Source organism: Parasteatoda tepidariorum, chromosome 3, assembly GCF_982258835.1.
Source record: "Parasteatoda tepidariorum strain Cologne lab strain chromosome 3, Ptep-v5.0, whole genome shotgun sequence".
Taxonomy (NCBI): domain Eukaryota; kingdom Metazoa; phylum Arthropoda; class Arachnida; order Araneae; family Theridiidae; genus Parasteatoda; species Parasteatoda tepidariorum.
The window spans coordinates 119,138,452-119,282,630 of NC_141757.1; the positions used below are offsets into that span (position 1 = coordinate 119,138,452).

At 28.3% G+C, this 144,179-nt stretch overlaps 2 long non-coding RNA genes across 3 annotated transcripts; both read right to left on the reverse strand.

The window, feature by feature from the left end:
- Nucleotides 1-6,996: 6,996 nt before the first annotated feature.
- LOC147814229 (uncharacterized) lies at nt 6,997-71,124 on the reverse strand. Its single transcript, XR_015432720.1, has 2 exons — nt 70,635-71,124; nt 6,997-7,815 (listed from the first exon to the last, which is right to left on the reverse strand). It is a non-coding gene; the product is annotated as an uncharacterized LOC147814229 (long non-coding RNA).
- Nucleotides 71,125-79,048: 7,924 nt separating this feature from the next.
- Nucleotides 79,049-91,836, reverse strand: LOC122269411 (uncharacterized). Of its 2 annotated transcripts, none has more exons than XR_015432721.1 (3): nt 91,528-91,836; nt 86,853-87,023; nt 79,049-81,498 (listed from the first exon to the last, which is right to left on the reverse strand). It is a non-coding gene; the product is annotated as an uncharacterized LOC122269411 (long non-coding RNA). The 2 variants fall into 2 exon arrangements; XR_006225165.3 differs by having other exon boundaries at nt 79,049-80,021; nt 91,528-91,834.
- Between the last annotated feature and the right edge of the window lie 52,343 nt (nt 91,837-144,179).

Here is a 144,179-nt window from a genome sequence, read left to right on the forward strand (position 1 = left end):
CGCGGTGGATAGTTCATACTGTGGCGCAATTCGTTCGGTCTGCAATTGGTATTTAAATAGTGCATATATTATTTGAACGGATTGCTTTAATTCGTACATAAATTTATCTCCAGTGGTCAGACGGATCATTGGGTAGAGTCCCCTTGCCGTCAAGCTAACCGTGGGAGGTTCTCGTGGTCTTCCTCTAAATGTAACGCAAATACGGATTAGCTCCATCAAAAAGTCTTCCACGAAGACAAATTTCTCCCAATACTTGATCCAAGACCTCCTTTGTCTTCTGGATTGGGTTCAAAATTACAAGGCTACGTAGTTGAACATTAGTAGTCGTAAACGCAAAAATTAGGTCGGCTGTTTATTATATTATTATTATTAACAACAATGAGGCAAATATTTCTTTTGCATTTTATACTTTTAGAAAAATTTGTTCAACGTTGATCCGTACGACAATACGTTGAAAATTTGATTTTAACCTCATTTGATTTCAATGTGTTAAATTGAAGCTCAAGTTGAACCATAGTATCGTGTGATCAAGTTTAATAAGTATTATAATATGGTTCAACTCACCACCAAGTTTAAGATGCAACCAGACCTGAAAATACTGGTTGGAGAACTATTTCAATATTAGATAATATTCGGGAGGAGTTAGTCCTTAACAATAAGCAATCACTGTAATTAGTTTTTTCTTGGCGAAGAAGCAATTCAATATAAAAATTGTATCCGTTAAAAACAATTGGTAGTTATAGATTTTTATTATTCCCGAAAAAAAAGCTAAAAAATGAAATTTATTTGTTACCAGTTTTTACTCTTTTCCGTCTTGATATATCTGGGCTTTCAGCCCTGGATGCAACAAATTTATAGAACCGTAGTATTTTGTAATCAGGTTTAATAAGTAGTATCATAAATTTCAACTTAGCACTATGTTAAAAATGCAACAAATTTATAAAACCATGGTATCGTGCAATCAAGTTTAAGTACTATTTTACGGTTCAATATAGCACCAAGTTAAAGATGTAAACAATAGCATGGTTCAACATGCTTTAAAATTTCTCACCGTTGTTATAAATTTCCCAACTAATGAAATAATTTACCTCAGTTAATTGAAAGATTTTCGTAAACTGTACACATCTGAAAAATATATGTTAGGCCGCTATTGGTAACATAACAAAATGATTTCTATGAAAGCAATATGATTAATTCATTACTTTTTACGACTGAATATATTTATAAATTCATGACTTTATTTAAAATATGTTAAGTTACTTTATAAAGTAAGTTTCCATACATTTTTGTTAACAATTAATAAATTCGGAATCGATTAAAGTTGTCAACAGGTTGATATCGATTACATATCAAACTCACCTTTAATACTTAGCATAGAAATTTACAATTAATTAGCTTAATTAACTTTTAATTTTAAGTCGCTCGAGTAATAAATAACTACGAAAAATTAATTTTTCATTATTATAAAATTCCTTTTAAATTATTCGGCAGCGTTAAGAGATTATATAATTTTAAAAAATTATAGAATATCTAACGAGCTAATTTGAGGAAATTATCGAACTGAAAACTATTTTAATATCAAAAATATTTCCATTCATTCCAAGTGGATAGAAAATTCTTTTCTAATTATAGTGTTGACTAAATCACAGAACATTATTCTTAATATCATTAGTTTTGTGTAGTTTGGATATTTGAAAGTTACGTGGGATTTTTGTATTATTTTGTATTTGCTGAGATCTTCCTTATTTCACAATGAGAAAAATAATTTTATTGCACTGCGAAAAATTCCGGAAAAAATTACATGAAAAATAATTCATGTAATTCGAAACTCAAGGTGCCTGTACTTTTCACAGTAAAATCCATAGTTACCGTAAAATTTCACAATGAAAATGGGCTACAAAACACGGCTTACGAAAACGAGTTACAAAAGCACGACTTACATAAACACGGCGTAACTTACAACCATTCTAAACTATACAAAAAGCCTAACTAATTGAAAAAGTATCAACTTAAAAAATCTCAGTTATATTTCTAGCTGAACAATTTTATTATAATATAATGTGAAAACTTCTGGATCAAATTAGGGTAAAAAGTACTGGTACACTAAGTGCAGTATTCGTAAGATATATATATCCTATATATCCGCAAAATCCATTTTTACGATAAAATTTTATTCTCAATTTTCACAATGATATTTATTTATTAAAATAATTCAGTGATTTTACACTAAATTGTGGTTTTACAGTTACAGTACAGTGTAAAAAAATATGATATATCAGATTTTTTGTTCCGTTAGTTTATGATGAAAGCATACAAAACGCGACTTTGAAGAAAGGAAAAAAAAAAAAAAAGGCGTAACTTATAACTGTTCTAAATTATATCAGTTTTTTTGTTCCGTAACATTTTATGGTAAAAATGGATCTTACGAATGCTGCACTCAGTCATTTCTACCGTAATTTAATCTAGAATTTTTTACAATGTACTGTAAATAATTTGCTGATCTAGTAAGTATTACAAAGATCGATACCTCTTCAAAGGGTTAGGATATTTGTATAGTCTAGGATAGTTGAGCCGTGTTTTTATTTTGCTTAGCAAATTATTATGAGAAAAGCAGTTTAATTGTTATACATTAAAGTTTCATCAAGTGAATATCAGTGAAATTTCTTAAAGCGATGATACTTAAAACAGAAAACTTGTCGCTGTTTATTATTATTCATATAAATAGAAATTTGCTGCCTGGTAGACAATTTTATATCCGATTTATAAATCTTTATATTATGGAAATGGTTTGTAGCAAGCATGCAAATTAAAAGTTAAATTTTAACTTTCAAAATTAAATGAACTTTTTTCTTTAATGAGTAAAAATATTAACTTCTCAATGATTTTTAATTTTTTGTTTAGAAAAGCTATAGCAAAAACTTATCTTTACTTAATCAATAACAATTTATAGTCAATCATCATTTTACAAACTGTTTCAGTGTTCATTAACAACATTGATATTTTGAACCATAATATAATGCAAATTTAATGCACCCTTAGTATGCATTCAGTACAAAATATGTATTCCAAATTCGAGTATGTGTTTACTGCACATAATGAGTTCAGTGTTAAATAATATAATCGATATTTTGAACCATTATATATTTTGAAAATACAATGCAAACTTTCTGTGTCTTCTACAGAAAATATGTATACCAAACTTCAATATATGTTGACTATACATACTCAAAATTTAGTTCAATATGCAGCGTAAAAATAGTATCGATACCTTGAACCATAATATTGTGCAAATTGAATGCAGCCTTTGTGCGTTTTCTGTGCAAAATGTATATGCAAAATTAGAATATATATATTTACCGTACGCACTCAACAAAAAAAAACTATTCAATGCTGAACAATAATATCGATACATTGAACAATAATATAGTTCAAAATTAATGCACCCTTTGTATGCATTCAGTACAAAATATGTATTCCAAATTCGAGTATGTGTTTACTGCACATAATGAGTTCAGTGTTGAATAATATAATCGATATTTTGAACCATTATATATTTTGAAAATGCAATGCAAACTTTCTGTGTCTTCTACAGAAAATATGTATACCAAACTTCAATATATGTTGACTATACATACTCAAAATTTAGTTTATGCAGCGTAAAAATAGTATCGATACCTTGAACCATAATATTGTGCAAATTGAATGCAGCCTTTGTGCGTTTTCTGTGCAAAATGTATATGCAAAATTAGAATATATATATTTACCGTACGCACTCAACAAAAAATAAAAATAAAAACTATTCAATGCTGAACAATAATATCGATACATTGAACAATAATATAGTTCAAAATTAATGCACCCTTAGTATGCATTCAGTACAAAATATGTATTCCAAATTCGAGTATGTGTTTACTGCACATAATGAGTTCAGTGTTGAATAATATAATCGATATTTTGAACCATTATATATTTTGAAAATGCAATGCAAACTTTCTGTGTCTTCTACAGAAAATATGTATACCAAACTTCAATATATGTTGACTATACATACTCAAAATTTAGTTCAATATGCAGCGTAAAAATAGTATCGGTACCTTGAACCATAATATTGTGCAAATTGAATGCAGCCTTTGTGTGTTTTCTGTGCAAAATGTATATGCAAAATTAGAATATATATATTTACCGTACGCACTCAAAAAAAAAAAAAAAAAAAAAACTATTCAATGCTGAACAATAATATCGATACATTGAATAATAATATAGTTCAAATTTAAGGCAACCTTAGTGTGTTTTCAGTACAAATTTTTCACCTAAGTTTGATACGTGTTTATTGCACATTTTCAAAATGACTTAAAGTTTAACACTCACATAGGTACTTTGAACCGTAGTATAGTGCAAATTTTTTGCAGTCTGAATAGTTTTCTGAACAAAATATCTTTACCAAATTTGAATATGTATTTACTGTACACACTCAGAAAAATGATTTTATTGTTAAGCAATAACATGGTTTCTTTGAACCATAATATAGCGCAAAACAACCTTTATATGTTTGCTGTATCAATGCATACCAAATTTGGATATTTCTTCAGCATATGCTCTCAAAAAATAACTTAGTTTTGAACAATAATAAAGGTAAAGCATTTAAACCGTAGTATAGGGCAAATTTTTTGGATTTTTGTTTTTTGTACAAAATATGTGTACCAAATTTGAATACGCATTTGTTGTACATACAGAAAAATGATTTCAATAGTGTAGAATAATATCGGGACCTTGCACAGTTACATCGTGCAAATGTGCTGCAAGTTTATTGAGGTATTAAATTAAGTTACGTTTCTAACAGTGTTGAAAAAACTCGGCTATGTGCAAAAGATATTTCTGAATTATAGTCTAAATAACAAGATTATGTTGTTAGAATACTATACTACTTTAACTTACATAATATATCAATAAATAAACCAATTTTATAAAAATATTTTTATTTTTTCTTCAAGGAAGTTTTGCATTTATATTATTTTTATGTGCATTTTAGATTTACGCCTATTTTTATCCTTTTATATGTTCCAAGAAATTTGCAAAAATAATGTATTTACTCTGGAATAAATCCCATCTTGTGTTGCCATTCCTGTGAACAAAAAAAAAAGGAACAATATGAACCTCTAAATAAGTCTAAGGCTTTATTCCAGTGTTCTATTCTTGTGCATCGAGGCGAATGAAAGAAAGTAATTATTATACAGTAAAAGTATCTTGCAGATAGGAAAAAACACAAGAACGCTCCCGAAACCTTTTTGTTTTGGTCTCTTGTTTCCATGGTTACGTGCACAACCAATTCTGCATTCAATTCAAATCATTTTCACACAGAGTTCATACATGCGTGCATTCAATGCTTATTTCTATCTTCACCTTAAGGTTTTTCCTGTCCAAAATATCATGAATAACAGATGACCGAGTAAGGCGGTGGGTGGGGGAGGGGAGTCAGTGAAGAAACAAAACTGGAGGGGGAGGGTAGAAAGAAAAAAGAACCTTCTAATCAGTTCACTTGTCAAAAACGTAATTTATTTGAGCTATAAGCCGCACCGCCGCAAAAACGCAGACGACCCTTACTGGTTTATAATTGTACGTGAGTGGGTTTTAGTCCTATGGAAACTGGCAACAGTTCTGAAAGTTTAATTTAATGGCGGACGAGCTGGGAATGTAGAATTTCCCTCGTTGTGAGGGGGGAAGTAAAATAAAATAAAACATTCGGAGAGGGTCGTGGAATGAAAAAAGTGGATTAAAGAAACGTTTTATGGCGTGTTAGTCTGTCAGATAAAATGGTAGAACGAGCTGAGTGAGTAACATAACCGCCCAAATTTCGACAGTTCGAAGTTAGAATGAGATGAGTAGTGAAGTTAGTCTTTCTGCACTTCGTTTGTTAGAGGTATCGCGGGTTTGAAGAGTTAGGCATAGCTTCGTTTTTTTCCTTCTTCTCCCTAAAAGAAAGTAACTGACAGGTGTTGATCCTATGATAGGTACGAAGATGAGATAGATCTTGTTGACTGATTTCGGATAATCGTTTCTTCTCACGATATTATTTTCAACGGTAGCTAAACTTATTTTGTTCGATTTCGATTTGGCGGAATTCTCTTTTATCACATAGGAAATAAGGATGAGATAAAGCACTTTGGGCACCATAATTACTTTCTTACGTTTTATGTTAAATGTTTTTGAGCTATTATTTGCGTAATATCTATTATAACTTTCTTCACTATTATGTTTTAAACTTCACTTTGTAACGATTCCGACAAGTATGAGTTCTCTCTTTTCTTTCTTAAATTCTTTTAGAATCTCTTCTTCACGTTTCGCTTAACTGAAAGTTATTTTAGCCGTAATACATTTTCTTTACATCATCTAAATAAATCAAGCAGACTGTTTACATGCATGTGTGTGCATGTACTTTATACAAATCTGCAATTCTGAACTGAGCACTAAATGAAGTGCGAATATGTTCGAAGACAGGGCAGACCTACGTTTTAAAACTCGATCCGACCTGCATCCCAAATAATGAGTTTTCCTTTGGATTTGAAAAAATATTTCATAGTGCCAGTGATTTACTTGCTTGCAGCTCCAATCAATGAAAAGCTAACTTTATTGACTTTCTAACGAATTATTTATCTTTGATTTCCTGTGTCAGCTGAATGCAATTGGAAATGAAAAGTTGTTAGGTTATCACAAATACGTTAATAATTTCGCGAAGTATTGTGATGACGTTACCAAATTCGTATTTTTAAAGGTATATGAGATCACATATTGCTTATATTGATATTTACGCTTTCGATGCGTGTCTCAATAAACCTAAATAATAGAAACTGAACAGGAACTAATAAAATAAATTTGAAGTTATCTAATAAGCCCTGGAAAAAATGCCTTTATTACCACAGTACTTAGAACGGCAATATCAGTATTATTTAATCCTACATTTAATTAAACTTCATAGGCGCCAAAAATAGTTAAGCCTCTTTTTTTTTTTAAGAATTGCAACTTATAATTTTGGTAATAGATACAAATTGAAATAAAATTAAATTTCTGTATTTAAATAGTGAAAAGATGATTATTCGTATGAATAAACAATAAGGTTATTAAAGCAAAAAATGTCCATATGGTTATTGACGCTAATGATGCTTGCTTAATTTTGGTAATAGATACAAATTAAAATTAAAATAGATACATTTAGGAAAAATCTAGGAAAAACCATCAAAAATCGACGTTTTATTACTGACGCCATTGATGCTGAATTTTTAGTACTAGGTACTACTGCTCTTGGGTTAATTCGTGTTTGTTTAATAAGTACAAAATATACTAACATAGGTACCAAACCTAACATAAAGGCTATAGGTTTTTACGAATCGCCGAAAGGGACATGTGCAATAGAAAATTGTTGTTATAGTAATTTTTGTCTGTAAGGAGTGAACCTCGAGCATTAACATCATGACAAATGATACTGAATATAAATAATCTTTATTTTGAAGGGCTGAACTTATAAATACATGCTTTACTTAAGATAAAGATTCTGCAACATAACATAAAGATTCTGCAAAGGACAACAAATAATAAAAATTCAAAAGTAGAATTTTCTTAGCTTAATTGTGTTGGTAAATATGTTTTAGTTTTGTGCATGATTTCGCAGTGTTGATTTAATACTGATTTATTGATCATTTACTTTTTTCACCCTGTACGAAGAACGGGTTTGCAGCTTGTCAAGTGTCAAATATCGCCAAGTTTTGTCTTCAGTGTATCAGCAATACATCATCATTGTATCAGGCAGTTATTTTTTCAACCCTGTAAGACTTTTTATTTTTATTGCATTTCATTCACAAAAATAAAATAAAATATAAAAAAAATCATAATAATAATAAAATAAAATTGACTTGTAGAGCGGGCATTAAGTTGTAAATTCTTTTATGATTTCTGAAAAGTTATCCATTTAGGAAAAGGAATTTTTGTTTAGTACCCAGTAAACATGATAAATGCTTTTATTTCGTATCTTCAAACATTTTCCTACGTAAGAAAAAATATATTATACTCGGTCATTAAAAATAGCATTACAGATTAACAGTTTAGCTCGTTCATGACAAACATTGCACAGCGTTAAAGACAGCACGCATAATTTTACCAAAATAGCATCGCATTTCACTTTCTGCATTATAAAGGTAACATTATTTATCTACTTCTATATTTATTATATGGAAAAAATTACATCCAAAATTGTACGTTTCAAAGATAGCATTGCTCTCTAGTTATAATACAGAGAGAGCATTGCTTCCCAACCATATGTTATAAAAATAACACTACACCATATACATATATATATTTCAAATATAACATTACACTCAATACATATATGTTACAACGATAACATTGCACTCTGTACTTATATGTTACAAAAATAACACTATATCCTATACGTATATGTTACAAAGATAACATTACACTATAATTTTATGTTACAAAGATGACATTTCACCCAAATTATTGTATATTCAAACACAGTAATAATGGCCTAAAAGTCGGTTTGTCTAGGACGCATTTGAGGTTTAACTAATTGGCAAAAACTTGTTCTTTAAACTGTTCATATTTACTTATTAACAATATATCAGAATCAGCATTTACAAAATGTATCGAGTATACAGTGAAAGGAACTGTTCAATATTTTAGAATAAGTTTGACTATAAGTTCTCTCAAATTTTCTGCAACTGTCCCGGGTATTGTCTTCGGGTCAACCCTCTAGGCTGATCCTAGACCATTGGCTATAATCAATTTATGAAGCTCAATTGCTAAGTTAAGAATAAAATGAAATCGAAATTTTACAAGAAAACTTTTAGAATTTATCCACACCAATATTATTCATGTTGTGCAATCTAGCTATTAAATTTCAAATAAAAGTAACGAGTATTTTATGGTTGGCATTGTAGCACGAAACTATTGTTCTCAAATGGCGTAAATTTACCAGCAATTTTACGATAAGATAATATTAATTATATTTTAAAACAATATTTAATTATTAATTACTAATAAATTCTTGATTAGAAAAATAAACTTCAGCATTTGTTTGCTGCAACGCAATAGATATAATGCTACAACTGGTCATTATAGTTTAGCTCTGTAGTACATGAATCTTGCTGAAAACAACTAAGCTTCATCATCAATGCATCACCAATTTCTCATTTGTGTATCAGTCGTTTTCTTATTTGAGCTTAGCGGACTTTCATTTTCAGAACATTTAATTGGAGCAAAATGAAACACAAAGAAGAACACAATAATGAGAAGAAAAAAGAATACATTTAGCATTGAGACAAATCAATTCATTTATTATTAACTGTTTTCTAAATACTTTAAAAACTTGGCGATCAATTGAAAGGTAGGATTTGCCTGATATCTAAATAATGGATAAATACACTTAGAATAATTTATGTAAACCAAATCAGATCTTGATTGTAACCGATTATATAACATTTAAGTTACTGATCTAGTTTAGCCTTGTATCTGCTAAATCGCTTTGTCCGTTTTTGTAAGATATGAATAGAGTACAAGTTTGGGGGGGAAAAATACTTTACATAGCGTAAATATTTGAACTTTTTCTTAGTACTTTGGACCTTTGTGAAATCAACAAAATTAATTTGAGCTCAGTAGCAAAACGATTTTGACACACATGCTTCAAGCAACGAAATATGCATACTTTTGTAAGGATGAATTATTCGCTTATTACCATTTATAATTAACACTATTGAGTACTAAGTAAAACACTGTTGCATGAAATGAATTAAAATTAAGATCACACCCATATGAGGACAATGGACAACAAATTCTCCGAATGTGCCTCTACGCCTCAGCAGGAGGTCCTTCTCTGTGCTCAATAATTCATGAAAGTGACTGTCTCAGCGGGTCGTAAATTTATTTCTTCCCGATGGCAACACGCTTGAATCTGATTAATAGCTCATGTGATTCACAATTGCTTATTGGTAGTTCTGTAACTAACTTTGCAAGAAGCTTCCGTTAATTGTTTTCTTATTCCTCTCTCTTTGAAATATTAATAAAACATGTATTCACATTGAATTTTGAGGTCAGTCTGCATTATAAGCAAATAGTTTTTAGAATGTAATGCATCAAAGTTTAAAAATGAAAATAAAAGCAATTTTTATTTGTATATTTGCAATATCTTCCTTCTTATTTTTTGACTATACATTTGAAGTTGGGTCTTTTTAAATAATTTATTTCAAACAAATTCCTTTTTTTTTTCATTTAAACTCTTAGTTTATTTTTTGCTACTTATTTACTTTATTTATTTATTTATATATTTTTGCACTATGTAATGCCGGTTTTCCGAATTTGATGTGTTGAGATCTAATTCAATAAATGAATTCATTTGCCATTATTAATCAAGAATATGGAATCACAAATCTCTTGTATAGAAGTTTAAAAGTCTTATTAAAAAATAGACTACAATATTTTGCATAAAAAAAGTAAAGAAACTCAGGCTTAAAAAGAACTTAACTCTTGTGTGTAAGGATTTATTGTTTCTTATTCTCCGGATTTTTTTCAAGATTAAATATTCATTTATTTTTCTATTTTTATTCATTTATTTTTTGCCAGAATATTTATTTTCTTAAAAACACTTTATATAATATTTATTCTAAGTCAAATTTGTGATAAGAATTAAAAAACAAGTTTAAATTATTTTTTTCAATTTCTGTCGTAGAGCATTTTTAATTGAATATAATTAAAAAATTGCTTTTAATTAATATATCTTAAGGCTTTAGTATTTTTTAGGAAAACTTGATACATAAGTTATATAGAGCTCACAAACAAAAAATTTGGTTTCTAAAATCAGTATTTTTTTTCTCTTTTCCTTTTAGTTTTATAGTCCTTTCAAGTTACAGTGTTAATTGTGTTTTAGATTATTTTTGGAATAATAATTTTTTTTTAACTATGGTATGCAAAAATTTTTACTCGTCTGATAATTGACTTTTTAGTTTAATTCGTGCTTAAGGGCAAGCGAAAAAATATTTACAATTATAGTTGTTCTGATTTTGTCAAAATTCGTATTGCTTACAACTGCCATACATCTTTAATAAAATCTACATAAAGTAACTTTTAAATGATTATACTCCTTTCTATTTCAGGAAAGGGTTTGCCTATAAAACTGTACAGATACACTGTTAGAAATTCTCATTCTAAAAGTACGGTAAAACAGCTAGCACCAGTCTGTCCATCCAATTAATCATAAAATTTGCGGTAAAGAACAAGTTTTTCCTTTACGGTTTTAAAACAACTAATTTACAACCAATATTTGCAATTAATATGATTAAGAACCATGAATACAAATTTATACTTTTTTTTCACAACTAGAATAGTTTCCAAACCATAAAATTGAAATTTATTTGGACATTGGAGTTACGTTATGTTAGGCAATACATATTAGTGTTAGGTTGTAGTTGAGCTGTGCTTTGTCAAATAAGCCGTGAAATGTGGCTTATTTAGTGTATCTGATGTTGCAATCTATCGTAAGCAATGGAAAATACTAGATTTTTTTTTTGTGTTAAGCAGCTTCATGGCGCAACCATCAATGAGTGAACGAGAGTATCATATTCTAATAGCCCAATACCGTCGCAATCGAGGTACAATGTTATAATTTTCATTTCAAATTATTGTAAAATGACCGGCAGCAGTCATTCCATCCAATTAACCGTAAAGTTCATATTTCAAAAGAATAAAATCAGCTCGACAAATACATTGCACTGTGTAGGGGAGAGTGGGGTCAATTGTAACATTTTTTACTTAACTATTTTTAACTAACAAAAAATCCAATATATTATTAGTATTAATTGACAGACGAGTAAAGTAGACTATCCTCTACTAGAAGAAAAATAAATACCTGATTTTAAATATTATTATATTAGTTATTAACAATTTTTGACAGTCGTGCAGTTGTTACAATTGTCCCCACTTACGGGGTCAATTGTAACAGTTCATAAATTCAACTAAAACAAAGTTAATTTTACATATTATCATAGTTGTGATATATTTTTTTATTGATCAAAATAGTAGTGATATTTTAGGAGTAAAAATAATAATGAGCAGAAACCTAAAGGGTTAAACTTTTAACTTTAAGGGGTTAAAAATTTTAATTTATGCTGTGAAAGGTGACAAATAACACAATGCACATGCAACATAATATAAATGATATAGGAAACTATTGGTGGTTCTTGAAGAGTTAAGTAATGGTTTGTAAACATAAAATTATTTATTTTCAGCTGTTACAATCGTCCCTTTACTTATTGTTACAATTGTCCCCAAGACGCCATTTCAGCTTCATTTGTTAAAAACAATGCTAGTTAATTAGCAAAACTAATCTTTTTTTTTATTGAAATGTTAATTAAAGTGTCCACTTGCATATTCGGTTACTAATTTTTATTTGTTTAAACAAAATTACTTTGTTACAATATAATATTCTAATACCAAAAAAATTACTTGCGTGGCGTGAAAATATCTTTTGTGATGTAACTCTTTCAAAAGTACATAAAAATGGTTGCCATCAGGGGTGTACATGTAGATTTATTAAATACACCTTGTGCGCCACCTAGGAACCAAATCTAGAACCCGACACTCGAAATTTTTGCTCTGTTACAATCGTACCCTGTTACAATTGACCCCACTCTCCCCTACTATTTAAGATCTCAAAATCACAAAGAAGAAAAAGAACCAGGTTCCTATTGCAAATCCCCGGTTTAATAAAATTATAATTTACTTTTTAATATTTCTTTAGAATTTGAAATACATTTATAGGTATTTTCGTTTCACGTGAATCTGTTTGAATGAAAACTAGATGAAGATTAGAAAAATAGAAAAGTCAATAATACATAAAAATATTTAAAAATTTAGGGGAAAAAAAAGAATGTTGCATAGTAAAAAAATAACTGTACAAAATAAAGTCTGAATGGACAATACTTATTAAAGAAGTATTTTAGTACTCAACTGTAACTTAGTATTCAAGTTATAAGTGCTCAGAAATAGATTCGTTAATGATGTGATCAAAAACGATTACTTTTCTTCCATGCTAAATATATCGATAAAAAACAGCATTATATTGATAGAAAAGTCAATTTTAACATAAGCGACTAAAAAAAGGAATGTTTAAACATAAGTAAAGCGACTAGAAAAAAGAAAGTGTTATAAAGAAAAACGATTTATAGAACAAAGAATTCTTTCATAATAAAAGAGACAGACGACTAGATATTGAATTATTCCTTACTGTTTCAAACAACATTAAATGAACAGATTTTTCAAAGATAATATTTTCATCACATGGCTGCAATATTCAACAACTGTTTTAAGAAAAAAGAAAAGTAGATGGGAAACACGTTTATTACCAAACAAAGAGATGTTAATTGGGTATCAGCGATGGGGGAATTGCCCCGATGGTAGTAGCTCATCAAAATGACATTAACTAAGTTCATTGAAACAACAAAACCACGGGGATGGTTCTCGAATGATTGACGCGTGTAACCTCGCCCACCATTGTGAAGAATTCTTTTTTAGAGTCGAAATCTTTTGCTTCTTTTTCTTCTTCTTTTTTTCTTTCTAGGCTTAAGATAAAATCATTCCTTACTTGACCTTATTTTATTTCGCATTTTATGAACTAATCTTAAAAGAGGATAGAACAGTTGTAATTTTGATTTAGGGTCTTTCGAATCGTATGCTAAGTTCTGTAATCTCGCACGAAGAATGCTATTTTCGATTTTATGGACCACTAAAAGCAAACAAAGAGAGCCATAATCATCGAAATAAAAATGTCATAGATGAAGTTTCGAATTCTTTTCGGACTGATGAGAAAGAATTTTACTTCTATTTATTTTTATTCGATTTCCTGGACCTCTTAATCGTGAGTGATTTATATTGAAAGCGATAATCTGTACAAATCTGAAAGCGTGAAACTATACCCATAAACGTCACCGAAAAAATATTCCAAAATTGTTTTGGGAATGGGGATAAGAATTTGTTCGTAAGCTTATATTTTCATATTAAAAAATTGACAAATTTCAAAATTTGTATCTTCATGAATGTCCCAAACTTCGTTTTTACCCCTATACATCATTGATTATTTATACTTATTTTCATATCCCCAATACCTTAAATATTAACGTTATATCTTTAAATATTTAAATTATTTCCTCACATAATAATGTATAATTATTATCTTTAATTTTTCATAACGCTATACTGATTTTACTAAATTTAATAAGTTGAATAAGCTTCATTAAATTGATATGTTTAGTTTAAAATAAATTGAAAAAAAGTTGCGTTTTTTTAATAAATAAAAAAGAGTTGTCGCGTGTTTATTGAATGAATTGAAACTTTAAATACGAAATAAAACTATCAATTTGTGAGCAATGTAGTATAAAATTGCATGAATAATGCTTTAAAAGTACTAAATAGGAAATAAAATAAGAATTCAAAACTGATACGTTATTAATATTTAAAAGCAAAATTATAAGAATAGCATACTAGAAAGTACTAAATATTATAAAAAGGATATTTAAAATGCATTCTGGCCAAAAACTATTTTAGAAGTAATAGAGCTTTAGAATTAAGAATGCAAAACTAATATTTCAAGTTCATTAAATGTTTTGAAACAAATGTCAAGAACATCATTTTGAAAATATTATAAATTTAAAAGTAAGATTTCAAAAATGAAATTTTCTTAAATTATTCCACATTATAAATTGAGAATGTAAAAGCGATATTTGAACCGTACTGAGTGTTTAAAAATAAAATGATAAACTTAAGAATTTAATACTAGAAAATAATAAAAATTAAGAATATAAAAATGATATTTTGAATACATAAAATTTTATGAACAAAAAGAGAAGAATATTGTTTTATTTCATTGAATTGATTATTGAATTAATAACTGAAGCATTATGTACTTAAAAGATAGATTTGATTCGATTGATATTTTAAATAACTTCCAAAAGTATATTTTAAGTGATTTAAATATTTAAAAACAAAAGAACAAAATGCTTTTAGAAGCATTAGACATTGCCAATTAAGAATTCCAAAGTGATATTTGAAGTGCATTAAATGCTTAAAAATCGAATGATATGAATAAGATTTTAAAGGAATAAATTATTCAATGTAAGGATACTAAAATGATATTTTAACTATGTTAAATGCTACAAAATTATAATGAAAAGCAAGGATTAAATCATAAAAGTAAAAAATACTTAAACAAATAACAATACTTCAACATTACACACTAATATTTAAAATGCATTAAATGTTTTAAAATGAAGTGAAAAATATATTAAAGAATAAAAAGGATTATTTGTAATATAGGTGTATATTTTAAAGTGAAATCTCAAAAATGCATTTAAAAACATATTATTAAATATTTGAAAGTGAAATTATAGAATAAACTTTTAATTTTACTCAATGTTTATTTAAGGTTAAAATTATAAGAACTAGATATAAAATTTTACACTACACACGATTAAAATTACGCACGAGTTTATATATTGAATATGAATAAATCTGTTATTATTATATATGATAATAACAGATTAACAGATCTGTAATTATTATGTATGAATAAATCTGTTAAAATAAAATTTTAGCGTATAAATATTGTAGATCCAAAAGTCAAATTACATGAATGTATTTAAAAATCCTAAATGATTTTAAATTTATATTTTAAAGTTAATAAAATTTATACGACAAGTATTAAAGTAATAAAAAGAGGTGTACTAAATATTTAGAAATGCACAAAATATTTAGAATAAAAAATTAAGAATTAAGCGTTTGAAAGTATGATTGAAAAGTTTGATATTTTGAATGAAAAATATTTTTATAAGAGATATTTTGTATACATAACACATTAACAATAAAGAAATGCAGGAAATACCAGAACTTTTTTTCTTAAGAATAAATATTTTTAATAAAGTTTTCAAAAACTAAATCTTTATTTTAAACACTTTTATAATAAATATGAATACAATGTTTAGAAATGAATGCTATCTCCATGAATACAACAGACTCCGACCCAATCAATTTAAATCACTTTCATTATTTCAATCAGATATATTTATCAATCATAAAATATTCAGAGAGAAAATGAAGTTTATTTTAAATACATGGACAGTTTTTGTAACGCACTTTTGTAATGAATTTTTGTAACGCATTTATATTGTATAATAGTCTCTATTCCAAATATTTGATAATGTTTTGAACTAAAAAAAGTAATAATATTACAATTTCAGTATTTGATTTTTTGTTAAATTAATATTATATGTACAGTGTGCAAGATAAAATACGGACCACCCTGTATAACTTTTGATCTAATTTCATGCTCTAGGACTCAATCGTCCGACGGGGTGATGAGCTGATTATTTAGTGCAGATTTTGGACCACTTAATATTAATTTTACTTTTTGCATTTTTCACCGTATTTCGAGAAGTGTGAAAAGAAATGATCCATGATTTGAAAAGAAAGGAAAAGTTATTGTGAATAATAAAAAATTCTAGCTTCACCTGCCTTAAAATGCAAATCAACTTCCTTTAAAATACAAACTTTTTTTTAAAAATAAATAGCTAATTAAATAAAATTTTCTTTTATGGAAGTAAAAGAGAACTTCTAAAAAGATTTATACTTTATTTAAAGTGATTCTAAATTCTTTAAGTTTAAATAAATAACTGAATAAAATGAAACAAACTTAATTTACTTGACATCATTCTTTTTTAACTCTAAGAAAAATATATAATTCAAATAAAACTTTTAATGAATATCACTTTGACATTTGATTGAGATCCAAAGAATTAGATCACAATAATTTATGTTATTCACTTAATCAACGGAGAACGACATTGAAAAGAATAACTTTATTAAAAATAGCCTCTTCAATTCATATCAAACTAGTCATTCGGATCAGTTTCTCGGAGCAACCATTTCATAAAAATATTAATACCAATACAGTGCGCAAGAAAAAAAAGCGGACTATCTTGAATAACTCTTGATCTAATGATCGGATCTTCACAGTCAGGGATTCAATTTTAATGGTTCGAGGGGGGACCACAAATATACTAATTAAGTGCAGATGATATTTTAAGTTACGAAATCAGACGCAAAAGCGTACTTTCTCTGAATTCTTTTTTTTTTTCTATGGATTCAGATTTCTGACACCAAAATATAGGGGGGTTGCATCAATCTGGGAAAATAGGGTCTCTATAGTTTGCTCAGGAGAACGATTCGAACTTTGGACCCCTTATTGTTAATTTAACTTTTTGCGTACTTCGCCATGTCTCGAGAACTTTTTAAGCGAATTCAAGAAAATTTGCACACAATTGTAGAAATCGTCTATCCAAAGATTATTCCATGTAAAAAGTAACTTTCAGTAAACACTTATTATTTCTCATTATTGTATTTAATAATAGTTTAAAAAATTTTGAATTGAAAGGGATACAATTTTTTATATCATATTAAAGAATATATTTTACGTGACAAAATACAAAATTTGAGTGATATAGATAAAAAAGCTAAGGAGACATCAAATTTTATATAAAACGTATTTTTAAAATTCGATTTCTCAAGGAAGGATTTGACCGATTTCACTCAAGTTTTGTATTTTGTCGTATGCAAATATGTTCTTCGAAATGATGAAAAAAATTATATACTTTACAAATCAAAATTTTTTTTACCATTATTAAATAAAATAAATTTGCTTAGAAACTTTTTGACTAATGGCAAAATACGCAAAAAGTAAAATTGACATTAAAAGGTTCAAACTATCGGGACACCCTATTTCCCCCCATATTTTTGGGTTCAGAAATCCAAATCCGTCGAAAAAAAATTTATGTTTACTCAAAGAAAGTGTTTTTTTTTTTTTTTGCCTCATATTATTACTTAAAATATCGCCTGCACTAGATGCTATCATTAGATCAATAGCTATTCAAGGTGGTCCGTTTTTTATTTTGCGCACGGTGCATACAAATATAACTTTTTTTATGCATTATTATAACGAGTGATTTAGTATTTTCTATACTTACCCAATAACACATATTATTATTATTATTCATTGAACTTCAATATCAGTAATACAAGACAAAGTACAATGAATAAATAATGTTTACAAATCGGAAAATTTGATTATAAAACTAGTAATATTTAGAATTTATAATATTTTTCATATTGCATAAACTTTAAATTTAATATTATATTAACTCAGTACAGTAAGGTTATTATATTATAGGGCTATATTAGTACAGTAATGTTATATTAGTGCAGTTCATTATTTTTTAATACTTTTCTTTGCTAGCTTGCCATCTCTAATATCTGTCAGATTTGATTTTTTCATCTAAACTCAAAGCATCTAACATTATATTCTTTTAAAAAGAGAAGAAAAAAAAAACGCTAGTTAAAAAAGTAATTACCTTAGATTAGAAGAATCAAACAAGTTTCCAACTCACCGCATACAGGTGAAGCAAAAAAGGTGTCTGACTTTTTAATAGGTTTGATATTTCTAAGTGCTACTTTACCTCGAATTACTTCTTATTAAACTAATGATAATAAAGTGAAAAAGTTTAATAACGTTACTAAAGATTGTACGAAAAAATGAGCTTTTTTTAATTAAACTATCCAATGATTAACGTTAGAAGAAAATTTACCAAAGAAATTTACCGACTGCAGAAAAAAAGTGATACAAATGAATGCACCCGATCTCCAAGTTATTTGCGAACATTTATCTGAGTGCATAGAGTAAAGAGATTAATAATAATTTAATGATTACGTATAAATGTAATAATTTTTTTTTTTACCTGATATATTACGCCCTTTTTTTCATTTTTATTGAGCATGAAAACAAATGTTAAAAGCCCTCCAAAATAATACTGTACAAAGATGCTTCATTTAAGAAGTCCCGATTAATTATTCTATATGTCAGTTTCTATATGAAAAAAAGGAAAAATGAACTGTGATTGCGCATGCCCAACAAATTAAGTTCAATCCACGGCCCTTTAGACGCTTCATAACTAAGATCGTAAAAAGTTCAAATGTCTATTCAAGCCAAAATTAAAAACATTCAACTTTCAATAGGTAGGGGAGATTTTTTCATTTTTTTTATTATTATTCTGTAAAGCCCTTTCATGTTTTTCGCTTGTTTTAATCACCTTTCTTGTAAAGAAATCCCTCTCTCTCTCTTTTTTCCCCCTTATTTAAGAACCTCCTCTTCTTTTTAATCAGTTTTCGGAATTGCGGAAAGCACTTAATGAATTAAGTTTAAAAACTCTTGAAAGAGGCAGAGTGAGAAATGGTTTCTTTTCTTTTTTTTTTTTAATAAGATACAATCTTATAACTTCATGTGATTCTAACGGAGATTTTTTTTTTCAAAGTATGTCAGTAAGCAAGCATTTTCACCGGCATGCATGTGGAATAAGTCGGAATTGCATATGCGAATTTAAAAGTTTTTTTAAAAAAATAATATTTGATACATTTGAAAAAAAAAAAAAATTCTTTCCTGTCATATCCTTCCTAGATATACAAGTCCGGTCGATGACAAATATGAAATAGCATCGAAATGAATAAATTGAATGGGTAATGACAATGATACTTCCATTAAATAGCAACTACTGTCCATACTTTCTTCTGATAATGTCGAAAAAATTATAACTTTCATTTTTATAGAGATATATTTATTATTTTATGACCGTCGTTGAACAGCCGATCCAATTTTGAGAACTACCATTGTGCAACTCCATAGCCTCGTACTTCTGAACCCAATCCAGAAGACAAGGAAACTGCTGGATCAAGTATCGAGAGAAATTTGTCAAGGAGGAGGACTTTTTGATGGAACTAACCCCTATTTGCGGTACATGGAGAGGAAAACCATGAAAATTTTTCACGGTTAGCCTGACTTCAAAGGGGTTCTTACCCACGATCCGTCTATCACTAAAGATATTTCACGTGAGCACTGTGGTCGGTTCAAGCCGGGTACGCTGGGATTCGAACCCGGTTCATCTCATTGGAAGGTGAAAGCTCTATCCCCTGAGCCGCTACTTCTCCTTTGATAGTATCGAGAGAAAAAACTTTCATTTTCATAAATATATCGTACTAGTATAAATTAGAGTGCCTAGAGTAAAAGAGTGTGGACAAGGGAGAAACGATTCCTGATTGGTGGAAAGAAAAACTTTACAGCCGGAGGCGAGAGTGGAAAATTCGCCATTGGAATTACACGGAGTGAAAATTATCTGACTCAAAAAATTTATGTTCTGTATTAATAAATGCGTGTAATAAGTTCATTACTTACTTTTTTTCAATAAGAAACTTCGCAGTTACAGTAAATGTTAAAATTATGGCTGAAAATATGGATAGTTGTTAGTTATTCGAATTTATCCTTATTATCACTTACTTGGTTGCATATAAAGTTATGTTTATCTCATTGTAAAGAGAACAAGGTGATGAAATAACTAATGGTTAGATAAGAATAAATGTATTCACTTTTAATACACATAATTTCTATCTAAATTACTTATAAATTTTAAGATTTGAGCATCTTTTTATCAAAACTTCAGTAGTGCAGAGTTTGGCGATATTACTTTGACATGCTGGGGCGTAACAATGTTCGCGTTACAATGTTACAATGCGCGTTACAAAGTAGCATTTGTTTACTTTTCGTTACCAACTGTATAAAATGCTAGTTTGTTTTAAATTTCAGCTAATTATGGAAATTTTTGTTTACAATTTGTTGAAATAAACAATACCTTTTCAGGTGAATATGCGATAATTTTTTCCTGAAAAAGTAAAAAATAATAATAAACTATATAATTTGTTTTATTAGTTATTATTTCTGAAATAAATGGCATAATCATTATTAATTTTTATATTTTATTTAAGGCATTTATTAAAAGCTGAAGTCTTTTCATAAGTCTTTTTTTTTTTTTTTTTCATTGACGTTAATTTTTTAACAATTTCAGATGCTAGACAATGTTTCTTAAAAAATCTGTAATATCATGTGCTTTCCAATCTTAAAGTTTATATTATTGATACTTTAGTATATACTCTTAGAATAACAGAACCTTCAGAATAACACCAAATGAGCGAGTGGCGCCAATTTCGGTGTATCATCTGGTAACCCCCCTTGGACAAAAATATGACGGCAGCGCATGCGCTCTTGGATATTGTCATCACTCTTTTTCAATACAGGCACTCTAGTATAAATATATTTCGATGAGTTCTATTTATATGCATTACTTCAGCTCGCAAATATTTATGGATAAATCACTAATTAGATCAGTGTATACGACTAATTGATTGCCATTCACTCAGACTCTTAATATAAACTTAAAACGACGTTTAGAAACCTTTTAAGTTTGACAACTAAATTAAATTAATGTTTTTGTCTTAAGCTTTTTTTCAGTTGTTTCATAAAATGTAGTTCCTACTTAATAACTGAATACTTGAAAAGCCAGCAATAATAAACTAAATTTATTTTGTTTAGGAGTTGCTTTCCTTAAACTATTGCATAATTAATCGCAGTTACTTACATAGTTACCAAAGTGAGCAAATAGGAGTTATCTAAACTTAAATACAAATCAGTATCGAGATTAAAATATTATTATCAATATAAATAAGCTATATCTTAAATTTGTGTCTTATTTCGTAACTTGAAATATCGCCTGCGTTATATAATTGTCCTATTTAAAATCTTCTATTCGACCCATTCATATCCTTATTGCTTCTCAGTATGTGAAATTCAGATCGTTAGATCAAAGTTATTATGGCCAGGTTAGCTTGATTGGCTAGACTTACGTTCGTGAGAATGGGAGATCGAATCCTGCCGGCCGAAGAATCCTCGTGTCTTAAATGGTGACTGGTGCAAGTTAAATCTTTTTGGGTCACTAAGTCCTTCAAATTCCTATAACAAATCAATCAATACCTCTGGGGTTACTGAATTGGAGATGGATTGTTATCTGGTTAAGGTCAAAATGATGATCTGTGGATGAATGAATGGGTCCTCCCTATAAACGGGTGTGACGTATGGGTGGTAGAAGTCAAATTCTTGGCCTAAGATGACGCCACCAGAAAACAAGAACAATCGCACCTTAATGGCTTACGACAACAACAGATCAAAGTTATGCAGGTTTTTCCTTCTCTTATTTTGCGCACACTCATAACAACTACATTATTAAGAGCGAGTTTTAAAAAAAGATATTATTCCCTTAATCCCAAATATTTCCTTAATCCCAAGTCCCAAATTTAGTGCAAATAAGTTTCTTTGCCATATATGTAAAGTGTTAATGCAAGTGTGTAAAGTGCATACTAATTACTACTATTTTGTAATAATATATACTTCATAAAACCCTAGAAAAATCGGTTAAAGGTTTAATGGTATCATAATATGGTATCCTGTACCGTAATATGATGTAATTTTACTGCATCCAGAATCTATTTAAATTGAACCATGTTTCCAGGCAAAGTATCGTGTTCTCAAAGTATATTTGAAATTATACAGCGGCCTAGGCCAATAGGCCCATACGCCAAATACAATGGGTCATTAAAATGGGTCAACAGGCCCTTATATAAATAAAATACAAAAATTATATATATATAAAATACAAAAATTATCAACCCTGAGACAACCAGTAAAAACTGAGTGAGCTGTGAGCCAGAGCTAGTGGACCCCTCAATACGAGACAAAAAATCCAACAATTGCACCAAAAACAAAAAGTATAAAAGCAAAGTTCTCAAAGTATAATAATACGGCTCAATTTACTATCATATAAAGGTTGCGGTAACTTTAATGATATAAAGGTTCCACATCTTCCAAAATTTTAATATCGTACTTTATAAAAATTACAAGCATAAGGAAAATTTAAAAAAAAAAAATAATTTATGCATTATCTAGAATTTTGTTCTTTTATTTAGTATACAACAATGATCAAAATTTATATAAATAGATTTTAAAAATATTTTTAGTTTTGATGCAACTGCAAATTATGCTTTCAAAAAACTTTGATAAGTGTTTCTTCAATTTTTGATTAAACTTTTATAAATAAAAAATAATAATTTTTTCTTAAACATATTTTTAGTATTGAATAACATGAGATAGAATTTTAGTTCTGTGTTTTCTGAAACTACAATTTATTTAATATTCAATTAATGTTAATACTATTATATTCGCTAATATATTGCTCCATTAGATGGTTTTTTTTTCTCGGTTTATTCTTCTCTTAATTTTCAATAAATACTAGACAAGTTGTACGATAGCTAAAATCTTTGTACCATTTTAATTTCATGTTAATGTTCTTTTAGAATATCAATGTTTTTTGTTGGCATTTTAGAATTTAATTTTGTTTACTGTTGAACTATTGAGATAGTCCTATTTTGATTTTAAGAAAACTACACGTAAGTTTAAATTTCACAAAATAATACGGTTTTGAATCTCTTTTACAATTTCACATTTTTTTTTGCAAATTAAAGCGTAGTTATTGCTTAAAAATTTCTTGTATGTTTTACAAAAATAACTAAATACAATAAAGATAGTGAAAAATTGTGAAGCCGAATTCATATAACTCTAAAAATTTCATGGTAAATTCTTACCTTTATATGCATGTTGTTAGATTGCATATATTGCTTTTTATTAAACTTCATTTGTCTGATAGATTTTAAAAATTCTCATTAAATTGTACTCCACAAAATTTTTTTATTCTATCTACCAAATTTTGTAAGTATATATTCTTAGTAAACATTTCATTTAATCCCATATATTCTTCATTTTTCAATTTATATTATTTTTTTAAAAATTATATTTAACGTTCTAGTATAGTTACATTATATATTACAGTCCTTATGAATTAAATTTTTAGTTTTGGAAATTATTAGGCAGTCTAACTAGGTCAGTCTTCTATCTTTTAAAAAATATTACGCTGAACTTTAACTAAATTGAATTGCATTCGGATAAAAGTTAACCTTCCTTCAATGGAATGATACAGAATGTTCAAAAGGCTTTGAAATACCCCACAACATTTTATCGAATGGCTTATTCTTAGCACATTTTTTCGAAGGAAATCTAAATTCATTGATTGCTTAGAAATTAGTTGTATCATCCGTTGCGAAAAGAAATTAATAAAAAAAAGAAGAAAAACTATGAGATTAAATTCATATCTAAAAGCCTCATGCAATATCATTACTTTTACATAAAAAATAATGCGAGACATATATTTCTTTTTATTGCCTTTTATTTGTCTAATAGCTTTTACAAATTCTCATTAAAACATAATCCGCGAGACTTTTTTTTCTGCACGTGGCAACATATTTGAGAACCAATGAGACTAAAGAGAAAAACTGCCTGGATGCGTTCAGTCTTCAAGACTTATATATAATCTGTTGGTTTAATTAATAACTTATCAAACCAATGAAAAGAAAGAAAACGATAAAAAAAAAACATTAGAGATCGTCGTCGGGGCGATTTAATTTCTGTTAATGATTATTTTTCTTATGGGTAAAAATCTTTATCCCGTCTTAGGTGAAAAATATGATTTCTTGTTTATATTTTATTAGCGGTTTCTTCTTAATTTTGAAAGACGATAAATCTTGAGGGATGAATTGACATTCATTTTCTTCAAGATTGCACGCAATGTGGGGGTAATGGTTATTTTCCTTCTTCGATTTTGCTGTTTTTATTTTTAATCGTTTTCAGTGACATTTATCGTTTGATTAATTCGTAGCTTTTGCAAATGTAAGAAGAAATTTTAAGCTACATTTGAAATGTCTGACATTGTGGATTAAACTATTTGTAAGAAGAGCGACTTAGTTTTGTTTTCAACTTAGATCGATCATTACGACTTTAAAAAACGATATTATTTCATACTTCTAGTTAATGAGAAAGTTTATTTCTAAATAAAACACTATTGTTTAAAATATCTGAGTTGAGATTAGAATTTTTTTGGAGATAAAAATTTTACACGTCTCTTTTGATGATTTTTGAGTTATTATTAATAACATTATTTTATTTATAATATCAATGTTTATTTTTATATTGTTTTATACGATTTTCCTTCTTATGTAGAGTTCTGGCACCATACAAAATCTTTCTGAAATTTTTCTTGATTATGAAATCTCTTTGTAAGTTTTGTTTACTGAATTTTGTTCCTGTGCTCCTTCTTCCACGCAAGCTCCTTCGGCACTTTCCAGGAACTTTTAGTGGATAACGGTAGAAATTTTGTTGGTATTCTTAGGGAATTTCGTGCAATTCGAAATTCTTTATGTAAGGGAACTGAGAAAAAAATTTAAAAGTTTATTTAGCTGTTGAAGAAATAAATTAGCATTTAATTTTTCCTTCCATGCCTCACTTCGGGGGATTATGGGAGGGCAGTATAAAGTCCCTTAAATATCACTTAAAGCGTGTAGTGTGAAACAAATGTTAATGTTTTGAAGAACTTTTGACTTTTAATTGTTCAAATTGAAGAGTTTCTTTAACTCCCGATCGATTTCAACTTATTCAATTGATGTTGAGGCATTGACATCTGCTCACTTTTTCTTATCGGATCATCTTTAATTACATTACTCGAACTTACATTACAGAAACCCCTATTCATCGGATGAGCAGATGGAAACTGGTTCAAAAACTAACTCAACGTATTTCGAAAAGAAAAAACTATGGTCATTGGAATATTTGAATAAACTACTGAGTAGAGCTAAATGGTGTGAAGGTAAAGTTGATATAAAGTTAGGAAATTTAGTTTCAGTAAAAGACGCGGATAACTACTTTTCTTAAAAAGGAAATTTAGCATGAGTTATTAAAATTCATCCTGATCAAGATGATATTATTCGTATTGTGACGATCAATACTGTTTTTCGAAACTCTGTCGTCAAGGAAAATAAAAAAAGCCATAGTTTAAGTGCATTACACTTGAAGCAATACGATGATTTTAAACTATATCTATAATATTGCCGTGAAGAATTTTCTGAGCTTTAGAATAGACGAATAACTTAAATATTTTAAAAAATTATTAAACCTTTTTAAAAAATCGTCGATGTGTTGACATTTTCCAATCTGGATGAAAATTATCAAAATCACTGCTGTATTCTCTGTTTTTGCAAACTTTAACGAACCCAGGTAATGCAGCATTGGAGAAAGTTTACGAACATTTAAAAATTAGACAGCAAATGTTTTTCATTTTCACAAAATTGTGGCTTGTCTTCATACTGTTTTGAGCCATTTTCAAACTAAGCGTGGACAGTGCTGGCTTTAAATAGGCTAAACTTGACCCAACAGTCATTAGTAACAGTTGCAAACTCACAGCTGTTGTGAAAACAGCATATTATTTAGACAAAAGCCTCATTTAATGTTACGACGCGGAGCTTTCGGAAAACAGCATTAAAGATAAAAATGGAACTTATAAAAAGCCTATGACAAAAATTTTTCAGTTACCTTCTGTTACAGAATGTTAAAGAAAAATCTTCAGCTACTTAATTCGTCAAAATTTTAGTATTTTAGTCTTAATTATATAATTGATATTGTTAGTATCACAGAGCATTGTCATTATTTGACATAATTTTGTATTAATGCCTTGAAATAATAACGTGTGTTTATGAATGCAAATTTAGTATTGAATGTAGGTGGCATTCAAGGCTAGGCTGGATGTTGACGCTTGACGCGCCATCTATGTCTAAAATGAAAAAGTACGCACTGTGTATTCTTAAGAATATTTCGGCTTTCAGAAAGTATATGAGCTTCAGAGTTTATGATTCTAGTGTGGTGGTTTATTAAAAATAAGGACTTACAAACTGAGCTATCGTCTGGACCATCTAGGTTTACCTGAACTGGCATTTTCTATACTTTTAATTTTAAATGACTTGTGTTGGTGTAAAAGAATTTACCGTAAGAGGTTTCTCTCGTGATATAGTGTCTTCTTAAATACGTGAGCGTGATGCAACGTGAGAGTGCAAACTATAATAAAGAGATTTTGCACTTTTAAGTAACGTATCGCAAGCTTTCCCTCCACAGCTCCTGCGCAAGCGCTGTCGAAACGCTAAGTGAATATGTAAAATCTCTCTAATATCATTAATGGTAGACAGATTGTGGGTCAAAGTTCTGCTGCTATATTAAATTTTCGGAGATTTTTTAGCATTTTTCTTTTTATGTAACGCAAATGTGGGATGAATTCACTAACAAATTCTCCGCAAGAACGACTTTGGCACCACGATTGAGCAAAGAGTTTCCTTATCATTTGAGCTAGAATGAAAATATAGAGCCACAGAGTTGTACACTGGTAGCCATATATACGATATTAATCGTATTTATGGCTACCAATATTGAAGGCTAGGGGCAAAGGCTTCCCCTTCTACGTTAAACTTGTTATTTCCATGCATGTTTGAGAATTTTTTTAAAAAGTTTTTCGTAAAAGTTCTTCATAATATAACAAGTCGATGCTATAAATCATTTCTACCAGTGTGGGCAAGTCCTATTAAAGATTGTTTACTTTTACCATTAAGATAATCACTTCACTCAGAAGACTCAATACCATCTTTTCAACTCTTAATAATAATCCTCACAAGCGTAAAAAATATCGCTTTTTGATTTCCAAGAGGCCAATTTATCTCACAAACACGCTCCAAGTGTTCTTATCCTATTCGGGGAAGGAAAAAAAAAATGAACTGAAAAATCAATAAAAATTTCCTCCACTCAAAACCACTCAATTTTCTTTTCTCTAAGAGTGATAATAGGACTCATCGAAGATAAAACGAACGAGAGAAAAAATGATATAGCAGGACGCGTTCTTAAAGTCGTCGAAGAAAATTATACTGATTAAGCCATTAACGTTCTCGCGTTGCAAAGAACCGATTCTGGACACTGAATCCCGAGAATAATCGATGAAGATTAATTTCTTTAGCCAGCGTTTTTTTTTTCTCGTTCACTTGACAACAGGAAACGGTAATTGCGATTTATTTATTAATATTTTTTTCGGGCGAAAAGGAGAGTGGCATAAGGGAAGAAAAATTAGACAACGTAGTCAATAATTGATGAGTTATTAAGTGATTTTTACCTTTAGGTGGGATATTTTAATTTTAATGAAGGTTGTTAAGCAGAAATCAACTGCGGTGTTTTAATAATTTAACAAGATGCTTATCTTTGGAGGTCATAAATTGATCGAACATTGTTCCCTGTCCGTTTGCATCACAGAACATGTACGTATGAGAAGGTATTTAGATGGAAAAAATATTACATTTTATTTTCCAATAATTATAATAAAAAAATGTATATTACATTTCGATAGAACGGTGGGATATATTTTAAATTTCGCGAAGTATTATTTTTGATTGAATAATACCATTTTTTCGCAATTTCGAAGAAGGAATTAAGTTTGTTAAAAACAATCATAATACACGATAAAATTACCACATGAATATAGCATTCCTCTTTTTTTAACAGAATTTAAACGTCGTTCCCTACCTATTTATAACAAAGAACATCTGCTTTTGAATTTTAAACTGATACGGAGAAAAAAATTCCGGCAAAATTACATGTTGTATGGTAATGGCATTTTTGGTAATAAAAAAAATAATTAAAAAAGTGCTGATTAATACGGTTTTAAGCCAATCATTTGGTAATTTTTACGTTCATATGATTGTGGTTTGCCGTAAATTCTAGTTATCAAAATTACAGTTCTTTTTACCACTCATTTAATTGAAAAAACACAAAACTGAAAAGTAAATTTAACCGTATTAATAATTTTTATGTCATGTCTTAAGGTATCATGTTAAAATTATCAAAATGTATCATATGATATAAAAACATATTTTCTTGCTAATTTTACCAAAAGAATTACCACCGAGATTCGGCAAAACTTTCCGAGCTTTCTTGGTGCTTAGGAACACTGTAAATTTTACCATATTCTGGTAGTTTTGACCATCTTTTTTTTTTTGCAGAGTAGAATTTATTTAGTTGGCATGAACGTTATTTTTTCCTAATAATTATAGAATATTTATAATGTTTCTATTTGCACTGTGTTATAGGATAGGCGCTGTGTAATAACATTTCTTAAGGTTTATGAGAATATTGAATGAGAATATTCAATAGACTTTACAAAAAGAGCAAAATGTAAAAATAATTTTCAATTCGTCAATTGAAAAAAAAATTGGATTAATTTTACTATTTATTATTCTAGCAAACAATTTAATTCAAAGCTATTTTTTACACTACTTTTGTAAAAACTAAAAGTATTAACTTAATTACGAACATTTTAAGTTTTATTTACAAAAATAAAAATGAAATGAGTAAATTCTATGCAATATTCTTTCAATTTTTTTTTTTAAATTACGATTTCATATTATATATATATATATTTTCTTTTTCTGAAATTCTGTAGTATTTCTTCCTAACTCTGTATCATTTCTTTTACATTCCATATCATTTTTTTTCTATCTCTATATAAATTTCTTTTAAATTTTGCATAAAAGAATCCTGCTTCTATCTTGATATGGAATAAACTAATATTTAAATACTAGTGCTCTGCTCCCCCTGCTCACTAATGCTCGCCAACCCCCGAAAATTGCTACGCAATCTTATATGGTTTGCTTCGCAAACCAAGGTCGCTTCGCTCGCTACTAACTTCAAGAATTCAAAACAATCATTCAACCTAAGAATTCAAAACAATCATTCAAATCCATATAACAACTTCATTTTTTTTAAAATTAGTATTATAGGAAAACGTTTCTCTATATAACATAAAATCATAATGGTCTGACACCGCTTTCCATTGTTGTCGGCACATTTTTATTGGCCGGAAAATCACGTGGTAGGATCCAGTTTCCCCCCATTCATTTCCATATTGTTTAGGTTGTCATCAGCAGATCACACTTGGTGAGAATGCTCTATCTGGTTATTTCAGTTTCCATTTTTTAAAGTGCTTTATGTTGAGCCCCCTCAGCTAGATTTGGCTTGTGACATTTTTAGCGGCAGTCATTGGTCGATTTTCTAGCGTTGCCATTCGGGGAGTTGTAATGAGGCTTTTTTTTGTCGTCGTGTAAGAGAAATATATATATATATATATATATATATATATATATATATATATATATATATATATATATATATATATATATATATATATATATATATATATATATATATATATATATATATATATATATATATATATATATATATATATATATATATATATATATAATATATATATATATATATATATATATATATATATATATATATATATATATATATATATATATATATATATATATATATATATATATATATATATATATATATATATATATATATATATATATATATATATATATATATAGATGGTCATAAATTTAAAACTTTGTATTCTTCAATTTTTTTTTATCCTTCATTATCTAAATGAGTATTTAAATAAGGTCAAAAATTTAAAACTTTATATTCTTCAATTCTATTTTTTATTCGTCATTATCTAAATGAGTATTTAAATGTGGTCATAAATTTAAAACTTTATATTCTTCAATTTTTTTTTATTTATTCTTTATCATCTAAATAAGTATTTAAATACGGTCCTAATTTTAAAACTTTAGATTCTTCAATTCACTTTTTTTTATTCTTTATCATCTAAGTAAATATTTAAATACATCATCTAAGTAAATATTTAAATACGGTCAAAAATTTAATACTTTATATTCTTCATTTCATTTTTTTAAATTCTTTATCATTTAAATAAGTATTTAAATATGGTCGCAAATTTAAAACTTTATATTCTTCAATTCATTTTTTTTAGTCTTTTACCATCGAAATAAGTATTTAATTATGGTCCTAATTTTAAAACTTTATGTTCTACAATTCATTCTTCACCATCCAAGTATGTATATTATTACTTACTTATTGTGCAGTTTTACATTGTAAATAGTATCATCATGTAAGCTCTATAACTCAAAACAAAATTCTTTTTGTAAAAAAGAAAAAGAAAAAAAATTCATATTTTATATTTTAAAAATGTTATTTATTAATATCTAGTCATTTACGGAGGAAAAGTTTGTAAGGATTTCATTAGTTAAGGAAGGAAAAATTTTGGAATGTAAGAGATTATATTAGATATTTTTTTTCGTTCTTTTTTTATTTAAACGACTTAAAACTCCTCATGCACCACAAAGTATAGCATGAGGCTTACAGCTGTAAGTAGATATTAGATATTGTAAACATTTTAAATTTTAATGAGTTTAGGACTTGAAATTAATGACATTAATGAAATTAATAACATAGAATGAAATTAATAACATAGAATGAAATTAATAACATAGAATGAAATTAATAACATAATTAATTCTTTGCTTCTAAATATTTATGTGTAATATATATGCTTTTCAGTATTTGTGTACAATATTTAATCTTATAAATATTCAAGTACAACATTATATATTATTCATTCAATTATTTCACTAACATAATTTTATTCAAAATCAAAATTTAAATAATAATATTCAGGTGTATAGTATTTATAAAGGAATAGTTTGATAGCAACAATTTCTACTATGATAACAAAGCTATTCATCAGTTTTCAAAACGTGCACAAAATCACTTTTAACTGTGTTTATTTAAGGTGAATTTTAAAGTGCAACCTTTACTGCTCAACAAAATAAGAAAGTAAATAAAAGACGATGAAAATACATTAGAATAACAACTTAGCATATGAAGTCATTATGCAAAAAAAATTATAAACAAAACAAATCATGAATCCTTCTTATCTTTAAACAAACCACAATCGAAAGATCCTTTCAATGTAATATAAAACAAGATATTATACATGAGTTCTCTTCTTTGTGAATTATGTATAATCATCTTCCTATACAAAATAATGAGAGAGAAAAAATACACAGTCAGATGACGAGTCATGCCCTCTTTCATTGTTTTTGGCACTCATTTGGCAGAATTAAGATTTAAAAAAGAATCGCCAAACTAAGATAGTTATTCAAATTTTCATCAGCTATCGGCAACTCTCATCTCATGCATTTTCGATTATTGCGACTGATAAAGCTTAACTGCGTCGTCATTCATGCGAAATGAAAATTGTCGAATTGAGATAAGAACCCTTTTCTGCAGCCAATAACAAGCCTTTCTGTTTATTAAAAATAAAATAAATAATAATATTCAAACTGTATGTTAGAACTAATCATAAACAAGCTTCAGAAGTTGTTCAATGGAAACTGTGCTTATTTTTAATCTATTTTAAGAATTTAAGCAATAACTTTCCATAATTTTTATGACGAAAGCAACGTGATATAGTATTTTTTTAGACAGCGGAATAAAGAAGATCTGATTTCATCTATGAGAGATCATAAAAACTTTCATTCGCTTGTTATCTTGGACCTCAGCGTTAGGATTAAATTTATGAAATTGATGACTGGCCTTGGCGCACGTTTTCATCTAAGCAATCGCAAAAAAAATGTATTCTCACAATTATTATGAATGTATGACAAAACCTTATTTATATTAAAACTTCAAATAAAATGCTTGTATTAAAATTCGACATTTTAGATGAATTCCGTGCAAGCAATCTTATTTTAATAATTTAATTTTTCTTAAAAATCTTTTCTTCTTAGGATATTTCAATTAAATTACTCTCAAAAATTTGCATTGCTTACAAATTATGTTACTAACCAAGTTTAGTTTAATTTTGTTTCGAACCAAAATTTTTATATTTTATTGCTCAAAAACTGTGATATTTACCAAGATTTTACAATGTGTTGCTTACAAAGTGTGTTTCTAACCAAGATTTTTTGATTTTTGTATTGCTTACAAATTAAGCTAGTAACCAAGTTTTCTCTTATGTACATAAAATAAAAACTTAGTTGAAAATTTAATAATTTGTAACCTAACCAATGCAAATTAAATAAACTCCGTTAGCAGCGCAATAAGCAAGCAATTTAATATATATATATATATATATATATATATATATATATATATATATATATATATATATATATATATATATATATATATATATATATATATATATATATATATATATATATATATATATATATATATATATATATATATTGTTACAAATTAAATTTCTGGCTCTAAGTTTTTATATTGCTTTATGCTGCTTGAAAATTGAGTTACTAACAGTGTTTATAGTTTGCTTATTCTGCGAATTGTATTACTGATTAAGTTTTTTTTTTTTTTTTAGTTTTATTTTAGATTGCTTGAAAACTGTATTGCTAAAGTTTTTACTTTGCATTTCCCACAAATTGTATTACTAATCAAGTTTTTTTCATATATTGCATTGCTTGCTAGACAAGTTTTTTTTTTCTCATTTCTCTTAGAATTTTCTGAAGAAAACTTTTCATTAAATACATACTGTATGGATACATACTGCATGTATTTAAAGTGAATTAATTAGAAGAGAGGTGAAGACTAAGAGATGATTAATGAGCAAAACATTGTGTATCACTAGACATTTCATTATTTCCTTGAATAAAGCATGGCCATCATATATGCGCTGGTCTGTTTCCAGTACTCTTTTAATTTCGGCACTCTAAGTTTATTGCGTTATAAATACGTAGATTATTTTGCAATTTTAAAATAATTGAGTTTTTATTAATTTGTAGTCTAACTATTTCAACTGAAAAAAATTTAAAATGCTCTTATCTCGCATTATTATTTTTTTCCCTCTTTTTTTTTTCAAAAGTTGCTGAATAAACAAAGATGAAATAATAATGAAATTCAAAAAAAAAAAAAAAAAAAGAAAAAGAATCTTTTAGACCTTTTAGACTTCTTCTATTTTTAGCTAATTTCTTCAATTAATTTTAAAAATTTATTTTAACATAAGTGTCTTGTCGATTGCAAATAAAACAAGTTATCACTTCCAAAATGTGTATTTTTTCATTAATTATCGTCAGGAAGTTATACAATTAAATGAAACAGAAATTAAAATTTTTATTGTTGCAAATTTTTCTCACGGGTTGCTTCATTCTCAAGAACAGCAACATGATCCTGTGATTTTTTAATAATTAGCTTTTAAATCAACTGAAAAAAGAATAATAAAAAAGTGTGAAAATTTCCTATAACAAATCAAAACGATTAATAATTTAGGTCACTACATGCTACACGTTCTTAAAAAAGTTTTTCACAGGTAACATCTTTTAAATGTCACTAACAAGCTTTTTTATTTCCTTGAGAATCACAACCTGTACACGAAAAAAATTATCAACAGCAACAGACGATAATCTACATTTTACGATTGGAAATTTATCACCAAAATGTCATGTCTTTCCAAGCGACCCGACATTGTGCGTTCATCACATTTAGTATCACCAGTAGAAGATCGCCCTCTCGCTGGTTGAACCAACCAAATAGTAAATTTTTGTCACGCACTGTACGAAGTAATATTGTCAGATTATTTAGATAAGTATTGTATGGGCTTATTTTATTATTAACTTTGTTTTTTCACTCAACTTGTAATCCCGAAGAATTCGTGGTTGGAATCGGAAATTAGCTTCTTCTTATAGAACTATCGTCTGCATTTAAAAAGTCGTCTGCATTTATAAAGTCGTCTGCATTTTCCGTTCCATTTCAAGAGTTCTTAAAAGCATTTTAAAGAAAGTGTTTAGAGTTCAGGATGTATTTATGTCAGGAACTTTTAGCAAATGCTTATCAATGAATTTCTTCTCGTCTTTGAGAAGGATGTTGAATGGATAAGGACGTGAAAATTGAGGGAATTTCCGATGAAGATAAAAATCATTACTTTGTAGCGAATGAAACTTATCAACCCAACAAGTGATTATAATGAAGTAAATATCTACTTTAGGCAATTAAAATGGTTTATTTCGTGTTATCGAGTGCATCGTAAAAGATATTAACGAGATAAAATGATAAGAAATAGAAATTTTAGCAGCAGAACATATTGCCATGTTATGTTCTTGATCCTTCAACTATGTCGCTAGTTTTAATTATACCATTATGATATTATGATTTTAATAAGAAATAAATTTTCTGTTTAACTATTTCATAAAGAAAAATCTGTCTAACTATTTAGAAAGATGGTAAATATGATTGCAATATTTGTCTTATCTAAGTAATTCATGAGTTTTTAGTTTTGAATTAATGGCTTAGTCAAATTATCACCATACATAAATTTTATTAAGGAAAAACCATGTTTATAAAAAAAAAATTCACGTCGCTTCTTTTAAGTAAAAAAAACAACCAAAAAAGTTAGAGCAATTGCATTTTATAAAACAAAATATTTTCTTCGGTTTCAAATGCATGTTTTTATATTGAGAAAAAAACTCATAATTACTGGAATATGGTGAAATCTACGGTGTTTCTGGCTGTATGGAACGCTAAAAAGCTCGGTATTTTTTATTGAAACGCTTTGGTAATGATTTTAGTAAAATTAACAATAAAACATGGTTCTATTATATATATTAAATTTTAGCAGATATGATAAAAATATGGAAATGCTATCATGATACCTTAGAGCATGTGATAAAATTCATTTACTCTGTTAAATTTACTTTCCAATCTTGTATTTTTTACTAATTGTAGGGAAATGAGAATTAGAGTTTTGAAAACCAAAATTTCCGGTAAACTGTTACCATTTAAATGGAAAATTTACCAAATAAATAGTTTAAATACCGTTTATTTTGGGTTTTATTAACCAAAATTATGTTTTGCTGTTGTTTTTTTTCACCAGAAATGCCATTTACCATAGAGAACGGTAATTTTACTAGAATCTTTTTCTACGTATATGGGTCCAAAATTTATGAATCCAACATTTATAAAAGCTTCCCAGAATTATAATATACTATGATACTATGTATGAAAATACTATGATACGTATGATAATATATAAATTGTTGATCATGACCCTAGTTATCCATGGCCAAAACCTGGTGAAATTCAGATCGAATGATGTCCTGGTAGAAGGTTAAATATCGTATTATGCCAATCAAATGTATTGATGATTCGTCGGTCGAATCTCCCGTCTAATTGAGAATCACTTTTTTTCTGTTATGTACTGCTGATTGTGCAGTTTTAACCTTTTGCAACCTTACTGTCCTCCGGAAATGGAAAGATAAGTTTCCACTGAAGCTCAAAGTATGTTAATATGCACTTAACCCTGCTTATTTGCAGATTAACTAGAATAATCCGTAAGAGTGAGGTTTTCGCACTTTACCTAGATAATATTCGCGTTAACGGCTTCCGTGTTGTTCAAGTTCACAAATTTATTTATCTCAGTGTCTCAACTAATTTATTGATTGTTTGATTGTATTCTACTTGATTCTTCAGAAATTGAAGGGAAAAAAATGAATGATATTATGTTGATTTCCTTATATGTAAGAATATTTTAAGTCATTTGATTCTCTTTATTATAATTTTTAATTGGACCTATGATTGTTTATATCAACCAATGTGCTGATTGTAGCAACTTGATTTGTCATATTTCGGAAAATAAAGAAATAACGAGACATTAATTCCTGTTGCTTCAGTAAAGATTTTCTTTTCACTTTTACAGTGCCTAGTAGGTAATGCGCAGATTATCTAGGTAATTTGAGAAATGAAACAGTGCCTAGTAAGCAATGTGCAGATTATCTAGGTAATTTGAGAAATGAAACAGTGCCTATTAGGTAATGTGCCGATTATCTAGGCAATTTGAAAAATGAAACAGTGCCTAGTAGGTAATGTGCAGATTATCTAGGTAATTTGAAAAATGAAACAATGCCTAGTAGGTAGTGTGCAGATTATCTAGGTACTTTGAAAAATGAAACAGTGCCTAGTAAGTAATGTGCAGATTATCTAAGTAATTTGAGAAATGAAACAGTGCCAGTAGGTAATGTGCAGATTATCTAGGTAATTTGAGAAATGAAACAATTTTTAGATCTTTAATGAGTTAATTTTCACTTTAGCTAGATAAGCTGCGGCAAAACTGATTTTTTACACACAAGCTGCAACGTACATAATTATAAGTACGAGTAAAATAAGTTTGATTTAATCAAAAAATATTAAAAGTTGTATAAATTCTTGGAGATTTAAAACTGTTTGAGGTACATTTTGATCACTTTTCGAAAGCATGGTTTTTATCAAAGAAAAAACTTCTTTGAGACTAATGATCTACAAAATTAACTATACAAACTACAAACAAATGCTTTTATTATCAATCTGCCATGTTTACAATTTCTACTTGAACTTGTGCAGTAGAAAATAGCTGTGAGATTGTGCATTTGATCACGTGATGATTGTTCTCTCCACAAAAGATACAGGAAAGAAAAAAGAATCGATGAGTTAAGCAGTTTAACGACTTGTAATATTGCGTGTTGCTGTAATTAGTTCTCCATTCAAACTCACACCAAAGTCTTATTTACCTCTTCTTGTTCAACTGACCAAAAGATGCACGCTATTCAACTGGCGAGACAATGGACAACAATGCTCTGGAGAATAGCGTTTCCTTTTGGTCATCGCAGCTTATTATGTTTCAGGTCAAATATTCAGTTATATTTTACATGACTTATTTCTTTAGTCTGATGGTAAGGTAATTTTTTTGACTTTATTGTCACTCTGAAGTTTTAAAAATACTGAAATGTATTATATTAAAAATGTTGCAACTTACACAAAACTTTAATTCAAATCAAAAGAAAATATTTAACAAAAAAAAAAAAAAAAAAAAAAACACTTAAAGTGCTTAGAATCATCCCGCAGCTTGCTCAGTTTCGTTAATATTCGGTCTTGAAAATAATTTTTCCTTTTGGTCATCTCAACGTGTTATGTTTCAGGTCAAATATTCAGTTATATTTTAAGACAGCTCGCTTCCTTGGTATGATATTAGTTTAATTTTATGACCTTACTCTACACTGAAGTATTAAAAATACTGAAATGTATTAAATTAAAGAAGTTGCAACTTACACCAAACTGGAACTAAAGTCCAGTAAAAATATATATACATTAAAAAAAAAATTTAAAAAAATAAATAAATAAACAACAGTTTATAGTGCCTAGGACTATCATAATCAGTATATTTTAAAACGCTTCATTGTCTTCGATACTTCATTGAAGAATAATCTTAATTGCAAAATGGTGAATCAATTTTTCGTCTCAATTTCTTAGTTTTACATCGCCATTTTTCTGTATTTTCCAATAAAGATTATGATCCAATATTGCGTGAAAACTTGTATGCAGCTTTGACTACTCAATTATATAGATTTGTGAATTTTAAAGTTGGTATTCGGCGTTAGTATTAATTATTAATTCATAGAAAAAGGAAATATCTTTCATGTATTTTAATATGGGGGGAAAAGAATCCCTTTTCGATTCGAAAAGGTCCCTCAATCTTTAAAACAAGTTTATCTCCACCACTAATAGAAAGAATAAAATTATTTTCATCCGTATGTTTAAACAAAATTCAAACAAATGTGAGACATATTTTTCTTTACTTAAACTTTAAAAAACCATTTACTGTAAAGTTTTGAAACATTTAGGTGACTAAGTGTATCTATGCCTATAGAAATGCCTCACACCACTTATCAACTTAACTTAGGAAAGAAATGACAGATTAAAAATAAAGTACCATCTTGGCGAGAAAGACATCGAAATATTTGTCCTTCGCCACAAATCTGATTTTGGCTACATTTCCCTAATCACAAAAGTTTTCTCACAAACTGAAATCTATCTCCAGCAGGCGACAATGGATGTGTATTAGGGGTTGGCGAGTAAGAATGGAGGGGAGACTTTAAAAGAGTTCAATAACTAATAATGGAAAAGCGAGTTGCAAGCTGTGGGTATTTTATCATAATTATCATCGGCGGTAAACTTCCCAAGTATCATTCTGTATTAGGGTTGGCGACGTTGTTTAGGTGCAAAGATGGAATGACAGTATTTCTCATATTGAAGAGACGACGTTCGGGGGTTGTATATTCTCTCACGTTTTTCCCTAGAAAATTACAGAAAGAAAAAAAGATTAAGAATCAAGAAATCAATCTTTTTTTATTTACTTTTTTTTAAAAAATTGATATTAATAATTGTTAAAATGCCGAAATTGCAATTACTCTTTTCGTTTTATTATTTTAATACGTGGTTTACGCTTATAGTTTAGATTATAAGTTAGCAATACTCTATACAATAACACTTCTGACAAAAGAAAAAAAAATAATGCTGATTAATAAAGTCAAAATATATGGTATTTAAAATGATTCATTTGGTAATTGAAGCGGTCAATGTTAAAAGGGGTTATTTTACAAACCTGCACTTTCGAGAAAAATCAAAAGATCTGTGTCAATTGTATTAATTGCTATTCGCGATCGCAACGAACTATAGGGGGCGTTGTTGTATGAGACTAATACCTGCGATTTCTATATGAACAGTCATTCAGTTACTCTAGAGACGTCGTTAAGGTAGCACGTAGCATTGCAACGTTCCTTCTTTATTGTGGCTAATTAAATTTAAAAAAGAAAAATGCTTGATATTCTTTCTTATGCAAACGAAAACAAAATGGTATCTCTTTTTTTTTTTAGAGAAGGAATATCCAAAACACATCGGAAAAATATTTGTACATTAACAGAAAAAAATATGTATATTCTTATAAGAGTTAAAACCCAATGCCCGAGAAATAGTACTATTACTAAATTTAATGATATAACATGAAAGGCCCATTTAAACTTTACATTCTATAGTTTTAAGAATCATGTTACTTCAAAAATTAAAATGAACAGAAAGTATACATAAGCCTCATAATTTTATGAAATTTAATTTTGTAAACAAAGTTTTTTTGACAACAATTTTTATCAAAAAATTTCAAGTTTCAATAAAAATCATTATTTAGAAACTAAGAAACGTAAAATAAAGAATGCTGACGAAACAAAAACAAAAAAACAATTCTTTTTTGTCGCCATTTTTAGTGCTACAAAAATTCGTCTTTGGGATTTGCCAAAAAACAAAACAAGATGCAATTGTATTTTTTCAGGAGGGAAATATTTTACCGAAAAAACGAAAATGTACCAATTCCCACAACATGAAACTTTATCTTGGTAAACGTACGTTCTGGAAATGTTATTTCATTTGGAATCTTATTTATCAGAGTTCATAAGGCGATATGATTGTTTTGAATCTATGCTAAACTCTATATCGGCTCATTTTCCACCGAAATCCGATTGACAATTTTGATTTTAAATAAAGTGTTTTATTTTAAGGAATTGTCGCAAAAATTTTAAATGTAGATTGGCGGACCTTAAAAACCGCCAAATCTGTAGCGACGGTGACGTTAATACGTAAGTACCGAATTTTTATTCCATACTTTTCTGAATCATATTACTTCAAACATTGGAATATACAAGAAGTATACATAAACACATAATGTTATACCATTTAATTTTTCAAAAAAAGTATTTTGAGAACAATTTTTATCAAAAAATTATAAACTGAAAAACGGAAAATAAAGAATTCTTAGGATAAAAAAACGATTTTAAGAATTCTTTACATTGAAATAAAATCTTTCATATTGTTTCTTTTTTTATTATTCTTATAGTTATTAATCAGACGTAAAAAGCCATTCTGTAGAGAACCATCATCAAATGAAAATAAAAATATTTACAAGCAAATTTTTTATTGTAAAAATCATTGCACTTACCTGATTTATAATTCCCGGAGAATCCCAAAATGATAAGTTCCTTGTTTGAAAACTTTATTCTCAAATAATAGATACATAGTTTATCCCTTCATTACTTTTAGATAACATACTACACAGCAAAATTTTATAATTGATATGAATTTGAATATGTAGCTAAAAACAGAATAGCTGAATTCTAGTTGAACTTATTCTTTCAAAATTAAAAAAAACTTACCAAGAAAACGATTTAAATTAATTAAGAATCAGCACAAATGGCACTATTTCAAGTAACATGGATAATTTTTTATTGTTGTTTTCCGAATTACATGGATACAGAAATATATACTATTCCATAACGAAGAAGAATATGCTATAACTATTACAATTCTGTATGTTCTGAATTCATATTTATTCACTGGAATGATGAAAGCAATGTTGACTTCACTTTAATTCGCAATGAATTGAAGACAGAAGAAATGCATTTTACCTTAATACACACATCTGTAACAGTATCCGAAATCGGAAGTCATCAGTTGCAAGTTTGTTGATAATAGAAATTAAAAATTATTGAGGAATTTTTCTTCAAATGTTTGGCGTGTCTTGTTCCTGAAAGATTTACTAATATTCTGGAGATTTTTTTCAAGTTCTTCGGCCTTTTCCTTAGGGAAATTTTGTTTCTTATTTGCTGCTAAAAAATGGCGTCTGATTCAGTCAATGATTTTGATGGAACTAAATGAAAACGTGATAAATTAATGTCTGATATTTACAGGCTCCCGCTAGACGGCGTACTCGAGCGTTGCGATAGCGAATATTGTTTTAATTGCTCTATATTGTTGAATTCTCTTCTTATAATCTTAATTGCAAAATGGCAGTCTGGAAAATTACTCGATATTCGATAATATTCCAGAACCAATAAAAAACTTATTTCTTAAAAATGCTACATATCCCCTTTTAACATTGACCGCTTCAATTTTTCCTTTCATTTCGTATACTGTTTTCCGGAAATTCCGGTTTTCAAAATTATGATTCTTGTTACAGCATGTTAAGGAAAAAAATTACAAAATTTTTAAAAAAAATTAGCCGGATAAATGATTTTTATGCCATGCTTTAATGCACCGTGATAAAATTACTACATTTACCAAAATTTATCACATGTTATAAAACTATACTTTATTGTTAATTTTAGCAAAACCATTACCAAAACACTTCAGTAAAAGTTACTGAGCGTTTTGGTGTTCCCATAGAGAGCCAGAAACACGGTAAATTTTACCTTATTCTGATAGTTTTGACCAAACTTTTTTTCTCAGTGCGAATTCTGTTTTATTTACATTAGTAATTTATAGTTTAAAAAAAGAGGAAAAAAGACGAGTTCATTTAAATCAAGAATAAATCAGGAAGTTACAAATGCTGAAATTATATTTTCAAAATATCAAAATGCAGGATCATCAATTATGATAACATTGCTCAGGATTACGTCGTAGGTAAGTATAACTGCCATAATTATTTTGCATTTTTGATAAACTAGAAAAATAATTTCAGCATTTGAAACTTTACATTACATTACATTTTAAATTATTATAACTGAAACTATGTAGAAATTCAAATACACTTTTAATACACTTTGTTTCAGAAGTTAAATTGAGCAGTTAATTCATAAATAAGCATATTTAATATATTCAGTTATTAATTTTTTTTCTCTTCAAGTTAATATATTTATAAAACTAAAGTAGATATTCTTAACTTATCAATTATAGTCAAAAAAAGAATTATTTTAAATAATTTTTGGATGATTTAATTGCTTTTAATTAGGGATTAAAATATTTAAAAACCTCTTAAATACTTTAAAATATATAAAATACCTTTTGTTTTAAAACCCGTTTTAAACATAATTTAGACTTGAAAAGAAACCAGTAACCGGTTTTTTTTCAAAACCTAAATTTAGCTATCCATAACAATACTTTAAGCATGAAACTTTCAACGATAAAATTACTAAGAATGACATAAAATTGTAATATTTCATGATCTAGTGCTGGCAAAACATATTTTGACATGCTGTATTTTCGTGAAAAAGTTATAACGAAGCCTCTCTTCGAGTAAAAGTTTATTTGAATCTCAGGACAAAATTTCATGAAGCGTGCAAAAAAAAAACACCCTGAATAATTTTTGATCTAAAGATCGTATCTTCACGTTCTATGACTCAATCTTAATGGTTCGAGAGGGTGACATCAAATACGTTAATTAGTGCAGACGATATTTTAAGTTGCGTAATCAAACATAAAAACGTACCTTCCCTGAATAAATATACCTTTTATTGATGGATATAAGGGGTAGCCTAATTCTGGGAAATATAGTCCCATAGTTTGGTCAGGAGAGCTGCCCAAAGTTCGAACCCCTTAATGTTACTAAAAGTACTAACTAAACTATTATTATGAACTAAAAGTTATAATTTGCATGGAACTATCTATGAAAAAACGAATTTTATAAATGCGCTCAAAAATGTTTCAATTCGCTTAAAAAGTTCTCAAGATATGGTGAAATACGCGAAAAATAAAAATAAGATTAAAGGGTCCCAACTTTGAGCAGCTCTCCAGACTGCCACTACCCCCTATATTTTGCGATCAGAAATCTGAAAAATAAATTTTTTGTGTCTGATTTCGTAACTTAAATTATCATTTACACTAATTAATTAGCATATTTGAGGTTACCCCCCTCGAATCATTAAGATTGATTTTCTAGAACGTGGAGATCTGATCTTTAGATCAAAAGTGTTTCAAGGTGGTCCGTTTTTTATTTCGCGCACTGTATTATTCTGCAGAAGTAATTAAAACAATATTGTTAAGTAATAAGGTTTAAAAAGCTTTAGAACGATAATCCCTTATCTGATAGCCAAGGTAGGTGGTGCAAAACTTAATGGCAATAAATTTACAGCTTAAGCAATTTTTAAATTATTAAAAAAAAAAAAAAAAAAAAAAAAAAAATTATCTTCAACGTGATACAATTTATTCAAATAAAAAACAAAATCTAAATACAAAATGTGAAAAATCCAACTTTAATATACAATATTTCTCCCTTCAGATTTTAAGCTGTCCAGCTCGAATATGTCATTAAATTTAAAATCTCTTGATGTTATTAAAGTTGTTTCCAATAAAGGATTCAGTCTACATTAGGTTTTGTCAAAAACGTTTATTCCCAATTCCAGTAAAATGTTAAGGTTCGGCTAAGTCCCCAATTTAAAACTCACGATATACAAAAATAGTTTCTACAATTCTACTACGTATTTCCTTTGGTTTCAGAAAACATTTTTCAAGTGGTAGCAAAGATAATGAATTAATATTTAAATGAATTAGAATTAAAAGAACTTTTTTCCACCACTACTTACAAATACTTAATTCGCGCGCAGGTCGTCGGGCTACCGAAGCGGGGGTGCCATCCCCTCCGCAGAGGATCAAAATTGTGATGGCATGTCTTCGGATCATCCTCCGGGATGTTTCCCAGACCGTCGCCAATAGCCCATTGTGCAGCTCTAGTGCGACGTAAATTAACAACAGCAACAACAAATATTTAAAACAGTAAATTAAGGGTCGGATAGAGAAATGGTCATACTCTAAAATCCTTATCAAGGTCTTGTAAGAATTATATTTGTTTTCAAAATGTTGGCTTTAGTTTGCTGCCACTGATAAATGTATTCCGTACAAAACTCAGATGTTAAACAGTCAAACAATAAGTACTAAATATATTAATATAGGTATAAAGTATTAGATTGATATATTTGCTGATTATTAAAACTGCATCTGTACTAAACGATTTTAATATCGATACAGTAGAACAATATTTAATGTTAATATAATATTAATAATGTTAATTATTAATAGTAATTGTTAGTATTAATTATTAATATGTAATATAGTACTGTCTTACGTCCCCTTTGAAAAGGATATGTACCGGAGAGAGTTATTTGATTGTGGTAAATTTTGAGTGCACTGACAGCCAGCAGTATCATCGCGCCAAGTGATGCTAAATCTCTATTCTGATTGGATGAACTACAAAAGACGTATTTTGCTTAGTAACGTAAAACCACCAGTAATGACAACAAAGGATAATGAATTTCAAAAAATGAAATTATTTTAGCTTTATTAATTGAAGAGCTTAATGGAAAAACCAAGTAAGTGACATTTTCAGAGAGGCTAAAATCAGGGTAAGAAGAAACAAAAAGTGGTCTCCGAACAATTAACAGATTTATTAGAACAGATTTATTAGATTTATAATAATTTTAGTCTTATTTTATTTTCTACCGCCTAATTTGAAAGTGAAAATCATACAAGTACACTTAAAAACTAATGTGGATTAGTCGTGCTATTATTAAAGAGAAAGGAAAAATTTTTGTGACATACTTGGTTGCATCAGTATGGATACGTTCAAATACCCATACTGATGCAACCACTTTATGCTATTTTCACTGATTCATAAATATCCTTAAAGATGTCACTTACCTGGTTTTTTTACTAAACTCTTCAATTGTGTTGGTAGATGCTTTTCAGCTTTGTGCATAAGTATTGTTCAGTACTGATCAATTGATTTTTTTTATTCACCCCATGCGAAGAACGGTTATTCAGCGCTAGTTAGTTATAAATCAAACCCACAAAGCGTACTACAGATGGAATATTAAGAATTCGTTCTAGACTTAACATAACAGAAACTGAGAGAAATTAAGTATTATAAAACTGTTAATTACAAATTGACAGATCTAAAATTAAATATAATTATATTTATTACACAACTATATATATATATACATTGTAATGGCGAACATTTGTTTCGGCAAATGTAAAACAGAGAGAAAAATAACAGAAAGCTTACTCTATTTTGTATTCGATTGTTAATAATTTACTGACGATATTGTTTTCGGAATCAAAAATAATTGGCTTAAATGTTTTATCCATGCTTTCTTAAATATTAGCGTCAAGATTCATTTTTGCACTTTGAAGTGTATGTGAATGTTCGATTTGATGTTAAAAATGAAATAAAGTGTTCCAACATGCCATTTTTTTGTTGTTTAAAATCTCATTAGGAGAGCTAATACACCACATATTTTACACTGTAGAGGGGTATTCGGCAATTTTCAGTAATTCGAGGAATTTTTTTCTATCTTTTTCAAATGCATTTCCTTTATCTGCTAGGAGCTGAAATAAAACTTGAAAAGCATTTCAGAAACATAAATATGCGATCGAGAAATTACGAAGAACGTATAAAAATAATATCCAAGCTATCGTACACTGTAAAAACTGTGCTGAAATACCTATTCGAATTTGGTGTTGCAAAACTACAAAAATTGTGTGAATGATTACTTCATTTCAAGTTGATACCAAATCGAACGTTCTTACACACTTCAAAGGGTGTAGCTTTATTAATTATTGATATAACACCAATAATTGATAAAGCTTACACCAATCTGCAGCTTGTTTGTGAAGAAGGTAATGTTTCCGTAAATTTGGTGACTCCTTAGTATATAGTTAAACTATTTATCTAAATTCTTGTGTGAAATTGTGGAAGGGCGTGTTTTAAACGGATAATAAATGCTTTTGGACTGTTATTAGAAGGTGAAAGCGAGTTGCGTAATTTCAAGATACTGTTCATATGGTGTTCAAGATAGTGGTCTGTTTACTTGAAATGTATTGGTGAAATAGGAGTGCATCTTATAGAATTTAATTGACAAACTGATCAGAGCTAAATAAGTATCAGCTCTTTTTAATGATTGATAAAAAAAATATTGATTGTGGTTGAATATTTACCAAGTAATTTCACTATTCTTTTCGGTTTGATTAGGCAAATTACTCCTATAAACTGTTATAAAACCTATATATGTTTTTAGTTGTATAATAAAAGTATTTATGTTCTCATAAGATTTGCATCAATCTGCCAATTGTATAAAATTATTTCATAATATTTAAATTTTGATGACTTCAGTTTCTATTTGAATTCATATCAATATTCTGTCTGTGTAGTGTGTATGTTTGATTAACAAAATAATTTTATTTGAAGAAATATTATATGCATACATCTAAATTTATGGTTCTTGCTTTAGATTGTATCGTAAAAGCAACTTTACTGATTGTATCATATCTAACTGTTATAAATTTCAGCGTTACTGAATAACAAACATGGAGGATTCTACTTTAAGCCAAGTACACTGTAAAAAATCTCGGTAAATATTTAACCAATATTTGGTGAAAAGTTTCTCATTGCAAGTTTGGTTTAAGGAAAGATTATTTTACTTTAGTTATTCCAAAAGCATGCAAGTATGATCGAAAAATACTTCTAAGGGGCAAACTGATTGCACCAAAATTTGGTAAAAGAAGCAAAACTTTGACAGCGATCGTTAACTGAACAATATTTGTTTACTACGCCATCTCTTTCTACAACATCGGTGTATCGGGACGGTTAATGCATGTTGTTTCAAGTATCAACTTATTTAGGTTAGAACTTAAATGTTTTATTTTATGTGCATTCATTAAAGTTCATTTCTTTGTGAAACCTTTTTAAATTTGTTTGGTGATATAATATGGTTGGTGATATGTCATGAAATAATCCACTAACAGTAAATCCTTTTCTAATATTTTGATGATAATTAAATACCAATTTATGGTGCAACTTTGCCCTGCATTTGGACACTTTGAAAATATCTGATAATGGTGCAACTTTCTTCTGCTTTTAAGTAACTTCAAAACACCCATCTCTGATATTTGGAGTTAGTGAAAACACCAAAATATGGCAAAATTGAGCTCCATTTTATGTAACGAGCAAATGAATGCCAAATTTTGGTGCAACACAGCTTGGAGTTTTTAACAGTGTAGAATGAAAGAACAATCTAGGTGTTGCACTACACCAGGAACTATCCTTGGTTTTGCTTTAGTGTTAAATCTAGTGTAACACCACTTCGAGGTTAAGTAGTTGACACTATTTTTGGAGTTCAGATACAGGATAATTTTTACAGCGAACATTGCAAAAAAAATTTGCGTCTCTTAACACCAAAAATGGTGTCGATTACTTTACACCAAAGTAGTGTAGGATCATCCTCAGGGATGTTTCCCAGACCGTCGCCAATAGCCCATTGTGCAGCTCTAGTGCGACGTAAATGAACAAATCAAATCAAATCAAACCAAAGTAGTGTAGAACCAAGTACTACTGTTCCTGACGTTGAGACACAGCAGGAATGTTCGTTACGCTAGAAGCTGATACCATTTTCGGTGTATCAGTAACACAAATATTTGTAATAACAGATAAGATACACAGTAGAGATTAAAATAAGAAACACATTGGAGTCTGTAAAGTCATTTTACAAGACAGTATAATTGACTTTACAGTAAAGATTCTTTAATTTAAGATGTATAAATGCACTAATTCTTGAAATAAAATTAGTTTGTAAATCAAAAATACCCTTAATACAGAAAGAATATTAAGACGAATTCGATTTAGGCTTAACAGAATCAAAACGGATAGAAAAAAACAGTTTAAAATTATTTAATATGGTTTACAGACACTTTAAAGCTGAAATTTAGAAATCCTTATTATACAACTAAAAACATGCACACATACATACATATTTTAACGGTGAACTTTCGTTTCAGTTAAAGTATAAGAGTATAGAAGACAACAGCAAACTCTCGTCATGTAATGAAAGTATGTATTTTATTGTATACAATCTTCAGACGATGTCTGAAGTGCGCTAACGTTGTTATTTTTAGAAGCGAAAATAGTAAGCGCATGGTGGGATAGCGCCTGAACTTGGTGTTAAGTTTTTCTACATATTATAAGGGTATTGTGCAACCCAGACACCACAATTTTTACAGTGTAGATTTTGAATATGTTCCTCATGATTAGAAGGCATAAAAACAATTTGCTCGGTTAAATTTACTGTTCGCTTTTGTATATTCTACTAAATGTGTGGTAATAAGAACTATAACTTGAAAATCAGAACTTCCGGTAAACCGTTTACATTCGAACAGAAAAATAATCTAATGAATGGTGTGAGTACCATTTATTTTACTTTTATTAACCAGAATTATGTTGTTGTTTTTTTCTACCAGAAATATCATTGCTATATAGTACAGTAATATTACCAGAATTTTTTTTTCTCCCAGCAAATATGGATTAATCCTGTTTTGAATGAAACTTTATTTTCCTTTATTTAATTTTTGACCACTTAAAATTATATTTGCGATAATTGTAAATTTTTTTCATAAAATCTTTCAAAACAGAACAAAAAATCATTATTTCAGCACTAAATATTTACAAAACAAATATTTAATTTTCAATTCCTTATTTATAGAAACAACTCTATATCAGTCTAATTCCCATCGTGATATCCAGTATTCATATATAACTTCATGCTTATTGAAATACACGACATTTTCATAAAATTATTATTTGTTCATTAATGTATTTTCCATCATTTACTATAACTGACTCAGTAAGTTATACAAATTTTAAATTTTTTTTTTTTCGGATAGTAATGGGCTGGCTTTTTCGTAAGAAAAATTCTTCTTCAAAATATTACATTTAAAATTTGCTTGTTTATTACTAAGATAAATAAAAATAGAAGCATCAGTAACCCATAGTTTTTTGATGTCAAGAAATAACTTGCATTATAGAACCAATCTTTTGCACTAGAAAACAGAGTCCTTGAACTATACAACGAATATTTAGCAATACGAAAGAAAACATTGCATAATAAAATTAATATTTTGCCCTATAACACGAATATGCATATTTTCTGATACTAAACTGTATATTCAATAATTGTTTTAAAACGAATATTTTGCATTATAAGAAGACGAATTTACTCAAATAAGAGAATACTTTGCACAATGAAATTTAAAAAAAATTTGCTTTATAAAAATGACTATGTTGTACAATGAATGCTTTGCATCATAATACGAATATTTGTTCTGTACTAAAATGAATACATTGTTATAAAACATATGTTTTGAACTATTAAAGGAATACTTTGTACAATTCAGCAAATTCTTTTCACTATGAAACGAATACTTATGAGCTTTGAAATGAATACTTCATACTATAAAATGAATGTTCCACTCCATAATAAGAATATTTAGATCTTCTACCACACTGTATTTCTAATAATTGTTTTACAACAAACATATTGTATTTTAAGACAAATACTTTGAGCAATGAAATGAACAATTTACTTCAGAAAAATGAATTTGTTGCTCAATAAAACAAATGTTTTGCACCATAATACAAATATTTGTACTGTACTATAAAACTTTGTTATAAAACGTATGTTTTACGCTATAAAAGGAATACTTTGCACAATTAAGCAAATACTTTTCACTGTGAAACGAATACTTATGAACTTTGAAATAAATACTTCATACTATAAAATGAATGTTCCACTCCATAATAAGAATATTCAGATCTTCTACCACACTGTATTTCTAATAATTGTTTTACAACAAACATTTTGTATTTTAAGACAAATACTTTGAGCAATGAAATGAACAATTTACTTCAGAAAAATGAATTTGTTGCTCAATAAAACAAATGTTTTGCACCATAATACAAATATTTGTACTGTACTATAAAACTTTGTTATAAAACGTATGTTTTACGCTATAAAAGGAATACTTTGCACAATTAAGCAAATACTTTTCACTGTGAAACGAATACTTATGAACTTTGAAATAAATACTTCATACTATAAAATGAATGTTCCACTCCATAATAAGAATATTCAGATCTTCTACCACACTGTATTTCTAATAATTGTTTTACAACAAACATTTTGTATTTTAAGACAAATACTTTGAGCAATGAAATGAACAATTTACTTCAGAAAAATGAATTTGTTGCTCAATAAAACAAATGTTTTGCACCATAATACAAATATTTGTACTGTACTATAAAACTTTGTTATAAAACGTATGTTTTACGCTATAAAAGGAATACTTTGCACAATTAAGCAAATACTTTTCACTGTGAAACGAATACTTATGAACTTTGAAATAAATACTTCATACTATAAAATGAATGTTCCACTCCATAATAAGAATATTCAGATCTTCTACCACACTGTATTTCTAATAATTGTTTTACAACAAACATTTTGTATTTTAAGACAAATACTTTGAGCAATGAAATGAACAATTTACTTCAGAAAAATGAATTTGTTGCTCAATAAAACAAATGTTTTGCACCATAATACAAATATTTGTACTGTACTATAAAACTTTGTTATAAAACGTATGTTTTACGCTATAAAAGGAATACTTTGCACAATTAAGCAAATACTTTTCACTGTGAAACGAATACTTATGAACTTTGAAATAAATACTTCATACTATAAAATGAATGTTCCACTCCATAATAAGAATATTCAGATCTTCTACCACACTGTATTTCTAATAATTGTTTTACAACAAACATTTTGTATTTTAAGACAAATACTTTGAGCAATGAAATGAACAATTTACTTCAGAAAAATGAATTTGTTGCTCAATAAAACAAATGTTTTGCACCATAATACAAATATTTGTACTGTACTATAAAACTTTGTTATAAAACGTATGTTTTACGCTATAAAAGGAATACTTTGCACAATTAAGCAAATACTTTTCACTGTGAAACGAATACTTATGAACTTTGAAATAAATACTTCATACTATAAAATGAATGTTCCACTCCATAATAAGAATATTCAGATCTTCTACCACACTGTATTTCTAATAATTGTTTTACAACAAACATTTTGTATTTTAAGACAAATACTTTGAGCAATGAAATGAACAATTTACTTCAGAAAAATGAATTTGTTGCTCAATAAAACAAATGTTTTGCACCATAATACAAATATTTGTACTGTACTATAAAACTTTGTTATAAAACGTATGTTTTACGCTATAAAAGGAATACTTTGCACAATTAAGCAAATACTTTTCACTGTGAAACGAATACTTATGAACTTTGAAATAAATACTTCATACTATAAAATGAATGTTCCACTCCATAATAAGAATATTCAGATCTTCTACCACACTGTATTTCTAATAATTGTTTTACAACAAACATTTTGTATTTTAAGACAAATACTTTGAGCAATGAAATGAACAATTTACTTCAGAAAAATGAATTTGTTGCTCAATAAAACAAATGTTTTGCACCATAATACAAATATTTGTACTGTACTATAAAACTTTGTTATAAAACGTATGTTTTACGCTATAAAAGGAATACTTTGCACAATTAAGCAAATACTTTTCACTGTGAAACGAATACTTATGAACTTTGAAATAAATACTTCATACTATAAAATGAATGTTCCACTCCATAATAAGAATATTCAGATCTTCTACCACACTGTATTTCTAATAATTGTTTTACAACAAACATTTTGTATTTTAAGACAAATACTTTGAGCAATGAAATGAACAATTTACTTCAGAAAAATGAATTTGTTGCTCAATAAAACAAATGTTTTGCACCATAATACAAATATTTGTACTGTACTATAAAACTTTGTTATAAAACGTATGTTTTACGCTATAAAAGGAATACTTTGCACAATTAAGCAAATACTTTTCACTGTGAAACGAATACTTATGAACTTTGAAATAAATACTTCATACTATAAAATGAATGTTCCACTCCATAATAAGAATATTCAGATCTTCTACCACACTGTATTTCTAATAATTGTTTTACAACAAACATTTTGTATTTTAAGACAAATACTTTGAGCAATGAAATGAACAATTTACTTCAGAAAAATGAATTTGTTGCTCAATAAAACAAATGTTTTGCACCATAATACAAATATTTGTACTGTACTATAAAACTTTGTTATAAAACGTATGTTTTACGCTGTAAAAGGAATACTTTGCACAATTAAGCAAATACTTTTCACTGTGAAACGAATACTTATGAACTTTGAAATAAATACATCATATCATAAAACGAATGTTTTTTCCATAATAAGAATAATCATATTTTCTACCAAACTGCATTTTCAGAAAATGTTTTAAAGCGAGCATTTTGCATTATAAGATGAATAATTTGCGCAAATGAAGCAAATACTTTGCACTATAAATTGTACAATTTACTTTATAAAAATGATTATGCACCATAAAACGAATGTTTTCTCCCGTAAAACGAATATTTGTACTTATAACTTTACTAAAAATGAATACTCTGTTGTTGCTTTTTTCACTATGAAACGAATACTTATGTACTTTGAAAGTAATAATTTGCACTGTAAAACGAATGTTTTGCACTTTGAGAAACTTCATATCAGCATCTAACTCTTTTTTAATGCATCCAAGTCCCCAGGATAACCTTTACAAAATCATCCGGAATACCAAATACTGATGGATGGTGTCAGAGAACGGGCCTCCTTTCCCCCCCAGTCCAGCACTCCGCTAAATTATAAATCTCCCGTTCGTGTGTGTGTATATACACTGTTGCACTAGGGACTCTAGTACCAAAATTAACGCGTACTATCCAAAGAAGGAGCAAGCAATTAAGTTCGCCCGCTATCCCGAAAACCATGCTTTGTCTATTTCACGACAGAATCCATAATTTTCCATTAAAAATTTCTCCCTTAACAACTGTTCTTTGTTTGCGAAGTGCGGAAGACATTTGCGAATTGCTATTATCAGACATTCAGTAGAGAGAGCGAAACATTTTTAAAATATGGCCGTGTCATTTTAGGCAGAGCGATTTTGATTATGTGGTGTATTTATATAAATTTTTGGTCTTTTTGTTTCTAAAATTGTAACGATTAGTAGCTTTTTTTATTTTTATTTCCTTTAAGAGAATTTGTAATTGAGGTTTTGGTAGTGATAAATAATTTAATTTATAAAATAAGCCTCGCGGAGAAAATATGAAATAGTGAAAAAGTTTGAAATATTGTAATTCAGAAATAATTTGTTTTTTTTTCGTAGAACAGTTTTGAAGTTAATTTTCTGAAAGCTTTGAGTTGATTTACTGCTAATACTTTGAAACGGTGCGATGTTAATTTGTTCGGAGATTATTATGATTTATATTATATGATAAAGTTGTATTCCTAAAGTTTTGGCAAATTTCCAATAAAATCGTAAATAGAATACTTATCTAGGTAGGTAAAAATATAAATAAATTATTTATAGTGTTCCCCAGGCAACATTCAAACATTTTTTAACTTTCAAATTCGTATTTTTAAGTTATTTTTCGATTCAATTTCATTCATTTTTTCAATAATCACATGCACTTCATTGTACTTATTGTTGACTTATTCGTAAATTTGTAAATCCTTAATTTTTAGTAGTTCACAAATTAAAATTTTTTATTTATTGCCTTAAAAAGCTAGTTGACTATGGCTCGCAAAAATAAACTTTTTATAACCGTCGTTGAACAGCCGACTCAATTTTTGAGTTTATGACTATCAATGTTCATCTCCGCAACCTTCTAATTTTTGAACCCAATCCCCTGACAAGGGAACTCCTGGATCAAGTATTGGGAGAAATTTGCCTTCAGGAAGGACATTTAGGTGGAACTAACCTGCAGTTTCATTACATGGAGAGGAAAACCGTGAAAACCACCCACGGTCAGCGAAGGCAAGGGGACTCTAACCCATGATCCGTCTGCCACTGAGAATATTTTAAGTCCACACTGTGGTCAGTGCAAACCGGGTGCAGAATTCGTATCGACCAGCTATTGCTGGGATTCGAACCCGGTTCACTTCTGTGGAAGGCGAATACTCTATCCCCTGAGCCACCCCGACTCAAAATAAACTTTTTTGTTCAAAATTGAATATAAGAATTTTCTTTCCTTCTAACTGTTAGGTTTAGTCTTCTTTATACTATCAAAATCGTAAGGGCCTCCGTAGCTGTTTTGGGTGTTCAACTTGATGTTACATTTAATATTGCTGTGCAAAAACTTTCAGACATAGAAATGTTAAGAAAAATGTGAGAAGAAAACAATGGAATAAAAAAAATTTGTGTTCGATAGTTGATTCGTGCATTATTAAATGTTAATTTCAAATTGAAAAAATATCCTGTGAACTGTTTTGCAGTTCATTGAAATGCAATTACAGAGATGAAATTCGACGTGCTGGCCATTTTCATTAATGAACATAACGAGAGTTTTCTACCCCCCAAAATTCCAATGATTCGAAAGTTATTGCAATTTTAAGGACATTTTCCACGAATTTTTATTCAGTTTTTTGCTTTAAATAAAAACTATTTATTCATTGTTGTCAAAAATGTCTCTCTCTTTTGCTATCTTTATTTCATAAGCCCGTGCTTGATTTGATGTCAAAACTAAGAAAAACGATGAATTTTGTAATAAAAAAACGAAGAAAGTTGAAGATGCCAGTGTTGCAAGATAGAAATTTTGCACCTGATTTTAAAAAAAATGAAAGGTTCAAGAGAACGGAAAACTGTTTCAAAATATAAGTATTATATGATTTGATATTATCCTTGCATACAAGTAAAATTACTTCTTATTTATTTCTCTTCGTATTGTATCACAAATTCTGTATTCCCAAGTTGTTTTTTTTTCAAGTACTGTTGACTAGTTTTTAAATCCAGGTATTTTTCATTTCGTTACGATTAACATATTAACAAAATGTACTTAGATCAACTTAAAATAAATATATATTTTATAAACAAATTTTTTTTTCTATCTACAGAAAAAAAATTTAAAAAAACAACGATGGATGAGAAGCAATCGAGGGGGTTGGTTGATGGCAACAGGAAACGGAGCTCCTTGCATTAAGATAGCAATTATTACTCTCAAAATAAATTTTCAAATATGCTGTTATTTTTTAAATAATATATTTAATTTAGGTTTTACTTTTTAATTAAAATGTTTTAGAAAATTACGGTGATCTTTGCATTTGGCTAGTCCATCATATCAAATGTCAACTTTAAGTAAATGAAAATGTTCTAGAGTATTTTGTTTGCTGTAAATATTCTCAATTTTACATAATTCTAGAAATATTCATATTTTGATTTCCGGGTATTTTTCCCTCATTTTTTAAAATAAAATTGAATGAAAATTACTTTAACGTTCCAAAAAATATTTCTCTCAAATTCAAAAACATTTTATAAAGTAACACGGATACTTTCTAAAACGTAAAATTCTACATTTTATAGGAGCACCAAAAAACTCAGTAGTTTTTGCCAAAGCGCTTTGGTGATGATTTTTGTAAAATTAACAATAGTGTTTCAGAATTTGTGATAAAATTTTTTAATTTTATCATGATACCATGATATTTATTCGGTCAAATTTATTTTTTAGTTTTGTATTTTTTAATAAATGTGTGGTATTAAAAAGTATAATTTTGAATTTCCGGTAAACCGTTACCATATGAAAACGGAAAAATTACCAAATGAATAGTACAAATGAATAGTATATGGGAATTTTTTTATTTTATTTTTTAATTTTTTTTACTAGAACTGTCATGACTATAAATTACTGCAATTTTACAAGAATTTTTTTCTCCGTTTACCTTTTAATAAACTGAAAAATTTAGCAAAACGCACCAATTTCTTCATTGTTTATTTTTAAACTTTAATTTTAAAAAATAAAATAAGAAACGTTTTTTTTTCGATTGAATTTACGAATTTAAATCAACAACTTTAAAAGTATTGTACTCCATTTTTTTAATAATCAATTTAATGCTTTTCATTTACTGCGGACGCTTTTCAGCCTTCATTTTCAGCTAATCAAAGTATCACATTTGATTCAATATTATATTATATTGTGAGCTTTATTTTCCTCCATTCTTTACAGTAGAATGAAATATTAGTTTAAATAACAACGTCGTTCATTGGCAAAATGGGTCTTGGTTCGGATTTGATGGCGTCCACACACTTTTCAACTGTGTTCAAGAATAATAGTAAACAGTGCGCATGCGTCGTCATTGCATACGTTGCTATGGAGACGCTGCTGTTTCTATTTTATTTTCACTAGCAGGTATTTTTAATGTGTTTACATAATAATATTTTAAAGTATTTTTATATTCTTTTTATTATTAACATGTAATGACTTGCTTGACGGTGATTTCAATATAATTATGAAAGCTGAAGAAGGAACAGTATTTTGTGACGTCTTGAAACACGTTACATAGGCTGGATATGAAAATCAATCCGATCGATTGAGACAGTTTTTGCGACCCATTATTTGAAATGTTTAAAACGGAGTCAATCCAGAAAGAAAAAAGCATTTCACCAATAAGTAGCCAATGATCGTAATAAGGCGGTAACAATTTTCTTATTCGTATTGCTGGATGATGAAACAGATCACATTTTGAATAAATAACCATTTCTACAGTAATAGTTTTTAATTATTATGCATTTCTCATCGAAAGAAGGGATACTGATTTTTTTTCTCTCGCTGTACTTAAAAGTAGGGAGATAAAATTTTAAAAAATACAATTTTAAACCAAAGTTTGGCTCGGTAAATTATAAAAGAAAATTTTAAACAGCATTTTTTTATAGTATCTGCTTTAATTATTTTAAAGGTAACAAATAAAACCATTTTTTGAGCTGTCTTAAAAAAATCCAACTACTTTGATTAAATACTTCAAAATTCAAAAATATGTTATACAACATGTAAAACGTTTTTCAAGCTCTATTAGACATTAGTTTCTATTGCGGAGACTAATATCTTTCCTTCTAACATCATGACAGACCTATTTTATATGCCACTTGAAATATAATGTGATGCAAACTAAACGGCTGCCATTAGCTTTTCTATAATCATTTATATTTTTTTAAAAAAAGGAAATGGTGATGAAGCTATTTTCAAACCAAACTCATCTAAAAATAACTTTCGGCGCCACAAAAAAAGAAATACTTCTTGAGGTAAACCATTTAAAAATTCCAGCTTTTTATTCATCCTTTTAAAATTATAAGGCTGCAAAAAAAGGGCTTATAAACGAACAAACGCAGACCGCTTAAATTTTAAAATAGGAAATATATCTCATTAGGTTATAAGAAAGCACTTTTGGCTGAGATCTTAACAGAATAATCCCCCCTTTATAAGGACATACTCATCTATTAAGCTGCCACAACATGTCAATCGAAGCGGCGGAATCAAAAGAACCAGCTTAAAACAAAAGTGGCATTGGAATCTTGGCTCGCAAATTGGCGTGAAAACACATAGGAAGCACTTCTCACTCGATTACTTGAAACAATGTTGCATCATCTTAATTTTAGGTCATTACCCAATTGTCGCCAAAGACAGCAAAATCTTTCCCACAGGGTTTTTGAATGGTAAATAAAACATTAGCGATGCTGACTTCCTTTGACTCATGAGAACGTACATTAATAGTTTCAATTTTAATGGTGACATTAATAGTAGCCTTTTAATGATTTTATTAATTGTTCTCTCTTGAAATCCGCAAAGAATATAAGTCCAAAATTTCTTAGAAATAAAAATGTATAAAAGTACCCACAATGAGAAAATATCATTAGGGGTGGAAGCAACTAACAGTTCTATTTAAAAAAAGTCACGAACTCCATCTTCAATTTTAATAATCAATTATTACCGCAAGTGTTTTGCTATTTCACAAAAGTATATTTCAAAATAAAAATATCACTTTTTGGTGTTCTTTAAAAAAATAGTATCAAACTAAAAATAAATGTGGTTTTTATATGCCCATCTGTAATGCGTACTTACGAGAAATTAAATATATCGAGAACAGAGTACTTAGCAGTTTGTGTGTTTTTTACTTTTACGAAAACTCTCACAAGGTTTACCAGATACAATGCATACTTACGACAACGTTTACCAGTTACCTAGCATACTTCGGAACAAATTAATTATGCGCAGAACAGTGTACTCAGCAGTTCAAAACTTTGTGTGTGTGTCTTTTACACTGGTAGCAACTTACTTATAAAAACTTAAAAAATTTTTAGATTTCAATGCATACTTGCAACAAGTCTATTATCTTCAATGTATACTTACGATATTATCTACCAGTTGCAATGCTTACTTTGGAAAAAATTAATTATATCCAGAACAGTGTACATACCAGTTTAAAACTGTGCGAGTCTTTTTCAGTGGTAAAAGCTGTAACACAAAAAAGACATCAAAATGTGTTTTCAATTATAGTAAAATATTAAATTCTTTTAATTGCAAGTTTTTTTTTTTGCCTTACTCATGCTAGAAAATCTTATAATTAGATTAGTAGGGGCCGGCATAGCCTGGTTGGTAGGGCATTGGACTCGTGTTCGTGAGAAAGGGAGTACGAATTCAGCAGGTAAAAGAAACCCCATGAATTAAATGGTGACTGGTAGGACTGGGCGATATTAGAAATTATATATCGTGATGCATCGTCAGTTTAGCATCGCGATATAGTATTTTTGAATTTCATTTACTTGTGAGGCACAGAACGTCAGATTTCTATCAAAACTTCACACTCAGATTGATTTAAATCAATTTATAAATTTGAAGATATATATGTTTTGCTTAAGATAGATATTAAATAAATTGACTACAATGTACAAATCTTACATTTATTGAAATGTTTGTTTAGAAATTCATAATACGCGTAAAACAAAGTGTTAAAAACTTTTTTTGAAGCGTTTTTTACAAATTAATATTTTCTTGTACTATTATGCATAAATAATTACATAATTATTAAGTTCGATCGTAATGTTCAATTTCTAAATGAAGCGTTAAAAGTTATTTGTATGTTTAAAACAAAGTGCTAAATAAATTTTAGAAAAAAAAAAAAAACGCTTTTAAAACACTATTTTTTATTATTATCATTTAAGTTGTTATAGTTCTATTATAGTTCATTTACGTCACACTAGAGCTGCACAATGGGCTATTGGCGACGGTCTGGGAAACATCCCTGAGGATGATCCGAAGACATTCCATCACAATATCGATCTTCTGCAGATGGGATGGCACCCCCGCTTCGGTAACTCGACGACCTGCACGCTTAGTCGAGCACTTTACGGTAGAACAGTTTAACGAGGACCAATACCGCACATCCTCGGTCCCTACGCAGACTGATCCAAGTGGTCAGTCACCCGCACACGCTTGACTTCGGTGATCTGCAGGGAACCGTGTCTTAACGATCAGTCCACTGCGGGACCTTATCATTTCAGATAAATAATTAAATTAAATTAAATAATGACCGAATTATGAACGAAAAGCAAAGTAAGATTTAATTTCTTAAAAATAAAAAAATTGTGATATTTAATAATATATTTAGCTAATTAACAAATAATATGAAAATAATATTTTTAAAAAAAAATTATTATACTCTCTAATAAAACGAAGTGCTAAATGATTTAAAAAAATGAATAAAATACGCAAAGCTTTCAAAAAAATTTTTATAAACAAAGTTGGTTGACTTATGTCCAAATCCAAATGACAAAAATAAATTTTGTTTTAACTTTATTTCTAAAAAGAAAAACAACAAGATTTATAAATTTAAAATCAGTAATAGAAACTCATTAAATTATTAGAAGTTTCATCCAAAAAGTTTTTGATAAATTAAAAGAAAGTAAAAAAAATAACCTAATAAATTCAATTCTTTATGGGCGCCTAAATTAGTTTGCGGATAATTTTCACATTTAAAAATAAAAAGAAGTTCTTTTTAAAAAAAAACTTATCTAATTAATGAAGAAACTCTTCTTTATATATTCTTTTCAATAATAGATTGCCTTCAGAACAAGGTAACATCGGCGATCACGAAGTTAGTCCCACTGAAAATAATCTACAAGAAAAGTCGCGACACAGAAAAAAAAAGCTAAGAGGTGCGAAAAGGAACATGCGATATAACGATATGTGTTCTCAGAACTCTGATTCTACAGCTCACCAATCAAGGCCATTTCAACATAACGAAGCGAGCATCGTCTTCCACAGCGCAAGTCGACATCGGAACGTAAGAGACGAGTCTTATATCGCTATATCGTTATCTTGTATCCTTGCGTGTCGTATATCGCTAGAGCGTTTTGCGCTCATTGTCTTTACTCGACGGCTAAAATCAGATTTCTGATGCATCGCCTTGAATGAAAGTCGCTGTATCGTCTTGCCGATATATGCGTTAAATCGATGTGTCTCGATACATCGATTTATAGCCCAGTCCTAGTGACTGGTGCACGTTAAATCTATTGGAGTCACAAAGTCTTCTAACTTCCCACAGCAAATCTATATCTCTGTGGGTACTGATCCAGGAGTTTCCTTATCTAGTGGATTGGGTTCAAAATTACAAGGCTACGAGTTGAACATTGGTTGCCGTAAACTCAAAATTTGAGTCGGCTGTTCAATGACGGTTATAAAGTATTAAAATAAATGAGATTAGTAGATTTAAAATCCGTGTAGATTTTTGTTATGATACGAGATGGTGTGCATAGTTTAGATTCGGCCTCTTGCTCGCTTCTTGACAAACCCTAAAATCCTGCCATGATATTATTGGTGTCAGATACAAGTACCGACGGAAATAAATATGAGAGGTCTGAAGGAAGTAGAAGATCAAGAAATTTCATTTGGTAGACGATTTAATAAAGATCTATTTACATATATATACAAAATATCTAACTATTAACATTTTTGTTCAGACCTGTTATTTCAACCGCTCATCTCTGTTCTATTTTCAATTGAGACTGATGCCACTCAAAATATAAAAACATAAAGCTCTTACCGTAGATGGCGCTACAATTGGTGTCATTTCGTGACAGTAACTCGCTCTGCAAGGCCAGTTATTAAAAGTACTGATTTACTAAAAATGTCTTCGAAATATGTAATAGTAACTTGTTTCATGTGATAATCTTTTAATTAATGAGACATTTGGGAAAGTTTACATTTCTAGCTGAATAAAATGTGGTATTAATAAGAAAATATTTATTGACTTTCTATTTCCACTGTCTTATGTGTTAATGTCAGTAGTGTTTATAAGTCAAAACCAATGAAATAACATTAAAAAGAAAGAAATAAATGTTTAAATTGCCAAAGGGTTTTCTTATGTTATAGTAATTTAATATGGTTTTAAATGAATAAAATAATTACTACGCTGAAGAAAACAGAGTCTCAATCATATCATGCAAAATGTTTGAAAAATCAAAACTAACTTAATGAAACTTCAAACATTTCAATTGAAAGTGAGAATAATTAGAGTACAAAAATTGGAAAATACATAAAACTATGATTTGAATATTTAGCACTATGAAATAGGCACGAACAAAGGATTACAATAAAAAATGTTGACGATGATTTATAATGAAAAGTATGCATTTTATAGTGAAAGTGATACTATTATAATGCAAAGTGCCGTTTTGTAGTATAAAGCATCCATTTTATAATGCAATGTACCCATTTCATGCCATTTTGTAACTATTTTTTTCCATGCTGGAATGTTTTTTGTTTCGAATACATTTAACTGCAATGGAATAGTTTTTATATTTTCCTGAGTTAAAATATTCATTAAAAGGTTCATTTATTTTTAGTTGAGTAAAATAAGTACCAAATACAGATAATTTCTTTCAAAATGAATACACGTTATGTAAATGAAAATAATAACTTTAATCCCATTGAATACGATCCTTACTGAATACCTCACTTTCAAAGCCGAGTAATTTAGGAAGATAAATAAACCTCACCAAATCGCTCACTACTTAAATAAATGCAATTTTGCATTTAGCAATATATTTTAAAATTCTAAATCAATACTAAGGAGATACGCAGCATGATTAAACGAAACGTACATCTTAAGATTCCCGTAAACGTACATCAGACGAAAAGTTACACTTTAATTAAATCTATTTAATAAAGAAAGGATTAAGTAAAGACTCCTGCAAGCTGGGAGTCGGTGAGGGCCAACTGAGGTATTAACCATCTACCGGGATTAAATCCATCCATTTCGAGGACTAGGGGATTGAGAATGAGGCACACTTTCGAATTCCTGGTGGCACCCCCTTCACCAAGTCCCTCATCTTTAACGGGTCATAAATCTTGCTGAAGAGTTTTAAAGAGAGCCCATCGCTGGTGAAGTGAATGCATGGGGACTGTCATAAAATTATCCTCAACCGGTCATTACGCACAGTTTTATCAGTTGGTAATCACCACCTTTGAAAATGTCTTTCCCCACCTCCCAGCTTTATAAATAATTCTTCATTCGATTTTCTCCTTGTTTCTAGAGATAGTAACTAGTCAACTCAAACATGACATTCTGAATTGTTAAGTGCTACGTTTTTGCTAAACACAACGCTTTCCACGAGGTAAACACCACGTTTGAAGGTACTTACCACACCTCATCGCTTTATGGATATTTTTTTTATCGTCCAACCATTTGTTTCTTGAAGATATTTCCAACTATTAATAAAGCCAAAGTAGTTTTTCACTGCCCTGAGCTTTCCGACGTTAAGTCCCATCTTTTGGCATAAATAATTGCATTAGCAACATTTATAGTTATTTTTTTATTTATTTATTTTGCCTTATTATAAAATGGTTTTTATTTTGTTTTATTACCGTCGTTGAACAGCCGATCCGATTTTGGGTTTCAAACTACTAATGTTCAACTCCGTAGCTTTCTAATTCTGAACCCAATCTAACAATCTAAAAGACAAGGGATCAAGTATTGGGAGAAATCTGTCTACCCGGAGGACTTTTCGATGGAACTAACCCGCATTTGCGTAACATGAAACCTCCCATGGTTAGCCTGACGGCTGGAGGGTTCCAACCCATGATTCCTTCACCATTGAGGATATTTCACTTCAGCCTTGTGGTCGGTGTAAGCCAGATGCAGAATTCGTATCGTCCAATCATCGATTCGAAACCGATTCACCTCATTGGAAGGTGAACGCTTTATCCCCTGAGCAATCGCTAATAGTGGTTTTATATTATATTATATCTTATTATATCCGTCGTTGAACAGCCGACCCAATTTTAGATTTATGACTACTAATGTTCAACTCCGTAGTCTTGTAAATTTGAACCAATCCAGAAGATAAAGAAACTCCTGGATCAGTACCCCCAGCGGCATGATTTGTTAAAACATGGATGACTTTGTGACTCGACAGATTTAAGGTGTATCAGTCACCATTACTACATGGAGTCTTCGGTGGGCTGGGATCAAGCCCACGACCTCTTGGACATGAGCCCAGTGCCCTACCAACCGGGCTATCACGAGCCTTTAATAGTTGTTTTGCAATGTCTATCCTTTCGTAAAATTGTACATAGTAATCGTCGTCGTAAAATGTATAGTATAATGACATTTAAGAAATATCGCCTATGCACGGATGACCAGATGATCCATGATTTGTCTTATAACATTGCCATTGAAAACGTCTTTCCCCATCTTACTGCATTATAAACAGTTCTTTATTTAATTTCTTTCTTGTTTTCTTGAAGATAGCACAATGTTTAACTCATGAGCCCTGTGGTGGCACAGGGGATAGAGCGTTCGCTTTCCAATGAGGTGAACCGGGTTCTATTCCCAGCGATGGCTGGTCGAAACTAATTCCACACCTGGCTCGCACCGACCACAGTGCTGACGTAAAAATATCCTCAGTGGTAGACGGATCATGGGTTAGAGTTCCTTTGCCGTCTTGCTAATCGTGTGAGGTTTTTGTGGTTTTCCACTCCATGTAAAGTAAATGTGAGTTAGTTCCATCAAAAAATTCCTCCACGAAGGCAAATTTCTCCCAATACCTTATCCAGGAGTTCCCTTGTCTTCCGGTTTGGGTTCAAAATTACAAAGATATTAGTTTTACAACTATAAATTTTTAAACGCCAGTTTGCTTAGTATACCTGTGTTGAGTGTCACACCTTAAAAAATTTGAGATCAAATTACGGTAAAAAATACTAACACCTGAGAGCCGTTAATATTAGTTATACTAACTTAGTTATGCTTACTACCATGCGTAACTTCAGACATTACTTGATATTTAAGCGTTTTATTACAATAATTGAAGAGAACCGAATTATTGGTCAATAATTATTGGAAGAGAACTAAAGTATAGATAAAACGCATTTTCTTATTTTTAATTAGTTAATAAGTTTAAAACTTGTTAAAAATTGGAATAAACCTTAAACAAATGAAACTTAATGACAAACCATAGCAAATAAACCATGAAATAAAGCTCCAGCAAAAAATTTAATTAACACATTAACATTAAATAAGTTATTGTTAAACTAGGAATGTAATAAGGGAAATTAAGTTAATAAGAGAAAATGTAATCAAGTTCACTCGAACTTTCAAAACCAAAAAACTAGAAACAAAACATAAATACAATGACATAGAAGGAAAAAAGTTATTAAGAGAAAAACAAATTTGCAATGAGTAATTTGAAAGATTGGTTGATTCGAAGACAATTATTGGCATTAAGCATCAATCATTTTCTATTTTAGATTTAAATATGCGTGTCAAAGTTCACTTAGAGCTTTAAGGTCACATTTGATAGTCAGGAAAAATTAATAATTTGAAACAAAAACTTACAGAATGTAAAACTAGTTATGATAAGAACTGATCTACCAAAGGAAAATTTATTTATATTTCTTTTTATCATAAGTTAAAGGAAAGTTCGTTGTGAATGCACAGCTATTATTATTAAGTAAAAGACGCACAATTCAAAACATGTAGTTTAAGCAATTATATTTTACACTAAGTAAATACACAAATCTGACATATTTTTTAACAAATAATAATAATAATACTTTGAAATAAATAATAAAGTTTAATCGAAGGAAACATATACTTTTCACGTGCAATTCATTTCATTAACATTTGCATTTTTATTAAATCAATTAATGTAAAATCATTTTGTAAATAATTTTGGAGCCTGTTGAACCTTAATATCGTTCAAGTTTGATGTAACATTAATGTGATACTAAGTTGAACCATATTATCGTATTACTTAAACTTGCTTAAACGATTGGTTCAAATCAAACAAAAGCGTGTTTTGATTTTAAAACTTATTAAGCTTGCAGTAAGTTTGCACTGTATAATGATTTTAATTTAAGAAACAAAAAAAACATTATGGTCAAAAAATATTTTGCTAAAAAATATCTACTATAATTTCAGAAAACATTTAGATGATACTACGCTTCAACTTGAACAAAAACATACTTCATACTAAATATTTTAAGGTTGCATTAACTTTTCACCTTAAATTCATGATACGGTTCATATTATAGTATTATGGTGCATATATTTTATGAGGGTGTAGTAAAATGGTTTACTATTTCTCAGAAAAAACTGTTCAATTTTGAATTGTATGTATTATGAAACAAGTACACAATACTATGATTTGACTTGAGCATAAACACGATTCCAACATTCTTCCATTACAACAAGTTCCATTCAATTTTCTGATTTATGATAAATATATTATAGTTCAACTTAGTTCCTGTTTTTTTCTGAGATCGTAATGAAAAGGTTTTTCAACTCTCTTAGAAAACAATTACACGATACTATGCTTCAACTTCAACGGAAATATGGGTCCACTAAACTCGTTGTTGAAGCTGTAGTAAATTCTTACAGCATAATGTTTCAAGATAAAAAATATTACGGTTCAACTTTTAGCCAATTTTTAGTTGCAAAACCGTTTACTACACTATAAAAAAAATTTTAAATTAAAAAAAGATTACAAGTAACAGTTACTCAACTTGAACGGAAGCATTGTTTGATTTAGCATTATTTTAGAGAAGTTACTGAAATGTCACATTATATTATCACTTAAGATACAAATACTATTATGAGTCAACGTTGAACCAATTTTTCTGAGAGTGTAGTAAAGCCTTTCACTGTACTATCTAAAAGCGATTATATTTTACTATAGTCCAGAAATATGCTTAGATTTAACACCTTATTGACCCACTCTTTAAAAATATTTGATGAAGAAATTAATTTTCATATTATTATTTTATATTATATTATAACCGGCGTTGAACGGCCTACCCAGTTTCGAGTTTACAACTACGAATGTTCAACTCCGTAGCCTCGTCATTGTGAACTCAACCCTTTTTGCGTAGTTATTATGATGTTAAGTATGGTAATAAAGTTAAATTTTATATGTTGAAGTATATGATACAACAGACATAATTAACGATGCAATTCATTACGAATACATAAATTCTAAATTTAAACATGAGCATCGTTAAAAACCATCAATACAGCCCAAAAGGAAATTTCAAATCTTTACTGATATTGTAAAGATTGCCAAATTGGCGACAAAGCATCTCACCCAGCAAAAGATCACCCGTGACAGACATTTCCTAATTAAACGAATGAGGCAATACTTTCGCCAATCAAAACTAATTAGAGACGATCTGGGGAAACAGGTAATGCCATGGTAAGGCTCTAAATCCTGCTCTAGAGGGGTGGACATGAAAAAGAAAAGAAGACCTGCGACCACATTCTCGGCATTCCACATCCTCACTTGCACATTTCACAGCTGTGCCTCTTCTCAGTGAACCCAGATTACTTTGGACTTGATACAGAAAACGCACCTCTCCATGTTCCCGTGGAACGAAATATAATGTCCTCCCTCCCCTAACTCTGATCGAAACAGACAATTTATTACCTCGGGCAACTGTCAAGGAGATCTGTTAATCCATGTTTTACAACCGAATATCGCCGCCTTTCTTTTCCATAATCGTAAGAGTGTTATTCCATACCCGATACATTTTCAACCTCTTACCTAACACTTCTATAAACTGTTGTTATTATAATTGTTAAAAAAATAGATTGTTTCAATTATTCGTTATTATACAACTGTTTTTTGTTTAGTTTTTTTTATCCCCTTGACGTAGATGGGACACCGGTGTCCCTTTTATTTATTTATTTTCTTCTGATGCTCCAATCGCAAGCTAAAATATATTTTGGTATTTTTTAGTTATAAAAAGCAGTCAAATAGTTACTAAAAAATCTGTTTGATTATCGGAATAATATTTGTAGTACAATTTAACATTTTAAAAAAAAAGTAGCTCGGAAAATATTTTTTTTACATTTAGGAATTGATTTCATAAATTAATGAAATTTCAATGATAATTGCATGAAATTCAATGATGTTTCTCTTAAATCTAAATAATTGCAAATAGGGGAAAACGTGAAAAAATATTGTTTGGTAATGTGCCGTGTTTGGAATATTTTATCTTTAACTTAGAAAAGGATACCGGTGTCTATCATACTGTATTTCCTAACCATTATTTATTAAAATATAATATATTATTTTTGACCTAATACAATATAATGAAAAAATATGAAAAATATGTTTAATAAAAATTTGAGTCAAAAGGTTAACTACGACAAATGCTTTTTACTAGTTCATTTAGTTACTTTTCCCTAAATTTAATTTAAATATTTTTTTATCATAGATATTGTATTGTTAAAAAAGAAGAAAATGGTTATTAATGTCATCATTTACAACCAAAACACACTATCTTTTTTTATAATAATGATTATTCATGAAATCTTAACATGCAATGATTGCATGTTTTATTAACTGTTGTTACTTCTAACGAAATCACTAACTAATCAGTATTATGCTAATGTTTTCTGTTTAGTTTACTCTGACTACAATTATATTTTTAAACCAATTCGTTGATTAAGTTTGAAGTTTAATTATGATATTTTTTATTATAAATGTTTATCGATATTTCACTGCTGATAAAAAGAGAAACAAACGAATAAGAACGTTATCATTTACAGCCGAATATCGTCTCCTTTGTTTATGATAATCGTAATATGGATAAAGAAATTGTATGGTTATTATCTCAGTCACTGCTTTTGCCTAAAAATTCCATAAACTGTTGTTGTTCCTGATAAATTATTGACTAATATTTTAATTATTATGTGTTATAATATTGTTTTTTGCTTGGTTTGTTTTGACTATAATTAACTTGTTTAACCAATTTGTTGATTTGCTTTTCACTGCATTTAATCTTTTTGTAAATTAAATAAATTTTCTGAATTTAATCTGAAAATTCAAATTAAAAGCATTTAATCTAATTCTACTTCTTGTGTAAGATATTTATATTTTACAGATAAAAATAAGTAACTGTAATAACATTTTTATTTAGAACCGAACATCACCGCCTTTGTTTTTGATAATTAATGGTGATATAGAAATCGTAAAATTGCTATTGTGCTTATTCTTGTTAATTGCTTATGCTTATTATTGTTAATTGTTATTATTGTTAACTGCTTGTTCTTCAAACAGTTTTTATTTATTGTTGTTTCTAAAGATATCTATTGATTATCATTTTAATTATTTTGCATTATATAATTTTTTGTTTGCTTTGTTTTATTGCAATAAATTTTAAAAAAATATTTGTATAACTGCTTTTTACTAAATTTAATTGGGTCATTTTTTAATAAATACTACAAATAGTATTTATTTAGTATTATTAAATACATTTTACTTTTTAAAAAAAGGAATAAATAAATAGGGATATTATTCACCTCCTTTGTTTTTGATAATCGTTGAAGAAGTACAGAATCTAAATTTTAATAAGATTGTTATTTCAGTAAAGATTATTTGGTGAGATAGCTATTTCTAACATGCTTCATAGTTTCAACAAAAAAAAAAAAACATTTCTAATGAAATCTTTATAATGATGTTATAATTATTTTGTATTTTTTTTACTAATTTAATTACAATAAAATAATAATTTTTTTTCAAAATTGCTATTTCTGTTATTGATTAAATTTTAGAATGTTGAAAACAAAGAGGAATTGTTTTTTATTATACATATTAACAGATATTTTTATACTGTTAAAAAAAGGAGAAACAAATCAATAACAATATATAACATCATTTTCAAGCAAATTTAAGGAATTATAGATATTAATAACCATGATGAAAGTGCAGAAATCGCAACTTTATTTCGCTGCTGGTTTATTAATTATTTGTAAATTCTTGTTTTTTCTAAAGAAATCTATTGAATAATATTTAAATTATTTTGATTTTATTTTAAGCACTAAATGTTCTGAAAGGAATCAACACTCTAGAACTAGCATATTTTTAGTGAATGTCTTAAGTTCTATAATTTATCGAGAGAGAAAGCGAATAATTCCTTTAACTTCGTTATCTGCAGACTGGTTTCAATATTTAACTTTCACAATTCTCCGTTGTTTTTTCTCATTTGTTTATTTGATTTGTTTAGTAACACAATCAGTCTGACTTAAAAAAATAAAGAAAAGTAAACTATCTAGATAAACTACATAAGAGGCTTACAGAAAATAATATTTTTCTTTTTCTTAGATTGTCATACGAATTTGTGTTCTTTTAGAAAACTCGGTTAAACGTTCAACCATCATACCGGTAAGCAACCTTGAAATATTATGCGACCTCAATATTGTGCTAATGTAAACCGGGTTTCCATTTCGTTAAACTGTAGTAAGTATATTACGTAATATAATGATTTTCAACTTAGTATCATATCACGGTTTTCTCAAATTTATCGACGTTCTTCATATGCTAAAAATCTGCGCTTAAACTTTCTGGTTCAATTTTTAATTTTAAAAACTCGCATTTTATTATTTTGTAAATAATCAAAAGTAGGTGATGCTGAAAGTCCCCGCATCTAAATCTTAAAATGGATTCAGCAATTAAACTGAGATGCTGAAATTTTAACCAAGCGGAAACAGAAGCGACAATACACAAATAATATAATCACATCCGTTAATATCTGTTTTAAATTCTGAAAGAATATTATCTAATTTCCTATTTTTAGTGAAACGACAGCCTTAATAAGTCAACATAACTATTATTTCCTTTTCCAGATTTTTCTGATTACGAATATAATGTGTTTAATTTTCTCAGATAATCATTTTAGAAAGAAAAAAAAAAGAACAAAAACCATTGAATATTATGCACAGATCCTGAATAGAGCCGGAAGCGTTGGTTTGTATGAGGAAATCAAAGAAACAGAACGTTTAAATAATTTGGTCGGCTTGGGGGTTCCTACAAAAGGAGGGGAGAAAAAATAAGTTGAGGAACTGTCATATTCGATACCTTGAATGACAGGCCAATTTCCTACGTGTACCACAGTTATTACCTTCTGACAACGTCACATCGCCAGCCAGAAGTCAGAGCCCCTCCTTCCACTAATGAAGCCCCCGTGTATTCAGCCGCTATTGGAGCAGGTGGCAGTCGCAGGGCAGGTTGTTTGTACCTGGGATAGGTTTGGCGTAACGCTTGGCTTGACTGCATTCATTCTTCAGTTTCGTGCTTAAATTTAGAAATCACTGTGAGAAGAAAACAAAGCTTAATATGCCAGAGTTTTCGATGCATGCGAAATAAAAATGTTCTTTTTGATCATAGTTCGCCAAGTTGGTGATATATTGCTTCGTGCTTTATTGAATTGTATTACTCCATTTAAGTTTTGCTGTTTGTGATTTGCCTTTCATAAAATTTATTCTAGAATAAAACTTGATCTCAACCAACCGAACAATAAACATTAAATATCCAGTTGAATAAAAATAGGGAATTTATTTATGATATACAATTGCCCACATTTCTGCTTCATTGAATTTATGTCAATCTTTTTTATTCATTTATTTTATTTTTATCTATAATGCCTTCACTGATTTTAAAGAAAGGTTCACCAAAACAATCTACTATTCTTTTGATGCTTAAAAATAACAAAAGCTCACATTATTCCTTAATTATGCTCCTCTCTTTTTTTCTCAATGTTCTAGAATATGATAAGGTTGACTTTTAAAACGTTCCTTCTTAGTTTTAGAAAAAATTAAAGATGAATATGCTTCTATTAATTTATTTAATTTTATTCATTTATTTAATTTTATTCATTTATTTAATTTTATTCATTTATTTAATTTTATTCATTTATTTAATTTTATTCATTTATTTAATTTTATTCATTTATTTATTTACATTTTGTTAAATATTTTACGTCTGAATTTAAAAATCTCATTCCTTTATAAGCTTTGTGAATAGCACAGATTATCAGTAGTTTGTCAAACCCGAGGGATTCGTGAAATCGAATAATTTAGGGATTAATCGCCAAGAAATGTATTCAACTAAAGGAGTAATTTTAACTCAAAGGGGAAAAAATTAGCATTACACTGCACATGTAGCTGATACAAATTTACCAATTATCATTACAAATTATTATTACATTACACATGTAGCTGATATAACCATATAAATTATCATTACACTACGCATGTAGCTGATATGTTCATTAGAAATTATTGTATTGCTGTAACATAATTTTGCTTCTTCATAATTCTCATCATCAAATAATCGTATCGCTTCATAACTAAAAATATTATTAAAAAAATAATTTTATATCTTACATTGTTTTTTTTCCTTTTTTTCTGAAAAACATATCAATTCTGTTACATATTTAGTTCATGGATCTTTTTAAATGAGTTTCAAATTCTTACTATTCGGAATTACGATAAAAATTACGTAACGTGTCTTATTTTAAATGTTTGTAATTTTTTTTTTATTTGCATTTCCAAATTCCACTATATTTTCCTATAGAGTTTTAAAAGAAAATTAGAAGAGCTATTTTTATAAATTTCGGATGTATACAATTATTAAAATTTAAATTATTATATATTGTGATGATTGCAAATAGAAATTATATATTTACCTACCAGAATCTCAATAAATTTAATTTAACGGCTCATTTAAAAAAAAATACTACTCAATAATAATAAATTACGATATTATGAATTCCCTTTCTGTAATTTGTAAAAAAAATTTAAGCAATATTTTAGTTCTTTTTTTAAAAAAAAAAGAAATATTGAAAACTATAAAACAATGATTTTTAAAAAAATAAATAAATTAATAAAGTAATTTAGTGTCAATTGTGTTTTTCATTCCAATTTTTTTACCATAAAATGCTCTTAATTGAAATTCATATACATTATTTGTTCGGGGGGGGGATATAAAATAATTATGACCTTTTAAGATCTAAATAATCAAAATTTGTAATTTCGTAAATATTGTAAAATTTTGACGTTTATTCTTTTTTTCCCCATTGAACTGAGTTTAGATAGAAACACACTATGCAAATTGTTTTATTCTATTAATTAAATTAATCGAATAATTGTTTAGTCCATATAAGGACACCGCATTAATCAAGTGAAACTTAAATATCAGTGAAATTCACAATGCAAGTGATTTTTTATCCATTCATTTTTATTAAAAGACCAAATGGGAAAAAATGACCTAATATCAATCATTTCATGCATAAAATGTTTTATGCGTCACTCTTAACTTAACTAAATGCTAAAAATCACAAATGCCATTTTTGTTCCATTTACACAAAATTCAGATGGAAGTGATGGTCTGTCTGTGCATTCTCATTGAACAGATAAATCACATGGTATGATCCAGTTTTCTCACATGAAAATCTAACTTCTTTGGTTATCAAAAGCATAAAGTTATATTGGTACTGCTCTACTATGATTCGCGATCGCAACGAACTATTCGCGATCGCAACGAACTATAGGGGGCGTTGTTGTATGAGACGCTTACCTGCGATTTCTATATGAACCGTCATTCAGTTACTCTGGAGACGTCGTTAATGTAGCGTGTAGCATTGCAACGTTCCTTCTTTAATGTGGCTTATTAAATTTAAAAAAGAAAAATGCTTGATCTTCTTTCTTATACAACCGAAAACAAAATGGTATCTCTTTTTATTAGAGAAGAAACATCCAAAACACATCGGAAAAATATTTGTACATTAACAGAAAAAAATATGTATATTCTTATAAGAGTTAAAACCTAATGCCCGAGAAATAGTATTACTAAATTTAATGATATAACATGAAAGGCCCATTTAAACTTTACATTCTATAGTTTTAAGAATCATATTAGTTCAAAAATTAAAATGAACAAAAAGTATACATAAGCCTCATAATTTTATGAAATTTAATTTTGTAAACAACGTTTTTTGACAACAATTTTTATCAAAAAATTTCAAGTTTCAATAAAAATCATTATTTAGAAACTAAGAAACGTAAAATAAAGAATGCTGACGAAACAAAAACAAAAAAACAATTCTTTTTTGTCGCCATTTTTAGTACTACGAAAATTCATCTTTGGGATTTGCCAAAAACAAAACGAGATGCAATTTTATTTTTTCAGGAGGGAAATATTTTACCGAAAAAACGAAAATGTACCAATTCCAACAACATGAAACTTTATCTTGGTAAACGTACGTTTTGGAAATGTTATTTCATTTGGAATCTTATTTATCAGAGTTCATATGGCGATATGATTGTTTTGAATCTATGCTAAACTCTATATCGGCTCATTTTCCACCGAAATACGATTGACTATTTTTATTTTAAATAAAGTGTTTTATTTTATGAATTGTCACAAAAATTTTAAGTGTAGATTGGCGGCAATTAAAAACCGCCAAATCTGTAGCGGCGGTGGCGTTTATACGTAAGTACCGAATTTTTATTCCATACTTTTCTGAATCATATTACTTCAAACATTGGAATATACAAGAAGTATACATAAACACATAATGTTATACCATTTAATTTTTCAAAAAAAGTATTTTGAGAGCAATTTTTATCAAAAAATTATAAACTAAAAAACGGAAAATAAAGAATTCTTAGGATAAAAAAAACGATTTTAAGAATTCTTTACATTGAAATAAAAACTTTCATATTGTTTCTTTTTTTATTATTCTTATAGTTCTTAATCAGACGTAAAAAACCATTCTGTAGAGAACCATCATCAAATGAAAAAAAAATATTTACAAGCAAATTTTTTATTGTAAAAATCATTGCATTTACCTGATTTATAATTCCCGGAGAATTCCAAAATGATAAGTTCCTTGTTTGAAAACTTTATTCTCAAATAATAGATACATAGTTTATCCCTTCATTACTTTTAGATAACATACTACACAGCAAAATTTTATAATTGATATGAATTTGAATATGTAGCTAACAACAGAATAGCTGAATTCTAGTTGAACTTATTCTTTCAAAACTAAAAAATACTTACCAAGAAAACGTTTTAAATTAATTAAGAATCAGCACAAATGGCACTATTTCAAGTAACTTGGATAATTTTTTATTGTTGTTTTCCGAATTATATGGATACAGAAATATATACTATTCTATAACGAAGAAGAATATGCTATAACTATTACAATTCTGTATGTTCTGAATTCATATTTATTCACTGGAATGACGAAAGCAATGTTGATTTCACTTTAATTCGTAATGAATTGAAGACAGAAGAAATGCATTTTACCTTAATACACACATCTGTAACAGTATCCGAAATCGGAAGTCATCAGTTGCAAGTTTGTTGATAATAGAAATTAAAAATTATTTGGAATTTTTCTTCAAATCTTTGGCGTGTTCTGTTCCTGAAAGATTTACTAATATTCTGGAGATTTTTTTCAAGTTCTTCGGCCATTTCCTTAGGGAAATTTTGTTTCTTATTTGCTGCTAAAAAATGGCGTCTGAGTCTGTCAATGACTTTGATGGAACTAAATGAAAACGTGATAAATTAATGTCTGATATTTACAGGCTCCCGCTAGACGGCGTACTCGAGCGTTGCGATCGCGAATTGTACTCATCGCTAATACTTATTTATCTTCCTTAGGATTGTCTGCTAATATTATATAATTCCAATAATTCCAAATAATTATAATATTACAAATATAAGATTTAAAATTAAAATCTGTGTCGCTTTATTATAAAGTAATCCTATAATATGACCTGATTACTCAATCTTTATGAAAACAATATTTAAATCGGTATTTGAATATATAAACTGTTTTACAAATAAAGCGTAAAAAAGTTATGTTTACTTTTATAATAAGCTTTGTGGGATCTGGTAAATCTTTTCAACATATGCGATTAAAATAGTGAACACAAAATTACAAAATATTGTTTGAAACAACTTTTTACACTAATACTAAATAATAAAATCTTAATGAAAAACATTCAATATTAATGAAAAAAACATTCTTAAATGAAAAACATTCAACGAGTTCTTATAGTTACCAGACATTAAATATAACACTGTAACTTTTTTGTAGAAGTTGCTACGTTAACTGAGCTAATGGTTAAGTTAAAATTTTATTCTAATAGAATCGGGAACTAAATCTGAGAAACCAAATCTGAATCAATATAATAAATTGTTTGATCTTTCAATTGAATACTTTTTTACTAAGATGTAACAGTTTTTTTACGGTTAAGAATCAAAAAATTATTATAACAATTGTGATGGGCTGGTGAGCGAAGCTAGCATTGAGTAAAGTCTCTCAGCAGCTCATCTAAAAACAATATGTTATTGATGTAAATTTAATTTTAATTGTGAAGCATATGTCATCTGCTTCGAATTTTTTTTAAATATTAGGTTAACATTTTAGCAGTTTTTAATTGGTTCATAAGTCCTAAAGAATTAAATAAACTAATGTAATATTTTTAAAGAAACAAGTAAATGAATCGATTAAATAATTGATTCATTAAATTTTAGTCAAATATTCCTTCTTGAAACATGACACATAGAATCAGGAAATTTCAAAAAGTATTTATCATTCTAACAAGCTAGCATCGGTTGATGCCTTGCCAGTAACGTTGAATCATAGTAGCAATGACAGAAACCATAATATCATGCAAATTCCTTTTCAACCTTAAGAAGCTATAAAATTGGATCATATTTTGATCCAATTTTGAATCGTGTATTCAAATTCAAGAATCATACCGTTCAACTTGGAAATTATGAAAACTATTTACAAATTCAAATGTTATGGTTTAGCACAGGCCAAACGACTTATACTGATGTGTTCTAAATGTGTGGATTGTTAATATTTCTTTCTTTTTTCTTTTCTTTTTTTTATTTTTATTTTGCTTGGGTATATTTGAGTCTCATCTATAATAGAAGTGAATACAACATAATATTAAAAGCTAAGATACCAAGCTTGATAAATTCAGCTGCAGAAGCAGGGATTGTGGGCGGGGCGACTCTTGTCAAACTCATCAGAATAGACAATCAAACGAAAATGACCACCTGTCGACGAATGAGAAAGAGTAGAAAATGTACATCAAAATATTACTTCACACACCCTTATTTTTTTTGTAATTTTTTTATAGATATCTTCTAAACCATTAAGCATTCACTAAAAATCGAAATTGGCGTTAACATGTATTCCTCTTGTTGTAGTTGTTCACGATTAATGCTGTCAAACCGCCTCGAGCATTAAATGTATTACTTTTTATGTTTAGTTGCTTCATTATGAATACTTATTATTATTTTACTTGCTTTTGCAGCTCACGTGACTAATTTTTGCTTGAGAGTAACTATGTAATCAAATGAAAATGGTTTCAACAATGTAACTGAAAAATACTTGTCTTTTTACTATATTTTAATAACCCATGTGAGACGGTAAATTTCATAGAGTAATAATTAGGCTCAGTATTCTGTTAAATAGTGAGAAAATTAATGAATTTCCCCATGTTTAGTGCAATTAAAACTAATTAAAATTAGTCTACACTGTAAAAAATTCTGGATAAAATTACGGTATATTGTACTGGTACTTTTGTGCGTTGTCCGTAATATCCGGGTAAGGATTTTAGGGTAGTTATTTCCGGATTTTAGGGTAATTATTACTGTAAAAATTAGGGTATATCTGATTTTTTTTGTTACGGTAAAAGTGGACTTTACGGTGAATAGAACCGTTACCCTGAGTGCCGAAACTTTTTATCGTAATTTAATCCGGAATTTTTTACAGTGTAACGTAAGACGCCTATTGAATTATGTGAAATAGTTAAAAATGTTTGGAAATAAATTTGATTCATAAAAATTCCTTGAAATTTTTTAAATATTTTTTCAATATCTTTGTAAAAAGTCGTCGTTTTTTTTTTTAAATATTTAAACAATATTTCGATTTCCTTCGTAAAAGGATTATTTAACTGATTAAATGATTTTGCCAAACATATGAACTTTGACGTCTATGATATGTTGAATTTGTTTAAAAAAAATATCATAATAATTTACACATTAATTTAATGCCGCTAGTGCTACTCCCGCCAAATAGCACTGGTGTAACTATTCTGGTCCATCGCTTAACTTTTTTTTATGTTAAGAATATGGATTAAAAATTAAATAGAAAACATCAATCAATTTTTTGTATGTGACAGTTGAATTGAATTCCTGCACGGAAAAAAATGTGTTTGAAATTACTGTATTCTATAGTAATTACATTTTTGATGAAAAAAACAACAACATAATTTTGTTAATGAAACCCAAAATACATGGTTTTTAAACCATTCAATTAATAGTAATTTTTTCGCTCATATAGTAACGGTTTAGCCAAAATTCCGTTCCTCAAAATTATAGCTCTTATTACTATACAATTAAAAAATACAAAAAAATACAAAATTCAAAAGTAAATTTTACCGAATAAATAGTATTTTTGCCATGCTCTAAGGAATCATAAGAAAATTACCAAATTTTAACTTATATTATTATAAAATCATATTTTATTTTTCATGCATATTTTAATGTAGAAATATCATATTTTAATGTTTTATTGTATTGTTACCACCAAAATGACTAGCAAAGCGCTTCAGTAAGTACCTAATTTTTGGAAGTTGGTATAGAACCAGAAACACGGTAAATTTTACTATATTCCGGTAGCTTTGTTCATATTTTTTTTTATCTCGGCGTAGAAAAGTTTTTTAAGCATTAGTACAAATGGCACTAACAACTTTTCTTTTCCAATTCCTAATTCCATTCACAGTTCTTTTCAAAGTTTTGAACGTTGGGAGAGTTAGAGTATTAGAATTATTGAAGTTTGTTAGCTTCTTTTATTGTTGTTAGAAGCATCAACTGAAAAAATCCTGATATTGAATGAAATCTTTCTTCTTCGCTATCTTGGGAGAGAACAACAACAACAAAAAATAAAATAAAAAAAAACTGCTGAATAATTGTTTCTTTTCTACTTGTTATTATGAATCAGAAGTTTTATTGCGCCCTGAAAGCTATATAACAGACAAAACTATCCCCAAAACGATTTCTCATTTATTACAGAATTATATTTCAAGATGAGATAAGTTATTGTATTTAAATTAGCCATCTTAACGTGGCAGGCATAAGGTCGTGTTTAATAGCCAATTTCGAGGTAAATTTTTAAGAAAAAATATTTTCTGAGAAAAAATATATTTTTTTAAACATTCATTTTTCTAGAATATTTTAATACATTTTTATTGGAAATGCTTACTTTCGAAATTGCAATTTGAAGTCAATAATTTTTAATAAAAAAAAGAGATTATTTTAAATGCAAATAAAAAACTAATGGAGAAAGATTTACGAAAAAAATATCCTTGAAAAGAGCATCAAAACAAGAAAAATAAATGAAATTAATCATCCTACTCTTTGTATGTAATTGTTTCGAGATTGTGAATCATTTATCAGAAAAAAATAACTATAAGACAATAATGACAACATAATGGCAGTTGTTAAAATCTTTATTATTATTGAAAATAATCATATAAATACAAAAAGTAACTGGAAATTTGTTATTTCAATGTATAGTTTAATTCATTTATAAAATTTCTATAATGAGAAAGAAAGACAATAATAAAATTGTGTTGCACATAGGAAACAGTGGATTTATGAAAGTGTAACTAATATAATTATAAAAGTGTATAATTAATAAAATATAAAAAAAAGTTTTTCACTTTTTAATAGTAAAAGTAAAGACAATATTGGAAATAGTATTATTGTTCAGTGGAAAATTTAATTTTCGGATGTGTAACTAGTAAATTGTATTGTCTAAAAAATATTGTATAAATTAAAATTAGCTCAAAAACAACAGGCAAAATTTTATTTATGAATATTTTATTAATTAAGAAACTGAAGTTAAATAGTAATAAAATTAGACAAAATGGTTATATAATCGAATCAAAACTTTAAATAACGCTCTTGTTATTTATAATATTTTGATACTTGTAACATTCACTGTAGTTGTTGGTATTAACCGGAATTATTATTAATAGTTTCAAATAAAAAACTAAAATTCTGCTTATAGCTAAATCTGTGCTAAATTATAATAATAAAATTACAAATATTCAATCTATTAATGTGCTAAATTATTAAAAATATCTATTAAATATATTAACTAAATCTCTGCTCTGAAATGCAAACTAATTCAGTTTGAATGACGAAATAACTAGCATATTTGGTTAATAATTGTTACAACTTCCGCTCTAAAAATAAATAAATTATAAAACAGAGAACATCAATAAACACAAAGTAGTTTTAGTAAAAGACCATATTATTTTTAATGGCTCTTAAAAGTGACTTTGAACATTTCAAATTAAAATTCAGTTAATTATAACATAACTTATATAAATATTAACTTTCAGTTTCTTCCTTCTAGTTTTAGAATTCGAGAATCTCAGACATAGTTCAGTCTCTGTAATATGTACTGCAATAAATACCTGTTATAAGTAACTCTTTAAAAAAAATGTGAATTAAAAAAATGCCAAAACAAGCTCAATTTTATATGTAAACATTCTTTACAATAAATAATGTTTTATAGTTTAGCATGAATAAGTGCATCATACTACACATTTGAAAACATTTTAATTATTTAATATGTGTTTCTTTAAAAAATATTTGAGGAAAAAATATAAGTGACAAACATCTTAAAACTTTAAGTTTTAAACTTTTGACCTTTGGGGAAGCTTTTCATCTATTTAATGTAAAACACAGCACTCCAACAGAAAATGTAGTAATTCATATTCTGTTCCTATTGATCTGAATATAGATTTAAAAATTTTAAATTTTCCGAATATGAGAGTAAAAATAATTTAAATATTGCATCATAATACAATGACTGAATAGTTCTATTACAAAACGCCTACACCGTGAAAATATTCTGGATCAAATAACGTTAATAAGTATCGGCACTCAAGGTGCCGGTACTTTTAACGTAAAATTTATTTTTGTCGGAACTTCTTACGGAAAAAAATGCCATACCGTAGTTTTTACAGTAATAATTACAATGAAATCACTGAATCATTCTCATTAAATAACTATTACTGTAAAGATTACGGTAAAAATGAATTTTACGGTAAAATAAATTTTAAAATGATGTACCCAAAGTGCCGATACTTTATACCATAATTTGGTCTTTAATTTTTTACAGTGAACGACACTGTTTTTATAAAATTTGCTTTTAAAAAATTATGTTTTAATGAAATTTAATTTAAATAATTTCACTGTTTCTAATTTTTTATTTAACTTAATTCAAAATGTACTTATCATTAAATATGCTTATCAACGAATACAAAATATTTAAAAACATGTTCTTCAATTATACTTTGAAAAGAAGTACTTTTAGTATCAAAAAATTTAAAATCTCGGTTATTATAATGCATAAAAAATAATTTATTTGAATAGGAAAGCTTTTTTTAAGTAATAAAATATAAAATATAATTTAGTTTAAAAAAAATTTTATATCATTATTTTTAAGTATTTTTTAAATTTTATATCTTTAAATTGAATTTTAATTTACGAATTTGTTTTTTAATATTAATTTAAAATTGAAAAGTATTATTTTAAAAGGTTTTTATACAGCACATATATGCAGGCACAGTTTTATTCACTGTTATTGTTCATGTTGTATAATAGTATTTTAAATCTTAGTCAACACTTTAATTATCAAAATTTCATTTCAAACTTCACTTTTGTCTTTTAATAATGCGAAGTTGAATTCATAATGGATAATATGGATTTACTATAAATACCAAAGACATAGTTAAGTTTATTTTTTTTTTCCCTTTACATATTGAAGAAAACGAAAGCAAATTTGTAAGACTGAAGTATATAACAAAAATTAACAAATAAATAAATATTCATTCTAGTTTTTACCTTTTTTTCTAGTTTTCCTGTATTTTAATCTGAAAATAATTTTTATCAGCATTTCATAATTCAAAAACTTGTATTTAATTACTTTTATTGTATTTAATACTTTTATTGTATTTTATTGTATTGCACATAGTTGCAGCCATGTTTGGTTTTGAGGTAAACTAAGTACATATTTGAGTACAGAGCTGTAACAATCGTGGAAGCAATTATTTAAAATTCACGAAGCAAAAATTGTTAGAAAGAGTTAGTACGGATATACTACTAAAATGTGCATTTTTTAAAACGATATATTTTTGTGACGAAGCCATAAATTAATGCTAATGCCCATGAAAATATGTGGTGTAAGTAAATAAACAAACAAAGCAACGATTAAATAAATAAGTAAAAAATAATTAAATAAATAAGTAAAGTTAATACAGTGAAAAAGTAAATAACAAATGTGATTATATGCACGTACACCTCAACACCAAAAATGGCGGCAACTATGCAGAAAAATTCTTCACAGTGTTTGAAAAATAATTTTTTTTTCATTTATTATTAAACGAATCGTTGCTACTATGTTTGGAAAATAAGAATCAATTATTTAATGATAAGAAAAATCAATAGTATTTTCGATATCTGAAAAATGAAAACAAATAAACAAATTTTATAAAATTAAAGAATAAAAGCGTATCTGCCTAAAAACACATTCATTAAAACTCTAACTAAGCATAATTTCGATGAAAAAAAAGAAGAAACAAGACTATATTTTTGAATATTTTTTTATGTTAATCTTAATTATTAAAACATTAGTATAATAATTTTAGTTGATTTAGAAAAATTTAAATTCAAGACAATATATTTTTAATATTTTCAATATAAGATTTAAATTGTTTGGGTAGGATTCTTTAAGTATTATAATGTCCCTTACGGTTTTGTCTGATAGATTTCTATTGTTGTTTTTTAAACTAAGCAAACTAGCATTTACCTTAACTGATCTACAATCTTTATTTGGCAAATATTAAAGACCTCATACATAGTTTGCAAATGAATTCGATTTGATTTTATGTGAATCAAAAAATCAAGCTTCTTTTATTTCCATATAATTCGTTTTGAATTACTTTTAAAAATGCATACTGTTCGATAAAAATTATTAACTTAAGCATTTGGTAAAATACCACAATTAATACGGCGATTTCATATTTAAAAAAAATTTAAACCAAGTCAAGGCAAAATTTATTACGTTTTATACGTATTTCTCAATTAAGCCGTCATAGGGATTTCTGTTAAAAGGCCGCAGAGCATAAGATAGCATAAGATATAATTGATCCTGTATAAAAATAATTTTATTGCATTGTTATATTTCTAAACAATGCCAAATAATGTACACTTTAGTATGATTTGTATTAAATAGTAATAATTAATCATACATTGTAAAAAATTCTGTAGCAAATCATGGTAGAAAATACCTTAACTCAGGATTCCGGTATATTTTATCGTAAAATCCATTTTTACCAGAACATGTTACGGAACAAAAAATCTGATATACTGTAATGTTTACAATAATAATTTCCGTAAAATCATTGAATCACTCTGGTTTAAATACTATAACTGTCAAAATTATGGTTTAATATTTTACGGTAAAAACTAATTTTACGTTAAAAGGGATTTTACAGATGTTGCACCCAAAGTGTCGGTACTTTATGCCATAATTTGATCTGGATTTTTTAGCAATGCACAAAGTTAAATTCAAAAATAGTGCACTATTAATATCACTGAACATTTATCGATAATACGTGTGATATAAGAGATAAATATTTCCGTAAAGCTCATTTTGTTTTCGTTTTATGCTAATGCATTAATTGGTGAGGAATGCAATTATAAGATAATGCAGTTTTGCATTGTTATCGTTATCTTTTTTATTCATAAATATAAATAATGGTTTCTTTGTTTTCGTTATTTAATACTAGTATATCTTGAAAGTATTTATTACAGAATGTTGTTTAAAGTATTTTAGTTACATATAAAAAAGTAGCATTACAAGGAGTTGAAATTCAATGCAAATATAGATATTTATAGTTTAATGTAATTTAAGTACAACTGCATTCATGGTTTAAATGCAAAGTATGTAGTTTAATACAGTTTAAATACTAAATTGAATACTATAACAGTAGTTTCTTTGTTTTTGTTATTTAATACTAGTATATCTTGAAAATGCTTAATATAGAATGCAATTTAAGGTATATTAGTTAACTGTAAAAGAGTTGCATTACAAGGAGTTGAAATTCAATGCAATTAACTATATTTATAGTTAAATGTAATTTAACTACAATTTCATTAATTAACACTTTTAAAATGCTTATTCTTATGAAATGTTTGCTCCAGTTTAAATTATTTTTTTAAATTTTTTAAAGTTTTTTTGCTAACGTGAATTAATTTATTACCTACATTTATTTTTTTAATAGATGATTTTTTAAATAATCACGGAAAAGAATTCCTGAAAACTGTAGCGACATTTCTTTATTATTTGTATTTAAATTTTAGCACTAAAAATATTTGCATTTATACTAAAAATATTTGCATTATAAATATTTTATGCTAAAAAAATAGAACTATAATAGATAAAATAATGTTTAAAATTCTTATTTATTTAATTAAAAATACATTAAACTGTTTTTATATTTACCAACTTATAATGTTAAAACTTTCTTAAATTTTGAAGACCAAGCATATCCTTTTTTAATTATTTTAAATATTTACTAAATAAATAACATTTAAATTAATGCATTGTTTTCTACATCATCAATTCACTGATTTTTATGTAATTAAATGTAAGTCTTTTAACAAAATTCATGTGTTAAGAGATTAAATTTCTTGCATTTTCCCTTTTCTCCCATTGTTTATATTTAGAAATAACTCTAACAAAAACTAATTAATATTGCATCAATTATTTTTTTTACAGAATTAAAGTTTATAATTTATACCAGTTAACCAATTTTTTATGGTTTTAAAAAGTTCAAATAATTTCTTTTGAACAATTCGTTTCTAAATTAATTAAAACTCAAAAGTAAATACAGTTTTGTTTCCAAGTACGTATCAAATATTAATAAAATCAATAGTATTTACGCAATTACACATAATTTGATAGGTTTTAATTTATCTTCTGGATAACTTAATTAAGGAAATTCCTAGATTTCAAACTTTTATAATGGATCAAAATCTGTACACATAAAACTAACTTAATTGTTTTAATTGGTTATAATAAAAGTAAATAATGATAAAAATAAATATTTTATAAGATCTAATTAAGAAAAAAAAGCTAGCGAATAAAAAAAACAGTTAGAGAACGAAGTTTATTCTAGCTACAATTATATTATACGCATCTATTATTTCTTCTGACATTTTTAGAAAAGAAATGAGGTGTTGAAAGAATAATTATATCAATTGTTAAATGTGTATTCATCTGTTGTTGTATGCATTATTTAATCAACAATTAAATTAATGTTGTTCATTTTCACCATTCATTAAATATTAGCAATTGTAAAAGGAAGGTTCCTTTTTAAGTATTCATGATTCACCAAAAGGATATTTGAGAACAGCTTCGTGGAAATAGTTTTTCCTTTATTACTTTTTAACAGCATTAACAATTTAATTAACAAAAACATATAACAATTCTCATTTGCGGAATTGTTTGAAAGGGGTGAATAGGTTTAGAAGTTTTGCTTTTAGTTTTTTTAATCTCTTTCTTTGTCTCCTTTAATCGAATTATTCAGCTTGAAACATTTGAGTTATTTTAATTTGACTAATATCCTTTTTACAATTAAAAAAATAATTAAGAAATCATGAATTTATAAATTGATCAAAAATAATTTTATTGAATAATTTTTAACTAATTTTTCATCAGAGCAAAGATTTTCTTTAAAAAAAAAGTTTAATTGATTCAAGACACCACAATACTTTTTATTTTATTTATAACCGTCGTTGAACAGCCGACGCAATTTTTTGGGTTTACGGCTACTAATGTTCAGCTCTGTAGCCTTGTATTTTTGAATCCCATCCAGAAGACAATGGAACTCCTGGATCAAGTATTGGGAGAAATTTGCCTTCACGGAGGTCATTTTTAAGGAGCTAATCCAAATTTGCGTTACATGGGGAGAAAAACCACATAAACCTTCTACGGTTAGCCTAACTGCAAGAGGACTCTAGCTAGAGGACCACTGAGGATATTTTATGTCAGCATTGGAGTCGATGCGAGCCGGGTGCGGAATTCGTATCTGCCTGCCATGGCAGGGATTCATACCTGGTTTATCTCATTGGAAGACGAACCCCTGATGCTACAGCACAATACTTGTCAAGAAATAAGTTCGAATGTAGATGTTTAATAAAAAAATCTTTTGACAAGGCTTTTTTTATACTTAAAAATTAACTTTCAGGCGTAATAGAAGAATAAATTTTCAACGAAAGTACATAGTAATGGTAAAATGCACTTCATGCATTTCATTATTGCATTAAACATATTTTCAATTCTAAAATAAAGTATAAAAATAGCTATAAATTTTAAAGCGAATAAATAATCATAAGTATTGTATAATTAAAAGCTTTCTTTTTTGACCTTTCAAAGTTGCATTATGAAATTAGATGTATAAAAACAGATGTTTAAGACTAATTAAAAGTACATACATTTGGAACTGTTTTCGAATTTTTCAAAAGCAAATAATGTGGACAACGCGTAGAATATTAATTAAAACTAATATATTTATTAACAATTTGTCTTCATGTAGGTGTTTTGCATGTTTCCATAAATAATAAAAAATGAGTTTCTAAAAATGAAATTGAGCGACTTAAGTCAAAATATAATTTTGGAATGTTATATTTTAATGGTAAATGTGCTTGATTTACTTAAAACAGAACTTTTATGTGAATGTGATTCTAAAAATAAGTATTAATTATAAAATTATTACGATTAGGAATAACTAAATTCTTTTTCTTTATTCTATAATCAAAATATTGTTCCAAAATCGGATGTTTAACAATTCAAATCATAAATGTTAATTTTTGCACCTTTCATACTTTTCTGAAATTAACTCATTTCTTTAAAAAATGAATAAAATAAACTTGTGAAACATTAAAATTTAAAAAAAAAAAAAAAACAATTAATTTTAAAAACTAATTACTGATTACATGCAGGGAGAGTGGAATAAGATTGGGTACACTGTTTGAAATTTATTAGAAAAAATGATGAAATAATAATTTAATTAATTGTTATTTTACCGTATTCAAACAAAGCAGACAAATAACCATAAATAAGATGGTATTCAAACTGTTAACTGTGAGAAAAACCGTTTATTAACTGTTTTCACCTAATACGGTTAAACACCTAGAATTATATCACACAAACTAGGCCTACCTGAAGAAGTCACTTAATTCCTGACAAATGGGTACATATTATAGCTGAGAGGTCTGTCAATCTCGTGACCGACAGTACGGAGGTTCGAGTCCCAGCATTGACACCAACAATATTTCCTTCATCCCCTTATGAAGAACTTCTAGCTAATTCTTCCCACTTTTTGATCCTGGCCTGTTCGAATACAATACTCTTATTTAAGCATAAATGGTTAAATAATAGGAAAAACATCATAAAGCTGATAAACTATCTCCAATGTCCAGTTAAATTTCTTTTTTTGCAGTTTTAAAACCATGCTAGTTGTAAATAGTTAAAAACTCATGTAGTTTTGTATTCATAGTTCTTTAACCATACTTGTTGTAAACGGTTTCACCACCGTAAAGGTAAAAAAACATTCTTTAATGTAACCATTACGGTTATTTGGATGGACAGACTGCTGACGGTTATTTTACCATAACTTTGAATTGATCTTTACTTATAAAGAAGAAGGACCTACCATGTTGGCGTGTTGTTATTTAATTCACGGAGTCTATGTGAATATATTTTCCTTGACAGAAGAAATATTATTGCATATAACAAGAGTTTTTAGCGAAAGAAATGTGCTTATTCTTAGAAAAATTGCTAAAACTGCGTTTCAGAAAAGCAATTTAATTCCAAAATTCATTAGTTATAAAAAAATTTCGAAAACTCTATGAAATATTTCATTATTTTACATGATATGGGGCTTTTTGCGAAATTTTTAGCTTAACTGAAAATGAATTGTAACTTTTTTTTTTACTTGTTGTAAACGGTTCTACCACAGTAAAGATAAAAAAATGTTCTTTACCGTTAACGTTATGGTTAATTAGATGGACAGACTGCTGTCCATCTAATTAACCACAAAATTAACGGTAAAGAACATTATTTTATCTTTTATCTAATTAACCCATTATTTTAGTATTAAAATTCGAACACAGTGTACCTCGATTGTTTCGGAATATATATATATATATATATATATATATATATATATATATATATATAAAAATTTGGCGATAGATAAAACAAACATATTTTTGGAATATCACAAATATTTTTTGCTGCAAAATTAATTCATTTTAGTTGTTTTCTTATATATATATTTTTTTTTGGGGGGGGGGGGGCATTTTTCTTAAAATAAATCAATCTTTTGTTTAAACGTAGTTAAAGATAAAAATAAAATTAGAAAATATCAAATTTATATCACATATCATAAAATATACAGTAATATAATTTTTAATCACAAATGCTTGCTTACCACAGGAAAAAGTGTAGAATCCATGAAAAATTTATTTAACTAGTCGATCTTTTTTCTGTATTTTAAGATGAACATATTTTAGCTTGACAAGTTTGTCATATTTTTAAAAACCGAAATTTTTTAAACTTTCAATTCAATTTTCTGTCTAAAAGATGAATATTCATAATCAACTGATCTGCAAAATGTAATAAAAATTTCTTTTTTCCTGATAGTAAAAGATTTCTAAAATGATTTTTTAAATTTTGGGAAAAGCTTAATTTTTTAATAATTTTAGAACTTCACAGCATTTTTTTAGAGATTACCCCTGATAATATATGTAATAACTGCGATAAAAATGACTTTGTTTCAAAAAGTAAGGTTTTCAGAAATTATAGCATAAATAAAATGTATTTATAAATAAATTATTAATTTGGTAAATGAAAAATTTTTTACACACGTTCAGCATAAACTCATCATCGGTTTTTTTTCCTACGATACTTAATGTAACAGTCTTTCGTAAATTTTTCTTCCTAAATTATTTTTTACTGTAATAATTTAGTTTCATTTCTTAAGAGGCATTAATTAAAATCAAGGATAGCTCTTCTCATTGCTGTTCCGACTTTTGACAATTTTGGGAATTCGAGATGTTCCCGTGACATTAAATGTGTTCAACGATTGCAAACATTAAATTTTATCACCTATCTGTATTTTAAAAGGTCTGCTCCCTTCACTATTTTGTTTGATATAACAAAAATTATATATATATAAACATACTTTAAATTTCTAGTTGTAGTTGTCGTCCCTTCATTATCTAGCATCAGCTAAGTCTGATCTATGAGTATGATTAATTCGTAGTCATCAAGTCCAATTATTAGATAAAGAATAACTAAAAAACTTGAAATGCTTTGGATTGTGTGTATTTCAAAAATTTGTTTAGCAAAATATTTTAAAAATTGTGTGTTATGAATATGTTGTATTACACGTACATTTTAGATATTAATGTAATAAGTTAGAACAAATAATAGCTAAATACAATTAGGTAAGCTTCGTGAGTATTTTTAATAGCTTTAAAACAGATGTTATTTCTTAATTAATAAAATACCAAAACCTTCTTTTACAAAACATTTAATTTCTTAAAATATTCTAGTTTTTTCTAAATAAACAACTGTAAAATTCATAATTTAAACAACATTATTTAAAATATTTCATGTTTGAGCTTACAATAACTTAAATTTATTATATGAAAATTTTCACAATTAATAGTAACTTTATTTTAAAAGGAAATTTTAACTTAAAAAACTTTTAAAAAAACTTAAAAGCTTTAAAAAAACATAATCTTATTTATTTAACTTTTAACTTTTTAATTTTGTCAAAAAGAATTTTAAAATTTTTAACTGCTTTGAAAGTCGAACTGACTGTGACTTAACTTTCAATTTGAATAATTATAAAATTAATTTAAAAGCAAACTGCTATGACAAATTTTTGTCATTAAACAGCAAGTTACAAAGTATGGTTGTTAAATTTTGCATGTTACTGCAAAATAATTTTGTAATGTATCTGTTTTGTAACTGTGACAAATTATTGTTATTAAATATTGCATATTACTGCAAAATAATTTTATATCGTATCTGTTTTGTAACTGTAACTGCCAAACTTCATTCCTACTTAGACTAATTTAATTTGATTTTCACATTGATAACAAATGTGATTATTTAACAGTATTATTATTCTAAGATAACCCTAAAAATTACCATTTAGAATTTATGCAACAAATTTATTAAGTATTAAAAGTAGCAAAATACTTAACTGCTTTTTTATCTAAAATCTATAATTAATTTAATTAACTAATGATAAAAACAATGTATTCATAAACCAGAGAATGCATTCATGAACAGTGAAGTTACAAATTGATACACATTGCTTTCAGCATTTTATAATACAGTCTTTCACTAAATATCCCTTTTCAATTATATTTATTTTATCTTCATTTTACAATAAAATAATCATAAAATGATTTGATTTTATAAGTTTTAATATCGATTGTAAAATAAAATGAACCATAAAAAATTGATATCATACCATTAATATCATGCCATTTAATTAAACCAAGACAAAATAATTTTAAATGTTTGAATAATGATACTGTAAGTGTGGACTCAAAATTTTAAGTCAATGTTAATTAGTGACTCAATGTTACAGAATTATTTAATTTCTTATTGTTGGGATTTCACATAGAGGAAATTTTTCAAAAGGATTGTTTTAAAACTTTAATTGATTATTATTAAAAGGAAAATAATTGGTTAACTTCCAAATTATTGATTTTTAGAAAAAAATTTTTAATCATTTTATTACTTGATTATTTGTTCAAATCAGGAGAGTCTTAAATTGTTAAAAAAAATTAATTGTTAAATTGTTAAATCTCTTACTGTTGGGTTTGTGATTTTATGTATTTGAAATAATTTATTTTCAGAACAGTAAAATTTTATATTCTGAAAGTAAATATATCAGTCACATTGTTACAAAATGTTGGAACATGTTAAACGAAAATATTTTTTACATTTGCTGCAATTTAAAACTATTATAGGTGATATATTATGCAGTATGCTCGATAATATAGCACGTGATATATTATCATGCTTCTTATTGCTTGATATTATTGCTCAAACATGAATCAGTTTGCACAATGTCAGAAGATTTGTGCAATATTATGGTACAAGGCACCTATATTGTGATTTAAAATATAACCAATTTTTATGAGAATGTAGAATATGTTAATTGATAGATTTCTAATTTACGCGATTTGCTTACCAACGTCGATTATTTTCTTTTTTTTTTCTTCTCTTTTTTTAGGAAAAAAAAGTATAACTGTTTTCTAAATCTGTTTACAAAACATAATACCAATAATAAACTCTGTATGATAGATAAATTCAATTATCTAATTATAATTATTAATAGAAAACTATAAGAAATACTCAAAGTAGTAAAAGCACACTACACTGCAAAATATTGGGATCAAATTACTGTGTAAAGTACCGATACTTCGGAGTACATCGTCCGTAAAATCCAAATTTAGCATGATATATTATACCGTAATTTTTACAGTAATATTTATTTAATTAGAGTGATTCAGGGATTTAACTGTAATTATTACAGCAAAAATTACAGTATATCAGGTTTTAATTCCATAACATGTTTTGGTAAAAATGAATTTGACCGTAAAAAGTACCTCCCCCCTGAGTGTCAGTACTTTTTACCGTAATTTGAATCCAGATTATTTTTACAGTGTATGTGATAGATAAGTTCAATTATAAATTTTCGGTTATAATTAATAGAAAGATGTAAGAACTGCTCATAAACTGCAAAGTTTTGATGAAACTAATGAAAAAAAAATCTTAACATTAAAAGAAAGTATTTTATACTTACCTTTATTCATCTTCTTATTCAATTAGGTTAGGCGACATTTCTATCAGAGACGGTCCTCAATGAAAAGAAACATGGAGTAAAATGTAACATAACAGAATGTATGCATAGACTTACTTCTATTATGTGTATAAGTCTACCAATCATTCGTCTATGGTGTATAAGTAAGCGACAGCTGCATTTCACATCTTTATCACCTACGACTACCTAATTTATGTTTTAAATTACAGGTTTAAAAATTGATTACGTATTTTTGATACTTTAACAAATTGAATACTCTCAATGCATGTAACTTAATTTAGAAAAATAATTTTAAAAAACCAATTGTGGTGGAAAGACTATTACTTTATATTATTACATTATTACTATTTATTAGTAGTTAAAATTTATAATAACAATTTTTGCTGATTTAAAATTCATTTTACTTAGATAAAATGAATGAATTTTAAGTTTATTTATTTAATTATCATCAATAAAAGCAGTGGTTACTAGTGCTCAATACCTTAACAAAAAATAATTTTAAAAAATTAAATTTCGAGAAAATACGCATACCTGAGTTTCAGAGATTAGAGCCCCCATAGAAATAACTATAGCATTCGAAGCTCAATTCAAAGAAATGAATTTAAAATAGAACTTATTTCAGTATATTACGAATTCGTCCATCATGTTTTTCGAGATTTCTTAAAAAATTTCTTAATATTAATCTCTTAAAAAATTTCTTAATATTGATTTCTTTAAATTCTCTTAATATTGATATCTTAAAACTTTTTGCATATAAATCATTAATTTCTCTATCATAAATCATTTTTCATTTTTGATGAAGTGTAATAAAAATTTGAAGTATAGAGAACATTCCTTTGATACGCATATCAAGTAATTATCCAAGTATACTACGCATACTAAGCAGTATACGTACGTATATTAAGTAATTATTTATACGCATAATAAGTAATTAAGTAATTAGCAGTACCAAATATTGCTACCCAAAATATTTTCGGAGCTCAGGGGAGGTAATTACTTAAACAGATGTTAATTTATAAAAGAAAATTAGTTTAGTTCAAATCTTCATTCGTTCAACAAATCTTATGTTCCAGAAACCTGTCCGAAACATAAAAAAAATATCTCACATAAAAATGCTTTTTATAAAGTACTAAAGGGTATATAATTCCTTAAATATTTGCAAAACGTTATTTAATAATTTCTAAATAACAATGCTTTAATAATATTCCTAGTAGTTATTTCCATCAAATCGAAGTAGCAATTACAACAGCTTCTATAATATATCCAATTTAATCATAACAGCTTAGAATCCATTTCCTAACCACCATAACTTTATGGTTTTTAAGACAGTTTATAAAGTGTTAAATTTAATCTCAAAATTTTCTTCTTGGATTAATTTAGGATAAGTATAGCTTTTGTCTCTCGCAGATATATGTGCTATGAATTTGATCAGTCACTTGTCAACTTGTAAAACTCAAAATTGTATCAACTTTTTGCACAGCAATTCAATTTTAAAAACCATGTAGTCCTGCATACGGTTGTATGGTAAATCCAATTCCTGAACATTGAATGCATTGTTCAGTACAATGATTACTCGGTGAGAAAAAAATCCTACGTTACTTAGGCAAAACAATTCTTTCAAAAAATGTATTGGTCATGATAGACATAGTTTACGAAACTACTCGTATATTTCCCAAATAATCTTCTTTAAGAACTAATAAATAAGTATGATTCAAAATTTCGCAACTTTTCGTATCCATACTTTCATTATACCATTCTCATTTATATTTTATACTTTTAAAATTTGCATTTGTCGTCCAATTCCTATGTCCACAAAAATTCCGATTCTTAAACAAAGAATCCAGAGGTATTAAATAAGACTCGGAAAAAAGGTCATATATTTCCTCTCCAAAATATTTTCTTAAGCAGTTCTATTTGAATACCAGCATAGTTTACATTTCTTGCAAATATTTTTGCATGATAAATCTACATTAAGCTCAAATAAATTAGCATTAAAATATTGCAACTTTTCGTAATCTACATCAAATCCAAAATAATTGTCACTTGTTGCAAATATTTGTACAATAACTCCAATTGCTAGTTAAAGTACTTATCGGCCCAACGTGAGGCACACATTTTTTTCTCGGGAATAATTTCTTCTAAATTTTCTTGTTGAAAAATATCTTGCAACATCATGTTCTCAGAAGCGTCGAACTACTGATCAGATGCCGACAAACAACATAAACTCAAAAGTGACACTGGATTAAATCAGGCGGATGATCATTGTTTCCACAACAATCAAATTGGAGAAGGCTTTTCTTGGACAAAAATGCGTATAATTAGTACTGACTTACTTGCGCTTCCATACATGAAACCGAACAACAAAGATTGATATTCCTTTTATGAGAAATTAAATAAATTTAGAATTCTCACATCATATGCAACAAGTTCTATAAAATGTCTCCAGAAGAAGAAGAAAAAAAAACTCTCATGACGAACTAAAGCTTCTTACCAAGCTTATCAGAGACCGACTTATGCTTCTTAAAAACGAGAACTGCCATACTTTTTCATTATTATATTCTCAACCTATACATTTTTCTTGTTCTTTCTTTTTTGACTGGACTCTTGTTGTTCAATCGCCGCTTCAGCCTTCAACAAAACGGGGGGTTGCCCCGTTGTTGATGAAGTGTCGGACGACCCCACCTACGTTATATGTCTTTTTGGATAGGAGTCACGATTTTGGAATCCCTCCCCTGCGTCCGTCTGCTGTTTCTTCTTTTCTTCATTTCCTAGATTCTTCTTTATTTTATTCCTTCCTTTATTGTCAATCAATCTGCTGAGATAGGTTGTCTGTTTTTTTTGCTTCCGACATACGTTGCGAAAACCCTGAATGCCCGGGCAGAAAGCAAAGTTTGAGAAATGGAGGAGATCTCTTGTCATCCACTCTGTGATAACGTCTTTCGTGTCCCTTTATCTTACTTGAATAGCTTCTGCTGTCTTTGGACTTCTCATTCGATTACATCAGAGAGAACCAATATTTGTTCCATTCGAAGAAAGAGTTCTCTTCTTCTTTTACGAACAGCCTTCTTAATGACCCTTTGTGACTATTCGTAATGTTGTAGTCGTTTGCTGTGGACACTTCATAAAGTGACAAATCGCACTTAATTGAAATAAAGAACGCTTTAACTATTAAAACATTTGAAACACAGTATAATATATATTCTCTTTCATATTTCCATTTAATACATTATATGACTGTTTACAAACGGTGTCTTCTTTTTTCGGAAGTCTTTTTTAATGACCTGTTGTGACTATTCGTAATGTAGTAAATGTTCGAGTCTTTGCTGTGGACACTTCATAAAGTAACATATCATACTCAATTAAAATAAAGAACATTTTCAGACATTTGAAACACAATAGAATACAAGTTTCATGTTTCCATTTCTGACATTTTATGACTGTTTACAAATGTTGTCTTCTTTTTTCGGACGTTCTTCGTAGTGACTTTTGCGACAATTCGAAATGTTGTTAATATTTAGGCCTTCCTGTGGACAAGTCAAGTCATAAAATAACATATTACACGTGATTGAAATAAAGAACGTCTTAAAGAACACAATAAAATCCATTTCATATTTATGTTTAGGATATTTTATGGCTGCTTATAATCATTGTCATCAATAACTGGTGAATTTTACTGTGTTTATGTTGTTTGCAAACTTTCTTTAATCTGTTAGAAATTTAAGAGCATACTCAACTAAAAGAAAGTTTAAATACAGTAACAATAATATAGTCCTAAGTTGATTCCACGATATTAAAGTTCTACTTGAACATAAGCATAGTTCAGTTTAGCACTTTAAAAAGGTTTCAGCAAATTAACGGTGCTTTAAGGTTCAAAGTACCGGTATTATGGTTCATCGTTGAACCAATTTACCCATAACTATCTTGCAAACGAATTTTTTATTACAAACCGTTTTTTAAAGCCATCAGAGAATAGTTAACGATATTTAGCAATCAATAATCAGCTTTTAAGTAATTTCAATAATACTGTTACTTTTAATAACTGCAATTTATTTTTTTAAGTCAAAGAGTAGATCATAAATGTTTTTTTAACCAAATATTTGGTATTCCTATTAAAATTGTGTTCAATAAGTGCTTTTTCAAAATATGGAAATAAATTTTATAGCAATCATTTTCCAATCGTATATATTGTGAAATTAAATGCTGGAAAAAACACTTATATTTATTCTTTTTAGTATTATATGCTCTCTGTAGCTTTATATCCTTCAATTCTCATTGTTACAATAAATGCTTCAGATATAGATCTAAACGCTATATACGAAAGAGTTATACGACATCTATAGTATTACTCTAGAACATGTAGATGATATTGTTAGATATGCTGCATTTTCCTTTTAAACTTATTTTAAGAAACTTATAACCAAATAAGAATACCAAATATTGAAAAAGAAATTATGGTCATTTATCTAAACATTATTTGTCTTAAATTATTATCTGACACATTACCTATTTTACTTATAATTATATATTTTTATTTTGATCATCGACATTGTATATGCTAAGGAATTCATTCAAACATTTATGAGCAGAATTAGATATTTAGATAACTAGTTTAAAAATATTTGCAAAAAATAATACAGCTTTATGAACTGCTTTACCTGTTATTCTATTAAAATTCTTTTAGATGCTATTTTTTCGAAAAATATGATAAAATATATGTATTTATTTGCTAAAATATCTGCATTTAATATTTGCTTTGTGATATCCAGTTAGCATAAATTTAAAATGAATTTTCCCTGTAATATCTTTCAGCATATTCTATCTGTTTAACATGTTGTTTAACTTGTATGATTTCAATTTCAATATTTTGGCAAAATATAGCATATTAAAATGACTATGCAGTTCTATAAAAAGAATATTTTTCTATGAACCGAAAATCTCAAAATCAATAAACAATAATTGCTTGGATATGGGACTAATGTAGGTTTAAAAAACTGCATTCCATAATTTAGGTTTCATATATGTTTAATTTCTAATTTTTAGACTTTTTTTTTACTTCTTATCATAGATTAACTGATTATCTTTATGAATTCTGTACGAATTTCCCTTTAAAATTATAATCCCAACCATAATTTCAAATTGCTTTTGATCTCTATTAATTTTATATTTCTAGAGTAATTATTCTTTCTAAAGTAGAATAATGTTTACAATTATAGGGGGGGGGGGAACGCATGCTTTATAGCACTAAGCATCAGAAATGTTTCTTTAGAATTTTAACAATCCGTTTCACTTCCATTCATATAGATGGCAGCACAAGTATCGAAAAGGCTTCTTTAAAAAGTTGTAAAAAATTAATCTCGCTGCAGATTCTCACTCCCACAGACACAATTTTTCTCAACCAAGCCGAAACAATTATTGTAATTCGTAATTAAGCATAAATTACTAAAAACTATTCTAAAAATCAGTCTGGTAATTAATTACTTTACATCCTTAAAACCGTATTTTTTATGCATTGCGATCGCCATGGTGATAATATAAAAAGCTAATTTATCAATGTCATATTAAAAGTTAGAGTTTGTTAATTAAATAAAAATCTTGTGGCTATTACTTGATTATTTTTGCAATCATAATTGTACATTTTTAATAACAAAACAAACTAAGTTTACAAAGAAATAAAATATATAAAAAAGAAGAAAATCCAAATGCCTCTCTCGCAAAACGCATTCACAAATTTTTCTTCCTCTTGCTGTAAGATCAAAAAAAAAGTAACAAATTAAATTGCAAAACACAATTAATGTAAAATGATTAAAAAATACTCGTGCATGTGTGTTATAGGTCCTATTGTTAACTGTATTACAAAATCATAACATTATTATGTTTGCATTCAATACACTAAAAATGTAAAATGCAAACAAATATAATACTATTTTAACTAAATTTAACTAAAGTTGAAATTAAATATTGCAAGATTGAACTTATTTAAAATAATTTATCAATGCTATATCCCAATAAAAAAAAATTATATTGATTCACTTTCTCTTAAAAAAAGCATACACTGTAAAAAATTAAATAACGGTTAAAAGTACCAGTACTCAGGATGCCAGTCTTTTTACCGTAAAATCCATTTTTACATCCTATTTAAACAAAAGGTCATATATACCGCAATTTTGTAATTTTATTTTATTTTGTAATGTAATTTAATTTTTACAGTAATAATTACCGTGAAATCATAATAATAAAATCATTATTACTGTTAAAATTACGGTGTAGTATTTTACGATAAAGTGGATTTTACGGATGATGCACGCAAAGTGCCGGTACAGTAGTTTTTTTATAGTGTACTTTTCCCTAAAAATTCCAATTTTTTCACGCTCTATTAACATTAAAACTAATGGCAACTATCAATTGTCAGCAACACATGTAAAGTAATCTGATTATTCGATGAAAGTTTGTTCTATATCCATTCATATCAAATTTTTATAGCAAAAGTACATTTAAATTAAATAAAACTGTGAATATTATAATGAAGTTCCCTTTTTACAGAATTCGAAGCGTAAATTTTCATTGCGATATATTCAAAATGAGGTTTACTTTATTTTTAGTTTTTTTTTCCAAGTATTCAAATGAAGGTTTACTTTACAATAAATGTTAAATATATTAGATTCGTATTGTAAAATGTTTAAATTAAAGTTCACTTATAAAACAATCTGAAACGCGAAATTTATGCTGACAACTACAATTCTCATACTCTCTGAAAAATTAGTTCAACTTTGAAACATAATATTATTACCTTGCATTGTCAATACAGAATTTTGGCACCTGTTGAAACACGATATCGATACCTACAGAAACATAATATCGGGACCCATTGAAGCATAATATCGATACCTTGCATTTTGGAAACATATTGGTACCGTTGTAATGCACAATATCGTACAAATTGAATCACGTTTCCGTTCAAGTTGAATCGTGCAATCAAGTTTAAGAAGTATTATGATTGTTCAACTAAATAGCATGTCAAAGTTTCAGACTATTTTGACGAGAAAAACACTCAAAAGAACATCAGTGTAGGGTATACCGGGCAGTGGCACTTGACCTTTAAAAAAACATCAGAGTAGGGTATACCGGGTAATGGCACTTGACCTTAAAAAATCATTGCCCGGTATACCCTACACTGATGTTCTTTTAAGGTCAAGGACCACTGCCCGGCATACATTTACCCGATACTCCAAACACTGATGTTTCTTCTAATCTATCGTCAGTAAGTATTAAAATATCGAATAAATGTAATTATATCCACGAATAAATTAATATCAAATCGGATGTAATAAATATTTCGGACATTCACCAAAGCGACTATGTGATTATCAACATTCACCGGTGAAAGTCAACAACCACCGATTTCGGTCATTCACAGTAACATGCACATCATTTACATAATAACCTCATCAGGACGTTTATTTCATACTTGGCCTAAATAGCATCCGGCAATATATATAATGCCTAGGCATTATATATATTGCCTAGGCAAAGTATGTAATACTTCTCATATTTCATACTTTACTTAAAAGCGTCAGGCATTATATATATAATGCCGGCATTTCATATACTTTGCCGGTCACATAATCATTACGACACAGCATAGTAATTTTACCAAAATTTTGTTTCCACGTGATTATGAATCCTAAATTAAAGTCTCTATTCACAATCAGATTTTTAATAAGCTTAATAGTCACACTGCTTTAGTTACGTTTCTTGACAACTATTTAGGTTAGATAACAAAGGTATTTTTTGAAATACCGAATTAAATCATTTTAATTTCGACTTTATGAAGCTATCAGAAAAAAAAATTATTGCTTATGAATGGTTATTTTGGTATAAAGTACATGCAATTCTAGTGCAAAAAGTAATATTAAATTTAGTAAAAGTTAATGTTAAAAGGATTAGCGTTTAGTATAAATGATACACAGTGTGAAATGTGCTTCTAAATTTTAAAATAGCATCATGCTAATAAAACGTTAATTTAAACTTAAATGCATAAAAAAAATTTTATTGAAGTCATTCCAAGTTTTAAAAAAATAAAATCTACTGAAATAAAATATATAATCTAATATCTTTGTATTCTACTTGCCATTTCACCATGAATTCTTTCTAAGAAAAGATTATTATGAATCCCAAATTTAAAATACTTAAATCACTTTCAGAATTTAAATAAGTTTGATAGCTACACTTTTTAATTAAGTTTCTTGGCTACTGTTTAAGTTAGCTAACAAATGTCTCGCGTGAAATTTAGCATTAAATCAACTTAACCTCTACCTCATAAGAATAGGAAGAAACAAAATCTCGCTCAGAATTTACTGATATTGAATTAACATCGTGCTTCGACTATTGATGATAACCACTCTTTACCTGCATGACATTATTTTATTTTATTTTACATGATACAAAGTACCATTTTAATCTCTATTTTAAATACATTTTATCTGTATTAGATTATAAAAATATTTCTGATACTCTTTATTTTTTAAATGAAATTTAATACACGCAGTTAAAAATCTTGGAATGTGTCATTTTATTTCATTTTACATGATGCAAACTACCATTTTAATCTCTATTTTAAATACAGTTTAACTGAATTAGATTATAAAAATATTTCTGCTACTCTTTGTTTTTTAAATAAAATTTAATACACGCAGTTAGAAATATTGGATTGTGTAGAATTGTAATGCATTAAAATTTGCTACGACCTTAATATGGTGCTACGATGAACCATATTATAGTTCTTCTAAAACTTGAGTACTCAATGCTATGGTTCAATTTTAAACGATACATTTGGTTTTACTTAATACCTTATAAAGTTGTAGCAAATTTTGGAAGAACACTGCAAAGAAAATCCGGATCAAATTATTGTAAATAATAACGGCACTCAGGGTGCCGGTACTTTTTACCGAAATATATAACGAAACAAAAAAATCTGATATACTACAATTTTTACAGTAATAACTACCTTAAAATCTCTGACTCACTCTAATCAAATAAATATTATTGTAAAAATTACAGTATTTAATCCATTTTATCGTTATAGTGGATTTTAAGGTAAAATGGATTTTGCCGATGATGAATAAATCCATAGCGCCGGTACTTAATTTGGTCCGGAATTTTTAACAGTGTATTATGGTTCAAATTGAATTTATTCTTTTATCTACAATAAAAAGTATATAAAATTGTAGTTTAAAGAAATTTTTATTAATTATTCGATAAAAAGCACCGCTTTTAAGAAATTACAGATATTGAAATTACAGCAATCAAGTGTGCTTTAATTTTCAAGAAACGGCTGCAACGACCTTTATTAAATATTTTAATGCATATATCACGATGCATTGTAGCAAGTAAATGTTATAATAAGTATATAACAATGGATACACTTATAGCAACATTTGTAATAATTCTTTGTATCATATGAGCATAGGTGCTAAATGCCGTACATCTTTGTTTTGTGTGTGTGTTGTTGGTTTAATGAATTGATTTAGTGGTTAATTTCATTTTTAATGACAAAAGAACTGAGGATGTTCTTAAAGCGCGAAACGGAAATTCGATTACGTTCAAAAAGTAATGAAATAAGAAGGTTTTGTAAACTAAGTGCACTATCAAATGAGAAGAGATAGAATTTTTTCAAAAAAATGCAACACAACGCAAAAAAATTTAAGATGCTCATCGGACAGTGAAACCCGTATTTATTTAAATAAGATATACACCTAACGATTTTTTATGAAACAAATTATACCACTAAATAAATATGAAAGGCTTATTGTTAATTATCTTAAAAAATTTTGAAATTTACAATTTATGTAAAACTGATTATATATGGTAAGAAAGTAACTTACCACAAAATCTACTCATATTGAATCTTCAATAATTTAAAACAAGTTTTGAATAGAATATTGAAAAGAATTCTTAGTTTTATTGGATTATTTTAAACCGTGTTTAACACAGTATAGTAATATTTAAATTTTAATCGAAACATCGTAACGTCAACATTTAACTTTTTCCAAAAGATTGATTTAAATTAAGAAATAAAATTTTATATTGGATATATATATATATATATATATATATATATATATATATATATATATATATATATATATATATATATATATATATATATATTATATATATATATATATATATATATATATATATATATATATATATATATATATATATATATATATATATATATATATATATATATATATATATATATATATATATATATATATATATATATATATATATATATTAAAAGGAAAAAAGAGGAGAAAAACGAAGAAAATTAATAAGTTTTATTTTGAATAACATTTGAATTCGCTACTCACTTTATAGATTTCGTTTTGTTTTTCTTTGCAATTTGCTTTCTGTTTTTTTTTTTTTAATGATATAATTTTTACTTAATGTGTTCGATTTTGTTTAAATTTTTTTAGTGCTCCTCACATTGTATTGAAATATTTTGCCTCGGCTATATTGATACAATATTAGAAAACACTCCTTTTAACGGATATAATCGTGCGAGTTGATGAAGAGATTATATCTTTTCATTTTTTTAAATTTTTTTATTTGTGTTTTCCAGTTTTTTAATATGTTTTTTTTTCTTAAATTTTAAATATTTTTTTAAAAATATTTTATTTAAATAACCTTTTTGATTAAGCTTTATTATTTTCCATGTCTCCTTTATTTTTTTTTTTTTTTTTTTGTTATTTATATGTGAACTAAATTTTATGGCATTATTTTAAATTGCGTCACATTACTTAGCAACATTATATTTATAATTACTTCACAACATTTACATTTTACATATTTTAATTCTTTTTATAAATTCTATTTTTATTTTGGTTAAGGAATTATTTTTAAAACTGCATCTTAATTTCTTTTTTAACTTGAATGTTGATTGATAATTGATAATATGATAGTTGACGGTTAATATGATAATTTATAACCTTTTTTTTGATATTATAGCGCATTTAAGCGGTCATTTAGTAAAAAAGAAATTTAACTCGGAATTATTTTGATAGCGAATATACATTATACGGTGAATATTAAAATCTAATGTAACCCCTAATGACCTTAGCAGTTACAGTTAAAATTTGCCATATATCACGTACGAACATTAAAAGTTTAAAAGCATGACGTATTTTTTCAAAAATTATTAAAATGCTCTTAAGTTCATAAATCAAAACTTTTTTTGAATTGAATTAATTAATGTGAATAAACCTCCACAGAAAGAAGTTCTTAAGACTTTTTCGAACTTTAAGGTCTTTAAAACAGGAATTATTTCGTGAAAAAGTAATTTATCCCAGAATTTACTCATATTTGTGTTGCGTCTTCTTTAATGTTTCAAACTATTCAAAATTAATTTTTACTGTGTTATTTTAAAATTATTCTTTACTAAATAACGAAACATTTAAGATTCATTTCAAATACACAAAAGGAAGAAAAAATAATTAAAATAAATCTGAAGCTCCAAGTTATTACTTTTTTATAAATAAAATAAAACACTTATAAGCATCAGAAGATGTTCACTTGTAAATTTTGCTGTTATTTCTTGATAGTAATCACAATAATTATGGACAAATTCTCTTTTACGTTTGGATCCCTTAATGTTAATTTTATCTTTTTGCGTGTTTCACCTATAGAGTTGAAGTACTGGGTTAGTACATAGACTTGAACTACTATCTCAACTCTATGATTTTACCATATCTCTAGAACTGTTTAAGCAAATTGAAAACGTTTTGCACACAATTACAAACTTCTTTAGATTCATATATTCGTAAGATAATTGCATAAAGAAATATAAATTTTAGAAAATTTTTATTGCTTTTTACTATTTTATATAATAATACTCAGAAGAAATTTGGATCATAAGATATACAATTTTTTACATCATTTTGAAGAATATAATTACATGACATTTCTAAATACAAAATTTTATATCAAAATTTAGCAGGAATGATAATTAAACACAAAAATTTCTCAGGAACTATTCGATCGATTTTGCTCAAATTTTGTATTGTGTTATGTAAAATTACATTATTTGAAATTATGTAAAAAAAATTATACCTTGCAATTGAACATTTTTTCCGACTATTATTAAATAAAATACAGTTATTACTGAAATTTATTTATTTATTTTTGCATGAAACTATCTTGGATAAACGAATTTTATAATTGTAAGCAAAAAATTTTTTAATTCGCGTAAAAAGTTCTCGAGATATGATGAAATACGCAAAAATTAACATTAAAGGGTCCAAATTTTGGACCGTTCTCTTGACCGAACTTAGGGTCCCATACTTTCCAGATTGCGGCTAGCATCTATATTTTAAGATAAAGAAATCCGAATCTGTTAAAAAAAAAAAAGGTATGTTTGTTCAGGGAAAGTACGTTTCTGTGTCTGATTTTGCAACTTGAAATATCGTCAGCACTATTTAATTTGTATTTTTGAGGTCAACCACTCGAGTCATTAAGTCCTAGAACGATAAAATCGAATCATTAGTTCGAAAATTATTTAGGGTGGTCCATTTTTCGTTTTTGCGTACTGTACATTAGTAATTTGAAACTTAAAGTGTAGAAACAAATAAGTTCAGATAAACCAGCAATAGTTAGTTCCAAGCTTCAAATCCTGAAAAGTTTTTTTTTTTTTTTTTTAATGTTTTAAATGATCCATTGAGGTGAAGTTCAAATTATGGGTTTCTCCCGTGATATAGCCTTCTCTTTAAAAGCTGTTTTTCCAAGGCTCTGCAGTCGCAGGAAATGATACTTTTTTTGCGAATAATATGCTATTTTCATAACTGTTGTGAGTTTACAACTCTTGACTGTAAGGTCAGGTTTAGTCAATCATTAGCCAGCCCCCCCCCCCCTATGCTTTTACTAAAAAAGGCACAAAACGTCAATATGGTGAAAGTCACAGTTCGCAGAAAATGAAAAAGTTTCTGTGGTATAATTTTTACGATATTTAAAAACTTACTCAAATTCTGCATTATCTGGGCTCATAAAATTTAACAAAAGTGAGAAAAAGACATAGATTTTGATATTTTTCCTCCAGGTGGAAAAATGCAGCCAATCTGGCGATTTTTAAAAAAATTTTATCGTTTGAAATACATAGTTTTGTTATTTGTCCGTTCCATTGCTCAGATAATTCTTCACGGCAAGATGGTTTAATATTATAGCTCTAATTCGAGTATAAGGCATTTTTTTTCCCCCTTGGCTAGTAAAAATCTTGAAAAACCATGTCAGGAAAGTTTTGTCAAAAAATTCTAAATGCAACTTATAATTCTAATTATAAATTACAGATATTTCATTTAATAACATTTTTATATATTTTTGTTTTACAAATTAAATACCGTGATTGTTTTTGATTTTAAGGTCATGTCTAAATGCATTCTCAAATTCTATTCTATTTTGCAAACATTAAATGCTGAAAAATAAAACAATTCGATGATAATTAGTTCAATTAGATGCTAAAAAGTTATGGGAATTTCCATGCAATTTTTTACTCAAAATATTCATTCTTTTAATGAAAAACTTCTTTCCGAGTTATAAAAAGAATAACATATTGTTCTTACACTTGTAATTGCATCAGATTAATATTCTTTTTTATTTTTTTAATCACACTCAGTATGCATAATAGAAGTAAGAACTACGATTAATCTAACTTAAGAATCCATTCCTATATCATAAATTATAAATCTTCTTAAAATTAAGTAATTGAAGGTACAATGTAAAAATCGAACTATTTGATCATTTTCTTCCTCTTCTTTTTAATATTTAACGAACGGAATGGAAGCAATTTCAGTTTTTTCTCTCAAAAAGAGGGAGAAAAAAAAAACTATTATGCTTATCAAATGGGGAGTTAGTGATAAGAAAAATAAGTTAGAGCTTAAGTGATATAATTCTCTTTAAGATTTCATTTCGCGATAGCTAACAGATTAGTAAGACCGCTTCATCTTCCATTAGAACACCATGGTATTACGTTTTTATCAAGATTTCTTCTCCTTTTTTAGATCATCAACTCACAGTTCTAGAGTTGAGCCAATAATCACTGATGATTGGTTGAAGTTTAAGTCACGTGAACATCACGAAGATTAAAGATAAGTTTTATAAAAGTTTTCTTTTTATTAAAAAAAAGTAGTATTCTTAGATAGATACTATTATATTGTTATGGATTTTAAAAAGAACAATTTTTGACAAAATATGCAACTACTGCTTTATTAGAAAAAGACGTTTTTGAAACAAGCCTGGGAGAAAGGTCTCCCGGACATTAATGTCTCTTAAACATTGTGCATTAGTTTGAATTTATTATGTACTAGCCGCCTAAGGCGGCCAGCTGTCCGCCACGCTGAAGGTTTTCACAAATAAAGTTTTTTAAAACATAGCAGGAAATCTGAAGATTAGTGGACAATTAAAGTGTTCCTGTCCTGCAATTTTGTCTTCATATCCAGTTCTGCTGCAGATGTGTTATAGCTCTTGAGGATGTTTGAAATTATATAGCTACAACGCTTAAGAAAAAAAAAACTAAAATTCCAAATACATGAAAAGAACACGAAAACGAATAAATTTTTTATGGTATCAATTTTTATTTCTATATAATTTTTTATGGTATCAAATTCTATTTCTATATCTGTTACGTCAAGCACTCAGGTATTATAATTTGATCTAGTTGTGCTTGTATAATTTTGATCTAGTTGTGCTTTCTACGTCATTTTGTTAACATCGTTTGGTTTGTTATTTAACATAGTTTGGTTTGTTATTTCTAAGTTAACTTTCAAAAAATTGGCTGGCATCAGCATTTTTATTCTTTAAGTTGTTTATTTTTTCTTTTGGAATTCGTTCCTTTTTAGCGAAATGTTTTTCAACCTAATCGAATTCTTTGCCGACTGTTCTCTGTATATATAAAGAAAATAAAGTAAATATTTTTAAAGTGTTGTGAAAAGAATTTTTAGTTGTACAAAGTACTACAATATCGCTACAAAAATTATCGTCTTCGCTTAAGAAAAAAAATAGAGCGTGGAAAGAAGAAGAAAAACTTATTATAACAATTATGAACAGCGAAATATATAACAAAGCGAAGCGTTCTATTTACGAATCGAATATGTTGCCACATTTTTAATACAAAAGTTAAACTTTTCTCCACTTTAATAAATGTAAACTAATGCGAACTTTACAATTAAATTATTAATTCCTTCGTATATTATTGGTTTAAGTTGTCGAAAATTAATATTTCAATTGTTAGGTTCGCATTAGCATACATTTATAAGAGTGGGGAAAAGTATATGCATTTTTTAATAGTTTTTTGAATATGGCTCTTTGAAGACGAAAAAGCAGACGAAAAGCATAGACTTACAAAATGACTGATAACTAAATAACTAATCCAAATTTTTGAAAAAGAAAAAAAAATACTTCTTCATTATGTCAAAACACAATTATGTGCCGAGTTTCGTGCCTGGGCGAGGCTTCTGGGGCGATATATTGTGATTACAGACACACACACACACACACACACAGCCGCTTTTATTATTATGTATAGATTATTTTGCCTTTTATTGAATTAATTTGAAACTTATTTCCTAAAATGCATGCATACGATTGTTGATATAAAATTTCCACTAGAAATATACTCCCACACTGTAAGAAATGGATACTCAAATTTCACGAAATTTTCTTCGATTTTTGACGAAGCCGTTTCCTGGTATATGCTAAGAGCAAAAATTTTGTCAAAGTGACGAAATAACTATCATCACATCTTCGATGAAACGAATTTCATCAAAATTAAACAAATATTTTGCTATTATATATTTTTTCAAAAGAAAGGAAAAGTGTCTTTACTTTACATTATTGACTTGTCATGGGAACCATAAATGTAGATCTATGCCCCCCGCCCCTAACATGGCCGAAGCGGGATTCAAACCCGGGATTTTCTTGGTACGGGACCTATTCTTTGACCACCAAACAACCCGGTCGGCTTTCGTCGTTTCTTTATTTTCGATCTTCTAACCTTCATTATAGTTTTGTCAATCTCCTACAATGCACTGCGATGAGTTTTCGAGTTGAGGAAACATTTTCGTCCCATATTTGCGAAATCACGTTTCATCATAAATCAATTGATTTTGTGACGAAATGATTCTCAAACGAAACGAAATACAGCTTAAGAATTGCTAAATCGTCAAAAGTAAGAGTTTTATTCCCGAGAGTCTACATTGCAAGAAATTCCATATCAAATTACGTTATAAAGTACCGGCTAATCCCAATAATTTTTTGGGTGAATCATACGCAAAATCCATTATACAGTGAAATTCATTTTTACAGTAAAATATTATACATTAATTTTGCAGAAATATTTATCTAATTGGAGTGATTCAGTGATTTTACGGTGATTGATTAGTACTGTAAAAATTACAGTATATCAGATTTTTTGTTCTGTAACATGTTCCGGTAAATATGGAATTTATGGTAAAAATTACCAGCATCCTGAGTTCTGCAACTTTTTACAACAATTTGATCTGGAGTTTCTCACAGGGCTGAAAAATAAGTTCATTGTTGAAGAATAAATATAAGACACACTTGTTTCAAAAATAATACATTGAGGTTTCGTAAATATTTTGTTTTTGGAGTAAAATATTTTTTACCTATTGCTGCAACAAAAATTATAGGTATTTAACAATGTTACTATTATATTCAGCAATTACATTTTTTACGCAAAGATGATGAATGAAAATTGGATTTGAAATTAATTCTAATTAAAACATTATTTTAATAAATTACCATAAATTTTAAAATCAACAATTTCGAAAAGAAGAAACACAATCAGAAAATCAAGTTCAACCATAATATTATTTCCATGAACCATTTTACAGCTGAATTTGCTTCAACCTCATAGTATCAAATTGAACTCCGTTTAAGTTGATCAGGTCAACTGTTATTAATATTGAGAAGGTTTCATTTGTCACCATAATATTGCTCAACTTGGCACCTTATTAAGGTTTTAATAAATGTAATAGTATTATGGTTCAAAACGTTTCGAAATTTCCTACAGTGAATATTCTTTCTTTCCTTTTTTTTAACTTACATTATCAGAAAAATTAGTTCAACATTGAAACATAAAATTGATATCTTAAACCATAATACGATGTTAATTTGCTCGCCTGGACTATAATAAGTCGTTAAATTCAACCTTGTCTCCGTTCAAGTTGAACCATAGTTGTATGATATCAAGATCAAGAAGCATTAATTTAGCCCGATAATGTTATTCACTATGTCACCATTTTAAGATTATAGCAAATGTAACAGCACAAAGATTCCGTAAAGAGCATAACGGTTCGTTTCACAACTTCGAAAAGCGTGGAGAAATAATCATGCCCCACTCCTTTTTTTTTACCTATATTCTCAGAAAAATCGGTTTAACATTGAACCATACTATTGGTATCTGAAACCATAATACTTTGATAATTCTCTCGCTTCTTTCTAAATAAGGTGTCAACGATGTTTCCGTGCAAGTCGAGCCATAGTCCGTGTATGCAAAGTTATGAAGTGCGACAATGATTTAACTTAACACCGTACTGAGATTTTAAAATTTTAACTATACTATGTTTTAACAAGCAAAGTTGTCGTTGTTATCGAACGATGTTCACTATCTCCATCGAAACTCAATAATGAGAGCAATTAAATTAATACAAAGGAAATCATACCGAAATCTTAAAAAAAATAAATTTCATAAAATTTAAAGATGCAGTAAATATTTTGCTTTTCTGTGCATCCAATAGGTAACAAGAATGCGGCTATTTTTCCTCTTCCGTTTTAATATTTGTGGGAACTATATATACCTATCTATTTATTACAAGAAAAGTTGTTTCAAAAGAAGAAGAAAAAAAGAACTTTCTAACTTGTCAACTGTGCCACCCTAAGTTGTCTAAAACTGGACCACAGCATGACTGTGAAGAAGAGGGGAGTTCCTCAGAAAACGAACTCTGTCTTCTTTTTCAAAACAAAAAAAGAAGAAGAAGAAAAAAGAAAAGAAAAAATTTGGGGATAAGGGCGTTTCTCTGATCAATGACGAACAGCTACTCGGAAGAAGTTGTAATTACAACTCGCGAAAACCCACACGAAATGAAAGAAAAGAAGCTACATTCTCTGGAAAGTGTAGGTGGTGGGTGTTAGAAGATATGGGGCAGTGGAGATTTTTCTTTTCACACTTTGACACTCTTGCGTTCCTGTCCGAAGTTTCCTGGTCAGTGTAGTTGGGATGAGAGGGACACAAGTGTGGCACAGACGAGAGAAAAGAATGTCATGTCACCCAAGATTATTTTTCTTCTTCTTTTGAGACTAACTCGGATTTATATATTATATATATATTTTTTAAGTCATTGTATTTGTTCAAAAGTCAGTTTTATACTTAACTATGGCTATGGTATCACCGTCTTTACTTTATTTTTCTCGATAATTTTCAAGATGAAATTTGCATGAATGAGCAAATTTTATTTTTATTTGCATTTTTGAAACTGGCTTGGTTTCCAAAAACAAATCTATATTAAAAATTCATTTTTTTAGTAATTTTTTCTTTGAGCCATTAAATTTAAACCAATTGAAAATATAAAAATTCGCGTTTCATAATTTATTATTAAATGTATAATTATTTCAATTTGTATTGAATTGCTTTTGACATTAATTTCGCATTTACTGCATTATTTTAGATATTAATTTCTAACTCAACTGCATTATTTTTGAGATTAATTTCTTTTAAATTGCTCCATATTAGACATTAATTTCTTATTTACTGTTTTATTTTTGACATTAACTTTTGTTTTATTTTGGATTAACTTTTTATAGTTTAGCTAGGCAGAGTAAGCATTTTATCATTTATTTCGCTTACATTTTTAAAATTGTCAGGAAGAATCAGTACTTTTATTCAGGTATGTTTAGATTTAGTTTCATAAATAAGTTTTGCTTCATTTTAGTTTCACTGGTTCAGCTAATTGATATTTAGAACTGCAATGTGCTTTAGATAAATATTTGACATAAATATTGTTTGGTTTATTTTCGTGCTTTCAATGCTCTTTGTACATACAATTATACCCACTTTTTTAAAGGCATTGATAAAAGTTATATTGGATAATATATTTTAATAGTTAAATTAATAAATTAAAGTCATCATCATTTCTAATACTATTCATCTAATCATCGTGAAATTGTTCAGTGGTATTCTATGTTTTTTCACAGTCTGTAACGAAATCATTATTATTGTACGATCAAATCCGTTTATGCAAATTGTGCAAACAGTTCTTGCAAGAAATCGTTGCCCTGAACGTCACACTTAGTACAACTAAATGTAGTTGATAATCTTTAACTGCACAGTAAAAAATTCTGGATCAAATTACGGTAAAAAGTACCGGCACTTAGGGTGCAGGTATTTTTGACTGTAAAATGCATTTTTACCGAAACATGTTACGGAACAAAATTCTGATATACCAAAATTTTTACAGTAATAATTACCGTAAAATCACTGAATTACTTTAATTAAGCAAATATTACTGTAAAAATTGCGGTATATTTAATGGTAAAAATGGATTTTACAGTAAAATGAATTTTATGCATGATGCACAAGAAGTGCCGGTACTTTATACCGTTATTTGATCCGTAATTTTTTATAATGTGCAAATTATATGTTTTCCGCAGTTATGTTAACAGAATAGATTCAATTATATTTTTATTTGTAACATTCTATTTTTGTATAAAACGCAATGTTTTTAACATTTTTGTATTGAAAAAAATTTATTATCACATTCACCGTTATTAAGAACTTCATTGCTCGCTTCTCACTTTTATGACTCTAGGACTATTGGATAAAAAGTACGAATTTGGTAAAATTTTAGACAAAAGTTTAAGTCTGATAAGAAAATGTTATTAATGCAGACATTAGTTTTTGGATTAATATACTATAAGCCAAATGTTAAAGATTTTGTTTCGCTTTGTTTAAATTATGAAATAGTTTTGGAATAACTAAAGGATTTTTTTGTAATTATTTTTTTTACAGTTTTTGATGTAAAAGGGGGGAATTGGGAATTAATCGCAGTAAATTTAGAATTTTCTTGCTGCCGCATGCTCGAATATAAAAAAAAATATCTGGTCCTTTTTTTAAAATTCGAATTAGCTTCGGATAATTAAATTTAAAGTTCGTTTTTAGGCTTAATCATTACTTTTACTTTTCAAAACTCTTCCATTTTTAGAAGACATCTCGGTGAAACAGGAAGTTGCAGAGGAGTGAGTGAGAGGATTATTTGATTAAGCCTCTACTTTCTTTAAAAGAAATTAAATATTTCTTATTAATTATCTGTTTTAATACAAATACGCTTCTGATTCAAATAATTAATAATAGTTCTAGATAACTAATAATAGTTAAATGTTTCTTATTAATCATCTATTTTAATACAAAAATGTCTCCGATCTAGATGGTGAATAATAGTTCCAGATGATTAAGAATAGTTTTAAAAAAAGGTCAAAAAGGCCTCTGAATCATATGATTACTAATAGTTCTACCAATTACATATGTGAAAATCAAATAAGCATTTAAATTATTTATACCCATATGGTATAAAATGATAACTATCTTTCGAGTAAGAATAAAAGCATTAAATTTTTTTTTTTTTACCAAAATCCTTTATCTTCGAAGTAAGGAAATAAAAATGTGCCTTTAATTTATAAATCGAACATATGATAAATTTTGTACATTTACAAATGCAAGATGGTCCAGAATATTCTTTTCACACAGTTAGTTTAAGACGTCTGATTCAATTGAATGGGGATGATTCAACTGCAACAGATGGATCAAGATAGAATAAAACATCTGTCTGAGCCATTTTCATCAATCCAAATATCAATTCAGAAAAAAAATTAATGGCTAAAAATCTGTATCTGTCAATTCAAGATGAACAGACAGGTGTTTATATTTTTGTAATATTAATCACACGCTGTTAGTAGTATTATTAAACTGAAACCTTAAGTTAAGAAGCCAAATGCGAAACATTTTGGAACTTCTTGTTCACATAATCTTCTACACATATAAAGGTAGAAGCATATGTGAACACAATGTTGTTCTCATATGCTTCTACCTTCATAGAGTGATAAACTGAACGATAATATTTTATTTTTGATACTTAATTATACGATAATTATGGGTCAACTTAAACCGGGCCTCCGTTCAATTTAATATTTTATAAAGGTTACAACAAATTGTTCCGTATTATGAATCAAGTTACCGATATTATGGTTAACATTGAATCGATTATTCTAACAGTCAAAAATAATAATTTTCTTTTAGAGTAAGAATTAATTATTAACAAATATTTTTTAAATAAATTTCAGATGTTTGCAGCATCCATCATAATGATCCTAATGCATTAACATTAGATAGGTGGCTGGAGCTATTTAAATTCCTCTAGTTTTGTTTTGCTCTGTAATTCAAAAAATAACTTACTGAAAGTTGGATGTTTCAGACTTTTCATAATTTTATCCAATTTAAGTGCCTATCATTCATGTGTTAGCATTATAGGAACGTATATACATAGAATGATGGGAAGGGTCAGAGTGGACCCAAAGTAATTTAGTTAGGTACGTTTTAACACCAGGTACGTTTGGGAATAAGGTACTCATTAATAGGTATTAAGTACCCCTGTTTCATTAAAAAAAAAAAAAGGAGAGAGAATTTCACCATATCTTCAATTTTTATTTAAAGAGAAAAGGTAACTCTCTCATCTAAACCTAATGTATATGAAAAGTCAATACTCCATTTAATTTAAATATTTTTATTAATCAAATCGAATAAAATTCCACAGAATTTATGACCGAGTCTCTAATATATTTCTTATCAAATCAATTATGATTACATTTTAAGATTTTGGATGACTGAGGTATCTACAAACAAACAATCTGGGAATGGCCAAACTGGCCTCTTCTGTCTTTCTAGGCCTACCTCATTGTTCTGTCATTCTATTGTTGTACTGTATACCATATTTAGAGAAATACTTCGAAAAAAAATGCTTTACATTATTTACATCAAAAACTTTTATAAGTGTTTAAAATTTTTAATTTTTTTAAAAAAAAAATAGCAGTTTGTCTTAAAATGTGGCCACTTATAGAAATGGTATGACTAGCTAGTAGCAAAATTTCCTGACTTTGAAATATAACTCCCGCTCACAATCCCCGTTGAGCGCTGCTGTAACAAAATATACCACATAACATCGCATGTTATGTTTTTTTTTTTCCTTTTTTTTTTTAGTAAATGATTAAAGGAGTAGTATAATGACGGCATTTAATTGCATAAAATTTGTAATTCATACAGAGTAACTGGCTTCCTTTAAACTTGACACTAATTATTCTTAATTCTGTTAAGTAATGCGACCAGCCTACATTTAGAACAATACAATGAAACCATCCCTATATTTCAAATATTGCAACTACATTGTCTAAAAAATAACTCAGATGAAAGCTATTTTTTGTGAAAGCCATCAATGAATGAGTAATGTACTGTCGCTCATACTCTTCATTCCCCCCTTCCCCCTGCTCCTGACCACCCCTAATATTTCCATTCCATTCACAGAAGCTGATGAAGTCATCATCACAATACAACTCCTCTTGGGAAAAATTGAGTTCTTTGTTCTCTGGTGTCCGCCCCTCATTTTTTTTCTAATATTTCTTCTCTTTTGTTGGCAACATCTGGTACTTGTAATTAGTTACAAACAGAAGCTATGAACTTTGACCGGGAAAAATATGTTCTTCTGTTTGTAAAAAGATACATTAATAGTTCAGAGCGTCTGAATTTTTTTAAGTCTTGTCTTAACCAATGCAATTTCAAAAAAAAAAGTATACCTTCTTTGAAATAATTATATTTTCGTACTTTTGTAAAATTTGTGAAATTAGTTTTTCTAGTAAAAGCAATTTTGAGTGAAAACACTAGCATGAAGTGTAGATATGATTACACTAGGGTAGGGCACGTTGCTTTTTGCTTGAGTTGAAAAACATAAAATTTATATAAGTAAGAAACATAAACAAAAACCTTATCTTACCATAGAAACCACATGAAAATGTGCATGTCGTATGGTATAGGTGATAAATTATACATGCGAATATGTACCTCATAAAAAATGTGGAATTTATATGAAGTACATAGAAATGCACATGTAAATCTAAACTATATGAAAATATGTTTGTTAATATGAGCCATTTGATTGCAGGCTTTTAAATATGAAAATGTTTATGGAAATATTAATTACGTAATATTGTTCTAGCTATTTCCTACCGAAATTCATACACTACATATTTGAAATACAAAATCACTCATTTTATTCAGAACAAAAACATACAGAAAAAATATATTTCTATTATTTCGGCTACAAATAAACCTGTAAAATTTTTCACCGCATTAAATTCATTGGAGACAAAGAGATATCACACATGCATATAAATATACAAAACTAGAGGTCAGTTCCGCTACACGGAGCTTTCGAAACTCACTCCAAATTTTTCAACTTTTAAAAAGGAAACAATCATTTGACTATCGACTGACTTTCATAATTTTCGCATGATGTCATTATTTTTTATTTAATAATAATCCTTTTATCAATAGTTTAAATAATTCTATAAGAAAAGTAAACTATAATTAAAAAAAGTTAATGAATCCTATCAAAATCTTTCAGAATAATAAAACATAATTTACGATCTTCAGAAACTTAAGGAATATTCTTACTAAATATGGCTCTACCGTTCTGCTTAAAATGCACCAATCAAATTTTCCATTTCCAAATGTGTTTTTCATATGAATTTTTATTTTGATGAAAAAGTTACAATGGAAAATACTCTCAACGTAGCGTTGGGAAATATTGTGCATTAAATGAAAAGTTTGCTTTAAAAACATTCATAATCAACACAAGATCGTCGGTTCGTAGCAAAAAGAGAAGGAAAAAATAACTCCACTTTTTCTCTTAAGAAAACCTATTAAAATTTCTTTTATTTATTTTTTTATTTCGTCTATTTACGAACGGTGTCGTCGGAAAACCTTAAAGCGAGCTCCAAAAACTCTATGTCAAGAAATTAACCCAAGCTCTGTTTTAATGATTTGGAAAACGATTTTTATTTTTTTCATTTATCGTTTTAATATACTTAATTTAAAATACTTAATATACTCAATTTTGTTTGTGCTTTATTTATTTTTTCAAGAAAAAAAACCGTTATTGTGTATAAGACCAGAATAACTGCTCTTGAATTTGATCTAATTGTTTAAAGAATTATAGACTTGTAGACTATAAATAAACATTTCATTCAGTTGCTGCAAAAGATTTTTTGATGGAATTTCCTTAAAAAATTATCAGAAAATAGAATCTGCTACTTATTAATATATATTTTTCTGCAATTTACCTCAAACACTTCAATTTTAATAATCGAAAATAATCGTCTGCTTAAAAATAGGTTCTATTTTACACACCTTGAGTAAATATAATCTATTTATTTATACTCGTACATTTTATATCGTATACTCTTCTTTTTATTTACAAATTAATAGGTTGAAATTATGAAACTGCTATTTTAAAAATATTTTTTATTCTGAAAGTTAACCCAAACACTTCAACTTTAATAATCGAATCTGCTTAAAAATGCGTTCAATTTTTCACTCACCTTGAGTAAAACACAAAACAATAAACTTCACTATTATGACCGACCTTCAATTAACTGACCTTTTCCCAACAGTTCATTGGTAGAATGGAGAATTCAAGGTAAGGTCACATGATCGTAATACTGGTGGCGAAATAGGGGAAGGGGGAGGATATAGAAAATGAAGCAGTCATCTAGGAATCTTTTGTTTGCGGTAATGAATCGAGTAGGCTTTTTGCGGCCACTGGAACCTATTTTCCGTTTCCTGTTGTAAATAGGAATACATCGATCATAATATTAAGACTTTCTGATCACTCTGTAAGAGGAGACGCACGGAACACCACAAAGTTGATTAAGAAAGTGCATTTTCTTTCACAAAGGAAAAGAAAAAAGAACTGCAAGAAAAGAATGGAGAACGTGAAATTAGAGAATGTGGCAGGAATCAGGATGCCAGGAATGCAATTAATCAATTCGTGCTTTTTTCCCCCTCCTGTCTGCCTTTTTAATTTCTGCTGCTGCAAATGTAATAGATCTGTAATGAAGAAATGGCGTTTTATACATTGGGAAGGGCTTTAGAATGTTGTTTATTGAACTGGTCAAAATATTGATTACTAGAGCACAGGTGTTGATGGTCTAACAATATCTCTAATAAACATGTTCAAATTATCGCCAAAAAATGCCTAGGTAATTGAACATCTTAGTGGGAGAACATAAAGACTTATTGAAAAAACTCAGTTTTCAATAGAACTCATTAAGTTCGACTGTACGCGCAGAATATTAATTTATTCCTTGAAAGCCTTTTAAAGAAAAAGACTGTTGATAATACGGAAATGTAATAGATCTGATGTATACATAATAGATCTGTAATAAAGATATTGCGTTTGATGTATTAAAAAAGTGTCATGGTTTTAGAACTTATTCCATTAACTCTTTCAAGATTTTACTAAATATCACGGATGCTGATGGAGCGTGAAGACATTTTGATAAATATAGTCATAGTCCTTCCATAGTCCATAGTCATAGGTCCTTCTAAGTCTTTAAAATAGACTTGAAATAATACAAAACTGTAATATAAATACGGCGTCTTTTATAATAAGAAGAGTCATGGTTTTAGAACATATTCCTTTTACTTGTTTTCATCGATTCTGATAGTCTGAAAATTTTGATAATAAATGTGTGCAAATTATACTAAAGCCTTCAGTGTTAAAGAGCTTAGTGGAAGAACATATAGGACAAAACGAAACAGTCAGATTTCAATACAATCGATTATATGAACCGGACATTAATTTATGTGACGCAATGGTTATTTATATACCATAACCTATGAGTTTAATATTATACGCTTCAAAAGAAAAAGCATCTCCTAAGCAGTGTCTTGTTTTTAAACTAAGCCAGATGATTTTCAAAAACAAAAATCAGCTTCGTGTTGTTTCGATACATTCCGAGCTGATTTCATGCAATTATCTAAAATGGTAATTAACACCTTCTTTCACTATGCTATTATTGCACTGAAACTGGTAGTTAAATCCTCCAAAACTAAAGAAGAGAAATATACGAAACATATCCTAAAATAAAATACAACCATGAAAAATAAGAAAACCGCGAAATTATGATTAATACGATACAAAAAAAATTTTTAACACTTGGAGAAAAAAAGCGAAATTTTTTTTTAAATGACCAAGATTGGCTTATTTTTTCTGACTTATGAATTCTAAATAAATATTCTTTAAATTTAAAAATTATACAAAATTGCAAATGTTCATTTTTTTCTAAATGAAATACATTCAAACTAAAATTTAAACCCAGGTTAAAATTCACTTCAATTTAGACAGAAAAAATACAAATTTTGAAAGTCTAAAATTCAGAAAAATAAATAAATAATTTGTTTTAGGATAATAAAGTTTAGGTTAATAAATATAAGAATAAGAAGTTTTAGCAACTTTTGACTCATTTATTTGTTATAATTTACAATATTCAGAATTTATTACTTCCATTACTTTTCCCATAAAACTCTCCACTGAGTATTAATTATTGAAACATATATAAATGTCAATCTTTCAAAAACTGTTGGAAAAAAATTAAAAAATAAAAATAATTAACCGGTGTGGGGTTACGGTGCTGTTACGCAGCACCAAAACCCCTCTGAATTAGTTACAATTTACGAATAAAAGTTATTTGATTACATAAGGAGACTCCATCAATCACCAGTTCCCATCACAATACTTATACTAAAAGCAACAACAACATTGATTAAAAATGTATTGTTAATTTAAAATGATAAAATTTAAATTAAATGATATTAAAAAGTATACTATTTAATGTTTAAATTATCAGTTTTAAGCCAATCAGAAAAAAAATGAATTAAATAACAAAATAAATTTTATATTCATTTAATAAAATAAAATCAGCAAATTTTAGATGAATAACAATATATTTTATAACATTTCGGATCGTTAATTTGTAATGGTTGGAATTATCCCGAATTTTATTCACTCCTATACATATCCCATAAATCTCCTTATTTTTTTGAAAAAATAACTTACTTTTACCAAGTTTAATTAAAACATCTCAGAATATCGATGTTTCAAAAACTGATGACTCATTCTCACACCACAACAGTGTCTAACTAATCTTAATTGAATTTACAAATAAAATTGCTCGATCGAATAATCAAAATGAATTAAAATATCTTTGAATATAGTTTCCTTAAAAACCCTAACAGTACCAAACGGTAAAATCCATCTCAATTAATTGAAATTTCCAAATCAAATGGCTTGGCTATATAAGGAGACTCCATCATTACCTCCTTCTTCACAATAGCTCCACAAGGGCCCAGCATCATTGTTGTATTCGTGGATGGAAGATAAGAGTTTTGTGCTGCAAACAACGTTCATCATTTGGCGACAGGAATGGGACTCCAGAGTGACATGAGCAGTGTAATCCTGAGGAAGTGTCAGATGCTGTGAATGGTCGACAAGGGGACATAACACAGGCATTAAGGGATTACGATCCTGCCTTTCAGCGGGACTTGTTGAGTCTGGCGTTTTTATGGAGGACCATTCATTTGGCACTGGGGACCTCCACTGCCATGATATACTTCCCAGTTGCTGGCTGGGCACCCTCCACTACAAAGATGCAATATAGAGTTGTTTTGGCGTGTGTATTACCTTACTTTTGGCTATTTGGGTGGGGATGGAAGGTACGTAAATCAGAACCAGCCTCTCCAAAGAAAATCCTCGTTTATTCATGGTTTGTCGCCAACTTCTTGAAAAGTGAGAAGGGAGAAAAAATGGAATGTATGTCACTAACTTCTTCTTTTGGATCGATGTTTGTTTCGTTTCTTGTCTCTTGTGGATTTTATTTGGGTATGATATACCAGGAAGGGATATTGGGTGATATGTACTCGTTAAAATAGTTGTCAGTTCTAGAATTTCGGTAGTGGTATTCTACTGAAGATGAATGGTTAAATATATGAAGACAGGTACAACAGTTGAATTATTATTGCCTTAAAAAGAGGAACATCAAAGTAAAATTATTTTTTGTCTTATAGTCTATTTTTAAATGTTAAAGATTATGTATTTTTAGTGCATTAAAAAAAAATAATCTAATATTATTTGTTTTAAAAGCTAGCTGCTGAGCACAGCATTGCTAATCAAAAGTGGTGCATTATTGATCCGTAAAACACTGTGTAATTTTCTAGTGCTTGTGGCAATATTACATTATATTTATTTTCAATGTATACAATACCATTCAGCGAACATGAAGCGATACTATACTACTGATATTTTTATAGTCCTACAGTAAATTATCCTGTTAGATTGAAACATGCATTAATATGTTTATTATTATCTGTATATACATCCTTCAACCTTGCCACAAGTTTTCCCACAGGACTGACACTTATAATACAATTTTATTTTTTTTTCATTTATTTATTTATTTATTATTTACTAATTTGTTACTTACTTCGAATTCGGTAATGAAGAGAAGCTGATTATTATGAAGAGAGTTTCTCTTCTTATATCTCCTTAGTACAGATCTGCTTTCTGGTAACACACATGAAATTTTTCCCTCCATGATCCTGCTTTTAGAAAATAGCAATGAAGCTTCTGGTATGTTTGAATCCTGTAACACATGGGATGTATTAGATCATCAAGGAAAAAGTTTGTATTGAGCAATGTAGCCAAAGGTAGCTGCTTATGATTTGACATCAGCTTGATATTTTTTTATTTTTTGTAAAATTACACATTTCGTTTGTTTAAGAGAGTCACTGCTAGCTCAATAATATGTAAAAAAAATAAACTGCTGTTTGTAGAAAATGCAACACCATGAAAGAATCATCAGAATCAAATGAAATTTAATGCAGAAACGACTTGTACTGATACAAATAAATGATGAAATTTTCAAAACAAAAGAAACAAATTAAGCGTCCGAAATCAGTATTTGGTGCAGCCACCACGCGCTGCAATAAGTGCTGCTATACGACGTGGCATGGAGTCAAACAGATGTTGAATATCTGCTTGAGGAAGAGAATTCCATATCGCTTGTATGCGCAACCAAAGTTCGTCTTTGGAAACTGCAGGACGCGGATCACGAGTGAGACGCCGACCAACCATATCCCACACGTGCTCAATAGGCGACATATCCGGCGAATAAGCAGGCCAAGGAAGAAGTTGCATGCGTTGTGCTGAACAGAAGTCTCTAACAGTCCGCGCAACATGTGGGCGTGCATTATCCTGCTGAAAGATAGCTCCAGGGATGCCTTGAAGGAAAGGAACGACTTCGGGCTGTAGCACTTCACGGACGTATCTGTTGCTATTGAGATTACCCTCAATTCGTATCAAATTGGATCGTCCATGATACGAAATCGCACCCCAGACCATAACTCCGGGTGTTCGACCACTATGTCGTTCAATAATACACTCAGGAAGGCAGCGTTGACCGGCATAACGTCTAACACGAACACGGCCATCATGGGTCCACAAATTGAAGCGTGATTCATCTGAAAAGACAACTTGGTGCCAATCAGCTCGCCAGTCTCTGTGCTCAAGAGCCCACTGCCGACGCAGCCGTCGATGATCCGCCGTGAGGGGAATCCTGTATAATGGCACCCTTGCACGCAATCCACGGCGCAGCAGACGACGACGAATTGACGAAGCCGACAATTGTACACCTGTAGCAGTAGACCAATGTGCTGCCAGCTGCCTGGAGGAAGCTGTGCGATCATTCACCGCCATGCGGAGCAGGTGTCGATCATCGCGCTCTGACGTCACCTTCTGTCGTCCAGTGCCTGTTTTTCGAGTTGTTCGGTGCTCGTCGGTCCACTGCTTCCAAACTCGCATCACTGTGGAACTGTTCCGCTGCATACGAGCTGCTATTGCGCGATAGGAAAATCCTCCTTCTCGAAGGCCGATTATCCTCCCTCGTTCAAACTCCGTAAGTTGCTTGAATTTCTTATTCTTCCGTCGTGGAGGCATACTCAGGTCTCACTAAACGTTTGCCACTAACAAATAATCATAGACTATTTTCAACGTCCCGCTACAGCACTTTATTTATACGCTTTCAGCATCAATTCAGAGGGCGCTGCGCGCGCCACGCACGCGCGATGGCTCTGAAACTTTATTAATTTGCATAATATCCTATAATTGACATTTGCTGCGAATTTCATTTGATTCTGATGATTCCTTCATGGTGTTGCATTTTCTACAAACAGCAGTTTAGTTTTTTTCATATGTTAATACCAATGAAAATGGAATGACCAAAATTTCACGCTATTATGAAGGATGAGTTAAGTGAAAACGTGCCTTTGCAGACCGAAGAAAACATTTATAGTGTATAGGGATTACCGAATCGGAACAGGTAACTTAGACCATACAAATGAGTCACATGGTCGTGTAGAATCAAAAATGGTCACCGTTGAGATTGACCGTCCCGAGAGCATCAGAGAAGAAATATGCTGCAACAAACTGAAATGATGCACAAACCTAATAAAATCAAGACCTAAATGAATTAACAGGTCGACTCCTATGCTATTAAATCACAACGCAAGAGCAAACTAAACACTAATAACTCTTTTTCAAAATTACGGGAATTAAATTAAACTACTTCATTCTCACCTATATTGACCACACATGCAGATGTAGCTTCCACGAAATATCACTTCTTCTTCAATTCAATTCTATTTCAAATAAGAAAACAATGTAATTAAAACTAGTCTTCCAGGAATTTATTTACTCTCATTCGCCAAAGTTTAATATTGCTGCACTTAAATAGTAAAACTGTGAGGACAATATGGGTGCATACTTCAATGAACAAAAATAATTCCCTCTACTTATAAGCTGCCAACCATTTTTGTCATTTTTTTATGACTTTCATTTCTAACTATCTAGTATTATAAAAACTTTCCTTTAGTCTCTAGTAAATTGTTGCAACTCTCTTCGATTTATGTTGTTCAAAATACTTTCTGCACGAACTGATAGATTTCACTGACGTCGTATAATTGTGACTGACGATCAGTCAACCATTTTATTCTTTTTTTTTTTTATGAATCTCATTTTTGACTACTTAGTATTTTTAAAACTTTTCTTTAGTCTATGGTAAATTGTTGCAACTTACTTCGATTTATGTTAATTATAATACTTTCTGCACTATCTGATGGATTTCACTCATGTGGCAAACTGGATACAGAAGATCTGTTCAAACTGACCAGTTTGGTAACTCCATTGCTAATTTAAAGGAACTTATATTGACTTAGCTATTCCCGAGTGCTCCTTAATGATATTACATTGAAATGAAACACAACTGATCGTTGTAAAGCGGGATATAGAAGAATTAAGTAAACTAAGTCATGCGTCAAACTTTAATGTGACTAAATGGTCAGGACAAAAGCTGTAATAACTGAGAAATAGCTGGTACCTACCAATCTAAGATTTCATTGAGCACAAAAAAGTTTTAGCAAAATAATGTTATGAAAGTTTAAAAAATACGTTTCTCTAAACTTCTTCTTAAAATTTTCAAGCATAGATTTAGTGTTTGTGCAGATTTAATCAGAGTTTGTACCAGAGTTTGTTTTTAATCAGAGTTTGTACAAATATACCTGAGGATATTTTACGTCAGCACTGTGGTCGGTTTCGAGCCAGGTGCAGAATTCGAATCAACCAGTCATCGTTGTTATTCGAAGCCGGTTCACCTCGTTGAAGGTGAATGCTCTATTCCCTGAGCCACCACGACTAAATCATAGTTAATTAATAGTTCTTCGGAAAAAAACGTGAAAGTTTCTTTTGATTTACAGCCTATTTAAAATTGAAATATTATTTTATATCAAATGTTTTTTCAAGTGAGTATTATAACAAACGAGAAAGGAAAAAATTAAATTTCTTTATCGTAAAATATTTAGTCAAATTTTCGGCTGTTCTGGGCAAGAGTCAACATTCAATTGAAAAAATGTTTTGACTTTTTCTAGTATGCTAACTAATAAGTAAATAATCAGCTATATGTTAAATCTTGGAAAGTATTAAAAAATGAGACAATTGATAGTTATTTTTTGCTTTTATTTATGAGCCTAAAAACTTTCTGACGTTTATCACTATTTATTTAATAAAAAATCAACATTTTATTTTTATTTTAACAGCTATTGATTTTAAAACCAAACTTAATGGTATAGTTATCTTCCTTTCCAAAAGTGGAAAATCCTAGAACTTGTGGAGCTAATTTTCTCCAACGAAGAAACTTTCTGACGTTTATCACTATTTATTTAATAAAAAATCAACATTTTATTTTTATTTTAACAGCTATTGATTTTAAAACCAAACTTAATGGTATAGTTATCTTCCTTTTCAAAAGTGGACAATCCTAGAACTTGTGGAGCTAATTTTCTCCAACGAAGAAACTTTCTGACGTTTATCACTATTTATTTAATAAAAAATCAACATTTTATTTTTATTTTAACAGCTATTGATTTTAAAACCAATCTTAATGGCATAGTTATCTTCCTTTCCAAAAGTGGAAAATCCTAGAACTTGTGGAGCTAATTTTCTCCAACGAAGAAAGAAACTTTCTGACGTTTAGCACTATTTATTTAATAAAAAATCAACATTATATTTTTATTTTAACAGCTATTGATTTTAAAACCAAATTTAATGATAGAGTTATCTTCCTTTTCAAAAGTGGACAATCCTAGAACTTGTGGAGTTAATTTTTGTCGACGAAAAAAACTTTCTCACGTTTATCACTATTTATTTAACAAAAAATCGACATTTTATTTTTATTTTAACAGCTATTGATTTTAAAACCAATCTTAATGGCATAGTTATCTTCCTTTCCAAAAGTGGAAAATCCTAGAACTTGTGGAGCTAATTTTCTCCAACGAAGAAAGAAACTTTCTGACGTTTAGCACTATTTATTTAATAAAAAATCAACATTATATTTTTATTTTAACAGCTATTGATTTTAAAACCAAATTTAATGATAGAGTTATCTTCCTTTTCAAAAGTGGACAATCCTAGAACTTGTGGAGTTAATTTTTGTCGACGAAAAAAACTTTCTCACGTTTATCACTATTTATTTAACAAAAAATCGACATTTTATTTTTATTTTAACAGCTATTGATTTCAAACTCAAACATAATGATATAGTTATCTTCCTTTTCAAAAAGTGGGTGATCATGGGGGATCAAAAGAAAAAAATACACTTATCAATCAATTTTTTCTTCTTCTTCAACCGTGTCGCATGGGTTGAGGGTAGACGTCAGCAACGGGAGTGAGTGACCACCTAGTTTCTTCTTCCATTCCCAGGAGGGATCAGGAACTAATTGGACCAGATAGCCAACAGTTCCTGGAGTGACACAAACTCCTGATGAGAAGCCATGGTCCGGAGAAGGCCGGAGTCGTCTTTTCTAATTAGTCCCGGGGATCAGAAAAGCGGGAATGAGTCCGTGTGAAAACGTTCCAAGTACCCCCATACACCACCCTTGGAACAAAAACAGCGGTCCACCATCTCAAGAACCTCAAAAGATTTTTTCGGGAAAGGTGGTCGAGGGAAAGTCCTATGACTATAGTTATAAATTTTTCTGGACCATACCATGACAGATCTAACCAGGTGATTGGTGGGTTCAGTTTTTTTTATTGTTGTTTAGTTGAAGGTTTGTAGGGGGTTGCGAGCTCTTCAGAGTTTGTTATATTGGTGCAGGCTTAGAAATAAATTGTTCGCGTCTTAAAAAGAAAAGTTTGACTTTTTTTTTTAGTTCTTCCCACCCTTATGTTCTTCAAGTTAAAGATGGACAGAGATAGCTTAAGAACTTAGGCGTTCTTAGCTTTATGGATTGCGGCGTGATATTCTTTTTTTCTTCTTCCCCTCTCTGGTGCTTCGAAAGCAGGTTTCGTTTGAGCCTGGACCTGTCGTAAAAAGTGATTCAATGTTATATTTTAGCCATTAGAAAAGTTACTTTTATTTCAGTGACCCTATTGCCTTAGTTACACATATTTTCAGTTAAATATATCTAAAGGAAATTTTTTCTTCAAATAAAATAATTTTCGTCAAAGTAAAAATGAAGCATATTTTGTTTCAAAATATTGCTCTTTTTAACAAAATTTTATAGATATTGAACGAAATTAAATCTACTTTTTTTAATTTTATGAAAAATATGGATGAGGTAAATTCCCATAGAATCTAGTTGCGCATTGTTTATATTGATATAAGCTTAATACTATGTCCCTACACTGCTACGAATTTTGGAATTTGTAGTACAAATTAATAGTACAAATTAATTATTCATATATTTGACCACATTATATTATGGTTCACTTTGTACAGAAACATGGTTCAATTTAGCACCTCAATTCAAGGTAGCAGTATCAATTACAGTTCAACGTTGAACTGATTTTTCTGAGGGTGTATAGTCGATTTTTAATGTCTTCGCAGAAATTCAAACTCTACAAGAAAGATATTTACTATTTGTTTGTTTGTTTGTTTTTTCAATTCTAAAGTATTTAAGTTTTTAATTTTGATCTGACCTCAAAAATATTTAGAAAGCTTAGTTGAAGAAAAATAATTTCCGTTATTTTGCTTAAAAAAAAGTGGAAAATTACCTCAAGCAAAGAGCGCTGTAAAAAAAAAATAAGTATACATATTGAAAACACTCTGTTTTCCAGATCTAGAAACATGCAATAAATGTATAACAAGGGTTTTTGGCCAAGTTTTTACTTATCTATGGGTACTCTAATTCAATGGTTATGGGTATTCAATGGCTACGCTAAGGTACAGAGTACTCATTGAAAAACAGTATCCACCCTCTTAATTATCGAGTGCTTGCAGCTATAATTATGAAAGCGGTGTCTAGGTATTATAAAGTTGATATGAGTCCCTACAAAGATGTAATTCACACCCCGCCCCCCCCCCCCTGTCTTATACTGTATCTCATCTCGTTGTGAATAGTTACTGGACTATTTTCAAACAAATTTTTGCTGCTATTACTAAAGTCGTTTGAAAGTTGAAATGTAAGATACGGACTTTGGTGGGCACTATATTTATTACATGAATAAATTTTAAATAAAGTAAGTTATTATTCATTTCTACAAATAATAATCATATAAGAATGTTAATTAAAAACGTATTAACAACATCATCATTGGCGTGATAGCCCGGGCTGGGTCCTGGTCTTCTCGGTGATTCTCTTCTATCCTGATCTGTTCTCAACAACGGTGCTCCAGTTTTTACAGTTCAGTACAAGGAAGTTCTTTACTATAGAATCGACCCATCTGAGTTCGGGAAGGTCTTTTCCTGGGTCGATTCCCAGATGGCCTAGTCATAAATATCCAGTGACCGCATTAGATTACCAAGTCGATTTCATCCTTCAAATTTTGATATAAGTAGTAATGTCATGTTCTTTATAAAGGCGGAAAAGTTCATGGTTGAATCTCCTCCTTCTCCATAGTCCGTTCATCTGGACACCCCCGTAAACACTTCGAAGGATTTTTTCTTTCAAATGCACCCAATGCACATTCATCTTTTGAGCTCATAGCTGCAAATACAGATCTCATAAGTGCAGAAGTGTCTACGTACTGAACCTAAGGACACTAGGAATCTATATAGATCAAATTATTATAGTTAATTTAGTTAATGTAAAGCGGAGTTTGATGGAAGAAGATGTTTTGTAAACTTCTTAACATTTCTTACGAGAAAACTGACTTATTTAATGCTAGTGTCATTTAACATGTTCTTTCATCGATGCAATTTAATTGCACTCTCTCATCGAGGACACGTGACTGTCGAAAAATCAACTGTATCCATCCTGCATCACATTTGCTGGATTTCAACTGTATGCATGAGCATTGCAACACGGAAATACAAAAACAAGTTCAGTTTTGGTTTGTTTGTTTGTTTGTTTTCAACCCCTTCCAACGACCTTTACTTTTGAGACAATTGCATTCGAAATATTTTTTACCTACACCATTGATAAAATCCTGCGATTTGATTCACCTCCACGTACTCTCCTAAAGGACATTGTTTCAAGTTCTCCAACGCAAACAAACAAACAAACAAACAAAAAATAATAATCAGATCTTATCGCTCTTAAGTGGAAGTAAATAATTGAAACTCATTTACTCTTTCAATTTAACCCTCTATAACCTGAAAAAAAAAAGAACGAAAAGAACTTTTGAAATGGTCCAAACAGGTTCCAACATCCAATTACAAGCACGGGTCGCGACTAAATAACATAAAAGCTGTTCCAAATGCTTCTTTGAATCGAGCCGACTTCCTATATTTTTCCACTTAACTTTATTCCGCCATTTTCTTTTTTTGTTAAAATTGCATTTGGCTAAATCTGACAGTCTGATACTGTAATTGGAGCCTGTCAGAAACACGTTCTCATAGTAAGCTATTCAGAATCTTTAATTAGAGACGTTTGTGTTTGGCGTAGGATATATACTTTTTTAATTTATCTCATCCAAAAATATGCTTAGACATTCTTCGGAATGATGAGCTGTCTCACGAGAGTCTGACCTTTGTACACTTCGCCACGGGAGGCCATTTTTTTTCTTTTTTTTTTTGTATTCTTCTTTGGAATAGAGAGAAGAATAAACAACTAAATTGTATTATTCAATTTATTACGAAATTCTAATGTGCTTCCTTATTCATCATTTCTTTTGACATTGTTTTATTTCTATATCAAATAGCACATTCTAAACACTCTGGAAAATTAGTTCAACAATAAACCATCGTATCCGTACATTGAATTATATAAGGCATAGACAGAAAAATATACATTTAAACTGGACTATTTAATTCCTCACGGAAGTCTACTCTGTTGTTATACATTACGTTGTTCATTATTCCTTTTGTTATTCTTTCATTTTCGCATGGAATAATAAGTTCTACACTCTCTGAAAAATTAGCTCAACATTGAATCATAATATCATAACATTGCTTCATAATACCTTATATCTAAAGCATAGAGAGAAAAATATACAACTAAATTGCACTATTTATTTCCTTACAAAGTTCTACAGTGTTGTTATACCTGTCCTTATTCATTACTCCTTTCGACATTTTTTTCATTTCTGTATAAAATAATAAGCTCTACACTCTCTGAAAAATCAGCTCAGCATTGAATAATTAATATCATAACATTGGATCGTAATAACATATAACTAAAGCATAGAGAAAGAAATGTAAAAAATTGTATTACTTAATTCCTTACAATATTTTTCTGTGTTGTAATATATGTCCTTTTTTATTATTCCTTTCTTCATTATTCCTTTCTTCATTTTTCCATTTCTGTGTGAAATAATAAGTTCTACACTCTCTGAAAGATCAGCTCAGCATTGAATAATTAATATCATAGCATTGATTCATAATACCGAATATCGAAAGCATAGAGAGAGAGAAATATACAACTAAATTGTATTATTTAATTCCTTACAAAGTGTTGTTATACATGTCCTGTTATACATTCTGTGTTGTTGTACAGGTCCATTATTCCTTTCTTCATTTTTCCATTTCTGTATGAAATAATGAGCTCTGCATTATTTGAAAAATAAGTTCAACATTGAATCATAGTATCAAAACATTGGATCATAATAATGGATCACTAAAGTGCAGAAATCATATTCTACAGATTAACTAGCAAATGTGCTGCTCAACTAGACTGATCCTTTAAAGAGCCAAAAATTACCTAGATTATCTGCAAACTACCTAGATAATCTGCACATTACTAACATTTGATGAAGTGAAAATAAGATCCTTTCTGGAACAACAACAATGTTTCTATGAGTTGTCACTACCTAAAAAATAAAGTTACAATCAGACAAACAACGCATTAGTTTATAGAATCAAAGATCAATCGCATTAAAAAGTAAATTGAAAAGAATCAAAAGGTTTAAAATATTATTACAATTAAGAAAATTAGCATAATCTATCGATTTATTTTTCGATACTAATGAATCAACTCAAAACAAATTAATTTGAAGAATAAGAGAAGCATACGTTTTAATTCTATACGGAAGGCATTAACGTGCAAATTGCTTAGGAAAAAAGGTGGAATTCTTGAAATTGGTTCAGCACTTTAACGGAGCAAATCATTTGATCTCTAGGTTAGCTAGTACATGCACATTAACGGCTTTTGAGCTTTAGCGGTAATGTATGGATATACCATGTATAGATGAACCATAGTATTCGTAAAAAAAGTTTACTATAGCTTTTATTTATTTATTTACTTATTTATTTAAAATTCTTTTAATTGATGAAGTTGTTAATGAAATTCTTCTGATTGGAAAAAAAATCTTTGGAATAATATTGAATGAAGTTCTTTGAGTGAGGGAATTAGTGTGAATGAAATGGAATAAATGATTAGAATGGATGAAATTAAATAAATGAATTAAAATGAACGAAATGATACGATTTAGATTAAGTGAATACGAATACACGAATTAGATTAAATGAATACGAATACACGAATTAGATTAAATGAAAGGAATTAGAACGAAATGAAATGGAATTAAATTAAACTAAATGAATGAATTAGAACGGATTAAATGAAAGGAATGATTAGAATAAATGAAATGAAATATATGAATTCGAATGAATGAAATAAAATAAATGAATTAGAATGATTGAAATAAAATGTAAGAATGAGATGAATTAAATTAATTAGAATGATTGAAATGAATGATTAGAATAAATGAAAGGAAATATATGAATTCGAATGAATGAAATAAAATAAACGAATTACAATGAAGGAAATGAATTAAATGAGCTTGAATGAATGAAATAAGATAAATAAATTGAAATGAAGAAATAAATTCCTTTAAATAATGAAGTAATAATCCTCAATGAAAGGATTGAATTTTATATGCAAGTATGCACTATTGAAAATTGTGCGCATTATTATACACTTTATATATATTTCGCTAAGAATGTGATCACTGTAAAGTACAAAAATTTTTTAACGAATTTAATTCTAAAAAAAAAAAAAAAAAGAAATTTATAATATTTAATTACTTTACTATTACATGTTCTCTACATGGCTTCAAATACAGCACAGCGGGAAATTTGGTCCGGGTTATCCGGGAAATACATTTCGTTTGAAAATCTTTTGTTTTTACCATATTCTAACATAGATTTACACCATAGCGTGAGGTTTGGTCCATTCGTAAGTCAATCAATTCCGTCTGGAATTCTTCGTCTAGCCTACTTAACTATTAAATGTTCTTTGGTTTGCAGTACATAAGAGAGTGAGGTTTGGTAAATATGTAAATAGTTAACAGATTTCATTTTGGAATTATTAATTTAGAATACTTTACTATTAAATGTTCTCTACATGGCGTGGAGTTTGGAGAAATTATCTAGTCAATGGATTTCGTTTAAAATTTTTCTTTAAGCCTACTTTTCCATTAAATGATATCATCGTACATCTTTGTTTTTTACAAATGAAAAAAATAATATAATAACTAGAGCCCGGATTTTGATGACCTAAAAAATCTCAACTAATGCCCTTAAAAAGTGCAAAAAATGCCCTTAAAAAAGGCAAAAAATGCCCTTAAAAATGCAAAAATTGCGCAAAAAATGCCTTAAATAAAGTAAAAATATTGAATTAAAAAATTTTTTTGCTCTTTAAAATTATTATGAGTCATTTAAAAAAGTATAAAGCAATGCAATACTTGTTCTACGTTCATTAAAGTTTGAAAAATATGTTTTATATCCTAAAATAACAAAAAAAGGAAAATATATTGACACCAAAATATTTTTCTTTTGTATAGAAACTTTAATGGATATAACAACTTCCATCTCATAATATTACTAAATATCAGAATTACATTGGATTATTAAATGTTTTTTGATAATTTAAAATGTAAACGAGCTTCTCTTGTCTGAAAGTAAATTTTCATTCCGGAAGAAGCTTCTTTCAACGTCTACTGATGTTATAGGTGCGTACTTGAAAAAGACGGTCTCACTTACTGACAATTCTTCTTCAATTTGAAAAGATTTTGCTTCACCTGTTAATATCCTATAGATTTTCTTCATTGTTTGGAAGCTAGTGTAATAATGAAAATTGATTAAAAAAAATAATAAAAATTGGAAAAAATGAACAAAAAACTTTAAAAAATGCATTAAAATGCAAAATACGCCCCAAAATTTAAAGAAAAATGCCCTATAAATCTAATAAAATGCTCTAAAAGACAAACAATGTCCAAAAATGCAAGAAATGTAAAAAAATGCAAATGTCATCAAAATCCGGGCCTTAATAATAACTAATAAACTGCATGAAGAAAAACCTGGTTAGGAGAATTCTTGAGTTAAATGTAGCTGAAGTAGTTCTATTCAAATTTTTATGTTTTAGCAGGGGGGAAAACTTTTTTCTTCTTTTTTTTTCCTTTCATTGTCTTTTATAGTAAACAGCTTTTAAAACTTTTATCCATTTTCTTCTCTCTCATTTAAGAATTAAATCATTTTGAGTCGATTAAGAAAAATTATTCTTATCTTTTCTTCCTAATTATTACTTTAAACAAGTTATTCAGATACTCAGAAATTTTTACAAAGTGTTACCATTTAGATATTTGCAAATCTTTTTTTTTTTTTTAAATTCGAAACGTAAATTAAGAACTAACCCAATTATTATCAGAGAGAATGTCCTGATTCATATGACAAAAAAAAGTTGTGAGTAATAATTTACTTATATTGATACTAATTAATTAACACTGGGTATGAAATAGAGTTATGACTTAAAGACACATAAACAATAATGACACATCACACAAAAGATTAAAAAGATAACTCTCCATTATGAAAATTCATAATGGATTTTCTTTTATCAGCATCCGTCATCAATGATAAATAAATAACACTTCTGTTAATAGATGGCAGTAACTGTATCAATTTTGGCAACATTGTTATTCTTTAAAAAGAACCTATTTTTTTTATAAGGAACAATAACCTCGAGAATGTCGGGAAGATTTAAAACTTAACTACATTTTGAATTCACTTTCAAACATTTTTTAATGAGTTCGATTTCATACTGCATATTTTTATGAAACATTATAGGCATTCAAATTGTAAAAAAGAACATTATTTTATACAAAATCCTTATTTCCGTTTTATATAAATAAAAAACCATTTTAAAAAATTGCTTTGTTTTTATAATTAAAAAGAAACTATTTTTTATCCAAAAAAAGTAAATCTAAAATTTATTTTTAATACTTTTGAATAACTTTAAAAAAAGTCTTAACACAATCGAATAATGTTCTTAATTTACTAAAAATTAAATAAATTATTAATTTAATTTATTTAATAGAACTTATACATATTTGTAATGATAAAAGGCTATCTTTTGCATCTGTGTAAATGCTAGTTACTCATAATGACTTACATATTTTGCATAACTCTCCAATTGGCTGTTTTAACTTTTAAACATTAATGCCAAATTAAAAATAATGGAATTCTCGTTTGTACAATAGACTTGCACAACTGCAAACATAGATTTCGTAATAATATGCATTGCCTTCAGTCATTTTTCAACCTTTCTTTTTACTGCAGTAAAATAACATGGAAGAAAGTACAACAGAATTGAATAATAATTTATTCCAGAGATACGTATTCCACACTTATTGCAAATAAGTTTCCCATCCGCGAAGTGTAAATAATTATCGAGACTCATAATGACTTGCAATTACCTCTTTCTATTTTAATATTTTAAAACAACATTTAAAACAATCTAAATAAAATGGATTATTAATTTGTTCCATATATTCTTTTGTTTTGCACTAAGGATTTGCCCATGTGCAGACATAAAGCTAATAGCTGCTTATCATATTTTCAATCATTTCTAAGCTTGCTTTTTTATTCTCTTAAAAGACAGTTGCGACAATTTTAGCTTAATTGTTAGTACGAACTATAAAATCTCTTTAGTTATATTAAGACTTGCATGTACATCTGCAAATACAAATCTCATAATAACTTACATTAATTTGAATAACTTAACTTTTTACAACTCTTAAATAACACTAGGGAAAGTTAAAATGTAATAACATAATCCTTAGTCCTATAAACTCCCTTATGTTTAGGGTGACCAGACGTCCCCGATTTCCGGGGATTGTCCCCGGCGAGGACCTCATGTCCCCGGTCGGTTTGCGTCCCCGGTTATAAAATTGAAAAATTTTGTGTAAAATATTTGATAAAAATATGTTATATGTAATTTTTATTTTCTCAAAAATTTTCATACAAATTAATGTAAGCATTGAAAATTAAATGTAAACTAGTTTTTAAGAACACACTATAACTTATACTACAGAAATTTTGGAACACATAAATACATTATCAAACGTTTACCTTTAATATCTAGTAATGTTTACATTTTTACTAGGCTGTACGCCAGACATGTTTACATACGAAAAGAAGTTTAAAACAAGACGTAACATGAATATTAGTTGCTGCTTTTAAAACAATTAATATCTCGAGTTACATAAACTGCCAATATTAGCTAATTTCCACTAAAAACGACAACAATTACTACATTTCAGTTATATTTTAGAAAAATAACTAAAACATTTTATAATCAGGTAAACGTTTTATAAATATCTAACCAATAAAGTATAAAACAATTTTTTATGAAATTGTTATTATTACCACTTACGACTAATTAATTTTTATAAATTCTAATTATTCTACATTTTGAAAACCTCATAATTTGTTATCGTAATAGATATTTAGAAAAATATTTCTATTGCTTTAAAATAGATGTCAATATGGCAACAGAAACGAAAAAAAAGAAAATGCCATTATTTGGATGATTGGAAAAACGAGTTTCCATATGAGCTTGCTATGTGCTGGCCAAGCAGCAATGCGCATGTAGAACAGGTATTTCGCGCATAAATAACTATTGGACTAAAGAAAAATCGCGAATGGATTTGAATACAGTGAAAGCGGTTTTATCTGTACTGATTAATTTTGACTTTTCATGTGGCATATTTTCTCAATTACTCGAAAAAAATCCTGAAATTTTAAAGAAGATTCATTCTTCAGAAAAATACGGTGTTTAGAAATAGTATAATTTTAAAAGCAATACAATTGTTTTGTTAATTACTTTTAAAATTGTGTAAAAATGTTATGATCACGATTTTAACGATATAATTTATATAATAAATTATTAAAAAAATGTAAACGAAAAAAAAAATTTTTTTTTAAAGATAAATGATCAAATTTTTTTTTCAATTTTTTCTGTCGATAAAATTTGGGGGGGAGGGGGGAAGAGAGAGATGAGTGTCCCCGGAATTGCCCGAAAAAATCTGGTCACCCTACTTATGTTGTAGTTAAACTTTGCTAATGCACATCGGCAAATACGAAGCTCATAATAACTTATACTAATCTGAATAACTTTTAATCTTGCTTTCAACTACTTCTAAACAACGTTGGAGAAAGTTCAAATGTAATATCATATTAGTTTGTCTAAAATTCCATGGGGTTATGTTTAAGATTTTCACCTGCCCAATTGCAAACGCATACTAAATATGACCGCGACTCAAGGTATTTAAATTGCTTTCCGCCATAGATTGCAAAACACTTAATAACACTACTAATACTACTAACTACACTTAATTTTTGCTCAGAAGCGAAACTCAACTATAATTATTTAAAAAGAAGAAGAAAAGAAAACGTATATTCAGATATGAAAAACGCATTTAAAACACATTCATATTGACGTCAAATAAGAATTTTTTTTAAAAAATGTATCAATCCCAGTAAAGTAACGCGCTATCGGGTTCGAAATTCTATTTTCAAGTAAACAAAGCTAAAAGAACGGCATTAATTTTTATTCTAAGTACCCATCATTTTCAAGAACACATTCTTTTTAGTCAGTAACATTGAACCCCGGTAATTCAGAGGAAAAAAATTTTTTTTTCGTGCTCATGTAACATGAAGCGGGGGGGGGGGACAGCATCACCACTGAAATTGGCTGTTGATTTATGCCAAGCAGTATGATTAGGGTGTCAAATTGGTAGCCAACTAAGCCAACAAGTAAAAAGCAGTTACGATTTAAAACCTGAAGCAAAAATTTGACTGGATAGTTTTATAGAAAGCTGTAAAATGAAGCATCATTAACTGATTTTGCTTATTACAAGTTGCCTGCATTTAAATTAAATAAATAAGTAAAATTATTTATGTTAACACTACATCTGTCTTTGCACTACATTTCAAATTATAAATTTTGAAATCATCTAGTGTTAGTATTTATTCTAAGCTTTATTTGCGACCAAAAATTTGAAACATTGAAGTTATTTTTTTTTTTTTTTTTCAAATTGTTAATCAGGAAGAATTTTTAATTATGTTTTTTTAACGTGTTTATTAATATTGAATAATAGTTTTGAATATTTTTTAGAGAAACTTTGCATATAAAGTGTCTTTTATTTGTAAAACTGTCAACAAAAAAATTGGGAAAATATATTAAGACAATATATTAAAATCATGGGACATATAATAAAATACTAAAAATATATATATATTTTTTTTATCTTAAGAAAGTCCACCAAAATTTTTAACACTAAATTTATTTATTTTTTAATTTTTCAGCAGGGGGAATTTTTAATTATTTTAACTGCGTGTAATTAAGCAAGTATATTAATTAATTTCTCATCGTATTTTAAATATTTTTTAAAGAAACCTGACTTATAAGGTGCCTTACATTTGCTTAACTGACAAGAAGAAAAGTATTTTGTTTAAAACATTTGCGTATAGTAAAAAACAGGAAATAAAAATAAAAGAATTAAAAATTGGCTTAAGAGGTCCATTGTACCCAAAAAATTTTAGCGTTGAAATTATTTTTAAAAATATTGTTGCGCAACGAGCAATTTTAACTGCATAATTAAACAACTATACTAATTAATATCTCATTACATTTTCAATAATTCTTCATGAAACTTGGCTTATAAGGTCTCTTGTATTTGTATAACGTACTTAAAAATAAGATAATAAGGTAATATATTAAGATAAAAAATAAGATATCAAGAAGAAAATAAGATAATATATTAAGGCAATATATTAATATAATAAGAAATATAAAATATTAAAAATAAAAATTTTCCTTTTGTCTTGAGAAAAAACTAAAATTGCTAAACATTGGTATTATGTAAAAAAAATTGATTGAAATTTCAAATTATGTGTATAAAACTAGTGTGTTTATCAATAATACACTACATTAATGTTTTTTTTAATATAAAACTTGACGCTTATGAGGTGTTTTGCATTTGTATAACTGACACCAAAAAAATTAAGATAATAGGACAATATTTTAATTTAACAGGACATATAATAAAAAACTAAAAATAAGAAAAGTTTTTTATCTTAATAAGGCCAACTAAAATTTTTTATATTGAAATTATTATTAAAAAATTGTTGAGTTGAAGGAATCATTAATTATGTTTAATTAAACTAGTGAGTTAATTAATTAATCACATTATTTCCCATATGCATTCCATTCCTTCGATTTGTGTAAATAGTACAAAAAAACAAAGTTTTTCAGCATCCATACCTTTAAAGTACCGTCATTCGGGGCTACTTTGTACAAATTCGAATTTGGCATTTTTCAAGTGCTGCTATTCAGTATTATATTTATTTCACGTTTAAAATGTGTGGAATTTGAAGATAGAAGTCTCTTCTATTACTACAAACATTTTTTCGAATTTTAAAACAATCTCAGAGTGTGTTTCGTTCATCCAATGCCAACAACTTTCCGAGGACGTCGGATGTCGAAAAGTGTGCGTGGAAACTTTAGCTGTGAAATGCAAAGACGTTGATAAAACAGTTGTCGTAAGTGCAAAATTTTTTATTTATATATTAATAAACAATTATATCATGTTAGCGTTAAAAAAAAATTGAAAATTAATAACAAATAAACGGAAAATGAAAAAAAAATGCACTTTGGGGCTACTTTGTGCAAAGTTTCATTCGTTTTTTTTTTCGACAGAAAAATGGTCAGACGTTATAAAAAAATACCTGGAGCGAGAAACTACCTTGATTACACTTTAGAAAAGTTGCAACAATGTTTGCAAGCAGTTGCTGGTGGTATGCAGAAGCTTCTCGGAAGTACAAAATCCACAGAAATACTATCTCTAATAAAATTCACAAGAAACACGTGAAACTTCCTGGTACACTATTATTTTTCTTCTACAAGGATTTTTCCAATGAATTAATCAAACGATTTAACACCTGAAAATATATTTCATAGGACATCAGGTGATTTTGACAGAAACTGAAGAGCAAGTTCTGTCATGTTCATTCAAGGATGTTATGTTCAAATTTAACAATATTATAAATGTTAATGAATATGTAATAATTATTATTTTTAAAATTTTATCCATTTCAATGTTTAAAAATGTATATGGTTTCCTTATGTTTAAACTCAAATGTTTTGAAATAAACATTCTTTCTAAGAAAAAATTCTTCCAAAAAAATGGTTTTTTAACGCTGAAAATTATTTTCAAACTAATATCTTTACATATCTTGATGTTTTTGTCTTTAAAAATGTCAACAATTAACTTTTTTAACAATTTTATATCAATATTTTAATAAAAACATGATTATTAAACTGAATTCCTATCACTGCACAAAGTAGCCCCATTTGGGGGCTACTTTGTGCAAGGTATGTTTTGACTTATTATTCGCAAATATTACATACAAATAATGCCAATATTGATCAAATTCACTCGTCTGAGTCCAGTTATGAATATAATATTGATAAATTTTACTAAAGTTTGAATTAACATAGTTTTTTTACATGTCAAAGTTCAAAAACTGCGAAATCCTGCGCAAAGTAGCCCCGGATGACGGTAATAAAAAAATAAGATTTTTTTTAAGTTTTAAGCAGTCCAGTGTCACCAAAACTTGTAACATTGGATTTATTTTTTAAAATTCTAGAGCTGTGGAGTTTTTAATTATGTTTAATTAAACTAGTGTTTAAAATGTGTAATTATGCGTAATTAAACTAGGCTTAAAAATATCTAAAAAACATAGAAAGAATACAAATTAATGTAAAGAGAAGAAGAAAAATTTTTAAAATAAAATATTTTTTGAAAATATTTTTAAAAAAATTAATTAAATTTTTTTCCGGCTTCTTAATTTAAAAAAAAAATTTTTAATATTTTATTTCAATAATTTTTCTTTGTTATTTACTGCGCATAAGCAAGTACATAGAACTCATAAAATAAGTTGAAAATCTCGAGGAAACGAGGAAAGAAAAATTCTTAAAATAAAATGTTTTTTTAAAAATATTTTTAAAAAAATTAATTAAATTTCTTTCCGGATTAATTAAATTTTTTAAATTTAATTTAATTAAATTAAATTAGATTTTAAATTAAATTAGATTTAAATTAATTAAAAAAAAAATTTTAAAAATGATTATTTTTAATATTTTATTTTAATAATTTTTCTTTTCAACTTATTTTATGACTTCTATGTACTTGTTTATGCGGAGTAAATAACACTTATTAATTTTCGACGTTATATATATATATATACTTTTTTTCATTATTTTGTATTAATTTAGGTCAAAATTAGGGGGAAATATTATATTTACTACTTTAATAATCTATGGTTTTAAAAAAAGCTTGAAAATACCGGTGTTTTTTGCTGGTGAAATCTTCCAAGCACAGTTTATTTCCAAGAAATAATTTCTCAAATTTGCTCTTATTTAGATTAAGATTGAAATTTCTTTACTTTACAAAAATAATTATTGATCAATTTGAACCGATTTGATAAAATGAAGTCTAACTGACTTTTTTAGAGACTACTAGATTGCTTTTTATAATGAAACAATTCAAAAATATATTTTTGCTTGCAATTAGAGAGTAAAAAAAATATATATATATATAAAAAAATGAGCCGATGTCCATCAAAGTGTAAACTGTCCACTATGACATAAACTTTTTAACAATGAAATTATTACTAAGAACCTATTGTGAAGAGGAATTTTTACCTATCTGTAGCTAAGCAAAGGTATTAATTAATGTTTCAATACATTTTCATTGACTTATAAGGTGTATTGTACAAAACAAATTAGTTTCCTGCAGCTATATATGTAATAAAATAAAAAGAAAGTTCCTTTTTAGGCTTAAAATGTCTACTTTCTTCTCAGCAACATAATTTAGAAAAATTTGCTTAAAAAGATCTAACAATAAAAAAAGAATTCTTTATGTTGAATATATTTTCTCTTTTAAACGTAGACCAGAGGAAAAGAGCTACCAATTTGCCACGATCACATAAAAAAGTAGAAAGTTTCACAACCAGCTAGAGAAGTCTTCTTGAATATGCAGCGATAAGAGATGTACCTAAATCAGCCAGATCCTTCCTTTCTAAGCTTCGAAGCAGGTAAGTAAATGCATCTTCGATTCATTTTTGATTTAGACGCGTTCCTTCACAAACTCCAAACAAAATGCATTCTAAAACGTACTTCAAAAGAAAGCAGAAGATAGCAACAGGGGTTATATTCTAATAAATTTTGAATCCATCTGTGTCTATTTGACCCTAGGCCTACTGTAATTTTAAAGACATAAATTTCGTTCGCTTCAAACGATTTTTAAACTCTGCTCCATTTATGATAAGGTTGCTGCGAGATTTTTATTGGCAACGTTTTTTTATGGCAAAGGTATGGATGACAATGGAGTCATGTTTAGATGTGGGGAGGGTAGATGAACTTGTGACTTGTTTCTGCTGGTTTCAATGTAAATCGTCTGCTTACGCCTTTCTGTTCATTCTAAAATATGTTCGAAACAAGTCAATGTTTTAAATATATTACTTTTTGCAGGGTTTATGATTAAGTTCATCGCAAACAGCAACTCTTTCATGGCATTCCACTCAGTAGATTGTATTAAATTCATGCGTATAATAATTTTAAATTTATACCAGGATTTCATATGCGTTATGATTAAGAGCATTGCTTAAAGTGTCATATAAATTCGAAGCCAAAGTAGGAAATAGCATTTTTGAAATAAAGGACACGTATATTTAACTACGAACTTTTCATTTGATTTAGATTCTAACAAGTATACATTCTCTAAGAAGTTAGATATGAGTAATTCGACAAGTGTTCAGTTGAAATCGTTCCATTTAAAGGGAAATATTTTAAAGGACTTCTCCAATAAAAAATAAATAAATAAATAACAAAAAATACACCTCTTCTTTAATGTATGTTTTGTAAATAGCTAATCTTATCTTTCAAGTATGGTTTCATTAACTTTATTAAGTAGATAAAAAATATTAGCGCACCTTATGAATATAATAATAACTTGAGGGATATTATTTTTAAAATTTCAGTTGTAAACTAAATACTTTAATTCATTCCTGAGAATCGCAGTCACGTGATTGTGAATCATATTGGTATTATCTTCATAATTTTACCAGTAAACTTGAAGTTTCTTCTCATATCTTACAATGGTATTAACCTGAATGAAAAACTCTGGTGGTTAACAATGGTAATTTGTGTTATATTATCTTTAGAACTTATGCTGTTGACTAAACTTAGTCCTAACAAATTAGTCATAATGATGATTAATAAATTGCATGACATTATCCTCACAATTTCTCCTGTAAATAATGTTTTAGCTCATTCCTTATAATGGTTAACCTGAAGGAAGAAGTGATAGTAGCCTATTATCTTCAAAATTTCAGTTATAACCCAAGTAATTCCGCTCTTTCAGAGCAATGGTTCCAATCTAACTCTTCAACGTTCTTCAACGTTTCTCAACTCTTCAACGTTATCAACGTTCATTGAATGAACGTTGATAACTCTATATATTATCTTCAAAACTGCACCTGTATGGTAAAGTTGTGAAAAAAATCTATAAAGTTATCAACGATAGATATTATGAACATATGGTATGATATTATCTTCAAAACTTCACCTGTAAACGATGTTTTTTCTCGTTCTTTATAATGGTGGTAATCTGAAGGAAGACATGGTGTTTGCCTATTATCTTCAAAATTTCAGTTTTAACTAAAATGCTTTCGCTCGTTTAATGGTTGCAGCCGGCTGGTTCAGAATGGTAATCTGGGTGATATTATCTTCAAAATTTCCCCTGTAAACTGAATGTTTTAAATAGCAACAATTCTAAAAGTATCTTTTAATGTTACAAAAATAACCTCTAAATTACAGGTAATTTAAATAAAAGCAGATTTATCAACGTTAATTCATTTAAATAAAAATATATACTTTTGAATCACCAGTCACATTAAAAAAAAATTAAAAAAGTAGTTTAAAAAATTTAAGAAAACGTTTTCATTTCCCCAAGAAAGCAAAATGTCTACAAATTTTTCATGGATACGTACGTTACGGCATTATCAACATCTAGCAGCAATCGAAGTACGCAATCTATTTGTCGATATTTATCTTTACAACCATGGTCACACAATTTTGACTCCAAACAAATGACTTGATCAACGACTGAGCTAATACCGTTTCATTAACATTTTATTTCCGCACCAAGACTGCTAAAAGACTGTCAGTCGCATTATTTAACTCGCAATAGTATTCGAAATGAGGTTTTAAAAAGTTGACAATAAAAACTATCCTTAATGGAAACAAAACCCACATCAGTAGTATTTGATCAAAATCCTAAACAAAATTTTTTTTATCTAAATAATCAAAAAGAAAAAGACTCGTTAATTTTTTTCTCATTTTTAAACTAGTTCAAAAAATGACGATAAAAAAAGTAATCTTCTTTCAAATTTTCAAAACTGAAACACTAATTAAAAATATCCAATAAACCGTAAATAAATAAGTTTTTTACCATTTTTTTCCCTTTTTCCCCCCTCTACTTATTTACCCACTTTTGATTTTAGTGAAATTTAAAGAAAACCGTTCTATAGGCACGTTAATCGGATAAATACAGCTCAGCTCCCACCTCTACTACCCTGCACTAAAATACACACAAACTAACGTCTGAAAACGGGGCGAAAAGAAAATTTGTTGCCCCAACAATCCATCTTTCTTGGGGCGCAAGCAGGCGAAAGTTTTCAGCCCCCACAATATGCACGTCTTTGACGTAAAACCCTTTACAGCGCGCAGGTGTTGCACGGCATAGTTGTTGAAAGAGCGTTATTAATCACTTGCTTAAGTTGACGCACTAATTAAGGAAATTTTTGCATTTTTCCCGCATTCTTCAACAAGTTTTATACAGATACGGCCAACTATACGGCCGCCAAGTTTTAAAACAACTTCAGTTCTGAAGCCATGATCACTAAATAATTATATATGCCCTCCCGTTTTATCCTTTTTTCTCCTTTATTTTTCTGCTCGTGTTTTACCTTTAACGAAACAAAGCTCCCAGATACGGCGTTGATTGGATAAGGAAATCTATTTCCACCGAAAATGATTGCGAGGGATTTTCTTATTTCGTAATTAAAGAGGGAAAAATTGGCTGCTTTAGGGATTTTTAGAATCATTCGTTGAAGGAAGAAGAAAAAAAAAAGGATTCGTGGGTTTGTTAAGTTTTAAAAGTTTCACATCCGAGAATAATTAAAATGTTTAAATAAAAGCTTACGAGTGAAATTGAATTTAAAAATAGAAGAAAATAAATAAATGGAAATACATTAAAAAATAAAAACACAACAATCAAAATTGAAAAATTGATTCATTTGATGCGTGATAAAAATGTTCTTTAAATCGAAGTTTTAAAAATGTGTGTCTTGCAAAGAGATTTTTTACTTGATGTGCAAGTACTCAAGCTCTGTTTGAAATCGGGATAGTTTTGTAGTAAATGCACTAAGACGGTCAAGTGTTATGTTTAACGCTGTATTTCAAAGCTCTTTCGCCAAAAAAAAGTTTAAAAAAAGTAACAGTTTAAGTGCCTTACACTCCAAACAAAGCGATCATTTTAAACTATCTATATCATCTTGCTGCGAAAATTTATCTGGGCTTTAAAATTTACATAAAACTTAAATATATTGAAAGTTACTAAGCTTTTTTGAAAATCGTTAATTTGGCAACATTTTTTTACCTAGATGAAAATTATCAAAATCATTGCCTTATACGCATTTTTGCAAATTTTTATGTGTCCAGATAATGCAACATTGAAGTAAATTTTTGAATATTAAAAATTTTTCTTTTTCTCAAAACTGTGACTTTTCTCCATATTGACGGTTAGCCCCACTTTCATGATAAGCATAGATGGCGCTGCCTAAAGATAGGCTAAACTTGATCAAATGATCATGAGTACTATTGCAAACTTACATCAATTATAAAAAAAAAAAAAAAATTATTTTTTTAAAAAAAAGCATCATTCATTGCTACGTGAAAATGCTCCTTCAGTACTAAGACATGATAAATTTGAAGCATTTGATGGACAGGATAGGGCAAAAAATGTTACAAGATTTACACAGAAACAATCCAAATTCGAATCCCGTTATCAGCAGTTGATTCCATTTTATTCTCAGCTTTCCTGAACTACGTTACTACAGGCGTTAAAATA